The sequence below is a fragment of the Crinia signifera genome, chromosome 5 (genome assembly GCF_055691185.1).
Source record: "Crinia signifera chromosome 5, ASM5569118v1, whole genome shotgun sequence".
Lineage (NCBI taxonomy): Eukaryota > Metazoa > Chordata > Amphibia > Anura > Myobatrachidae > Crinia > Crinia signifera.
In genome coordinates, this window is record NC_139221.1 from 148438114 (window position 1) to 148582292 (window position 144179).

At 42.5% G+C, this 144179-nt stretch overlaps 1 protein-coding gene across 1 annotated transcript; it reads left to right on the plus strand.

Annotated features, from left to right (window-relative positions):
* The first annotated feature begins 400 nt into the window (after positions 1-400).
* On the plus strand, positions 401-91311 carry BASP1 (brain abundant membrane attached signal protein 1). Its single transcript, XM_083188112.1, has 2 exons — positions 401-587; positions 89932-91311. Exon 2 carries the CDS (start codon positions 89942-89944, stop codon positions 90650-90652), a length of 711 nt encoding a protein of 236 aa, XP_083044238.1. The 5' UTR covers positions 401-587; positions 89932-89941; the 3' UTR covers positions 90653-91311.
* Positions 91312-144179: the final 52868 nt, after the last annotated feature.

A 144179-nucleotide genomic window follows, 5' to 3' on the forward strand; every position in this document is an offset into this window, starting at 1 on the left:
CAAGTCTGTTACTCTTAGCCAGAAAAAAACACCAATATTTAAAGAGCAACACTGTATCCGCAAGAAGATAAAAGAAGAGTAACCAGAAAGGCAATCCAATACATATGGTCCTGTCATTCCTGTGGAAGTGTATGAAATTCATTATCGTATGCAAATCAGTATTGCCTTCCATGTTACACATATTCCCGTGCCCAATGTGCATTTAAAGCTCTGAGTAGGGTGCTCTCCTAAACTTGAGGGTAAATATGAACAGCCCACACGCACTTTAATCTTTATATATATGTATATTAAGGGGGGAAAAGCCCCAGAGTGGCTTATGGACAGCAGAGAGGGAGGGAGTGGGAGAATAGAGAAAGGGGGAGACGGGGGTGGAGAGTGAAAGGAACAGAAGGGGAGGAGGGAGAGGGAGAAATGCAGAGGCAGCAGCGGCAGCAGAGACATTGCTACAGCAGTGGGCTCTAATCACCACAGTCCCAGCCACCGAGCCAGGGAGGCACAAGCACCCAGACTAACCAGTGCAGGCACAGGAACCCTTGTGACACCAGGGCACACAAACACACAAGGACAAACACAGACTATTCAATAAGGTAAGGAGGAGAAGATTCATTCCAGCATATGTAATGCAGACACATGACAAATGAATGCAATCAGTTTCTATACAACGGGGATTGGGGTGAGGAGAGCCTGGAGCCAGATGATTCTTGGGGTAGATCTATTTTTTTTTTTCTTAAACTAGTCCCATCGCCCAAATGCTAGATGGGGGTCCATTAATGCACAGTGCAAATATGATTCACATAACAGCTAGCTATAGCCAAACACAGGGACTGGTACATGACAGGAGTTTATAAATATTTGTGTAATTGTATTGCAGACCTATGTAGCACACGTGCTGTATATCTCTCAGAAGGTATAGTATTATGGGGAGGAATAGTGAGAAGCGGGTGCTGTAGGAAGGCTGGACGTCACTAGCCAGATATCAGATCTCTGTACAATAAAGCTGTGCATACTCGTTATAGGATCTGCACATATTAATCTGGAATCTGCCCATTTGAGGGATGAATGACCTAAATACTGTTCTTTTCATGTGCTCTTTGTCCTGACCTGTGTGTCTTGCATACTAGGATTATCTGGGTTCTGAGATCTGCACATTTGGGCGTTTCTTGCTTGATCGATCTGTGTGATGGTGCCAGTGCAGGAATGGGTTACGCGCAGCAGCCCCTTCATGGTACATGGCTGGAAATCGCCCGCTAGTCACCCGTGCCTGCCCGAATAGGGCATTTTCCTCCCTAGTAGTTACTATGGTATTCTCCGAGACACGGGGTTTGTGCTCCGGCAGATTACTCCCTGGCGTGCTGCAGCCACTGGGTGCCTAATGCCTATGCAACAGCTGGGTGACATCTGTCCAGCGGGAGAGATCTGCTGCTGCGGCCATTGCACAGCCCACTATTGTCTCGTCCTGCATTATTGATTAGCCTTTCCCTGGTGGAGCACGTGAGTGCGCCCTGATAATGGGCTAATTAAAACAAGTCTGCATGCATGCTTCCTGATGGTGCAGCTATTGATTGTATGTGACTCATGCAAAGATCTAGAGGAAGGGAAATTATAGGTTGACACACATGGTGATTGTTCATGGAATCCATACATCTTGGACTCTTGTTAAATGATGGACACTGCAGTGGAAAATGAATGAGACTTTTTCACAGTAATTACCAATTCCTTTGTCTTTGCCCGGCGCATGCGCAGAGAGATGGGGCGTGGATAGAGGCTTTCAGTAGCTGCTTCTGCCTCCAGCCCACACGTAGCTCTCCCTGGTACTGCTCAGCATCCCTCTGTAAAGGAATACAGTGACTACAAGCTTGCCTGAACACTGCTACCTTCTATATTGGTTAATTGGCATAATGTTACTGATCAAACAAGCATAGTCTGTATATTACTACCACACAGTTCTATGTGGCTGGAATCCATTTCTTTTCGAAATATATGGCAACTAGGTGGTGCTTACAGTATGTCTGGCACATCTTCCACATTAGAGTGTAAAATGTTTGCTTGCCGATGAAAATGGCATACACATTGCTGTAGATGTGTTCTTTATTAGTTTAGTGTAAGAAATACAATTTATGGGGCAAAAAAGAATACAGTGTATGTGTATATACACTAAAATATAATATATTTTTTTTCCTGCTATAGACACTTATGTGGGTGTCTATCAAAGCAAGGAGATAAAAATCGCCACCACCCGGTCAGCTTCCATTTCTCACTGTAAAGGCAGTGTTGGAAAAATGACAGCTGATTGATTAATGTTTTGTCTGTTCACTTTCTCTTGCCATTTTTTAATATCACCTTAATATTTCTTATTAGCATATTCTGTTGCATGTTATTAATTCATTTTCTTAACCTTCTTCTTAATTTGAACCATATATTATCACTTGCGCCAAAGGAAAGACATTCCAACTTTTTAATAGTACATCCCTAATTGACAAAAGAATCCTGTTCGAACTCCTGGACTAACAACGAAGTGCATTCGCACTGGGAAATCTTGCAAAAAATATTATCAGTGGCAAGAGTTGGAGTGGCCCACAGGGCGAAACTCATGGTAGGCCTCCCTGCATGGGGTCCCACCTCCTCGTGGGACTATGGAATATTTTCTACAGTGCATTGCCATTCTTAATCTGGCACACTGTCATACATACCCTAGCAAAATGTACTATAGAGCAGAGACCATGCACTCCCTGATGGTTAGCCAATGCTCTAATGCAGCTGGTCACAGCCCGTCTGGAGATAAGCCACACCCCTTAACAAGAGCCCATATCATTACATTCCTCAGTGGCCCATTCATGTCCCAGTCCGACACTGGTCAGTGGACACATCCAGGAGCATGCTGTCGTTAACAATATTCCCAAATCTTGCTGCATGATCAGAAGAAGCAACCGATGGAAATGCACATTGGCATCATGATAACATGTGCACACTGGTGGATTTAATGACTTGTCGCTCTGAAGAAATGTTGTCTAATGTGATCGATCCATCCTTCATTGTGATGTTCTATCCATTTTTTTTTTTCTGTGTATACCCAGCTTAAGAGGTTGGCTGATTGGCTATTCGTTGTTTTTCCTTCAAACATACAGTATGTTTCGTCTTTCCCTTTTGTTGCCTTTGGATGCTGGGGTTCATTGTTGATCCTTACCACCAATGAAATATATTAAGCTTAGTGATTGGTGACACCCCCTACAGTATGTTTCAGAACAGTATTTACAGAAATGTCCTGAAAAAAGGCTAATTAGCAGTGAAGAATGCAATCCCTGTTTTAGTCAGTCAGGACTACAGTCTGACTCCTGTGTACTTAATTTACGCTCTCTTCAGGTGTCATAAACCGCTTTATTCCTATGGAGGCTTTGTTGCAGAAGGGGGATCTTGTGCTCTCTCTCAATCTGGCTCCAGAATCTGACATTGTGCCCACACTGGGTCTGGTTCCGATATATAGTTGGAGGAGATTTGTGCTGCTGCTTATATGGAGGCAGCAGTGATTGCTCTGATTTGTTTATTTAGTCAGAGGCAGAACTCTGGGAGGCAATGGAGTCCTCTGCCGCCAGGCTCCTGCTCCCAAGGGGGCACCTCTCCTCCACTGCTAGTTTAAATCAGTTAATTGAAATCCATTGATATCGCTTCTATAGCTGATTCCCCCTCCTAGCAGGACCATAGAGATCACATTCTCTTTATTTTATACATACATACATACATACATACATACATACATACATACATACATACATACATACATACAAGCAAAAATGTACTTCTATAAGGTGGTATGTGTTTGTGGGGAAGGGTGGGGCACCGAAATGTATCTTGTCTCCGGGCAACTGGGATGAACTGACCCCACTGAATGCAGTGGAAGGTGTTTCACCTCCTACATATTTTACTGATCTGAGTTGCATCCTATTAATTGCGACACTATTCGGCTGGCTCTGATGGAAATCCTGGCCTCGCCTCTCCATGACAATGGTTGCGACTAGGGCCAGATTAAGACCCTGTAGAGGCCCTAAGCGCTTAAAGATTTTTGTGCCCTCCTATATTCTGTCTTCTTAACCTCTACTACAACTATTTTTTTTATTTTATTATTATTTATTTATTTTGGGGGCCGCTTTTTTGTGTAACCTGGTTCAGCTGCACCTTTTTTTTTTCTTTACACCATAGTAAATGGTAAATCCAGCAATGGAAATTTCTGTAGGCCATTGCCACCAACTCCTGATGCCAGATCACTGACAGTCTGATGTAGTGTGACCAACATTGTAGGCCGCTACTGCACATGCACAATATAGGTACAGCATATGCACAAAGTACCAAAACATTGCTACTTTGTGACATCGTCACATCAGTGATGGGATCTGAATCTGGCATTGTGTCAGATTATTTGTAGACTTTTGACAATGTGGAAGACTATTCTAATATGCTGGCAATGTAAGTCGCAAGTACAGTGGTTATCGCTAATGCTCTCCCTGCAAGTTAGTATGCAGAAGGGGAAATTTTGTTAAAACTGCAAAAATCCCCAAGATATAGATGACCAATAATGTCCGCAGTGTCTTAGTAATGCATAGACCCCTATATCTCCCTTGGTACTGTAATCCTTGTTCTACTGGTTAATGATCTGCTTTGGATTCTGTTTCATAGAAGTATTGTAGCACATTGATCAGCAGCATTCCCTAGACTTCTGAGGTTCATGAAGCACTCCCATGTAGTGTTTTCTATAACATTGGCCCTTATTCAGATCTGATTGCAGGACAAATTTGTTCTCAAAATGGGCAGAACCATGTACACTACAGGTGGGGCAGATGTAATATGTATATAGAGAGTTAGATTTGAGTGAGTTATTTTGTTTCTGTGCAGAGTAAATACTGGCTGCTTTACTCTTGCACTGCAATTTAGATTTCAGTTTCAACACACCGCACCCAAATCTAACTCTCTGTGCACATGTTTCATCTGCCCCACCAGTAGTGCACATGGTTTTGCCCATTTTGAGAAAAAATTTGTACTGCAATCAGATCTGAATAAGGGCCATTATGTATTATTAATTGTAATAAATGAGGAACAGATATGTACATGTTTGTTTCTTAAACCAGGTTATAAATAGCACCTCTAACATGGAAAAGAATGTGTCATGAATATCAAATTAAAGCAAATTATGACCGGAAGTGGAGACCGTTATAGATGATCTTTTTGATGTACTTGGAAAATGGACCTGATGTGGTTTGAGGTTATTCCAGTTTGCCTAGCATAATCTGCTTTAAATAGCACTGTGTATGCCCACATAGAAAATGTCCACAATTGATAACTTGCATCTTAAGTTGTTTTAACATGATCCAGTTTTAGTTGATTTGTTGAGTGACATTGTTTGTGTGGATAAAACACATTGCTACTCAATCCCCCTTATTTTATTATTTTCTCGCCTATGTCCTACATCCTTTTCATAAACAGCATTTTTAAAAATGATTTACAACCTGTATGAATACAGTACAACGCTTACCTGATAGGGCCTCTTATCTAAATGTTAGTATTGCTATAGGAAAGACTCCAAAACAATGTTCTGTATACACCAATGATTCCAAACATATATCCATGGCTCAGCACAGATGGTTAAATCAAATTGACTCATTTACTTTGATTATGGGCCGTTGGGGTGCCTTGAGGACTGTGTGTGGGAACCTCAGGTATACACAAACAGAAGGAAGATGTTGTTTTTACTGTGAAATTATTCCACTCCTTGGCGTATGCTTGAGGAAAATGAAATACATTTATCTCGTGGGGTGGGGGAAGCAAATAGAAGTCTATAGGCTTCTATATGGTAATGCCATCTAAAGAAGGCATTGCCCACCATTTTCAAGCTGTATAACATTCTGAAACTTGCTGGAGTTTCTGCAATATGGCCGCTAGTCCCCACTTGGTGCAGCAAGTAATTCCCACAACTCTGATATGCGATCATGCACTATTCCGTTAGCTGAGGGGTGGGGGACTCCGATCTACACGAGCGCTGCATGTTGCACCTGCACCATAGGGGACGCTCCATGAGCATGGCTGCATCTGTACATAAACAAAAATAATAAGAACGAAGTAGACAGCGCTAAAGGACACTATGAACACATAATATTATAGTAAAAACAAAATACAAATTTATTCAAGATAATTTAACACAGTAATAGTTATACACTTGAAACACCGGCCGGTATTCTTTAAACAATAAAAAAGCTAATCTTTTTTCTTTTTCTTCATAAACAAAAATGTCTGATCTGTTCAGGAGTGAATTTGAGGGTTGAAGTTGAAACAACCATTGAAGAACTCTTGACAGTAGGGTGGACTTCTCTGCCAATGTCCTTCGGTGTACCTCTTGGGTTACATACAAAGACTGCTTTAGGATACCTGTTACATTTTGAAAGTATTGAGCTTATTGCACCATGTACTCACTGGGTTTATGAGCTGTGCCCTTTAATGCAAAGAAGATAATGCACAGTATAGGATTTCCGTGGTACACAAATGAGAACCACATTATATCTGGCCCAAGATCTGATATAAATTCCCAGACACACCTGTTTTCCTGGCCGTGAAAAACAGCACTTGTAGGGAATTTTGTTTTGCCTGTCTGAGTAGTTGAAGGAAAAAAAATCCATCCTGATCAATTAGCTGTGGTAAATTATGTATTCAGTATGCTACAAGTCCACTGTAAGGATGCTTTAAACTTTGCAGTTAATAGTGTCCAGTATTTGCATTGTAATGCATTTCCATTGCAGTTCTAATGGCAGGTAATTAGGTGATTTTATATAGTAGATAAATAAGTACTAAATTCATAACTGAATTTAGCTTGCCTTAGGTCACTGCAATAAGAAAATAAGTAGGCAGGAACAAACCATTGTGTATAATGTAAAATGGTTCTAGTAAATGGAAAGCATGCCAAGCATATGTAATGTTACAGAAGAATTTGCATGTTTCTATTCAAAACATCTGCCTGTCAACTATTGCACACATATCTCTACCATTCTGTCTTGGAGATGGATTAAACGTTTAAGACAGTGGTTCCCAAACTGTGCGCCTAGGCTCCCTGGGGTGCCTCGGGACACTTGCAGGGGTGCCTCGGGTTGGTCGTCCAGGACCAATTCAAATTATTTATGATCAATTATTTCTGGAAAAAAACAGTGCTGGTGGCTGCCAATCATAAAATCTGTACAATCAGAACCAAATCCTGCCCTTTACTACATAACTGAACCTAAGAAGCACATATAAACACAATCTACTTCATTTGATATATATTTTTTGGGGCCTAGGGGTGCCGTGGAAAAACTCTGATACTCTAGGGTGCCCTGGTTTAAGAGATAAAATAAAGATGTTGCCCAAAGGAAGTAATCAGACGTTGATGTCTGCTGTAGTGCTTCTCACTCAGTGTGGTCTGTAGATCAGCACTGATATCCAAACCAGACCTGTGCTAGAAACACCACAGCACACAGCAGTGTACAGGAACTGCATGGGTTTTCAAACATAGCGGGTGCAAGAATGAACACTAAAAAGCTTTTAATATGCATATTTAAAAAAAAAATATCTGTAATTAAATGCATGGATTAGCCCTGGAAGTCCAACATCGATAAGATTGATTTTAATTTATCTGAAAGTTGACCTCTAGTAAATATACCCCTAACTGTCATCCAAAGTCATTGAAATGACAGATGACTGGTTGCTTTAGGTAACTAGTCCATGTTATCGCTCTCCAAAGCTTTACCTCTCCCTCTCATAGTAGAAAGTAATACATTTTAAACTAAATAAAAGGATTATTATAGAAATCAAGGAAGGTAGATCAAATTGGACAACAATAGATTATTTACATTTAGTCAAACATATATAGCTGATTTATTTTTGTAATACAGGTCGAGTATCCCGTATCCGAATATCCGTTATCCGAATTATTCCGAAATACGGACATTCCAGAAAGTGAAAAAAATTTTTTTTTTTGCTAAAAACTCACTGGGGACATTTGTAACAGCACTACTAAGGACATGATATGTAACTGGCACTATATATGTGCAAGACAATGATTGCTTGGCATTCAAATTCAGTGCTGAGATAGTACACACATTTTGTTTCACGTTTTGAAACCTTGTTTTTTGAACAAATAAAATATATTTGTGTGTATTTTATGTGGTAATAAAATATATATGTGTGTATATTATGTGTTTATACAGCATAAATGCAAGATACTTCAAAATACATCATTGAAATATTAAAATATTCCGAAATACGGAATAATCCGTTATCCAAAATTCTCCTGGTCCCGAGCATTTTGGATACGGGATACTCAACCTGTACTTTCATTTTTTTAGGAGTATAGATTTGATAGAGGTTGCAAAGAGACTCCTCTTTTTTTTTTTTGTCCCAATTGTAAAGCACAATAGAATGTTGGCGCTATATAAGTGACATGGGGGTATTCAATGTGCCGCTCATATTAGCGACAGCATTGATGCAGGATCATGGCAGACTTTAGAAGTGGTCGGGCCCGTTTTGCTGATAACGGCCGTGGATTGTCTCGATCCCGGATGCAGATCGCCAATCCACGGCAGTTTTCGTGGCCATGCCCCCGTTGCGCCGATAGGTAGGCGGGACATTGAATCCCGCCTGTCGTTCAGCTGTTGGCTGACCTCAAAAGGACCAGGATCACGGCTGTCGGCAGGGATCAACAGCCGTGATCCTAGATTGAATACCTCCCTTAATAATAAACACATTTTGATTGAAAGGAAGCCACCATTTTCTTCTACTACTTTGTACCATTGGACAGCTGCTAATGTCAGGTGGATCTAAAGATAGCGTGGTAATAGGATACCTACTTACAGTATACTCCGCTAAAACATGGGAAAGTGAAAAATGGCAGTTTATTTGCCTTTACGTGTTTTGGCATTGTGAGTTAATGGGCTATCCTATTGGATTGTCCATTTAAAAACAAAAGTTAAAGACAAGTTAAACGTGTGGTTTTTGCAAAGCCAAAAACAGGGCTGCTTTTATGATATAACTGACAATGTTTACCGTTAATCGCCCGATATTGATCGGCTGCGTGCTCCCTCGGATCTTTTGCTAAATCTTCTGATCTTACATGTTGCATGAAAGATCAGAATATGTAACAAAAGATCCATCATGGGATCTTAATAGAAATCTTTGATAAAGATGTGCGCTTGTCTGAAATCTTTTTTTCCAGGACGGACAAAAGATCTCAAGGCTAATTTATGCACACATATTAAGATCGCAGATCTTTCTAGTGTGTGGGCACCTTAAGTCAGTTTTCCCATTTCCTGCACAGTTTTTGTACTGCGACTTTTGAATCGCCCTGTGTGTGTGCCAGTGATGCACTGGAGTATGCTTTCCATTGTCTTTTTGAATCTGGTGCCTGATGCGGCCACACATTAGCAGAAGGGAGTACAGACGGTACTCTTTACCTAGCACGGCGCCCATCGCGGGCATTGAGTGCACTAAAAAATCGGGTGCGACGCGACCGACGCGATTTCCCATAGGGACCAATGTTAAATTTCTCAATTGACCCGATTTTTCTGTTCAATGCCTCAATTGACACGATTTTTCCATAGGAAACAATGTTAAATGGCCCACAGAGGCCAAATAGGCACCCTAAAGTGTGAAATGGCCCCCACAATTTTTAACGCCACCCCACGATCAACGTGAACCCGAAGCGTGGCGAGCGCAGCGGTACGCGTCCTACGACCTTTTTATACCCCCACTATGCACGTCGGCGTGGAGTTGAGAATAGAATAGTGTGGCGAGCAGACGCGGATACCTTTACAGGTAAACGCATCCCTTCGCGGGCTTCACAGGTATCCGCGTCCCCTCGCGGGGCTCGCTGCGCTTGCCACGCTTCGGGCTCGGTGGCTCGCTGCGCTCGCCACACTATTCTATTCTCAACTCCACGCCGACGTGGATAGTGGGGGTATGAAAAGGTCATAGGATGCGTACCGCCGCCCCTCGCGTGCTCGCTGCGCTCGCCACACTTCGGGTTCACGTTGATCGTGGGGTGGCGTTAAAAAATGTGGGGGCCATTTCACACTTTAGGGTGCCTATTTGGCCTCTATGGGCCATTTAACATTGTTTCCTATGGAAAAATCGTGTCAATTGAGGCATTGAACAGTAAAATCGGGTCAATTGAGAAATTTAACATTGATTCCTATGGGAAATCGTGGGCATCGCGTCGGTCGCGGGCGATTTTTAGTGCATTCAATGCCCGCGATTTTTTTACCTGCGATGCCCACGATCAAAATCGTGGGTGCCGTGCTAGGTAAAGAGTACCGTACAGACACATGCCCATATAATGATGTGTAAAGGTGCCCACACACTAGAAAGATCTGCGATCGTAAGATGTGCGCATAAATTAGCCTTGATATCTTTTGCCCGCCCTGGACCAAAGATTTCAGGCAAGCGCACATCTTTACCAAAGATTTTTTTTAAGATCCCGTGTGCGTTCCTATGGATCTTTTGTTAAATCTTCTGATCTTTCGTGCAGCACGTAAGATTTATTTATTTATTTATTTGCAGTTTCTTATATAGCGCAGCAGATTCCGTTGCGCTTTACAATAGTAAACAGTGATAAAACAAACTGGGTAACAACAGACAGACATGGAGGTAGGAGGGCCCTGCTGCAAGCTTACAATCTATAGATCAGAAGATTCAGCGAAAGATCCACGGGAGCGCATATCGGCCGATTTTCGACTAATTATCGGTAAACATCGGACGATATATCGGTCAATCGGCCCAAAAATCGTTCTAGTGTGTGGGCACCTTAAGAGTTAGTGAAAGACCTCACAGAGCATCAATTTACACTACATCTGTGCCTGTTACATTTTCATATACCATTTCAATGGAAGAAAAATTAATTAATCAGTGGCAGACTTAAAACCTAGATCTCAACTGTCCCTGTTTCAGCGGGACAGTCCTGCAATTTGGATACTGTCTGGTGGGCCTCAGTGTCTCATGAGGGGTGGCAAGGCAGCAGGTGATCTCTGTTAAGATGCTGTGTGCACACCATTTAAACAGTGTATTGCAGTGAGCTGGCCACGCCTCCACAATGATGAAAGCAGGAGAAACCATGCTCCTTCTCATTCAAGGCCCCAGCACTTTCAAGCAGGTGCTATTCATACTTGCCTACTTTTGAAAACTAGATTCATTGAGGGGGCGTGTAATGCTCCTCCCAAAGGGCGTGTCTAGTTCCATATATGACAAGATTGTGAACGTACTGCTACATCTGACAGGAATCTTGTAAAATGACTTGTATACAAATGTAGATGAGCCCCAAAGCCGTTAGTAAGAGCTACTATACTTGGTAAAGTGCTGGGAAATGGCGCTGATGATTCAATGTAAATGTATCTATCTCTCATTCCTTTTTTTTCCCCCAAAATGTAGAAGTGTAATGTGGGCTAGGTGAAATGAGGGAGATTGCTGCTATTTCAGGGAGTCTCCTGCAAAATGCAGGAGGGCAGAGCCGGCCTTATCCAATTTGGTGCCCTAGGCAAGATTTTTTTTGATGCCCCCTAGCAGATGATACCACCACAAAATTTAGTGTTTACACACAAAAAATAACATGCTGGTTTATGACATTTTTATTGTTAAAGAAACAGGTGCTAAACGATATATATATATATATATATATATATATATATATATATATATATATATAACAGTATTTATACAACGGAACCGAACAGATCACTATAAATAACTCCAAACGAAGTATACAATATAAACATAAGAACTGTGCAAACATCAATCAAAAAGTTAAACAAAAGTAGTGCAAACTTGAGCAAAGTAATGCTGATGAAATCTAGTGTTGTTTTACAGCCGTACCCGCCTTGACTTTCTTGCAGCAAAGTCATTTATAACCTATATAAACCGAGCCCAAAGCGTGGCGAGCGTAGCGAGCCCCGCGAGGGGACACAGAATACTGTTTAAGAAATCTGCGGCCGCTCGCCACGCTTCGGGCTCGGTGGCTCGCCACAGGTTTATATCCAACTCCTTGCCCACTTGGATAGTAGGGGTATGAAAAAGGACCCCTTTTTCCCATTGAATTCCATGTTAAAATGGACTTAGTCCATTTTAACATTGAATCCTATGGAAAAATCGGGTCCATCGCATCGCATGCTATATGGTCGTATGCGATGTCATGCGATGGACCCGATTTCTAAATCGGCAGCCCAGATAATACATAAGTACCGGACAATCATATATAATAGTCCAAAGAGGCTAAGAACATCCGAATAAGCCACAATGTCACATACATAGGTGTGTATATGTGTATATATACACAGATGTAGTGGGATTCATCCCCTGCTCCCGTGCCATCTGTGTGTCGGAAGGGGACGCGCACAAGGTGCGCGCGTCCCCTTCCGACGGTGCTGCCCTCGGTTGCCCCGGGCGAACGCTCCCCCCGCAGCCTCCCCGGGTCCCCCCAGCCCCCCTCGAGCGGCGAGGCGGACAGTATTGCGTCTGCCTCGCCGCCCGGATACTGAGACGCACGTGCGTGGGGGACGCACGCTCATCTCAGTCAGATGGAGCGCCGTGTTGCTGGCGGATCGCCAGCAAAGGTAAGGCTGGCTCCGTATGTATATGTATATGTGTGTGTGTGTGTGTGTATGTATGTATGTATGTATGTATGTGTGTATATATATATATATATATATATATATATATATATATATATATATATATATATATATATATATATATATATATTAGTGTAGGTATCAAGATCAAGTCCCCAGACTCAAGACTTAGTTACACTGGCTGGCTGGAAGAATCACAGGGGCAAGGCACAGGCGCTGATGATGGTGGCGTTTCACCTGCCACCATACACTCCATTTGCTGCTGCGTGGCTCACTGTCGCTGTCCCTCCTCCACTACTCCCAGCACGCGCCACGGCGGCTGGAGGAGGTGGGACAGAGTGTGGGATGTGAGGGCGAGCACTGAGCCGCCTGCCGCGTGTGTCACGTGGGGGTGCGCCGCGGCTGGCCGGGCGGATGTGAAAACATTAAGCTGCGCCTGCGCCCGACATCATTGCGAGGGCGGCGGGGGGGGGGTGGCTGCTGCGGCGCGTGAGCCACTATCGTACAGTACGAGTGTGACCTGCGGTATGTCTCCCAGCCCCAGCTTAACGCAATGCTGCCCCTAGGCATAGGCTGCTGCCCTAGGCAATTGCCTAGCCTGCCTATGCCTAGGGCCGGCCCTGCAGGAGGGTAGGCAACTATGGTGCTACTGCGCTACGCAAAAGTCCCAGTCCCCTCGGCACAGTTGGGAGGTATGCGTAACATAAAACAAAGATACTAAAATAATGCTGCTTATACATCTCAATTATATGTTTACCTTGGTTTGGAATTTAAACTTCATATAGGTGAGTTACAGTGAGTGTTTAAGTAATATGTCTTTTTAAGGATGGATTTAAGTTCTCGGACAAACATTTAGGTTAACCCTAAACACAGTGAAGTCCCACTTCCATATAGCCGGCATGTACTTAAGTGGAAATGTCAAATCTACCCTTCTGTAACTCCAGCTGTCGACATGTACTGCATTATAAATAAATAAAATGTCATGTCCTGACAGTAACATGTTAAAGTGTCAGAAATGCCTGAGTGATGTTTCCCATCTCCTCAGCAAGTTCTTGGAAAAAATCCTAGTTTTTTTTTCTTTCATAGACAAAATGGCTGACTGTGTTTCAACTGCACAAAATCAACATGGACTCTCATAAGAAATAGCTTAACAATGCAGTTGCATCCACTAAGCATTAAATCAAATAGCATCTAGGGACATTAGGGAATCTTTCTGTATGAAGCCATCTTTCTGATCAATGATCTCTTTTCCTTTCGACATAAATACATATAGAATACGTCAAGAACCTGTTTGTAATGTACAGTTGCCATAGAAACACAATTGAAAAATGCATTTCTTTAACTGTAAAGATAGAAGCAGACAAGGACTTTATTGCTTATTTTACAAGCTCTTTGCATTATGTTAAGTCTGTTTTATGAGTGCTTTTCTTGGCTCTGCACATTTCATCTGAATAAAGAGCATAATGATATTTCCTGTGTATAATTGTATCCGTTTCACATTTCTAGAAACATGCATAAACATACAATGTGTATTCTATTAGCGGCGGTAATTTTCCGCTGCTAATAGGTTCGCCGTGGGCTATCCAGTTAGTCCTGATAACCAGAATTTATCGGGGATTATGCTGTGGGCGCCTCAGGCACATAATGCATAAAGTCCAATAACCAGTTTTCGGAACTATCAAAAACAAGTCCAAGAACTTCTCTTGGACCCAATGTGTTATTTCACGGTAGCGGGTAAATAATTTTACAGATAAAAACTGCCTATAATTGGATAACCTTGAAATGACTATCTGTCAAATTAGCGCTATTAGGCTAATATCAGCGAAAAACTGGAGTTTTTGATCTTATTTGCCATTTAAAACCTTTGCACGTTTTAATTAATGTTACATTGGACCTATATTTTTTACACCACCCTTGATGTAAAAGGTGTCTTGTGTTTTGTTTTTCAAATTTTAAATTAAAAAAAGTCAGATTTAGTTTTTTTTTTTTTTATGTCCTACTAAAGGTGCATACACATGGCGTGATGTTGGAAATGATCCGACAAAGTTACAGATGGGAACAAATCGGTTCGAAAGCCACCTAGTGTATATTGGGCAGTGATGAGCACTGATGCACGATCCCGCTACATCGCTGACCCGGCCGCTCACTTGCTAGTAATAACTGAGTGGACTGCTTTCCATAGCATCCTGGAAAGTCTTCAACCCCAGGAAAAATTGCTAAAATGGGCAAAAAAATGCTCCGTATGTATACACTGAGCATTTTTTTAGCCCAGTGATTCTCCCCATGATCGTTACCTATATACGCTGGGCAAAAACAACTAGTGTGCATGCAGACAGATCTTGTCTGTGCTCAGACTTCCTCCTTTTTTACTCTAAAGGGGGTACCGTATTCAATCCCCCGTCTTTGAAAGCAGTCAGGCTCGTTTTAGGCATTCAGCAGGGGGGACATTGAATCCCACCAGCCGAATATCAGTCAAGAGGGTCGACAACGGGCCTGGGTCACGACTGTTGTGAAATCTCGATAGTATTGACCCGGGATTGAATACTCCACTAACCCTGCAAAAAGCATTTATGCAGTGGTGGTTCCAGAGGGGGGAACACAGCACAGTTCAAAATTCAAACGGGGGCAAAACACCAACTGCCAGTAAGTCAGTTTGGAATGGCAGATGGTAGAAGTGGGAGTGCCTACATCTACAGATGTATTGTCCCATCTGGCTGTTGTAACAAAAACCTGGTAATGGATGAGAGCAAATGACAGTTAATCATTTGCTTTGAAAGGCTGGAAAACTGTCAATCGGATATTACCAGGATTTTGCTCTAACCAGCCAAATCTGGCAAATCTGTATATATATGGCCAGCTTAACCACATTAGATTCATTATTTGAACTACCTGAAACAGAGATATATAAATGTTGACAAGCACCTACTGTAGTGGGTTTCTTTCTTTCCTTACTGCCAAGTTGCGTGTGATGAGTGCCGGTTGTTGGAATGTCTGCATATCCCTGCCAGGAGACTGCGCACCATTCAAGTTGCTTTCTTTAAGCATTGTGCCGGGCATCATCTGCCACATTAATATTATACTGTATATATTTGCCATACAGTACAGATCGAAGTGTAATGGGCAACACTGAGAAAATGAGGAAAAAATCCAAAAGACCTTGTACTGTCTCTAATGCTGCCAAGGTTGTGTACAGTTCCTGAGATTTGGTTACTTTTTAATATATTTTGCTGTGACTTAGGGGGGTATTCAATGTGAGGGTCACGGCAGTCAAGCTTGCTCGGCCGAGAACATGCAGGCGGGATTCAATGTCCCCCCTGCCGGTGAGCGAGAAGGGGGCGTGGTCACGAGTTGCGGCCAGGAAGAGGCGAGCTGCAGCCGGCAGCTCGTCACTTACCGACCATTCCCGGCAGAATGAGCCCGACGGGAGATGCTCGCCGGTGATTGAATATCCCCCTAACACTTTGTGTATACAATATAATACTTTTTTTTTTCTTCTTTAACAATGACGGTTTTAAATAAACGAATTCAGCACAGCTGAAACCTAAGTACAATAGAAATACTCCTACTGTTTTTGTACTGAACAGAATGTTATCTAATGTAGCACTTTGACATTGTGTGGATTACTTGAAGAACATCAGCTACAGTATGTGGTTTCATTCACATGGCATTGAAGCAAAATGTTGTACAAATATTTGTATAGGGTACTTTGTGTATTGCAGTGATCAGCTGTGAGTCAGAAAACTCGCTAGTGTCGTTTTTTTTTTTTTTTGTGAGCAAGATATTTTTATTTTATGTGAATAAGTAGTTGACATTATCTAGAAGCCCATACACACTATAAGATTATCTGTCCAATTAAGCTGATTGTTCATACCACTTTTTTCCATTTTTACAACTTTTGGGAGAACATGGGTAATTGTAATGGCCAGTTTTTCATTCCAATCAACCAGATTGGAAAGACAATCTTTTTGTGTGTATGGGCCTATAAATAAGTGCCATATAATCAGTGGCGGCCCATAACTTTTGTGGGGAGGGTGGCTGCCTCTGACCATGAAGCAGACACCCCCCCCCCCCTCCCCCCCAGGTTGCCGCTGCTGGTCCCTGCAGTGAGTGTCTGGCGCATGTGCTCTGATAGGCGCCACGACTGCGCATGCGGCCAGCTTCTATGGGCTACTTCGGCAACAGCCCATAGACGTAATCATGGTCCCGACGCCTGTACTATGACAGGCACCAGGACCAGTGAGGTGCGCATTACTGATATAGGTACTGCGCATGCGCAATCAGTGATTCCACACAGCAGCCTACAGAAAGACCTCCCGGTGGGAGGGAACACCTCACAATGGGACTGCCTTGGTGACTGGCAGGTCGGACTTTCAATAGGAAATCACTGCCAGTCACAGTGAAGCCAGTGCAGTATCACAGACTGCATCTGGCTTCACTACAGTGGCAGATTTTACCTGGTGGGGGCTGCAGCCCATTGGTAAAAACCGCCACTGCATATAATGTTCTTTGGTTAAACCTTTCATGTATCTTCTTGTAACTAGTGTGCCAATGCGTAAGCAAAATGCTTTGGCCTCTCCTATTATTGTCAGATTGTACAGATAAGACTGTGAACACTGAAATTTCTGGATTCTGACTTCAAGCCAGAATTGATTTGTCTTCTGAATTATCCTGATTATATGTTGAAGATGATTGGGGATTCATATGTAGTAATTTAATCTTCTTTAAAATGATCACATTGAGCTTGCTGTGTGCATGGCCATTTTGCTCTGTGATATTCAGGTAAAAAATACCCACCTATTTGCTATCTATAGCAAATATTAATAAAATAATGCTTCTTTCAAACCTTGTGTATTGAAAGCTCCTGTATACATCACTGGGGTGTGGATTATTAGATAGACAGTTAATAGGTCTACCCCAAAATGTTTACTTGTTAAAATATACACAAGAAAAAGGTAGACACGTGAAAAGGTCAACATGATCACATTTTTTTGTCGGTCGACAACTGTTGACATGGCCCTCTATGCCAACATGGATGGGGAAGTAAGGACAAAATTAGGAAAAACTCATGTCAATCTTTTGATCCTGTCAACATTTTGGGGTAGTCCTATTGACCCTGTAGATCTATCAACCGGGACAACATCATTGATGTTGGGCAAAGTTAGTGCATAGAAAACAAACTGTTTTATACTATTACTAAATTCAGTATCTCTATCTCTCTCCAAACATATACATTTATTATGTTTGGAGGTTAGTAAATCAGTATGAGTCTACTACATACTGTATGTAATACTGATTTTTATCTGTGACTGTTACATAACGCTACAATACCTGCGTGCTACCGTTTCCAGAAAAAGAAGGGCGTGTGGACTCACAAAAGTGTAGTTTCAGTAAAACCGGAAGTGGACTTCATGTGCATGCATGCATTTCTTTTGTATTGGCAAAGCACCCTCGTTGAGTCAAAACATTGCAATGCAGTGACTTACGAAAAAATAAAGGGTACTTGTTTCCTAGCACGGCACCCGTCGTGGTAGATCGCATACCTTAAGTTAAGGTAAATTAAGGTATGCGATGGACGCGATTTTCTGTCATTTAAGTGTTTTTAATTGCCGGCAAGTAGAAAATCGCGTTGATCGCGTCCATCGCATGCCATTATAATGGCATGCGATGCGATCAACGCGATTTTACATAGGTAACAATGGGAAATGGGCCAATGGGCCCAATTTTTGATTGTATATGCACCGTCATGTGTTTTTAAGTATGTGAAGTGTCCCCCCCATTGTTAATGCCACTCCACTATTGACGCCAACCTGAAGCGTGGCGAGCAAAGCAGTACGCGTCCTCCGACCTTTTCATACCCCTACTATCCACGTCGGCGTGGAGTAGATTTTATAAAGTGTGGCGAGTGCACGCGTATACCTGTGAAGTTATGCGCGGGGCTCGCTACGCTCGCCACACTATATAAAATTATCTCCACGCCGACGTGGATAGCGGGGGTATGAAAAGGTCGGAGGATGCGTACCGCTGCCCCACACGGGCTCGCTGCGCTCGTCACGCTTCGGGTTGGCGTTCATCGTGGGGTTAACAATGGGGGGGGCATTTCACCCATGAGGGGGGTATGCAATTAAAATTGGGGTTTCGGGGGCTTTTTACATTGGGCCAATGTAAAATTGGGTCTCGGACCATTTTACATTGATTCCAATGTAAACATCGCATCCATCGCATGCGATTTGGTTGCATGCGATGCGATCTACGCGATTTTTTAGGTCCCGATGCTTAAGATAAAAATCGCTGGCGCCGTGCTAGGAAACAAGTACCAAATAAAGCAGCTAAAGTTTACCAAGAACGTGACTGTTTGCCGTTTTAAATACTTGTTTGGAACTCTTCCCACATGTTCTGTCTAGGGGCAGTATTCAATGTGAAATTTTCTCCGTGCATGGCAAGAGATTTTTTCTCTCGCCATGCACTCTCCGTGTTCCGGAGCCTCCTGCTCCCCCTATTCAACGTGTTAAAGACTCGCCGCCACTCGCGGCGAGTCTTAACCCCTGCAGCGGACGAGCGTCCGCGGCAGGGAGCTGTCAGGGAGCCGGGGGACGTAGCAGCCAAGAGAGATTAAAGTCTCTCTTGGCTGCTGCAGGGGATATGGGGAGGGGAGCAGGGCTCCCCTGGACCCAGGCAGCACAGGCTGCCCCCCCTATAGCCAGCGGGGGACCCAGTATTCACTGTACCCGAACGTGCATCGGGTGCAGTGAATATATGAATATCTAATGAGCGGCTCGAGCGCTCCGGCCCCCTGCTAGCTGCACTGTGTAAAAAAAAAAAAAATGTAAAAAAATATTTTTTTTAAAATTAAATATATATTCATGTGCTATAGGCACATGAATAAAAATAACATGGCCCTTCACAGAAAAAAAACCTGATTTTTTGACACCAAAATTAAAAAAAACACCCTTTTAGTTTAAAAGTTCACATTCCTGCTCTCCATCAAAAGATGGAGAATTTCTACACGGAGAGAGACGGCGAGAATCACTTAGAAAGACGGAGAATATTTCACATTGAATAGGGTGGCTCGCCTTTGGAGAAAAAAAACCTCTCTCCACCGCGTGAAAAGCACAAACTCTCCAGAAATCACAGCGAATTTTTCTCATTGAATACTGCCCTAGGTAAGATCCATTTTCATAAATGTTTCTTATTTTTTAATGAAATACAAGGCAAACATTTCTCAAGAGAACTTTTTTTGTCAAATCGCAAACCAAGGCAGGAATACAAGTCTAGAGAGTTCTGAAACTGCTGAATGTACCCTTTTCACCTCAGGAACACTTAGTATTACAGGAGACATATGCGGAACATGTCATTTTCAATTAATTTGCATTCTTTTCCAACTGCAAGACAATAGTACAATATACTTTACCATCGTTGAGGGTTGTCAACCAAGTCTCTGATGCATTTGAATTGCTAATAAATAATGTTGGTCATGTATGGGTGATGATAAATTATTGGTTATGAAAATTTTCAGTCTCTATTTATGCCAAAACCATTCATCGGAAATACTAGTAAGAACAGTGATTGGTCTTTTTAGCAACTACTCTCATTGGTCTACTGCCAGTAAATCACTGTTGGCAGGGGACCCTAAAGAATATGTCTGCAAGGAAATTTGAATGTGCTGTACAATGTGAACAGAATGGATATAAATAGACCCCTGGCCTGCAGCATTTTACTATTAGGTTTCATTAGGCCCATCTGGACGAGTTCTTCAAGTTGTCACTTGTCATTCTAGTTTGTTTGAAATGGGGGTAAACGGGATTGTCCTTTCTGTTTACAAATATCATGTTTGCTGGAACCACAGAAAATGTTTGGTGGATGCTTCCCAAGTGGATGGATTAAAATCGCTGCACTCCTCACTGCGGGGCTTCATAAAAGCTGCTTCTTGGAATGTACTTACTGTAAAGTGGTGGTCATTCAAGCGTCCTGCACCTTTACAAAACCTGTGCAGTTCCTCTTTCCTGCCTGGGGATTCGCTTCTGCTATGGCGTTACTAGCACAGTTTGGTCTGTATCTTAAAACAGACCAGACTGTGCTGAGAGCAACAAAGTGGACATACTGTAGTCACCCCTGGCATGTTTTGAAAGGTGCAGGGTGCTAGTATGAATACTACTATTTTCTATCTATATCCATACAATAGTGTGTATATGTATGTCTCCACACTGTTCTTGGATGGTTGGGAGACGTTGCTCTTGAGGGATGTTTTGGTACCATTTATGTGTTCAAGATTGTAAGCGAGCCCACTATCGTGGCTGGGAAGCTACCCACACATAAAAGCTCTCAGGATGCTTTACTGTTGGTATGGCACAGAACTAATGTTTTTTTTTTTTTCATTTTAGTCATGCATCTGATATTTTTTCTTAAGTTTCCCTATATGTGCATGTGCCAGTCACACAGACAGATCAGCAAGCTCAATTGGCTGTAAGAAGTTGAGTCACATGGTCTGTTCCTATGGATAAGCTGTCTGGAGGTATTTAATAACAAAGCTGAAGAGGCCAAAGAGCTGGGGTTCATGTTTCTGCTCACAATCCCAGAGGGTTATGTCAGGGGAGGGAAGGAGCAGGAGGATTTTGCAATGCAGATGGAGCTACAAGAGGAGTTCTAAAGCCACCGTGTGCTATTGCTCATACCAGTGTCTTGCAACATAGTAGTTGCAAGACAATGGTCACACTAAGGAATTCTAATATCTGTCCCAGAAAGGAAACCAAGGAACATTTTAATTATAGAGCATTTTCTTACAGCTTGTCATTTATATTAAGTTAATAAATGCATCTCATTTTGTGCATATCAAGTTGCAACATGTACAATGTCAATTTTGAGCTAAAACTTACAAATTATTTATTCATGTGGTAACAAATTGCTGAAATTCCTGCAAATTTTTGGTTAGCATCTAAATTTGATGCCCAAGGGACACCATCCAACTAAACAGGGCAAAATAGCACGAATATGAATTCTGAATCATGAATTTTGAAAGCTGCTCTTAATATGAGCTTTTTGGTTCAAAACAGATTAGCTAACTCAAGGGGAAATTTACTAAGCTTTGTATTCTACTTCACATGTGCTATGGGCAACCAATCAGATCCGGTCTACTATCTTCTAGAGGGTGCTAAATAAGAAGTAGATTCTGAGTGGTTGCCCATAGCAACATCACATGTGAAGTAGAATACACATCTTTGTAAATTTCCCCCTCAATGTATTTTATTCTTATATGGCACAAGGTAGAGTTGGCTTTCACTTTTTTGTTGAGTGCTTCTCATTCATTATGGAAATTAAATAAAAATATAACTGTGCTTTGACAATAAAGTTGCAGTTTTTCCTGTAATCCAAACCGCCATTAATGCATGTGCATTACAGCAGTGTGGTACCCACAGGGCCGGATTTGTGCCTAGGCCCGTGAGGCACCGGCCTCAGGGCGGCACCAATTAAGGGCGGCAGGCTGACATTCTGTTAAATAGCAGCATGGCACAGCGAGTGGGCATCGGCGAGTGACAAGCGCCGCAGACATGAATTATCACGTGTAGGCGGCAGCGCCGCTCGTCACTTGCCACTGCCCACCCACTCTGCTATGCACATTACATCACCGCTTAGTGGCTGGGTCCGACGGTCCCCCTGCACTTCCAGAAATGGCTCAGGCTCACTGCTGCCGGCGCCCGTCCATTGGCTACTCTACACACACACAGTCTATTGGCTGCTGTGTATCCAGCAGCTGAGCGGCGTGCAGATCCTCCCTGCGCTCAGTCAGTCACAGTGTGTGCGCCAGAGAGAGAGACTGACGGAGACACTGTGCTAATCACTGTACTAATAAGTGCTTCCCTCCGGGTCCTCCGTACAGTGAGCAGTCCAGAGTGCTTAATTTTTTTTTGAGGTGGGCTACAGTTAAAATGTAATGAAATATATAAATAACAATGTATATACATATATGATTACATTAAAATAGGGGGAGGGGGGGGGGGGGGGGACACAAAAATGTTGTGCCTAGGGGCGGCCTGACCCCTAAATTCGCCCCTGGGTACCCACAATACAGTTCGTCCCCTAATCGTGAGATCAGAGGTGTGGGGCACTCGCCACAACAACAGTCCATGCAGTGTTGTAAATCAATTGTGGAATAAAACACCAATTGATTTACAACACTGCATGGACTGCTGTTTTGGCGAGTGCCCCACACCTCTGACGTCACGATTAGGGGACGAAATATAGGTCTAGTAAACGGCAGGTCCAGTGAGGTGCTGTTGTCTCTGACATTCAAACATGTTCTGTGTAGCTTTACATGACTCTCAATTTTTTTTTTCCTTTATAAAAATAGATCATATTAAATACAGGGATCTGGTCTTGGATGCAGAGAGGCTAAAATCTAGTATGTGAGCTACCTGTACAAATTCTTTTCTTTTTTTTTTTTTCTTCTTTTTTTTGTTGATTACATTTAGTTAAATTGTGCCCTGCAACTTAAAAAAAAAACAATTCGCTTTTATAGTAATAAATGTGTACCATATCCTCATGTTTGCAGCAAGATTCCTAGCTCCACTACTGCTGCATTCAGCACACTTTACGGTTACCATTTAAAGTCTGTTGATGGTAAGGTACGACATAATAAATAAAAAACAAACTCCTGTCAAATTTTTGGTTGTCGACCATATGGTTTGACCTATTGGCTGTCTCCTATATGGACAAGATACCAGCTTGATTATATTGTTGCCTTAACACAGGGCTGGGCAATTGCGGCCCTCCAGATGTTGAGCAACTACACATCCAAGCATGCCTTATATCAGTTTCAGCATGGCCACATAGCAAAACTAATGCAAAGCATCCTGGGATGTGTAGTTCCTCAACATCTGGAGGGCCGCAATTGCCCAGCCCTGCCTTAACATGATCGATCGCTATGCTAGGGGGCTGGAGGAAAAAAAAACTGGTGTTTCTATCAGTGCTGATACACAGACCACACTAAGCTAGACGCAGTACAGCAGACAGTGACACCCCAGGCAGGGAACAGGAACTGCATTGGTTTTCAAATATAGTGGGTGCTAGAATGAACACTACTGACATCACGGCTACATTATGCAGCAGAACTACATACTGACATCACAGCTACATTACACAGCTGCGCTTCAATTTGCAGGGCAATGGGAGCCACTCACAAAATGCAGGAGGGTAGGCAAGTCTGCTCTCCATAATACATAGCAAATTACGCACATAGTATTCATTATACTATGCCGCCCCCCATATTACACCCTGTATACAAAGCACATTATACACAACACCATTGTACTGTACATCACACAGCTCTCCCCCATATTACACCCAGAATGCTGCTCACAACACCATAGTACATTATACACAGCCCCCCCCCATATTACACCCAGTACATGCAGCACATTGCGCACATCATAGTACATTATACACAGGGCCCCCGCACATATTACAGCCTGTACACAAAGCACATTGTACACAACACCATAGTACATCACACAGCTCCCCTCCCTCCCATATTACCCTCAGTACCCAGTACATTGCACAAAACACCATTGTGCATTATGTACAGCATCCCCATCCCCATATTACGCCGAATATACACATACACACACACACTATTTTATAATGCCCACAGCCCACATTCCCTTAGAACAGACAGCACTCACCTGGCTGTACTCATTCCAGGGACCTGCAGGGAGCGAGCAGTGTGGTGGGGGATACAGCACATGCGATTGCAATATTTTGTTATCGTATTGCGGAGGGGCCCGGCATGCTGGATGGCCTCACTCTGTGGTGGGCAGCCCCCAGCCTGTTAAAGTAACCAGTTTTGTGGAGGTTTTCCTTCCTGCAAAACTGCAACTGAAACTAAATCAGGCCCAAGGAATGTAAGCGTTTCTAGACCTAGAAATTTGTTTCTTTCCACGGGTGGTCATTTTGCTGACACTTGAATTGGTGATATGGGGATGTAAGGTATTTGAAATGTGCTGTCATTTTAGCTTATTTGGCAGGAATGTGTATTGGTTGCCTTACTGGTATGCCTGGAGCAATTTACACCAAACTTGGTACACACATGACTTACAATGTGGAAAAAAATACTGTAGGTGTAGTACACCCCTAGCACCCCATGGGGGTCCTGGTGGCCCAAAAAGGGCTCTGGCCACTACATAAATTAAGTCAGGGAAGCAAGATATGGCAAAATTGCCTAACCTAGAGGGAGTGGAGGACATTGATTGGGTGCAGAAGTTCACGACCCCTTAGACTCTCTCGTTCAAACCCTACTGTTTGCTCAAAAAGGGGTCCGGCCACCACACAAAGTGTATCGGAGAAGCAACATATGGTGAAACTGCGTAACATAATGGGGGTAGAGGACATGTGGTTTAAGAAACCGGGAGCCTACCACAGAGAGGTGTGTGCCAGTTACACCATGGGCATGGCGAGCGGTTAAGCAGGATAAAGTTGTAATGCTAATTGCACTACCAAACCTGAGCAATGCCAGGTACTGTACCTCAGCTAGTAGCACTATAAATAGAAGCCTGAGTTTTTCAGTGAGATGAATGGTATGGTCAGTGCCCAAGCTTCAGGTAAAAAGGGTTCTGAAAGGGGCCCATCACTACTAAATGCAAAATATTCTGTTATGAGATGCTGTCCAGAAGTGTGAATCCATTTTACGACCGTAAACAAGACAGTAACAAGTGTGTGTAACCAACAGATTTTTTTAAGGTTTAGTTTGGTACTATGGTACTAATAATGGTACTAATAATGTTTTTTAACCTTTTTTAGAATTTTAAGAATTCCTACATAAATGTAAACTAAAATACAGTGTGTTCAGATTTTAATTAAACTGTGCCTACACACATTTCAATTCGATATCTATTCTATATGGACTATTCGACCTTCTCTGAAGTTTTTTTTCTACTTTTCAGTTTCATCAATTTCCACAATTTTCTATTTGATTTTATATATTCGATTTGCTGTTCGATTTACTATTAGATCAACACTGGCTTCTGACAGTAGATGGACATTGAATCGAATGCAGCAGTAAACACATTAGATGTGTTCTATCTACTATTAGATTTACACTATATACAGTACTATTGCCTGCCAAGACTATTATTCTATTTGATTTACATTACACAGGAGCGAGCATTGGGATAGAATCTGCATCAGATGTAGAAAAACTGTTCAATTTTTCTATTCGATTTTGCTTCTAAAAAATAGATTAATTATAAGTTTTTAATAATAACACATACTTTTTCATTAATTTATTCAAAAATGATACAACCTTAAATTTCTTCATTGTGGAACTGTGATGTGACACGTGATTTATCCTTTCAGTTAAGGGTACAGTAGTGTTGTTAATAGTATGCCATTAGGGCACTGCTTATTCAGATAATATAAGCCAGGCTCTTCACTACCAAAGCCATGATTTCACCATATAGCCTTGCCACCGTTAAAGGAGAATTGGACCGAAAAATAGGTGAAAGCTCATCATGCTAGACAAGTTACATTAGTATATATTCCAGGAAATCGCAAGTAAATCCCTAGGGTAATGTCAAAGGATCTTCAGACATCTCTTACACTGGATAATATCATCATTGGATTAAGTAAAGTGTTCTGTTTGAAGAAAATAGTGATTTTCTACATAAAAACCTGGTGCCGGTATACGTTTTTGGTACTGGTTTGCGATTTGCTCATTGGAATAGGATGACTTTCCATTATGGAGGCAATTGTGTTGTGCAAATGGCATGCATGGTTTTGTTCTGTTAACGGAAACTTAAGAGGGTGGGTCTTGCAACAGAATCGTACATCCTCAATCTGCAATCCATGCTTTCAAGATTTTGGAATTTCTTCCATAGGTTCTCAATCTTACAATCTGTGCCTGTACACTGCAGATTTGACCATATATTTTTTTTTATTTTTACATTGGATCTTTAAATTTGAAAACGTCCAAACACCATCTAATTGTTTTTTATAGCCGTGATTGTCAGCAGTAGAAGACTTGTACGGTTGTAAAAACGGTGGCACAACAGACTTCTCACCACCACACATTATTAGCGGTTGCAATGGCAATTGTGATCACTTTGTGCTTGCAATCCTCAATTGTGGAAGAAAATAAAATGAAAAACTCATGTTGACCCAGCAACTGAATACCTTATGCGTGTACAGTGCGATGAAAGTCTGTTTGGTGGACCACTAGGTTAAGGTTCTTTGGTGCTGAAGCAGAATTAGAAGTACATCTGGTGTATTTTACTTAAAAATAATGTGCCGCGAACACACCTATATTATACCCCTTTCACATTGCACTTTTAAAACGGTATATTGCCGTTTTTTTCCCATTTTAAAACGTTTAAGGCTGCAATGTGAAAGTGCCAAAGTTGATTTACCGGTTAAAGTTAATTGGGTATTTCAACACGGTTAAAAAGCAGAGTCCTACACGTTTTAAAGCCGTTTTTTAGGCAGTGTGAATGGCTCTATTTCAATGGCTTGAAACGTGTCCCTTGGGGGTTAAACGGGTTGAATGTTTGAATGGTATTAAATGATTTTGAAAACGGTTTTCACCTGCAATGTGAAATGTCTCAAGGCTCAGACCCGTTTTAAAGTCCCATTTAAGAATACCGTGTCATTACCCATTTCTGCAATGTGAAAGCAGTATAACTTGTATGCATCTGTGTACACACCTGGTTTGCCACGAATAAAGTCTTGAATTTGTACAGGACATACACGCATTGCATGGGAGAGTATTTGTGTCGAAATACCTTCACTGACCTTTGCCAACTGCCAAAGTCTGCTTATTTCAAAATTAAGTATGTCCGAGGAAGAGATCCTTGTATTTCATACAGGTGGCCAGTTGTTGAATGTCTGAAAATCCTTACACACAGATTGATGGAGCCTATGTGCAGAGTAAGATCACTCAGCACATCGCTGACACACATGCCAATGATGTGTGCTGAGCGATCTGTGTTCTCTGGTGAGCGAGAACAGTGGAGCTTTGACTAGATTTATACTGCATGCAGTACAAATCTGGTCAGTGATGGCAAAGGGATTGTGCACAGTCATTGTTCTGGAGTACACACACTGCGTGACCCATGCTTAAGTTCTAAGTGATCTAGTAAGATCCCTTAGAAATTGCCCTGGAATAACATTGTGTGTGTATGGGCCTTAAGACTCAACCTCGACATTTTAACTGAAGTGTCTGGAAATTGGGTATTGGTGGCAGTGTGTGTGTGTGTGTGTCAGGGGTGGGAAGGGGGAAGTTCTCCCTAGGGTCCCAAAAAGACTTACACTTTCCCTGGGTACAGCCCAGTTTTCGTTCATTGGGAATAGGTGTAGCTACACTCAAAATATGTTCAGTTCTGCATTCATTTCATAAGCAAGTATCTAGAGCATGTGCAGTGTGAATTGATGGCAGATAAATGGGTTTATGTTCAAATCTGCATTAATCCCATATGTTATAAATTAAGTTTAACAGGTTTTCTCAGGTTATGCATGCTTCAGAATGGAATTTTTTTTTAGTTAATTGGTAATCGAAAAAAAGGATACGGCCATGAGACCAATTGTAAACTTAAAATTGCACTTAAATTCAGGCGTATGATTAGCAAGACTGGGACTCTATACATATGAACCATCATTATACAATGAATCTGGGGGAACCCATGAAGGGGAATTACTGATTACAGGAAGATGCAACATATTGTCCCGAGAGAGTACCAAGAAATGTACCCCCCTCCCCCCTAAGTTTAAAGTGGAGATCATCCATTTGTAGTCAAGGAGTACTCTGATGTGGGTTAATGTTAGCAGAGGATAAGTTGAGTCATATGGTCGATGCATGGTCATTAGGTTGACACTCGCATTATGTTGACTTTGAAAAGGTTGACTTGAAAATTGACATTGTTTTTTTTCTTTCTTTTTTTTTTTTTGGGGGGGGGGGGAGGGGTCTGTCGACCTAGACACCCTATAAGTGTACGGTGTCCCCTTGCATGGCTCGCTTCACTCGCCATGCTTCAGGCATGATCCATTGATAGACTTGACACACCATTATGTTCTCATTCTATGCCCGCGTGGATAGTAAAGTATGAAAAACTCACTAACCTTAAATCTCCTGTGTACCTTGTGCTTGTAGATCTAGTGAGCGCATCCTGCACAGGGATGTAACTAATTGATGGTTTTATTAATTTAACGTGAAACCTTATTTTGTGAGATCCTGGTAGACAACATGCCTGTAAAAAAAAATTGTATTATGTAGAATACTTGTAAGCCGTTCTAGATAATAAGTGCCATTGTTACTGCTCAGATTGGGCATGTTGACTGAGGGTCTGTTTTCTTCCTACTAGCACAGTTACTCTAGCTGCATTTAGTGTATGTGACATTAAAATGTTTTTCTGCATTAGGCATTGATTTTGGCACGTTTTCCAGGTTCCACACAGAATCACAGGTGACCTAATTAGCTCCACCTGTGGATCTTTAAAAATGTGTCTGAATGAGTGCACCTGCTGGGTGACTTGGAAAATGTGCACTGTTGGGGGTACTTGAGGATTAGGGTTGGTAACCACTTGATTTATATTTTTCACAAGTTTTCGTTACTTTGTTACAAGTAGATTCTGATTAGGTTACCATAGCAACTTCCCATGTAAAACTGAACTCCCAGCTTCGTAAATTTCCCCCTCAGACACTGTACTTGTTACGGACAGGTCATGTGGGGCTTTGAGGAGGAAAATCACCTGCAGCAGCTATCTGTGATCTGTTGCTGATGCCTAACTCTGTGATTATGGGGTAGATGGAATCTGTATCTATGAAGAGCAGAGGGATGGTAATCCAGGAACACAAACTTCACTTGGTACCTTCACAGGTGTGGACCTCTATGTGGTTAGACATCTGCATTAATCACTTTAAGCATATTGCACTTCTTGTCAAAAACACCTGGGAGGACCAGGTAAGTTGTGTTGTTTCTAGGACTTCATATTCTCACGAACTCTTTTAGCCCAAAGGTATACCCTGGGACAGGGGCGGATCCAGGATAAAATGACAGGGGGGGGCACCATGATAAAAAAGGGTTTGGGTGGGGGAGGGACGGTGTTAGTGGTGCCAGTGTACATGCTAAGAGAGCGGCAGGAGAGGGTGGGAATGGAATTAAAAATAGGCCCTGGCATTTAAAGTATGCAGGCCCACCATGGCGACAAAAGGGAAGGATGTAGTTGTGCACGTGCCGAAGGCGCGCTCCAGAAAAGGGTGTGTGGCCACTCAACAGGGGGCGTGTCAACACCATACACAACTTCTACACATTATGCAACAAAATACTAGACCCCATTATACTTGCCCCTTACACATGATGCCAAATGGAATGAGCCAAAATTGACATAATGCCACATGGATTGAGCCAAAATTCACATAATGCCACATGGATTGAGCCAAAATTTACATAATAACACACACGGATTGAGCCAAAATTTACATAATAACACACACGGATTGAGCCAAAATTCACATAATGCCAAATGGATTGTGTCAAAATTCACATAATGCCACACGGATTGAGCCAAATGCATAAAATGCCATACGGATTGAGCCAAAATTCACATAATGCCACATGGATTGAGCCAAAATTCACATACAGTAATGCCACACAGATTGAGACAAAATTCACATAATGCCACATGGATTGAGCCAGAATTCACAATACACTTCATAAACAGGGACATTGTCCACCAAAGGCGCGCATTAAACATTTACACCATAATGTCCATTACACGTTAATTTACACGCCATTATGTCCATTATGTGTTATGCCAAACACCATAATGCCTATTAAAAATTATGCTACATAAGTGCTGCTTCTCTACATGCTCATTGCCAGAGGTTCCATGCTCGTTGCCATGTGGGATTACATGCTCATTGCCAAGGGGGAATACATGCTCGTGGTAAATGGGGGACAGCCACCGCCAGGCAGAAGTGATAGCCACTGACAGTGGCAGAGCCTGGCTTTATTCAGAGCACTGCAGGTCCCGGCTATTTGAAATAATACCCCTTTCACACCAGAAAACGCATTCCCAGGTTGGCCCCTTTTACACCAGCCTAGTCCCTGCATTTTCTGGTGTGAGGGGGAGAGAAATCCACCCCTCCCCCCTTTAACCAGTTATCTCATTTAGGGGCAGATGTATGATGTGTCGTTATGGGGGAGAAGGGTATCAGCGCACGTTATGTGCACTGATACCGCTTCTCCCCCATGTATGAAGCGGCCGGGATGCGGTAATGGGCGGGGGCGCTATGCGCCCCTGTCCATATCGGCGCTGCTATCAAAATGATAGCAGGCCGAATGTATGAACGGTCAGCATCGCTCATGCCCAGTGCGGCCGGGGGACACGAGATAGCGCATCAGTATTAACTGATGCGCTATCACCAGAAAGGGACATCGCCGAAGGGGGGAATTAACGCTCCCCCGCTTCGGCAGACAAGATGTTAATACATCTTGTCGATGTCCCTTCCTGCTTCGCCTCGCTATTGAGGCGAAGCAGGAAGTATCATAGCGGCGCGATAAGCGCTGCTATGATACATCTGCCCCTTAACCGGCTATATCTTCGGAACCAACTGACCCATTTACATGAGACAACGTTTGGTTCCAGAGTAATCTGCCCTCAAAATCATGAACAGCCATGAAATTACATTTCAAAAATAAAAAAATCTGTTTACACGCAATATCTCTGGAACCGATTGACCGATTTGGACGAGCCTGGTATCATATTGAAGGCCCAGCGAATGAATGATATCAACCACAAGCTTCTGTGATGCCAGGGCGGGAACTGGCAGCCATCGGAACTAGGTGGGGGTCAGAATTGCCGGGTCCCATATTATCCTATGGGGAAAAAACGTTACAGGTTTGCCAGGCGATATCTCCGGTTCCCGGGGGGCTAGAGACACGGGGCTGGGCTCGTTGGAAAGCCCTGGTCCTCAGCTACAAATTAATTGACAGGGGGGCACGTGCCCAGGTGCCCCCCCTGAATCTGCCACTGTCCTGGGATATAGATATACATTCTATGGATCCCTGAGGCAGTGTGGCTAAGCCCGAAACATGTTGGCCCTGTACTAGCAATACATTTTGCACATTATTTACATTTACAAATCCAGGAGTGCTGCCTTTATTGCCATCTTCTATTCTATAGAACTGATATGATATTAGCAATGTCTAAATTTAATACACTAGCAGGTACTTTACCCTATCATTTATATAAATCTATAAATAAACTTTTTTTTTAAATACAGTAAATTTGTTAGATTTGAAATGGTTTGATATGCTTTTGGATGTCACTCTTCAGTGTCACCCTAGAAAGCGTTTGAGACCCACTGAGTTCAAGGACAATTTAACGTTTTGCACCTTGTAAATAAAAAAGCCTACTGTATTTGCAGTTTTGCAAATAACATATAAAAATTCTATTTTGGTAATATCTTTCATGAGAAATTTGAGCTGGCTTACCATTGACTCCTAATGAAAACTTGCAGTGAACAAACTACATGCTGTTACTAGCATACAGTATTTCTTGCTTCAGTGCAGTGCATGCTTATTGCATACATCCTGTTTGTTAGATGTTGTAAACTGCAGACAGAGTACTCCTGTCTCTATAGTGTGATGTTACATGGCTCTTTTGAAATCATTTGTACAAGAAGTCTGATGTAACAGTTGATGATCGCATATTAACGTTCTGTCTGACGGAAGTGGTCATTTCCTCTCATGAGCTAAACAGACCTTTAATACAAGCTGCAAATCTAGTTTAGTCTTTGATTTAACAAGTGTGCTCCATATTCTGTTTTGACACTAGAAAGTGAATCTATTAAGGTAAGTTATAAAATCAATGTGTATCTATCGAACTGTGTACATTTTTTAAATACATTTTAAGTAGATTTTCCTTTTAAACAAATGAACCACATGACAGTCAGGTGTAGGGTAGTGCCTTGTTCAGTAGCTCATGTGATTATGTCCAAATAAGACTGTTACTTTGTTAGCTTAGATGGAATTTGTAGCCTTTAAAATGCTGAAGTAAGTCTTTCAGGAGTGATGTCATTGTCCACTTTCATAGAGAATTTTCTTATTCTATTTAAAAAAAAAATTATGATGGGGAAAAAAAAAAAAAAAAATATATATATATATATATATATATATATATATATATATATATATATATATATATATATATATATATATATATATATATATATATATATATATATATATATTGGGATGGATATAGGCGGCACTCTCTGATTTAGTGAAGCAAAAAAAATTTTTTTTGCTTCACTAAATCCGAGAGTGCCACCTATATCCATCCCAGCATCTACAAGAGCTTACCAAAGCTACAAGGAAGGCACCGGATCACTACTAAAAGACATCCACAGGAGTGCCGGGCACTTGGAATGATAGATATATATATATATATATATATATATATATATATATATATATATATATATATATATATATATAAATTTTTTTCATTCTTTGTGTTGCTATTATATTAGCTGCAAGGTCCATGAACATTTCGAATGCATTCATCATGCCTCATTAGCTAAAGTACCACTTTCTAAAACTCTATTTTTCTCTTTAGTCAGCTTTTCGGAATGCTGAATTTTCAACCCATTTGATTTTACTGTCCCCTTAATTTCACATGATTTGCTGAAACAGCGCATGCGCCAGCTTTAACTGGGAACCCCTGTGCTGCTGTCCATGGTGCTGGCTAAAAGCCAGGTTATGCATGGTCTCCTCCGACGCCTGCAGCTTCCCTTCAGGGCACACTGGTGACCAGCTAGCTGTAAGACCCTGAAAAAAATCTGCTTCTTATAAGAATACTGTAAAATTTTGGTGTGTTTTAGAAACCTTGATTAACCATGTGTTAATGCTTTCTAACATTAACAATCCAACGTTATTAGGCTTTCCTATTTGCATCTCAATATATGTAGTTAGACTAAACATATATATTTTTTAAAAATGTACACTGTGATAGATGAAGTCTATACTTTTAAATGTACAATGCATAAACTGAGACCATTTAAACCCCCTTCAGACCGCAAACCTGGGTCCTACCTAGTACTGGTCTATCCTGGCCGTAACACATGGGTGTCATTAAAAAATGGCTTGTTTTCAGGCTCCCAAACATGGTCACAATGGTAACAAAGTGAAGGGTGGGCATTGCTGACAGCATTGCAGTAGTCATGTTGAGTAATTTCATCACCTATTTATCACTCCAAATTGAGGACATGACTGTATTTGTAAACTTCCTACTGCACGAATGCTAATTTTTTTTTTTTATTTTTTTTTTTATATGGTCTGAAGTGTGCTGTGTGTTTCCTAGGCTCTGGCTGCTGACATCAGGGCAGACACAGGACTGTGTTCACGGATTCCCTGGTTGGAAGGTTTCAACTGGTTGTGACCTGGGTTGAAATGTCGAATTGCTCGACACAGTGATTTTGGAAGTGGTGCTTTCACACTGCAGCACAACCTGGGTTAAGAAAATGTGTAGCACTTTGTGAGAGGCGCTGATGAGGTGCTTGATCCAGGAGCTTCAGAATTGGGATGATCACTCCTGATATTGAGACCACAAAAAGCCTTAGGGTTTATGGCAGCGCTAATTGATTAAAAAATGAATCTATAACAATTGGATGATCTTTACATTTAAAAAATGTTTTTAATTCCGAACAAAAACTGAATAAACCCAACATAAAAACATGGATAACTCCTAAATTGGCACTAGACATAAATTGCATTGCAGTGGGTCTGTTCCTAGAAAGCCCTTACAATAAAAGTCCTTCTTATTGGGGAGATTAAAGGAAACCATGTTAGTTCTAATACCACATAATTTGGTGTACATATATCCTCCCGATGTATCTTGGCTGAATTAGGGTACAATGCAGGTCCCAGGAAGCCGTTGGAGGTTTTGTTCCAATATGGTCAGTGAGTCCCCACTAGTGATGTGACCAAGTTTGGGTCCGTGGTAAGTCCCAGTGGTCACTGGAGGGAACTCGTTGGAAAAGATCTCCGCAAGTTGGGAGTTTTATAGTGAAACCCTTCCAAAATGGGGATTCTCCTGATGGAGACACATTTTTCTTAGTAGTTGTCAGAAACCTGCTTGTTTTGTTGCGCTGATCAGCAGCCTTTACACAGTTTGGATCAGTGCAGTCTGTTCTGACCCAAACTGTGTTAAGGCTGCTGATCAGCGCAACAAATCAAGCAGGTTTGTGGCAACTACTAAGAAAAAGGTGTCTCCTTTTGAAGCTTCTTTGACAGACAAGCCACCAAAGATACTCCAACCTATATAGAGCAAACTAACAATCCAAGAGACCCAGATCAGGAGATGGTTATTCAGACCATCATTCATGCTTATGGTAGTGATATGATGAGACTTGTAAGTGTCATTATCTTGCAAGAAGACCATACATATGGTGCTATACATCTGTTATTTAACCTTATCACTCGGTTAACCGTTAAGCGCTCACTTCACTGTATCTCCACTCCTAGCTTTGCTCTTAACCTATGTTATAATCCTGCCAGGAAATGGCAATTGGCATACCATTTTTCTAGCGTTCACTCCAGTTTTGACCATGAAATGTATAATGGCAATGACATTCACAGCAAAACCAGGCATCTAATATTTCAGTTTTAAATTGTAAGGTGTGAAATGCAGTTCAGTAGATCTACTCATTGATTTCTAATCTCAAACGGGACTCCTTTTTTTAATTTTGTTTTTGTATAATATTTTTTTCCATATTGCCCATACACACAACATACATACACGAGCTGTATGTCCCATCTCCTAGATTTTGGGGTTTCATTGCTATGCTTGGTGGACAGATACAGATGAGCTGAGATCGTGTACAGTATGCCCATGTTCAGAACTGGTACAGTGATATGTATCTAGCTCCTTCTAATTAGCTGATTTTTATGTTGTGCCCTCAAGCTAATGATATTTTAATGGTTCGCTTCACGGCTATATTATTTGAAGTAATAGCCGTCTGTTTAGATTACAAATTTTTGTAATTTCCTTCTTTTTTTTGCAAGAACAGATGTAGGGGGAGACTTAACAAATCTTCACGAGAGATCAAGTTCTGAAGTTGCACAGTTAGAAGCTGAATGGTTTGTTCTTTACCTCTCTAAGATTTGATGCATTTTCTCCCCAGTGGGCTTTGCATTTTATTGGAAAAAATGCATAATTTTCTTATTTTAAAGAACAGGGGCCTGATTGAGACCTGATCGCTCATCTGAAGTGTTGCAGATGACTGCGAGTTGTTAGTTACCACCCAGACACAAAGAAAACCTGCCCTGTGTAAGTCATCTGCGATTGAATTGCAAAAGTATTGCTATGCGCTATCCTGTCACGCATCCATATGCAATTCATGAATCATAGAATGATTTTTTTTTTTCAGTCTGTGCAAATGTGAGTAATTCTGACCCTTCCACAACTCTGTGACTGCAGGGTGATCAAGGCTGTTGCAGACTTCACGCGCCCTGCGTTTTTCACTCACTCAGAAAAAAGCAGGTCATCGTTTTTAAATGCTGACTTACTGTCCACCAAAATTGGGGGGGGGGGGGGTGTATTGCGATTAGATCCATTTTCTATTTTGGCTTGCGCATGCACCCAATGATCCATATGTACATGCAGTCATTCGTTGATCGATTGGATTGCGAATTTGCGCATCAGGGATCAGCTCTGAATATCCCCTCCCCAAGTCTCTTTTCTGAATAGGACACTTCATTATTATAGTGTACAAAAATGTTAAATATGTATTGTATATTAAGTAATGTAGTATGGCTAATTCTTACTGAGCCTAATAAGGTGAAAGTCAGAGGGTATGATCTTTATCTGCTACTGTAATACTCATTGGGTGGGATTCGTAAACTAAAAATGTGGTAAAAACCTGGTATCGGGGCTTCTACTGTGACCCCCCGAGCCACCCCTCACCTGTGTCCGGGCAGCACAGCACAGCGCTGTGCTGCCCGGACATGTGACATCCTCCTTCCTAGTGCAGGGAGGAGAGCCTGCCCACCCGCAGCAGCAGCACATAAGCCAAGTAAGGGGGGGGGGACCGCCAGGACACGCTGCATATGGCCGTCTCACCGCAAAGGACGGCTCTTAACACAAAAGCTGCCCTTTGCCACATAATTATGTGCTGTAGGTGGCGGATTGGGGGGGGGGGGGGCACGGACATTAGACCATCCCATCCAATTACTATTTTATATAGCGACTAAATATTATGCATTATTTTTTATATTTTATTCTCAATAATTCACATCATTCTTGCACAGTGGAGTTCACAATCTATATTCTCTATAAGTGGCATCCCTGTGTTTGGTGGCACCCAGTGGGCCAAATAGTTCCCCCTTTGGGGAATGCATTTGAAAATGGGTCATGTAAATGGGGGCAAGTTGTAATGGCCCACTTACCACAATGCCATTTCTGCCAGGAGATGCTGGACTGTGCCTCTCCCTGCACTGCTAGCTCTTCCTTGGTGACAGTAGCTGGGTGCTGCAAAATGTCAGTGGAGCTCCTGCTCACTGCGGAGGAGCTGGCATTTTGACACCCTAGTGAGGTCCTCTCCCCCACATTCCCCTAGTGACCAGTATTCCAATTCCTAATGTCGTCCGCAATTGGGGGGACCCTCGTTTACTGCTAGTCGACTGCTGTGTGTGGGGCATTAAATACTATTTAGTCACCTGTGCTCAAGTTTGCCTATACTTTAATACCTGGACTACCAGTGTGCCTTGAAATCTGTGATTGGGATCCCCTGACTAAAGCTGGGTGTACACTATGTGATTTATCTGAACAGAATGCACGATAACGACATCATTATGAGCTCATTAAAGATGCACGCTTTGTAAACATACAGTATACACACACACACACACACACACGTCCATTTATTGTGTGTAGCCCATTAGCCTTCCAGTATGTGTGACCAGAAACCCGAAAACTTAAATATTTACACACATTATACAGTAACACGTGGAACTGGTTCCTCCTTGCTGCCCAATATTATCTACAGTATGTATTCTAAGATTGAGGGAGATTTTTTATTAAATCCAGGAGAGGTATAAATCACCAACCAATCTGCTTACATGTTGTCATTTTATAGGTTATGTTGAAAAGAAAAGAAAAACATAACCCAAAGCTGATTGGTACTTTGCCTCTATACACTATATCGCTCTAAAATTTGATATGTGCCCCCCCCCAATTGAGTTTAATTTACTTTATCATGTCATGTATGTTATCTTCCAATATGGTGTTTTAGGGTCCTCCAGGGGGCGTGGCAACACATGACTTCAAATATGGACATGGCTGCTGCTACTGAAGTATAACTAGCTTGTTGCATACAAAGTTCGAAGATATGTCATTATACAGTGTACAGCTATTCTTAAAACTATGGTGCGTATATCTGTGGCAATATGTAAGAAAGGATGCAGGTGGGGCACAAAAGGAGCCAGTCCCTGTGATCTGCTTAGTTCAATGCCTGTGCATGTATGGTCTGCTGGCCAGGCATGCATGGCTGCCATTGGCAAGGAGGGTTCTAGAGGTGTGTTCTGTAGCCAAGCTCGGAAATGCTTGCGTATTATCTGATAGCATTGCGTCTTCAAGGGATGAGCCACAAATATTTGTATTGATAAATGAGCCCCTGTGTTCTTGTGCTAATCATTAACCCTGGTGTGGTACCATGAAAATAGTTCCGTTGCTAGTACCATGGGGTCCATGTGACCCCCACGGTAAAAAATGTACTAAATATATCACCAGATTAAACACTGTTTATTACAATGATTTGTTTTTGTCCAAATGATGTTGCACAACACTTTGTGAGTTTCTGATTATTTTACATCATCTGATTATCATTATCACTGTAGGCCTAACTTTTTTTACTGCTTCCAGCTAAAATCATCTTCAGTGTCAATGTCACTGAGGTCCCTAAAGATGTGACAACAGCTTTGGGTGACAGTCTCTGTCTTTTCAACATTGTGTTCCACTGTGCACATCACAGAACCTAGAAATAAGGAAACCTACATATTAAACATGGAAAGTGCTATGGGGTCCATTTGAACCCAAACACAAATAACCGTAAATAGAAAATGGACCCAAAGACTGCCACATTTTAGGAAGCCCTTAAAGGAAAATACATGAAAGGCAAGGTCACTCACTATTCATTATAGTTTCAAAGAAACAATGGGTCAAAGGAGTGGGGTCAGACCCCATTGTACCACACCAGGGTTAAGCTAAAAAAGGAGATTGGTTTCCCCAGGCCAAAATGCTGTTCTTGTAGAGTGTGCTGGAAGCCAGCAATGTAAGTTGGTTACTCCAAAACATGGGTCTTCAAAGTGTGGCCCTCCAGATGTTGTGGAACTACATGTTCCAGCATGCCCTGACAGTTTTGGCATGCTCTTATAGGAGAATATGTGGCAATGCATGTTGGAACATGTAGTTTCACAACATCTGGAGGGCGAAAGTTTGAAGACCCATGCTCCAAAACACGGTCTGTGGTAAGACACCTGGGAGTCTATCCATTAAATACACTGGACACAACGCATCTTAATGTCTCTCTACATGCATATTTATGAAGTATCGCATGGCTAGGCATGGTCATGTATGTAATCATTCCTATAGAATGTCCCTGTGATATATTATTGATATGATTTGGTGAAAAATTACTGTAATAGGTTTGGTTTTCGATCATACATCTCTTACTATTAATATGAGCCTATAGTCAGAAATAGTCATTTTCTTTTTCTGGTCTACCTACGAACAACTCTACCCCATTGGAAAATGGTTTTAAGTACAGTAGTAATTGTATTTGTATCATACAGCTTTTGATATCAGTTTTTGGCACCAATTATGGAAATTCACAGTAAGGATTTGAAAGGCTGATATGCTTCAAATCCTGTTTGTGTAGCGCAATGCTGCTTTATTCATGCCAGTAGCAGGTGGCAGGGACGGGTCACCAGTGTTTGTATTGCTCAATGCATTTTGAAATGTGCCATGGTAACTATTGGTAATGCTAATTTTAATGTACAACTGCCTGATACTGTAGTCCTCATGTTACAAGTTGCTATCAAATCCAGGTAGGGAGTTTTTATGCCATTTGCTTGGACACGCCTAGAGATTAAACTTTGAGAATCAGATTGCATTGAAGGGTTTTATTTAATGATGGTCTGTAAACTGTTTAACCCCTTTTCTCTGAAAGAACATTAGACGGCAATCTCAGACTTTAAATAAGGTAACTTTGGGACAGATGGGTGCAATAAAGACCATGCATTTGTACATTGAATGTCAATATGGCCACGTGTGGCTTTTTTCTCCAATGAACCTCCCCACATGTTATCAGTCCACTGAGGGAATCCACAATGGGAAAGTGAACAGACCCAGAAGGCTGGATTTGGACAGAATATATTGTGCACTAATGTATTCATTTGTAGTACGTTTTGGCTTTAATTTCAGCTATAAGTGATGTTGGCTAATAACCATAATGGGCCAATTAAATAAGACCGTATTATGTGGAGAGTTTTTATCATGGGTGGTTCTGTACTTTCCAATACAGGTTTAGTATCCCTTATCCAAAATGCTTGGGACCAGAAGAATTTTGGATAACTGATTATTCTGTATTTCAGAATAGTTTTATATTTCAATGTTTTATTTTGAGGTATCTTGCATTTATGTTGTACTAGCTGACCCGCCCGGCGTTGCCCGGGAAAAACTTGGGTTTTTTTTATTTCCAAAATTTCTGAAAAATGTCATCTTACAGTATGCTGTGCCAAAGACCTAAGATTGTAATTTGTTAAAGATTCCACCATAATGTTAGAATGTGTTTGCATTGATACTCAGTGACGGCAATGAAATCAGGTGTGGTGTTGTTGTTTGAAACACAACGCTCCTGAGTTGATAACTGGCATGTGTTGGTGAATTCCACATCCACTCCTGAGATTTAGCACCTATGACATACTCTCCAACATCTGAGGGTCAGAAATCGGTATAAAATCAGAAAGGGTGCATGGAGACCGGGGTGGGCGTTACTTACCGCGCCATAATTAATCAAAAATTCACAGCTCCCTGCCATTGCCGCTCCCCTCACAGATCCTTCCTGCAGCAGTCTCTGAGGTCTGGAGATCTGTAAAGCACAGGCACCGGGCATCTCTACCAAACAGTGGGGCAGCCCCTGAGTGTGGGAGCAGGTCCACGGGCCTGGCCACATGATGTCATGACACGACGCATGCTACCCGCACCACTGGGAACGGGCGCAATGGGCCAAATCGCAATCCTCAATGGTGGCATTGATAAGGTTTGGAGTGTAAGAAGTTGAAGAATAAGACTGAGATAAAGATTTGCCATGTTAAAGTGTACAATTTACTCAATAAATCATGAAAAAAAATATAAGTGTACATAGAAGTACAATCAAGAAATTAAAGTAGAATTAAAAAGTTTTGATTCAAACTGATAATTCTTTGGGTGGGGGTGGTTTGCGAAAAAAAATCTTTAGGTGGGGGGTATGGATATTGTGGGCATAATTGGTGTTTGGTACACCTACAGGGGGTCCTCAATTGATGAAATTTTCACAACAGTGTCACGGTCACAGTGTCACCATAGTGGTATTCCCAATTGGCGTCCAGGTGGTCTTTTAGTGACCCTTTAAAATCCCCTTTACAATCCCGTAGGTCTCTTCTCCTTGAGCCTACGGTCTCCCTTAATGTTAGTCAATCACTGAGGGAGACTGTAGGCTCCAGGAGAAGAGATCAACGGGATTGTAAAGGGGTCCCTAAGAGACCACCTGAACCCCAATCGGAAATCCCCCTGCGGTGACACTGTAGTAAAAATTTCTCATCAACTGGGGACCCCCTGTAGGTGTACCAAACACCAATTATGCCCACAATATCCATACCCCCCTCCACCTATAGATTTGTTTCACAACCCACCCCCATCCAAACAATTATCAGTTTGAATCAGAATTTATTTTTTAATCCTACTTTCATTTCATGATTGTACTTCTATGTGCACATATTTTTTTCACGATTTATTGAGTAAATTGTACACTTTAACGTGTGAAATCTTCATCTCAGTCTTATTTTTCAACTTCTTACACTCATAACATTCAAACAAATACATGCAGCGCTCATGCCCATCGACCAAACATTAGCTAACCAAAAGAGTCCGGGAAACCCTTAAGGCAGAGCAGTGCCTGATATCCAACTGACTAACAGGGTGAGTGCAGTGTACCCACTTTGTATTGATCAATGGGTGCATTGGCCAGGACAAAGATTTCTTAGTGCAACTGGCTGGGGAGCGCAGTGACAGGCTGGAGGACTGGAGAGACGGATATGGGGGGAAAAAAAGAAAAAAACGATTTTTATTTGCCGGTACAGACTGTTAAATAAATGACAATTTTTTTTTTTGTGTGTGTGTGTTGTAGTGTATGTATCTGTCCAATGTGTAAGTGTGTGAGGTGTGCTATGTATATACAGTATCTGTGTGCTGTATCTTTGTGTATCTGTGCAATGTTTAAGTGTGTGTTTTGTGTGTGTTGTACTGTTTTTTTTTGGGTGTGTGTGGTAAATGTGGGTGTGTGTTGTGCTGTTAGAGGTATGTTATGTGTGTGTTGTATGTATCTGCGCAATGTGTAAGTGCGTAAGGTGTGCTACATATAAATGTGTGTGTGTAGTGTGCTGTGTGTATATCTGTGCAATGTTTAAGTGTGTGTGTTCTGTGTATTGTACTGTTTTTGGGCGTGAGTTGTAGTGAATGTGGGTGTGTGTTGTATTGTGTGTATCTGCCGAATGTGTAAGTTTGTGAGGTGCGCTACGTATATATGTGAGTGTAATGTGCTGTCCGTATCCTGGCAATTTTTAAGTGTGTGTGTTCTGTGTGTTTCTGTATCTTCACAATGTTTAAGTGTGTGTGTGTGTGTGTGTTCTGTGTGTTTGTACTGTTTTGGGGTGTGTGTTGTAGTGTATCCAGGTTTGTGTTGTACTGCATGTGGTGTGTTATGTGTATCTGTCGAATGTGTAAGTGTGTGAGGTGCGCTATGTGTATATATGTGTGCGTATGTGGTGTACTGTCTGTGTGCGTGTACAATGTGTACGTGTGTGTGTGATGTGTGGTCTGTGTATATCCTCAATTATTCCTAATTGTTTAAAGCCTTCACCATAATGTTAGAATGTGTCATTCATACTCAATAACAGCAATTAAATCAGTTGTTCGTCAACGGTTTCCCAGATCGTCGATCTTTTTCACAGATTATCAATGAAGGCAAATTAAAACTTGGTGTTTTTTAAATTTCTAAGTGAAATTTCCCAAAAACGGCTTCGAGGTGCACACCACCCGGTCCAGAGGTATCTTGTTGCTGAATTTAGTGGCTCTGAGTGCCACGGTGTGTCTGCAATGCAACGGACACGCACACACACGCACGCACACACACTCTTCAACTTATTATATAGATAAACACATCAACCACATGAAATACACACAAATATATTTTATTTGTGCATAAAACAAGGTTTCAAAACATGAAACAAAGTTAATGATACTGAATTTGAATGCCTAGCAATAATGTCCTTGCACATATATAGTGGCAGTTACATATCATGTCCCCCAGTACTGGCAGTTAATATCATGTCCTCAGTAGTGCTGTTACAGATGTCCCCAGTAGTGCCAGTTACATATCATGTCCCCACTAGTGCTGTTACAGATGTCCCCCTTAGTGGCTTTTAGCGAAAAAAAAATATATTTTTCACTTTCTGGAATGTATTTTTTTTTTGGAATAATTTGGATAAGGGCTACTCAACCTGTAACACTGCTGCGGCATCTTCACATATACAGCACATATTCTAGTTGTGTCTACATGTTGTGAATTTACAGAAACTATTTTAACTTAAATAACTCAAGGGTCTATTTACTAAGCCTTGAGGAAAGATCAGTTCCGAGCTACCATGTTACAGACTGTAAATGACAGGAGCAGGTTGGTTGGTTGGTATGCTATCTCTGTCATTTATCAATCTCCAAAGCTTGGCTCATAGACCCCTTTTATCATTGTTTCTTAAATTTACAAATAACGGTGACTTGCCACCTCCATAACCAAACTTTTCTCTACAGTAATCTTTAATGTAACCTCTTCTGACATAATGATGGTTTATTGGTTTTGTTTATTTAATGTAACTTTAACAAAAGTTTGGGTCTATTCTACTAGTAACCCAATCCCATCTCACCCTAATGCTGTTCTAACGCCAGTTACTTCTGTTGTCTGTTTTTAATGTGGTCACAACATCTTCTACATGGTCACCATTTTAAAGCCACTTTATGGCTCATTAATGTGTTAGGAATGTTCAAGTTTGTAAGAAGTAATTTGCATACCACACAGTGCTGTACAGATTTGTAGGCTCTGCAATGTGTGAAGGGCGCACAAACAGTTAAATGTAGCCTTTCAATATCACAAAATGTTACAGTGCCAAATCCTACTGATAATGCTTTGTGAAAATGCAGCGAGGCGATCATTGTTTGCCACAAGAAGAGATGAACTAGTTTGGCATATTTAATTTCACTTGCTGCCAAATAGTTTGGATGCATATATTTCCAGACACAGTTCAAGTCATTTAATGAGTTCTAAATGGAAATTGACAAGGCCTGAGTGCTACAAACTGAGTGGCGCTTGCCAGCTGAGCTGCTGTCCTGCTTGGGAACTATGTTTAGGGAGCCTCTGTTCTTGATTTTATGATTCAAAACCTTTTATCTGCGTATGTACTACATTGAACTATAAAAGCTTAAATATCAAATTGACTTTAACTCTAGATCATTAAGTGTTCCTATCCTAAGATGAACCATTCGTTCCTTTGCACGCATGAAAGGTAATGTTACAGTATGCTTTAATTGATTTCTTTTCTAATGGGAATATTATAATATTTATGCTGCTTTATTTTAGGTCTTAATCAGTAAATTTTAAACTGCACTTGCAAAATTTCAGTTTGGTGTTACCCAGGTACTAAATTATGGAGTCTGACATCACTCACCCATAATCTGAAAAGCCACACCCCCATTACAACCATGCCCTTACTTTGCCAAAGCCAAGTCCTCATTCCAATCAGTCACTTTTGGAATTCGTCCATAAATATGCACACACTCTGCCCAAAATGCCACTAACTGTATTTCTGAAAAAGAATTGATTTAAATTCCTGGCACAAAAATGTTATCACTATGAAAGCTGTTACCCACTGAAAAGCGCTGCACTAGACCTTTTCGGTATCATTTCATTATAGAAAATGTCTGAGGTAAAAATATGAGCGGAGTAAATGTTATGGGAATAAAAAGGTGGTTTGCTTTTTATTGCGTTTTATGGTGGAATATACAGGGATTAGGGTGTCCTTTATTAAGCAAAACTATACTCCTTTAAATCTACAGTAAAATGCAAACGAGTCTTAAGCAGCCCATACACGCTGCTTTGTGGGCATGCTGTACTAGCACAGATCACATTGCATTGCATTGCATGTGCATCCGTTGTGCATGCAATGCGATGCAATGTGATGAAACCTATGTGCTTGCACATACTTTTTGTACTTAGGTTTCATCACATTGCATCGCATTGCATGCAATGCAATGCAATGTGATCCGTGCTAGTACAGCACGCCCACAAAGCAGCGTGTATGGGCTGCTAAGGCAGGAGTTTTATTGAAGATAGGATGTTGCCCATAGCAACCAATCTATCTTCTAGATGGTGCTAAATAAGTAAGTAGCATCTGATTGGTTGCTATGTGCAACATCCCTTCTGTAGTAAAACCAGCCATCTTAGTTAATTTTACCCTTAATGTGGTGCCCACACATGGTGAGATGTGTGCTAGGTGCAATTTGAGCCATACAATGTGGACTGTACACTGGGTGCGATTTGAACTACATCTGATTGTTTTACTACAATACAATAGTCAATTACAGGGTACATGCTACAAGGCAAAATAAACACTGTGCAATTTGAACTGGACACAGTGCGATTTTTAACTAAGAAGTTAAAATTGCATGTGATAATCGCAGTGTGTGGGCACCATAACACCAGAGAAGTCAGATTTCCTCCTCTTGCTATCTCCGTACTGTGTTGGCGACTGCTTTCATTAGTTAAGTAGTAGCACTAGCTCTTGTACGGTGGTTTTGGCTATTCCTACTGTAGTAAAGGTCATCAGTGTGCCAAAAAAAGTTTTGCTGGATCCCGTTTGTGTAAAATGATTGTACACCTGTACATATCATTTTACACTTTGCCAACTGTGATAGGCTAGCCATGAGAGATAGAAAGCTGTGGTAAATTGTATTGGTACAATATTATGTATGCTATAGAGCAGGGGTGGGGAACCTCAGGCCCGGGGGCCGTATGCGGCCCCCGTAGCCGGTCTGAGTGGCTCGCCCAGCGGCTTAGCCGGGAGTCCAGTACAGGAGAATTCTCACAAGAGGTCGGTAGTTCTTGTGAGATTCCTCTTCATCAACAGCAGACAGAGACTGTCAGTCCTAGTCAGCGGCTGCAGCAGGACAATTTGTAATAGAAATTTCTCTATCGTCCAATGGGATACTGGGTTGTATACTATGGGGTAGAGATCCTCCGCAGGAGAGACAGGCACATTAAAGCTTTTAGTGTGGGTGCACTGGCTCCTCCTCTCTACCCTCCCTCCACTAGTCAGTTTAGAAAAATGTGCCTCAGGAGAGGCAGTGCTTCTGGATGCTCCAGAGTTTTCTTCAAAGTTTTATTTAGTTTATTATTTTGGGGCGCTGCTTTGACCAGGCAGCTGTCCTACTTCGAGGGTGTCAGGGGAAGGGTCAGGCCACGACCTCTTAAGGTCAGAGACGACCCTGCTGCAGGACAATCTGTCCTGAGTTGGGGCCTGTCACCGCACAGCATTGCGCTGTAGCGAGCAGGCCCCCCAGCTGCCGCACACCCCCTGACTGGTCCGAAGACGTCTGTGGTGAGTACAGGTTGGGGGTCCCACAAGGGGACACCCCAACTGCTCCGTGCGGCAAGATGGCGGCGGGAGTAGCGGCGGCCCTCTCGCAGGGACCGCGCGAAACCCCCTCATCAGACTGGCATAGGGTAATGCCGCTGGACCACCAGGGATGCCCAGCAGGTTTTTATAACATTTTATGTGGAAAACGATGCATTTTATGTGAAAAACGATGCATATGCCAGTATAAATATACTGGAAGCGCCAGCTCCGTGCAAAGGGGGCGGGGCTTCACTCAGAGCGGGACCAGGCTCTGCTGGGCGCGCTCTGTCTCTGCTGCCTGCTTCTTCACGCTTCCAGAGGTCGCCATTACAGCACCTCAGCGGCGTGGTTGGATGTGATCCTTGCAGCAGCAGCAGAGACAGCAAGTTTAACAGCGCAGCAGCGTTGCTTAGCTCTGTTATTACACTGTGTTGATATATATCACTGTGTGTTTTGTGCTACCAGCTCACTACAATCCGTGAGTTAAGGTTTTGGGTGTACTGGTCCCCTCAATATTGCTCTGAGTCTCCCCACTGGCTAGTTAACCACTTGTCCACATACATAGTCTTTAAACAAGGCTGCATTACACTTATACTGTGATAGATTACAGTACATCAGTTTGAGTGTTGATGTGTGTGCGTGGGTACGCTGCTGGGGGTGTCCTGTTGCTTCATCATGGTGAAAAAGCTAACATGCATGGTGTGCAGCACAAGGTTTATACCAGCTTCACAGTCACAGGTCACCTGTGAGCCGTGTATGCTTTCACAACCCAGTGGAGTGACCTCTCAGGTCAGTGGGGTGCCCCCACAACTTGTGGATGGGTCTCAGGCTGATAGTCAAGAGCCTGCCTGGGCCAGCAGCATAAAAAAACGCTGATGGACTCTGCTGCTTCCCAGCTCTCTGCCAATACACAGACAGACGCAGAGGGTACAAAGGGAGTTAGCCATGTTGTCTGCCAGGGTTGATACCCTCACCCCTCCCCCTGCTCAGCCTCCTAAGCGGCCTGCTACTGCAATGGCCCCTGATTCTGACGATGATGATGATGACGTCCCTGATGAGGGAGAGGAGCAGAATGAACAAGAGATTGTTCAGGAGCAGTCTTTGGCTCATGGCTCTGAGCCTCTGATTAAGGCCATTAGGGAGGTGTTAGAGCTTCCTATGGAGGAATCCTCTGAAGGAGACTCCTTCTTCATGACCCAGAGAAAACAGCCGGTGTACTTCCCAGAACAGGCTGAGTTAGAAAGTGCTTTTAAGAGTGCTTGGCAGAACCCCGAAAAGAGATTCCAGCTTTCAAAGCGCTTCACTAATGCATATCCTTTTGATCCTGCTGGTAGGAAGAAAGGGAGGAACCGCCAGCGGTGGATTCCTCTGTCTCACGCCTTTCCAAGAAGGTGCTGTTACCAGTCCCTGGGGTGTCCACACTCAAGGATGGTGCAGATAGGAGACTTGAGGTAATGCTAAACTCTATGTTTGCGGCCAGCGGGGCTTCACAACGCCCGGTACTGGCAAGTTACTGGATGGCTAAGGCCATTTATACTTGGTCCACGCAGATCCAAGAGGGTTTGTTGGGGGACATGTCCGTGGCTCAGATTGGGGAAAACCTGCGCCACATTCAGGATACCGCACGGATATTGTGCGAAGCGCAAAAGGAATTGGGCGCTATAAATGCGCGGAATTCTGCTATGGCTGTGTCGGCTAGGCGGGCTCGGTGGTTGCGCCAGTGGGTGGCTGATGTGGGTTCCAAGAAGAGTGTGGAAAGCATACCCTTCACCGGGGAAAGGCTCTTTGGCAGTGGGCTGGATGATTGGATTTCTAAGGCTACAGCAGGGAAATCCACCTTCCTCCCATCAGCCCCCACGGCAGCAAAACGCCTTTTTCACTGGACCCTCCCAGCAGTCCTTTCGCGGGTCCAAGTTCCGCCCTAAGGCCAGAGGCGCCTCTAACGCTAGCAGAGGCACAAGAGGGAAGTTCAGAAAGCACAACACCTCAGGCCATCAGGACCGTTCCACCGCCCCTGCTGCCTCCAGGCCAGCAGCATGACCGGGTACACCCACCACGAGACTATCTCGAGGTGGGGGCCCGTCTGTCGCACTTCAGCAAGCAGTGGGACGCCTCCTGCCTAGACTCCTGGGCCAGGAATCTAATTTCAGCAGGCTACAGGCTGGAGTTTGCCGGTCCTCCTCCTCGAAGATACTTCAAGTCGGCCCTTCCAGCCTCATTGGAGGATCAGGCGCTCCTTCAGGGGGCCATTCAAAAGCTCCTCTTGTCCGAGGTAATAATACCCGTACCAAGACAGGAACAAGGTCAGGGTTATTACTCAAATCTGTTCCTTGTCCCCAAACCAGATGGTTCAGTAAGGCCCATTTTGAATTTAAAGTCTCTGAACCCCTCTCTGCAGGTGTTCAAATTCAAAATGGAGTCCCTCAGGTCGGTGATTGCCTCCCTGGAAAGAGGGCTGCTGTGGACGTCAATGACGCCTATCTACACGTCCCAATTTGGCCTCCCCATCAAGTCTTCCTAAGATTTTCTGTGGGATACAGCCATTACCAGTTCCAGGCGCTACCTTTCGGGCTGTCAACTGCCCCGCGCGTCTTTACCAAGCTCATGGCAGAGATGATGTTCCTTCTCAGGCTCTGGAGGGTAAATGTCATACCCTACCTGGACGACCTGTTGATCAAGGCAGGTTCGGAGGAGGCCCTGAGAAGTGCGTTAGCTCTGACGATGCAGGTGCTGAGGGAACACGGCTGGATTTTAAATATACCAAAATCCTCGTTGATCCCGAGCCGGAAGATGGTATTCCTGGGAATGACTCTGGACACGGAGGAGCAGAAGGTGTTCCTGCCGCCCGAGAAGGCTTCAGCCTTGCAGGACTTGGTAAGAGAGGTTCTATCAAGTCCTTGGGTCTCAGTGCACCTGTGCCTGAGGCTCTTGGGCAAGATGGTTGCTTCCTTCGAAGCCATCCAGTATGCCAGGTTCCACTCCAGGATTTTTCAGCTGGACATTCTCACGAAGTGTCGGGATCCCCTCAGCAGATGCACAGAAGGATCTGCCTGTCTGCACAGACCCGAATCTCCCTTCAGTGGTGGCTAGATTCGCAGAACCTATTGGCGGGTCGCTGCTTCCAGATACAGGACTGGGTCCTGATCACCACGGACGCCAGCCTCGGGGTTGGGGAGCCGTGATACAGGGAGTTCGCCTGCAAGGCCGTTGGTCTCCGATGGAAGCCAGGTTGCACATAAACAACCTGGAACTGAGGGCTGTTCAATATGCCCTCCTACAGGCGGAGCCTATGCTGCAGGGCGGTACAGGTCCAGTCGGACAATGCAACTACGGTTGCTTACATCAACCGCCAAGGAGGGACAAGGAGCATGCCCTGTATGAGAGAAACCAACAGGATATTCTCCTGGGCAGAACGCCATGTAAAGGCCCTGTCGGCAATATTTATTCCAGGAGTCGACAACTGGGAGGCGGACTTCCTCAGTCGTCACATTCTCCACCCCAGAGAGTGGGGACTCCACCCTCAGGTGTTCCAGGACCTCGTAGATCTTTGGGGGCTCCCTCAGATCGACCTGATGGCCTCTCGGTCGAACCACAAGCTGGACAGGTACGGTGCCCGGACCAGGGACCGAGGAGCAGCAGCAGTGGTTGCCCTGACTTGGACATGGGACTTCCAGTTGGTGTACCTATTCCCACCGCTACCCTTGCTGGCAAGGGTGCTAAAAAGGGTTCAGCACCAGAAAATAGAAGCCATTCTAGTGGCTCCAGACTGGCCTCGAAGGGCCTGGTACGGGGACATTCAGGCCATGCTGGTAGAGGACCCGTGGCGTCTTCCTCAAAGAGAAGATTTTCTCCTTCAGGGACCGTTTGTCTTCCAGGACTTACCGCGGCTGCGTTTGACGGCCTGGAGGTTGAGTGGCAGATATTAGGCCTTAAGGGCCTGCATCCCTCTATTATCACAACCATGACGCGTGCCAGGAAACCAGTCACGGCTTTTCACTACCATGGAATCTGGAAGAAGTATATAGCCTGGTGTGAAAGAAATGCCTTGCCGCCAGCGGTATTTCGTCTTAACAATTTGTTAAGATTCTTTCAAGCAGGTTTGGATTGGGGCCTTCGGTTGGGATCCTTGAAAGTACAGATCTCGGCTCTGTCAGTATTCTTTCAGAAGAAACTGGCGCTGTTGCCGGAGGTCCACACCTTCCTGCAGGGGGTGCTGAGGATTCAGCCTCCTTTTGTGCCACCTACCGCGCCTTGGGACTTGGATATGGTCCTCACCTTTCTCAAGTCTGCCGGGTTTGTTCCCTTGGAACAGGTGAAATTAAAACACCTTACTTGGAAGACTGTTGTCCTTTTGGCCCTTGCCTCAGCCAGGCGTGTGTCTGAGCTTAGGGCATTGTCCTGTCAGAGTCCTTACCTAGTGTTCCACGAGGATAAGGCTGAACTCAGGACCAGGCCGCAGTTCCTGCCAAAGGTTGTGTCCGCCTTCCACTTGAACCAACCCATTGTGGTTCCTTCCAGCGCGGTACATCCTGATATTCCACTTTCCTTGGATGTGGTGCATACTCTTAAGGCGTATGTAAAACGCACGGCTAGACTTCGCAAGTCGGATAGCCTGTTTGTTTTGTAGGATGCGCAAAAGAAGGGTTCTCCTGCGTCTACCAGGACCATAGCCCGTTGGATTCGTTGCACCATACAACAGTCCTATGCATCGGCTGGTTTGGCCCTTCCCCAAGCATTAAAGGCCCATTCCACCAGATCTCTTGGGACCTCTTGGGCGGCTGCCCGAGGGGTCTCGGCCATGCAACTGTGCAGGGCCGCAACTTGGTCGGGGAGTAACACTTTTGTCAAGTTTTACAGATTTAACACCCTGGCCAGGGAGGATTCCCAGTTCGGACAAGCGGTTTTACAGCAGCCTCCGCACGTTTCCGCCCGTTCTGGTAGCTTTGGGACCTCCCCATAGTATACAACCCAGTATCCCATTGGACGGTAGAGAAAATAGGATTTTGGGTACCTACCGGTAAATCCTTTTCTCGTAGTCCATATGGGATACTGGGAGCCCGCCTCTGTGCGGCTTTCTGCTGTAATGGTTCTGTTCCTTACACTGTTCAGGCTTGTTGCCTTGTTAAATATATATATATATATATATATATATATATATATATATATATATATATATATATATATATATATATATATATATATATATATATATATATATATATATATATATATATATATATATATATATATATATATATATATATATATGTACTTGTTTCCTAGCACGGCCACACCGATTTACATCGGGGTGGTCGTGTCGGAAAAATCGGGTCGATCGCATCGCATACGATTTGGTCGCATGCGATGCGATCGACGCGACCGCCCGATTTTGGACCCGATTTTTTTTTTTTTTTTTAATGTAAATCGGGTCCCTGGGACCCGATTTTACATTGCATTCAATGTAAAATATTCCCAACCCCCCCAAATTTAACGGCGTACACCGCACCCCACCATAGACGCCAACCCGAAGCGTGGCGAGCGCAGCGAGCCCGCGAGGGGCGGCGGTGCGCGTCCTCCGACCTTTTCATTCCCCTACTATCCACGTCGGCGTGGAGTTGAGAATAGAATAGTGTGGCGAGCGCAGCGAGCCACCGAGCCCGAAGCGTGGCGAGCGCAGCGAGCCCCGCGAGGGGACGCGTATACCTGTGAAGTTATACGCGTCCCCTCGCGGGGCTCGCTGCGCTCGCCACGCTTCGGGCTCGGTGGCTCGCTGCGCTCGCCACACTATTCTATTCTCACCTCCACGCCGACGTGGATAGTAGGGGAATGAAAAGGTCGGAGGACGCGCACCGCCGCCCCTCGCGGGCTCGCTGCGCTCGCCACGCTTCGGGTTGGCGTCGATAGTGGGGTGGCGTTTACAATGGGGGGGCATGACGGGGCCATATACAATGAGAAATGGCCCATATTGGCCCATTTCCCATTGATTACTATGTTAAGATGGACTTAATCAAGTCCATCTTATCTTGTGCCATTATAATGGCACAAGACCGACACGACCGACGCGATTTCAATGTTAAAAATATTTTAACATTGAACCCTATGGAGAAATCGGGTCCATCGCGTCGGTCGCGTCGTGTGCCTTATTAAAGGCACACGACCGACGCGATGGACCCGATTTTCCATTTGACGGTAAAATGGACCTGATTTTAAAGAAAATCGGGTCCATCGGGGGCATCGTGTGCCTTAAAGTTAAGGCACACGACCAAGAAGATTGTGGCCGTGCTAGGAAACAAGTATATATATATATATATATATATATATATATATATATATATATATATATATATATATATATATATATATATATATATATATATATATATATATATATATATATATATATATATATATATATATATATATATATTTTAACAAGGCAACAAGCCTGAACAGTGTAAGGAACAGAACCATTACAGCAGAAAGCCGCACAGAGGCGGGCTCCCAGTATCCCATATGGACTACGAGAAAAGGATTTACCGGTAGGTACCCAAAATCCTATTTTCTCTACCGTCCAATGGGATACTGGGTTGTATACTATGGGGAGGTATATATATATACCTTCTCTAAGGTTTATTGGTGATCCCAGAAGTGTTGTTATGGTTCACCTACTTTTGTAATTTTGGTTTGGGTGTGCTGTGAGAATCTCACCACAATTATTGTTCACATACCTCCTCACATAGCTCTCCTTCGGCACAGTTTTTCATTAACTGACTAGTGGAGGGAGGGTAGAGAGGAGGAGCCAGTGCACCCACACTAAAAGCTTTAATGTGCCTGTCTCTCCTGCGGAGGATCTCTACCCCATAGTATACAACCCAGTATCCCATATGGACTACGAGAAAAGGATTTACCGGTAGGTACCCAAAATCCTATTTTTTACATATGGCCCCCCCCCCCCGAAGGATTTTTTTTTTTTTCCCCATACAAATGGCCCTTGGCACAAAAAAGGTTCCCCACCCCTGCTATAGAGTCATGTCATAGGTTGGGATGCAACAAGCATTGATGTTTGTTAAAATCTTCCTGTATATGGCGTTAGAAAGGAATGCTCTTGCATTGAGTTGTCTTTTGTGAGAATAGGACTTTTGTGTGTCATTAAACTGGGTACATACTATACAATTTCCGATAACTGTATCATACATATTTAGTGTGTACCCACTCGTCGCGTTTTTGGGGGAGATTCCTGCATCCCTCCCGTGGCTGGGAGGGGGCAGTTGGGAGTCCCTCCTACAATTCGGTTAATAGACGCTGTGTGCATGCGCACAATGGCTATACCCAGAGCAGAGAAGCTGGGGGGATAGCCAGCGGCTTACAGAGCCGCTGGTCAGCCCCCCAGAACAGCAATAATGGGAGGCGTGGCCTCACAAGATGTGCTTCATTTTTATTTTATTTTTTTTAAGGCCACACCCCCAGTTTTCAGGCACACTCTGCTGTCCCTGCTTCGTGGAAGCAAAAGTTGGGAGGCATTGTCCTCTTTTGGGTAAGTGCATTTTGGGCACGTGGCAGGGTCGAAGTTGGGAGGTATGCTTTAGACCCATGATTTGTTGCATTATGTTGCCATGGGGCGGGGCTTAGTGATAAAAAGTGCCTCGTTTTGATCCATAAGTAATGGGCTACATCTCCATTCTGGGCTTCTCCGGGAACATAAAAGTAGGTAGGAATGTCTGTGAATCACTGTGCATAGGAACCCATAGCTGAATTAAACTACAAATATATGTATTAGTACAACATTTTATAGACCATACATATGACACAATTCACATATATCAATCAAAGAAATATTTAGAACAAGAAAATAAACCAGTATTCATTTTAATAATTTTTTTATTTTTGTGGAGTCGACTCTATTAAAACAGTACAGGTTGCGTATCCCGTATCCAAAATGCTCGGGACCAGGAGAATTTTGGATAATGGATTATTCCGTATTTCGGAATATTTTAATATTTCAATTATGTATTTTGAAGTACCTTGCATGTATGCTGTATAAACACATAAAATACACACAAATATATTTTATTACCACATAAAATACACACAAATATATTTTATTTGTTCAAAAAACAAGGTTTCAAAACATGAAACAAAATTTGTGTACTATCTCAGATATTGAATTTGAATGCCAAGCAATCATTTTCTTGCACATATATAGTGCCAGTTACATATCATGTCACCAGTAGTGCTGTTACAAATGTCCCTAGTGAGTTTTTAGCAAAAAAAATATTTTTTATTCACTTTCTGTAATGTATGGTTTTTGGAATAATTCTGATATGGGATACTCAACCTGTATTAGGTTAGCTAGCACAGTTCCTGAGTAGGATGCTACCATCATTCGTATCCATTTGTAGTTTTTTCTGGATTGATACATCATATTCCAAAAGCTGATTGGTCTTTTAATGCTATCCCTTGTGATATTGATATATATATATATTATACTCACAATTGGACACATACATACACACTAAGAACACCCCTCAACCACTCCCATCATATAACACGTCTTGTGACTTTTTTTCTTTTTTTTTGTGAACACTTTTTTCATTAAACTATATCAGATACCATCAAAATCCTTCACAACCGGCATCCAAAACACCAGAGATCCTGAATAGACCATAGTGAGCCAATACAGTAAGTGCTGTTGCAGCTTGCCTTTTTCCCCAGTCTAGCACCTTGGTTGCTGTGACAACTGCATCCATCAGTGTTAGTGGAACTCCTGATTGGACAGTGATTAAAAACAGATTGTGGGCCAGATTCTCTAAGCTTCTAAAGTGAGAAAATGGAGAGTAATAGCCAGCCATTCAGCTCCTGCCTGACATTTTTCAAACACAGTCTGTGACGTGGCAGGTAGGAGCTGATTGGCTGGCTGTTTATCACTCTCCATTTTATCACTTTTGAAGCTTAGAGAATCTGGCCCACTATCACTTCACTGAGCTTATTAAATCTACCCCTCTGTCTGCTCTGCTTACAATCTAGAAACCTTCAGTACATATCAGTTGTCATTGGCTGGACCATCTATGCTCAGCATAAGTACTAAGCCTGAAGTGAAAGTGCTATATTGGAGTGATAAATCTCCAGCCAATCAGCTCCAGCCAATCAGCTCCTAACTGCCATGTCAAAGGCTGTATTTGGAATATAAGTAGGAGCTGATTGGTTGGTGGCTTGTCACCCTTGCATTTATCTCTTGTTGAGGCTTAATACATATTGGGGCAGATGTATTAAGCCTTAACAAGAGATAAATGCAAGGGTGATAAAGAGAGATAAACGTCCAGCCAATCACCTGCTAACTGCCATGTTACAGGCTGTGTTTGAAAAAAGTCAGTAAGGAGCTGATTGGCTGGAAGTTTATCTCTCCTTATCACCCTTGCATTTACAGTATCTCTTATTAAGGCTTATTACATCTGCCCCATTGCCCCTTATGTTGAGTAAACTTTAGATTAGATTAGATACAACTTTATTGTCATTATCCTAAGTAAGAACAACAAAATTCAATTTAGCATCTATCCGTATACATCCATATTATAAAAAAACAGAAGTCCATACAGTTTACAATTTATAGAATGAATACTAAAAACCCATTAACCCCCCACCCAAGCTACATTCCCTATTTAATTTAACAATAGCCCTTGGAAAAAAGCTATTCTTCAACCTAGACGTCCTATTCCGTAGGCACCTAAACCGCCTACCTGACGGTAGTAGTACAAATAATCCGTTTGCCGGATGAGTTATGTCTTTTAAAATGTTGTGTGCTCTTCGTAAGCAACGTTTACTCTGAATCTCCTCAGCAGACGGGAGTGTAGTGCCCATTATAAGTTGGGCCGATTTAATCACTCTCTGTATAAGTTTCTTTTCTGCAGTGGTACAATTTCCATACCAAACAGAAATGCAGCTGGTCAATATGCTCTCAACTGCACATCGGTAGAAATTTAACAGTATACGATGTGACAGTTGATGTTTTTTCAACATTCTAAGGAAAAAAAGGCGTTGATAAGCCTTTTTCACCAAACATTTAATATTAGTTGACCAGGTTAGGTCCTCAGAAATCTGGGTCCCCAAGAATTTGAAACTGGAAACGCGTTCCACCCATGCTCCATTAATTTGTATTGGCATGATTGGGGTAGATTTTTTCTTACAAAAATCCACCACAATCTCTTTGGTCTTGCTAGCATTAAGGAAGAGATTATTTACTCCGCACCAGTCCACCAGATGCTGAATCTCATTCCTATATGCTATTTCATTATTATTATCAATTAGCCCAATCAATGTCGTATCGTCTGCAAATTTAATGATGGTGTTAGAATTGTAAACCGACTTGCAGTCAGATGTAAAGATAGAATAAAGAAACGGGCTCAGTACACAGCCTTGCGGCACTCCAGTATTCAGACTAATCGATTCAGAGCTCACTGTACCTATCCTGACTACTTGAGGCCTATCGCTTAGGAAATCCCCTATCCAGTTACATAATGGACCGTTAATCCCTAGGTCTACCAGTTTTGAAACTAGTCTAGTTGGTAACACCGTATTAAATGCCGAACTGAAGTCGACAAACAACAGTCGGGCGTAGGTATTGTTGTTCTCCAGATGTGAAAGCACAGTATGAATTAACAGAGAAACTGCGTCCTCAATACTTCTATTGCTACGGTATGCAAACTGGAATGGATCTAAAGACGGGGGAAACCAGCCTTTAGATGTACTAACACCAACCGCTCAAAGCACTTCATGACTATCGGTGTAAGAGCCACTGGACGGTAATCATTCAAACTCATCGGCCTGGGATTTTTAGGCACCGGGATGATAGCAGTACTTTTAAAGCAAGCCGGAACAGCCGACGCGGACAAGGACATATTAAAAATGTCTGTAAAGACCCCCGTCAGCTGTTCAGCACAAGCTCTCAGCACTCGTCCTGGTATGCCATCCGGTCCTGCCGACTTGTTCGCGTTGATTTGACCGAGACCAGCGAGAACCTCTGCAGATGTTAACACAAGAGATTGACCAGAAGGAGGCATTCTAGTTACCCTTTCACTATTGTCTCTATCGAACCGGGCGTAGAATTGGTTCAACTCATTTAGTGAGGAGACCTCTAGATGAAGGGATGAACTAGCTTTGTCAGCTTTGTAATTACTAATACCCCGGATGCCCTGCCATAAACGGCGGGTATCAGCTTTTTCCAAGTTATCCTCCAGCTTTATTTTATAACAACGTTTAGCCCGGATGATGCCTTTCTTCAAGTTTGCTCTAGCTATACCATAAGCTTCAGCATCCTCTCTCCTAAAGGCAACATTCCGTACCCGTAACAGAAGCCGAACCTCCCTATTCATCCACGGCTTCTCGTTCGGGTATACCGAGATCTTTTTCCAGGTAGTGACACTATCAGTGGTAACGCTAATATAATCAAGCACAGAGAAAGCATACAGGTTTAAATTAGTAATTACATCAGACCCCCAAGATTCATATGGTCTAAATCAGGCATGTCCAACGTTGACCCTCCAGATGTTTTGAGACTACACATCCCAGCATGCTTTGCAATAGTTTTAGCATTCTCTAATAGCAAAACTGTGGCAAAGCATGCTGGGATGTGTAGTTTCACAACATCTGGAGGGCCAACGTTGGACATGCCTGGTCTAAATGAACTCCAATTAGTAAGTCCAAACTTCTCCTGCAATAATGCATCAGCTCCTGCAGGCCAAACTTTGATGTTCTTAACGGTAGGTTCCGTCTTTTGCCGTAATGTAATATACTTCGGGGAGAGAAATAAAGATACATGGTCCGATTGCCCCAAATGGGGGAGGGCGGCCACTTTATATGCATCACGGATATTAGTGTATACATGATCCAGGGTTCTGTCACCTCTTGTTTTACAAGAGACATGCTGATAATACTTTGGCAGAACAGATTTTAAATTTGTATGATTAAAATCACCAGCAGCTATGAACGCCGCCTCTGGATTGGCAGTCATATGTTTATTGATGGATTTATACAAGCCCTCCATGGCCACATTTGCCGTAGCATCTGGGGGAATGTACACTGCTGTAATAAAAATAGAGGTAAACTCCCGGGGCAGATAAAAGGGTCTGCACTTTATCATGAGGAATTCGAGGTCAGCTGAGCAATGTCTCTCTGTTATAACAAAGTCCTTGCACCAAGCATTATTGATGTAAATGCATAGCCCACCTCCTCTAGATTTCCCAACATCAGTAGAGATTCTGTCAGCCCTTATAACACAACGGTCAGGCAACATAATAGCACTATCTGGTATGCCATCATTCAACCATGACTCTGTGAAGATGGTAACATTGCAGTCAGAGAATCTCATACTGTGCCTGATATTGAGTTGCAGTTCCTCCATCTTATTCACCAGGGACCTCACGTTAGCCAGAAATATAGTGGGTAGTGGAAGCCGAGAGGGTGCCTGTCTCAGCCTCTCACGTAATCCCCCTCTCTTCCCCCTCCGCTGCCTTCTGTCCCGCCGCCTCCTCAGTCTACTACCCTGCCCGACAGGATGCGTGACCTCCGGCTCCATGGCAACCGCCGGGTCACGCCAGAAAGCATCAGCCGTCCTCCCCTCCACCGTGCTGCTGCTGCGGCTGCATACGCCGCTCTCCGTCCACCTCCCGCCGATACGGAGCATCTCGGATGGCGTATACATCAGGCGGGCGGCATCCACCCCCTCCAACAGCCCCTGGACAATGAGGTAAATCAACAATATGCCGTAAGCACGGAGACGCTGGGCCTTGCGATCTACTCGCGCCGCCATCTTGGATCACATAGGCGCTTAGACTAAACGATCTGCAAATTACAGTTGCTCCTAAATCCTCATCTCCTTCATCTTTTTCTACTGATCCAACTAATGACACTTCATAGTTTAAACCGGGCATGTTCAACGTTGGCCCTCCAGATGTTGTGAAACTACACATCCCAGCATGCTTTGCCACAGTTTTGCCAATATGGAATGCTAAAACTATTGCAAAGCATGCTGGGATGTGTAGTTTCACAACATCTGGAGGGCCAACGTTGGACATGCCTGGTTTAAACCATTGTTGTGGGCATAAGTATAGTTCCTTCTATATCCATCTAATTCCTTCTGCTTTGTTTAAAAAAAATTAAATATCTATTATGCCGTCACATTTCATCTACATACTGTACATGCATACATTATGTTTTGGTTAAATAGCTATTTAAGGATGGTGCCTATTTTTTTTGTTATTTTCTTGATCTTTATATTTGCATTGTTCAGTAAGCTGCACCTCGCCACGGGTTGGGATCATTTGGTCTACAGCATGTTGGTCTACATGGGACAAGGCCGATATGGGAAAAGGTCGACATGGGGTTTTTCACTGTTTTTTGCCCCGAATGTTGACACAGTTGACATGGACACAGTTTAAAGTGCACCGCATCGCTCGCAATGCTTCGGGCACTATTTTATTCTCCTACCACACCCTAGTGGATGGTAGGGCATGAAATACCACCTGTCGGCTCAAAGATCAGTCAAAAACCCCATGTTGACCTAGACACTGTCGACCTAGACCTATGTCGACCTAATGGTGTCAACCCAGTGCTTGTCGACAATCATGCTGTAGATCAAATGACCGTATCCCCTCGCCACAGCTGATAAGCAATCCATGTCGAAATGACTGACCATGCTGCTAATGCTGATGGCCTTTGAGAACAGCCAGGAACATGCCCACAGAATAAAAAAATCTCAGCAATAGGTAGGAATATAAGCAGGAATATTTTTATTTGAAACCTGGTTTGAGGAGACTGATGAGGAGAATAGTAATGATACTGAGTACCCAAAACCTATTCAGTTGCCTCTTTTCTGAAAACTTGCTTCTTCTTTCCTCTTGTTTGGTTTGAGGTTTTTATCTTATTCTCACGCCCTGTTCCCACAAGTACTTTTATTGTTTATTCGGTTCTGTTTGTACTTGTGGATTTATTCATTTATTTAGGCTTACACTTTCTGAATCTATTTGTTTGCTTTTTCATCGGACATGTGATGACATTTCTCAGTTGAACTCTGTACAGCAGATCTAAACAGAGTTAAAAAAAAAAGTGTTTGACCAAACTCTGGCTTCAAATTTTATAAATCTATACACTGCATAGTGTATCCTGTTGCAGCTTTTAATAGAATAGATTTAGAAGATAAACTTTGTAAAGTAAAAGGATAAAGGCACAACAAAGCTTAATCAGCATTGACTCTTCAGAAAGAGAAGAGCAGTAAAGATGAAAAAGAAAGGGTCTGTAAGAAGCTCATGCTACAGACAGATAGGAATTGTTTAAGTAAATGTAAAGCCCCATACACACTGAACAATATCTGCTGCCAATATCGTTAGTGACGTTACCAGGGCCAGCTAAACATGCAGGTTGTTTGGCTATATTGCATATAGCCCTGCATGTTTGGAAGACGTTAATCATTGTTAATGGCACACAGGAGCACACATCCAGTGGCGTAGCTAGACCTTTTTCTCCCCCCCTGCAAAAAACATTTTCGGCGCTCATTGCTGCCTGGGTCGCCTGTCAGTTCAGCCCACCACAGACCCTGGTGCAGCTCCCCCAAGCAGCTGCAGGGTCTGCCATATATGTAGCTACGCCACTGCGCACATCATTAACTGTTATTGTGTGTATGTGGTTCAGCGCTCACTGCTGCCTGGGTCACCTGTCAGCTCAGCCAGCAGCACCTGTAGTCCATCACCTCGCCCCTGTGTACAAAATCGCCTAGCGTGTATGTGGCTTAACACTGGTTTATGTGGCAAATCCATACAATCAGTAGAAACTGTGTATTTTTATTTCCAATTAAATTAATTTAATGTTTCATTCTTGTTTTCGTTATGCTGGATGCGTAATTTGCCTGCACTCAGCCTTCTACAATTTATACTTTGAGAGAGAAGGGTGCAGTTTTAATGTAACCAAATGTATTGCTTTGTACTTGTACTGTATGTGGTGGCTTTATTTTTATCCCCATTGTGTTCATTTGATCAATGTTTTGTTTCTTATGTGTACTCTTACCAATTGGCCTCTAATGCCAATAACCACCTGCAGTCTTTTTGTGATCGACAACAATTTTAATCTTTTCCTGAGACGTAGCCTTCTTTTCACATTCTAAACCACAAGTAAAGAGGATATTGCATAAGCCGAGTCACATTCCCTTACGTCAGTACAAGTTACCAATTCTCCCCTAAGCTGGCCACAAACATTGCAATCCTGCTACATTTATTGTAATTAGTGGCTAAAATGATGGAGTAAATTATATTAAACCTTCTAAAGAGTGGAGAAGTGGAGAGATTACCCAAAGAAAACAATCCGCTGCTACTTAACATCAAGTACTTTCTAAAAAATAAGAAGCGGATTGGCTTCTATGGACATGTCCTTGCTGAACTTGCTTGTCTACATGAGTGTGCCCAGTTATGCCGATTTCATTTGTGAGTTAAAATGTATAGTAATTAGATTTGCGCAGTGCGCAAATCTGGAAAGTATGCCCATCATTGCATTAGCCACCACCAGTGCAAGTGTTTTTTTTTTCTCTCCATAGTCCTGTTTTTGCACCCTCTCTGCTGATTTATAAGTTCTCTTACCCCTGTGAAGGCACTGTTCTTATAGCATGCATAGGCCTTGATCACCCTCTTCCGCCTTACATCACTGGCCAAGTATACAAGTTAAATGTGCGACTTCTTATTAACAATATATTTATACTCTCTTCCTTTAACAATGCATTCCCTTTCAGTGGCAGCACCCTGTTCTTAAAATTTAGCTTTAGTATACCATATCTGACAACTGCCAAAGCTGCAAACTGTGTCATTCTCAAAAATGTTGGCCATGGCTGTAGTTTGAATGGGTCTTATATGTAAATGTGATCTCTGTACTAATGGCCTCTGTTTACACCACAAAGTATTTACAGATATAGTGGTTGCAGGCCATTGATTACCAGCTGGGGAGGCCAATCCCGGGATTGGGATCAGCGGAATTTCGAAATTTTTGCCTAAATTGCCAGGATTTCGAGATTTACCCGCACATACGCTTTTTGCTTATTAATGTCATTCAGAACTGAGCACGAGTAGAGCTTGGCTTAGATGCTGCCCGGCAACAAGGTTGCATGGCTGTGAGGTGTGGTGTTAGAGGTCATGATGTGCAGCCACACACTTCCCCCGCATCTTCAGCAGTGCCTGCCTGCTAAAGACTGCTGCACAGAAGTTTTCAGCATGGTTTGTTTGGAAGCCAGTACCTTGAATCCCAGAATTCAACAAATGACCCAGGATCGCCCTCCCTCAGCCAAACTATTACTGGTTTGGCATGCCAAAACTAATTAAAACATTTCAACTCTTTTCTAAGAAATGTAGTATTCTGCATTAATTTGAACTCCGGGTTTGTATTCTGTTTAAAGCCTTCATTTTTTTCTGCTATCTATAGGGGATTTTTGCTTGAGTTTAGGAATTTTGGTGCTAACATAGGGGATGATTCTTATCTGGTTGCTTGTGTGCATGTCTACACTGCGGGCACCCTTGGAGACTTGCATAGTGGCGCTATCTGTCGGGGGGGGGGGGATGCAGGCCCCTGGGTGTGCCCATGAAACTGCTGGGCATCCCCATGAGAACGGGGGCAGCTACCTGCTTTCTGGGGGTGGTTTGCTGACATCCCCGGATGTAAACTGCCTGCCCTGTTCTTGGAGCAGGGCGCTGCTATTCTAGGTCACCAGAGAGTGATTTAGATTTGTGAGCGGTACGGAAATCTTTCCATGGTCGGTGTCCATCAAATGATTTCTGATTTCGGGCATCTATGTAAGGCTGAGAATATATGTTTTGCATAAATATCCATTCTCAGCGCTGCGGAGAAAATCCACCACTACCAGCGGGTTTTTATACTGGCGCAGGCCGGAGTAACATAGCTCGCAAAGCAGCGAGCTAATGCTGCTTTGCGAGCCCACCAGAATCAGGCCCATAGTATTTGTCACTACATCTACCTTTCATTATAATCTATGTAGATTTAGGGATTCTCTTCCATAAGATTTCCAGGTACATCAGCATTTTGGGTTTTATATGGAACAAATCATTGATGGTTAGGGAACCTATCAGGAAGCCTTAACGGTCACCAGCAGTTAGCCTAGTCCCCTTTTCATAGTCACTTACTATAAAGGTATTTGCTACTGTTAGTTAAATATGGGGAGATACAAAGGGGAAAAAATGAGGGTCACTTTTTAACATTCAATCCAGTGTTTGTTTGTTTTTTTACTAACCCGTTCCTCTATTATTATTATTATTATTATTCGGTACTTATGTAATATCTGGGCTCCCGTTTTTTCTTATGAGACTGCGTCCCCTCGCGGGGGTTGCTGCGCTCGCCACGCTTCGGGCACGGTGGCTCGCTGCGCTCGCCACACTATATAAAATCAACTCCATGCATAGTAGGGGTATGAAAAAATGGGGTACCTATTTTTTTTTTTTCATGTTTACAGTCCATTTTGGTAGGTATTAATATATTTATGGAGGGTGGCTGATTTTCAACTTTAACTTAATAATTAGCTCTGTGAATAGGAAGGCCCTGTCAGAGATTATACAGCATTTGCTATGCAGATTACGATTGATGATCCGCTCAGCAATATCCCAGGTTCCCATGACATAAAAAGCTATACAGAGTCCTGTAAAAACATTCTCTGAATAGATACTGGTCTACAGTGTTTGTGTGTTGACATTAAAAATGTCCTCAAATTTATAAATCCCATAGGTAACAAATGAAAATAGACAATGCTCCAGTGATTTCTGTTTTGTAAAGGCTTATCTATAACACAAAGCACAATGAAGAAAGGAACATACAGTAGCAAAGTACAAATATTTTTTTGAGCTTTTAAATCGGTGAAATACAATATGTGCATTAACGAGACACTTTTTTTTTTTTTTTTTTTTTTTTTTTTTTTTTATGTTTAGTTAAAGATCTGTGTTAGAAATAGGGTAATTTTCCAAACTGCAGACTATCCAGTCTTCCCGGGCCTACTGTAATTCAGATATGACTTGCATGGAAGCAGTAGCTATGCACTAATATGGTAATGTCTTGTTCTAGGTAGATGCCTCCTACTTGCATTAGTAATCCTTGCAGCATTAAATCGTGCAAGCCATCAATCACAATCTCTGACAGATCTTGGTCTCAGGGCTCCAAAATTATTGTAATGTGCCCCTGTTTTGGAAAATGAAGGCTGTCCCTGCCCCCACTGAACAGCATCCTGTCAATCGCCAATCTGCTATTATTCATTAATTTATTTATTTATAGTTTCTTATATAGCGCAGCAAATTCTGGTTCGCTTTACAATAGGAAACTATGCTAGAACAAACTGGGTAATAACAAACCACCGACATAGAGGTAGGAGGGCCCTGGGCGGCAGTCTCACCATCACTGGCAAATATTTTTATGTTTGGTATTGAACATGAATTATTCTTTTTGGATGCAAATGTAGCGGGCAGAATTACATTCTTTACCCGCTACATAGATGACTTGTTACTTTTTTGGAAAGGTCCAGCAGTAGATCTTGAGAACATCATAGAGTCACATAATAGATGGATTGAGTACCATCAAATTTAAATATGCTAGTAGCAAAAAAATGTGTGAATTTTTTCTTGATGTTTGCATTACTGTTAAAGATGGCTATTTAAATACCAGTTTATATTCTAAGGAAACCTATAGAAACACTTTTTTCGTATGCTATTAGTTGCCACCCCAAAGGAACAATTTGCGGTTTACCTCATTCACAATTAATAAGGGTGAAACTCCTTAATTCAGATAATATTCAGGCTGAAGTTCAAATGATGTCCATGGTAGAAAAATTTGAAGAGAGAGGTTACAAGCGATCATCCCTGCTGCAGGCCAAATATCAGGTAGCGGGGATGGATCGACAAAAATGATTAACCCCTAAAAAAAAAAATAGTAAGAATCAAAATAAAACTACCAGTGAACAAGCATTTTTACCATGTGTGCGCACTTCAGTGCGGAGATTACCAGAATTGTGAAAAACATTGGACAGTAGTTAAGACTGACCCAGAATTAAGATTGTTGGATACAAAATTGCCTTGTTTCAAAAGATCTAAGAATTTACATGATTCATCACTCCTGCCAATGTTAATATAGAAAGAAAGCATTAGGGTGTGTTAGATGTATTTGCGTAACTTTGTAGATATGATTCCAGGACCAGTCTTTTATCATCCTCATTCTGTTAAATCTTTGTCGATTAGACATACATTTATATTGCATCTTGAAATATGTAGTCTTTTAAATCTTGTGCCCGTGTGGTCTCCGCTACATAGGGAAAACTGAGCGTACTTTCAAAGAGCGCATGACAGCGCACCACTCAGCGATTAAAACCGCGCTGGACACCGGGTCAAGCCCACAACCAGTTGCGCAACATTTTGTACTGCTGGACATAGTGTCGCAAGTATTAAATGCCACATGATCGATCATGTTGAGGCATTGATCCGTGGTGGTAACAGGGGACAGCGGTTAGTGTGATGTGAAGCCAGCTGGATATTGCGCCTTGATACATTGGTGCCTCGGGGCTTAAATGAAGCATCTGGTTTAAATGCGTTTGTTCATTGAAATGAACAGTTGATTGCTTGATTGATATTTTTTTCCATGATGCTGCTCTGTTATATGACCCTTGTCTAAGTATTTATATGTTGTATGTATTTGTAAATAATTATGTGTATTTGTTTCTATGGTAACCGATATTGGTATTGCTACGCACCTTTTGCACTTTATGACGTCACTGTAGAGCGTCTGGGTCCTGGGCGTACACGCTGTGGACAGCAGACGCAGGTTGTTCACATATAAGGTCAGTCATTGTGGTGTGTTAAATTAGCCTGAAGTAAATACAGTCTAGTATTGAAACGTTGCTGTGTTGAGCTAAAAAAAAATATTGGTTTATATGCAGAGGCTGGAGTGCTACATGTTGTCATGGATTATATTGGCTGAGATCAGCTGGTTTGGTGGCACCCACCGGTGGAATGGTATTTAAGTACAGTTGCCGGACCTCCTTGTCTAAAATATATCTCTATATCGCATTATGCCGGCACTCTGAATCGCCATCTGCTCCGGTGCCATAACCGAAATGGCCATATCCATCCAATAAGAGAAGGCACTTGAAGACTGTATAAATTGCAAATAGATCTGTATTGACGGCTAAGTACTTTCGGGAGCGTGCTCCCTTCCACAGAAGGGAGCACGCTTCCGCTGTAGGAGGTTCTGAGGAAGGGAGCACGCTCCCGAAAGTACTTAGCCGTCAATAAAGATCTATTTGCAATTTATACAGTCTCCAAGTGCCTTCTCTTATTGGATGGATATCTATATAATGTATATGTGTGACTGGGGTCATCCTTGTACTGTAAATATCCATCCTTTTTTTTTATTTTTTATATTATTAAACAATCCCAACCTGCAAAATTATATCAGAAAGGCATACGTGGTCACTCTCCTGGACTTTCCAGGAAGCTGCCGTATGTATGTATGTATTTACAGTTTCTTATATAGCACACACATATTCTGCAGCGCTTTACAGAGCATATTTGAGCATTCACATTAGTCCCTGCCCCAGTGGAGCTTACAATCTATATTCCCTAACACATGTTAGCACATTTCCTAGCACACACAGACATTCTAGGGTTAATTTGTTGGGAGCCACTTAACCTACCAGTATATTTTTTGGATTGTGGGAGGAAACGGGAGTACCCGGAGGAAACCCACACAAGTACGGCGAGAATATACAAACTCCGCACAGTTAGGGCCATGATGGGAATCAAACCCATGATCTCAGTGCTGTGAGGCAGTAATGCTAAATATTACACAATCCGTACTGGCCATATATGGGGGAGAAGTTTCTAAAAGTGGGCAACAGTTTCAGTGATTCCCTGACATGTTTTGCAACAAATCTCGTTCTAGCTCCCCCACTGCCACAATGTAGTGCTGGGAATCATGGGAAAACCTCATCCCATATCACCTACCTGGAACTCCCTCTCCATGATCCTTCTGGAAAGGGAGTCGTCTGTCAGCAAATATGGAGAATGGTATTTATCAATGTCTCCTAAATAGATCCAGTTATTCTTAAACTTTTTTGTGCCTTTTTTTGTCTCTGCAAACCAGCTGCCTTATCTCCTTCCTTCACTAATGATGGCATTGAACTTTGGTTTGTGAACTTCTGAGAGCTTTAGAGGGGCACTGGTCAAGCACAGTTACGAAGCTTCCAAATCCAGGACAATTATGATGCCATGACCTTTTCTTGTGTCCAAAGTACTAATTAAATGTGTTCGTCCTGTAGAAGGCTAGCCAAGAATGTCTGCTTGCCAAAGCCGTAAGACCATATGAATCACTCCATTGTTTTACCAGCAATTTTCAACAGAATGTGTTTTTGCACTCTTCTTTTAGATGTGTTTGGCTGGCTGTAGCCTTTTCATTGATGAAAACCTATACTTCTATAAATTCACATATTGCTAGATCCTGTGAGAGGACCACTAATGTTAAAAAAAAAAAAAAAAATACTGTATCATATATATCAATGTTATTTATTGCTACTTTATGGAAATTAAAGGTATTACTTTGCAGTTCTGGAGTTGTTTCACATTGTATTAACATTTGCTCTATGGCTCAGTGAGCACTATTGTTATAGGTTATCAGCCATTTCAGGCTAAGGAGTGGCTGGCTGCAGTTCTCTTCAGTGGCGTTACTGATAACGCTTACTGTGTGCAGGTAAATGTCTGCCTGCACAGTCACCTTGTTATCTCTCCATTTCAGGTATGTCCCGAAACTATTTCTTAGGATATTTGTGCTTTTGATTTGGTAGTAGTTCCTTTTTATAAGCCAACCTTGTTTTTAGGCTTCACATGCCTGATAAAGTGTGTAGATAATGTATGTGTAGATAATGTATGTGTGAGTGTATATAGGTGTATGTATAGGTGGCACGCATGGACTTTCTCATTAAAGGATACTATACTCCCGTTATTGGTGTATTCCATGAGTCGATTGTATTCACTCGTCTTGTTCCATAAGTCGATTGAATAAAAATGTAAACTTTGAATGCTCCAATAATAGAGTACAATAGTGTATGTGGAAGTCTGTGAATGCTGCCTGCCTATACCTGCTTCTACATATCTATCTTAAGAAGGGCACCTGGTGTGAGAAACCATTAACTCTGCAAAAGGAGTGCCAAGCAGGTTGGGGTGTCTTTCCTGATTTTCTTAAAGTGGCATCCAGTAAGCAGCATTCTGGCATGAAAGGCTTTCAATGCCCATTTATCATAGTAGTAGAAAATCTATATTGATGCAGGAAAATGTCTGCAGAGTTACCGGTGAGGTTGACTGGCAGTGGTAAATCTGAGCTACAGAAATAGCCACTGTCATCTATCCCTGTAATAGGATTAAGTGAGTAGATGGATTACCCTACTAATCCCCCTACTGTATTGTTCTATGTATTATATTGCATCTGAGAACAATAGGATAGCCATGGCTAGCCATGCTGAGCCATGGCCTAAGGAAGATAGATGAGATGGGCTCCTACTGTACTGTTGCACCAGGTCACTGCATTTGTATGCATATGTCATAGCGCATGGTAACCCCTTGGTAGATGTGGCTTTTCTGTCCATTTATGAGGCAGACGTTTTAGACCACATGATAAGTAAGTTAGGAAACACATCTGAAAGAAGTTGTAATATTTTCAAAGGTTTATAAAATGTATGCAAAAAAGCTATAAACTTTCAAATTCTCTCACCCCAGGAGTCTGCACAGTTTGCTACCTTGAGCACCGCATAGGCCCAGATTCTGGAGCTTCTGGCTTCCATTTTCATCTATTTTGGTTTGTGCTGCCATGCTTCTCAAATGTAGTTTGTTATTCTATAGGATCCGGACATGAATTGGGTCCATCAAAATCCAACACAAGCAAAAGATTAATATAGTCATGGTTGACATGAGTTTTTCACAATTTGTTTTACCCATAAGTATGGACTTTTTCATATTTCACCATCCATGGGAACTATAATTGGGCATGATTAAGCGTGCTAAGTGCAACGTTAGCAGAGCATCTAGCGTGGGTACACTCATTTTGAGGATCCATGTATTGGAATATTTTTCTTTTTTTCTTGTGTGATATACAGATAAATGTATCATTAAGATTAAAGAACAGTGGCGTGCTTAATAGAAACCCATTTTTTTCGGGACAAAAACTCTACTGGGCCGGCTGCGTTTATTGTAACATTTATTTTGGATTCTAGTTTAAATGTGCTGCTTGACTCATATTAAAGTATTTATACTGCATGGCATGAGTATTGCAGTGATGTCACAAGCCATAGATACTTCCCAGAATGTCAATGACATTGAGGAGCAGCAGGTGACCTCTTCACTGTTGCCACACTCTTCTTGCACTTTCACCTAAAGGTGTGTACACACAGGGCATGATTTTTAGTTCACTATTTTGACTATATATTCTAATCAAAATCCTATAGAAAGTTCATTCTTGATTTTCTATTAATTTATTGTTTGAATTGCCTGCTAACAACTTACCCCATTGTCAAAACACATTGATTTGGGAATAATATATTAATAGAGGTTTGTTTAGTTCAGACATGTCCAACGTTGGCCCTCCAGATGTTGTGAAACTACACATCCCAGCATGCTTTGCCACAGTTTTGCTATTAGAGAATGCTAACTATTGCAAAGCATGCTGGGATGTGTAGTTTATAAACATCTGGAGGGCCAACGTTGGACATGCCTGGTTTAGTTTATGTCAATAAGAAGAAATAATAAAGAGCATTTAAGGCAAATTGGATCAAATTGTATTTAAGAAGTAAATGGATCCTATTTCTATTTGTTCAATCCAGTACTTTTGGTGTTAAAGGTCCTGAGATGGAGTTGCACGCAGTTCACAATTTAACAACTTGCTCACTCTTTAGCAAAATGTGCATGTGTTATGGCTCACATATGCAATGTAGAGTATCTACTGAGGTACTGTATGTGGAGGGGACACATCAGATGCTTCTCTGAATGTGAGTCTTGGCACAAAGAAGAAGCACCGAAAAAAATGCAGATTCCCTATTCAAACATTACTAATTTTAATATATTTTTCAATAAATGATTTATTTTGTTTGCTTAATCTTGACCAGGGTTGGGGACTTACCCACCACATCCAGGTAGCATCATCAGGTTAGTCCTTAGCAGTCTTATGGGTTTACGTCTAAAAACTACCCAACCGGCTAAACACTTCAAGTCCTCACACTGGTGGAGCAAGTGAGGTGTTAGCGTGTTAAATAATGGCCGCTTACTGCATGTGTTATAGAGGTGAAAGGTAATTATGTGAAAAAATGTACCCTATTTAAAATTAAACAGTAGAGCGCTCATTGTTTATTTTTGTTACGTTTTTTTATACGATTATCTTTCACCTCTATAGCACATGCAGTAGCTGCTCTTATGCCAACCGGTGTGCTATTGAATTATAAAAGAGAATCTGTTCTTTCAGCCTGTATTCTTCAGAGCATAATCTCCACACAGGCATAGGCATTCATCCACACTCACACCACTTATCTATGAAATAATGATGCGTACAACTGAATTGGGCTTAAAGGGTACGGCTTATTTATTTTGAGCAGGGGCGGCCTATTTGAAGCTAACTGAAATTTACGTCCCTGCTCTAACTAAGGTGGCGGGCAAAGAACGGCATGCAATAATCACATTCGCTAGTAAAATAAAAAAGTAATGAAAATAATAAACTCCGGATCCAAAGGGCCTCCTGCCCTTTTTCCTAAGACCGGCAACTGCCAGCGTCCTTGGCCACAGAAAAATGTATATGCGGACATCCCAAAGGGCCATCTGCCCTTTGCGGACCTACAAACTGTCCGCAAAAATTTTGCCTATCCGAAGTAAATGATTGTTAAGGTCAAGATGTGGGCCCACCTGGATCGGTGATGCCCACATCTCGACACTAACCACCAGCTAAATATAAATACTGCTAGAATTTAAACTACCATTCTTTCCGCCACAATAAGCCGACAACAACCAAATGTAAAACCAATACAGAAAACTCTAAAATTAATTCCAACTAATAATTTGGGCGGGAGGAAGGGCAACGCCCCTGACTTCAAACCAGCCTAGCAGTGACCTTCATGCAAATCGCACCCCAGTCAATCAAGCAAGCCGAACCCATCAGCAGAACTCTAGTGTGCAAGCTAAGGATTCCTGCCATAGACTGGTGAGTTTATGCTGCGTTCAGCCAGATGAGCTGTCTTCTACAGTCTGACAGTATTTTATGTCAAAGAAGTGGATTTGCTATCAATCATTTTTCACCTAAAAGATTGTTGCATTCCACACGGCCACAAAATCAGTATGCTCTGATCTTTGCTGAAACTGTCCCTTCAGAGGTAAATAACAATGCTACTATCTGTAGTCATGGAGAACACAGCGTCAAGTAGGAGACAGGAAGGATTTGCTCTAGAAGAACCAATGTGCAATGCAGCAGTATTCAGAGGTTAACCGGAAACTAGAAACTAAATATTTTCTTATTATGTGAAGAACACTACTGATTGATAAATTAATACTGAATGGAACACAAAAAAAATGAAACCATATCATTCCACTAATAATTATGAGCCTAACCCAGGGGTTCCCAATCTTTTTTGAATCACGGCATCCTAGAGTATCAGAATATTTTCACGGCACTCCAAAAATTAATTAGATTGGGTTTATATATGATTCTTAAGTTCAGTTATGTAGTAAAGGGCAGGATTTGCTTCTGTTTGTACACATTTTATGATTGGCAGCCACCAGCACTGGTTTTGCTCATAAATAATTAACCATAAATAAATTGAGGTGATCCTGGACCATCAACCGAGGGCACCCCTGCATGTGTCCCGAGGCACCCCAGGGAGCCACGGCACACAGTTTGGGAACCACTGGCCTAACCCTTCCATTGCACTAGCCCCTGGGGATCATTTTCATCCACATTGTGTGTTATCCCATCATCCTGCACACTCTTCTGTTACAGATAATCTTTTCCAACCACAACCTAATAACAAGCTTGTAACCCAGGGAGAGGAGTGTTCAGCCCATTAAGAGATTTAACAGAAAGCTCAATTCTAACCTAACCCTCCTCCTTGTTGCGTAGGTGGATTTAGACCACTGCAGAGGTGGATTTAGACCTCCTTGGGGCCCTAGGCAAGATGCTGCTTTGGGGCCCTCCTCAATCAATCCATAGCACTACTAAATTTTTGCCTCTGATTGCTACCAGCATCAACAGAGTACACTGACTGATGCACAGTCAACTGACTAATCCTCAGCTGCATGAACATCGCATTGAGTACAAATCTGAATCAAGATCTGCTTTGGAAGTAGGCTTAATACCTGTGTCACATTTAAAGTAAACCTTAGTTGTTCATGCTGTACGTAGGTACCAAAAAAAAAAAAATCATGTTAACCTAGTAACCAATCTAACGCTGGCCACTAATTTTCTTGACGGCTGATCTAGATGCTGCAAATTTGCTATACCAAAGCAATCTGGGAAATGTTGTATTAGAGGAATTGCTATGCTGGCTAACTATTGTCCATTGATTAGTGGCAAACCTCTATTGGTCGCTGTTAAGGGGCATACATACTATGCAAGTTTGTCCTCTTTTCTAAGTAATATTTATGTAGATACTATGGTACAGTACACCAAATCAATATAGCTCAAAATACACTGGGCCTAATTCAGACCTGATTGCAGGACACATTTTGTTTTAAAAATGGGCAAAACCATGTGCACTGCAGGTGGTGCAGATGTAACCTGTGCAGAGAGTTAGATTTAGAAGAGTTATTTTTGTTTCTGTTCAGGGTAAATATTTACTGCTTTATTTTTTACACTGCAATTTAGATTTCCGTTACACCCTACCCAAATCTAACTCTCTGCACACGTTACAGCCTCACCTGCAGTTCAACATGGTTTACAGTTTCCCCATTTTGAGAACAAATTTGTCCTGCGGTCAGCTCTCAATTAGACCCATTGATGTATTAAGTCTGAAAAAGTGGTGATAAAGTAGTTATATTACACCAGCCAATCAGCTGTGTTTGAAAAATTACAGGAGTTGATTGGCTGATGCATTATCACTTTATTTGGCTTAATACATCTGCCTCATTGTTAGACCAGAACATCTGTGTACAAGCTGAACTTCAGTTAGGGCTGCTAAATTTCAGCACATTGGGCCCTGTTACCTATTCCCAAACATCATTGCCCTGAGTGAGAAATTTATAAAATTTTGCTTATTGAGTGGAGTAGACCTCAATTAATGCAATACGTATACTATATATGTGGGAATTTTTATATTGCTGGTAATGAGAGTTGGATGTTCAATGTAAAATGTTCAAAGATGGTGTTTTGATCTAATAATACACTCCTGTGCTGTATTCTAATTTTATAATCCGTGTTTTGGCTTGATGATGATACCCTTATTTATATGCCACGGTAGGAAGCGGTTACATCACAAGATTAACAAGCACAGTACAGGCATACTACTGTTCCACTATCCAACTGTGCAGTATTTGCTTGTCCAGCTTACACAACAAACCGAGTCAAGCAAATCCATTCAGCAAAATAACCCATAAAGAGTTTGGTGATGTGTTTAGGATAAATTTATAATTTACCTTTAGAGGACCTGATGTATTAACAAAGACAATAGTGAAATGTCCGTTTTTTTTAACAATCTACATGAGTCACAGTAAATGATCTTCTGTTATAGAAGTTATTTGTTTACATGATATACTGTACATATGGAAATGACCCAGTATTGTACCTGAAAGAATGGGCATGGTGTATGAAGTACAGTGCTTTGTGCCAGCTCTTTGTTTAATCAACACATCTATAACAATGTAGTTCGCATTCTGGTTGCTGATAAATAACACCCCTTCTTCGTTAGATCTTCCTGAAAAATGGGAACAAGCACTGAGATGATATGCAAGACAATAAACGGTCTTACATTTAAAGCCCCACTAAACCTCAAAATATACATGATCTGGGGAGACTAAGGAGCTTTAACCCTTTCGGTCATATTGCCTTCCTACTTAAAAAAAAAAAAAAAAAATTCTGCATGACTGCAGTACTCCAGTTTCACCACCAGATAGTAATGGTTGGCCTGGTGCTGTGAAATGACTACAAAATCTGAATTTTAGATATTTAAATAATTCCTGACATATTCCATTCGTCAACAATATAGATAAAGGGTTACCTTGACTTTCCACTACAGCTCTTTTTAATTCTACCCCTTTCAAACTAAAGTCCTGTGTCTGACATATCCCTTTTCATACCTCGGCTCTGACCTGGGTTATTCCTGGGTTGGCACCATTGCATGATTACTTCACCTCCAAGCGCCTAAAATGTGTGTCTCTCTCTGTGCTGTGAATGTGTCACTGGTTGGATAAGTTGGGTCATACATTCACACCTCTGTTCCCCTGGTCCTTCACAGGATCAACCATGCAAGCTACCTGGGTTGGTTTCCTAGGTAACTGGAACAGAGTTATTTTTTGCGGGCAAATCTTTCACACCAAGCCATGACCTGGGTTATTGATTGAAATAAAATTATAACGCACACTGTGGTGTGGCGCCTCCCAAAGTGACAAATGACGCAATAGAACAAGCAATACGTCCCTTTTTATGGAATTCCAGTACTATATGTACTGTCCAGAAAGGGGATCAGTGCATCTTCTCCGATATGTCGACATGACCTGGGTTAACCCGTCAATAACACAGGTGAAATACTTGGTGTAAATAGAATATGGACCTGTGCACTTGATCCCTAGGGTGTGACGGGTGGTTTTGCAAGCTAATGCAAGGTCTGTTACCGTTGTGAAAATAAATGAGCAATTGGGTTAGCTGCACCTGCCCTCTACAGGTAGTATCTTTATAGGTGTTTGTGTTTTCTGTTTATTTTCCAAAATAATCACTGTACTGTACCTCACCGCCACCATTACTGTATTACGTGTATAGAATTCTGCATTATTAAATTAAGGATTGACACATTGTTTTCAACATTTATAAATTATACCCAAATGCATTTACTGCTACACCATCAACAGACCCCTAAACACCTATGAGATAATACCTGTAGAGGAAAGGTGGCGCCAACACAATTGCTCACAAATACTTGTTAAACGGATATTAGTAAAGTATAAACTTTCCCCTCATCCAGAACAGACTGCTGAAGCCTCTCCCACATTTTATTTAAAATGTGTTACACAGGGGTCCATCCTATTCGCTGGGAAGAGTGCAGTGACCTATGCTGCTGCATTTTACCACCAGCATTGGCAGCCTTCACATTCCTTTTAGGCTAACGGGCATTTTTTCAGGCTACCATAAAGTGTGGCTGCTGCCGCAATGATTCACAAAGTGATCATCATCATGACTAATAGGAATTATTTGTGCTACTATAATCTCAACATCCCTGTATGCAAGCCAATCAGTTCATACAGTGCATTTCTACAAAGCAAGTCTGTCTAGGTGTCACATGGGGTTTTATTTACGAATCAATGGCAATAGTGCAACTGTCCATCCATTTTTTTGTGACGATTGGCCTGTGGACCAATCAAAACACTGGTGCGGGGCTTCGTGGGTGTTGGGCACAGATATGCTGTGTCCTGGCATTTTGGGGGAAAAAAACAAGCAAAACATTGTTTTTTCTGTGCCATCGATGGAGGGAAACCATTTGGTTCTCCCCATTGATGGCAAAAGTATTCAACATCGGCCATAAACCATTAATTATTTCAAATTATTGATGGTCGATGGCCATCCCTAACTAAAAACTTTCTGATAGGTTGAAGGGGACAATAAAGCTTGTCTGTTAGAGAAGCGCCTCCCTGTAGACATGACCACCCGAACAGGACTATGATAACACATGTTGAATATCCATTCTAATTTAAACACACACTATTTATTTTTTATTTATTGTCAATATTTTGCATATCTTCAACTATTCATATACAGACCTTGATTATATATTGTCAGATATTGGCTTTACTTAAAGATATGGGGCGAGATTCTATATAGCAGAGATGCGGTAAAAACCCCGTTTTCGGGGTTTCTACCGCATCTCTATATGCTATATTGTGCCTCCGCAGTGTCAGCGCTGCGGAGGGAATCGCCAGCAAGAGCTGGCGAATCCCTGCAGAAGCCTATGGGCTTCTTACCGCAGCGCTGTTTGAGGGATCCGTCACGGATCCCTCCCAGCGTGCCCTGCGGCCGGCGCCGGGGTCTGCGCATGCGCAGATGGACTCCCGGGTCACAGACCCAAAAGTCCAGCACCGGCACCGCATCGCAAGGGACAGCTCTTACCGCAAGAGCTGTCCCTTGCGTTAATAACGGCATATGTTACAGCATATGCCGTTATTAAAAATGCGATGTCCGGCGAAGGGGGGCCGCGGATGTTATAACATCCCGCCCATGTTCTGTATACTGTACTACTCCATGGTGTAGTGATGCCCTCAGTGCATTAATAGGCTACCAAGTGATAATTCATAGATGCTGTTCATTTCTTCAGTGGAGGATTTCTTGTGTTGTGTATCAGAATTCTATTCCTAAAGGCCCCCATGCACTCTGGTAACATCTCTGCTCGAAGCCGCACAGGACCTTCCCAGGTGGCAGGATAGATACTGGCTGCATAACAATACAAGATTATCTTCTGTGGCTGGTGCAGCTCACAATCTCCACACAGGACCTGCTGTCATTCACCTGCTATTTGGGCTCTTCCTGCAATTGATCACCGCAATCGCAGGTAAAGAGCCCACATTGCAGGTTAGATTGATTAGTTTTTTGCCATTTTCTAAAATCTATTCCCTGGTTTTCAAGCAGTGAACATAAAGCTTTCAGTTACAGCGAGCATGGCTAGTGTGTTGCACAGGAGCCACCGTGCTCCAGCTGCTAAAATGCGCTTTATGGCGTTATATACCATTTAAGGAATGTACAGTGTCACACCACAGTATTTATGGAACAACACTTGATCAATGCTCTGTTTTACAGGAAGAAGACAGGCTGACAAACACATTTGTACATTTTATTGATTATACTTATTATATACAGTCGTTTGTAGATTGCATTGCTGTTTTTTAGTTCTTTGGCCCATTCTGGTTGCTGCGTAAACAATGGTTCATATTGTTAAGACATATATGCTTGAGGGAGAAAATACAATAGCTTGGTAAAACCCTGTAATCTTCAACTTAATGAAAAAAAAAAAGGAAAACAAACGTTTTCATTACAGAGATAAATACAGATCTATAAACAATATATAACTATTTTGGAGTTTTGATTGTATATTTCCTTGTAGACCTTTCTTTCCCAAACTGTTCCTTGGAATGTGATGTACGGTATACTGTAGCACGATTTTAATCCTCCACCACAGCCTAGATGATATTAGGGCATGAAATAACTCCTGTCGGCTCGAAAAAAAAGCGAAAGCCCATGTCGACCTAATACTTGTGTCGACCTAATGACCCTGTCAACATAACCACATGTTGACCTTCAGTCATGTCAACATTAATGCATGTCGACCTAATGCTTGTCAAGGAAGCCCTCCTCGCTCCCTTTATAAATCCTGCTTTAGCGCCTCCGTCCAGCCAACTCTGGCATAGCGTAGATTTCCATCTTTCACTCACTGAACTGTGACCGTTTCATGTACAGTAGAGTTATGCCCCATCATTCACAGGTGGTGATATGACTTCAATGTATACAACTCTTTCACTTGTACTTGCCTATGTTTGATCCAATGCATGCACAATGCAGACAGTGATGTGATATTTCCCGCTCTCCATCAGCCCTGTAGTAATTAGTTTGGACACTTAACAACCCCCTTCTCTACTCTGTATCTGAATGATGACTACAGTAGATAATGTCTAGAAGTATGGCGAGCCTGTGAGGGTATACTTTTACTGGTGTTGATTTACATGTTAACATGCATAGATTTAACCCAAAATACTGAAAAAAAAATAAATTGGTTGGAGTTTGTCCTGTCAAACTTATGGTGTGTACACACGGGGCCATATGATTGCTCAGTGTCTTCTTTTCATCAGCGATGAAAAGGAGACACTGCTGCTGTCACGGGGGGGGAGGGGGAGCATGGTCCTGCGAACGGCGATCCCTAGGGAGTACACACGGGAGCGTGCAGCTGGCGATTTATCGCCAGCAGCTCTCCAAATCACTGGCAATATGGTCGCTCAGCGACCATATTTCTAGCGCTTTCAGCCAATATTGCCCCCGTGTGTACGCACCTTTTACCCAGTGTCTCTTAATTTTATTTTTTGTTTAGATTTTGTACCGGCCAACCTGTAAATCTAATATACTGTACCATGGCCCTCTACCCACCGCAAAAAAAAACTAAAAGGCAGACCATAACCATTACATTTTTTAAATAATAGAAATGTTATAGCAGTGTTGCTTCACTCTACAATCCTTTAGTACACAGCTGATTAGTGAGATTAATTGCTGGGAAAACACTATGCTGCTTTATGATACTCTGAGTGATTAATTGCCTGAGATGAATCTTTCTGAAATCTCATTACAGTAGCATTTCCTGCCCCGAACAGCATTAAATAAAATACCATGAATTACTGATTATTTACTCATCGTATTACAGTCATAGGATATGAATAATAGCTTGAAATTCTTGCCATGCGATTAAATGTGGCCATGCAGGATAAACAATTGCCTGTGTGGATAAAACCATAGAAAGTAAGCTGCTGTAAAATGGGTGATCACTGGTAAGCGAGTAATCTACTGTGATCGAATAACTAAAAACTGCCTGCTCTTTATCTCTTAGTGCTCCAAAGAAGATTTTATATTGAAAGGATTTAAAATAAATAAATAAATACAGGGTGAGTATCCCTTATCCAAATATCCATTATCCAAATTATTCCGAAAACCATGTATTCCAGAAAGTGAAAAAAAAAAAATGATCGCTAAAAACCGACTGGGGACATCTGTAACAGCACTACTGGGGGCATGATATGTAACTAGCACTATATGTGCAAGACAATGATTGCTTGGCATTCAAATTCAGTACCTGAGATACAGTAGTACACAAATGTTGTATTATGTTTTGAAACCTTGTTTTATGCACAAAAAATATATTTGTGTGAATTTCATGTGGTTGATGTGTTTTATACAGCATAAATTTAAGATACATCATTGAAATGTAAAATTATTCTAAAATACGGAATAATCCGTTATCCAAAATATTCCTGGTCCCTAGCAATTTGGATAATATAGAGAAGTGATTCTCAAACTCTGTCCTCAGGACCCCACACAGCTCACGTTTTCCAGGACACCTGGCTCACTGACATATTTATAAAAGATCCAAAGGTGGAGCTAATTATTTCACTTGTGATTGTGAGACCTGCTAAACATGCACTGTGTGGGGTCCTGAGGACAGAGTTTGAAAACCTGTATAATAGATATATGCTTCTACCTCACATGCATTTATAGGTACCGTTAAATGGAACACCACATCTGAATAGTGCCAAATGCAAGGGCGTAACTACCATAGGTGTAAGGGGTGCAGCTGCTATGGGGCCCAGATATAAAGGGGGCCCATCTTTGCTGTCTAAGTAATATGTTTTTTTTAAATACATTTATCACCATCCTTTACGAAATAGGGGGCCCTTACAAATTTTTGCTATGGGGCCTACGATTATCTAAGTACGCCTCTGGCCCTATGAACAACCATATTAGACATTTTGTAATGGTTTCTTGGCAGAGTTCCTTTGCAGTGTATTGGGATGCATTCAGTCAGGGTGATCATGGTTTGTGTTTTGTGATGCCATTAGGTGTGAGTCACTGATAAAGCACTACTCCTTTTTGTCATTGAAGAAACTTTACCCCAAAAGGGCTTTCATTGCCAAATAGAAGTACCTAATTTTTTTGGAAACATGGGAAGCATTCACAACAATTTAATAATATATGAATATTGATTTATTATTATAAAAATTTTCCATGACTTTTAGTTTAAACATGTGGACAAGACCTATTCCATGTATAAGACTGCACTTTACTATAGCTAGCTGGATTTAGAACAATAAATTGACATACTTCTGAATAATTAAAACATGAAATGTGATTAAATTCCCAAAAGACTGAATTTGATAACCTAAAAACCATATTAATGTTTTTGTTAATGTTTTCTATTTGTGTATGTGATTATACAGTATACTATGTATACAGTATGTTTGTGCTTTCTTTTTTTTATTACAGTGCATGTTGGCCGTTTAATAGAAGGCGCCTGGCTATGTATTACAGTTTAATTGAGTGCCAGCTTTTTCATTTCCTATTTATAAATACCGAATATGATCGATTATATTTAGTAAGCAGGGGGATGGATTTTTTTTTTCTTTTTGTATTCAGTATGCTTTTCATAAGGTCTTTCATTGTGAAGGGCCTTAACATTTACCACAATTAAAACACTCTGTCTATATTAGATAAGCAAGTAGTTTGTTTTGATATTCCATGTCATCAGGGCTAATGTCCTGCTGGGAACATTACAATTGAATCTATTGAATTAAATAAGTCAGACAGTCTTGACGTCTATATTCACCTCTATTGGGAGCACAAGCAAAATCTGCAAAGATGGATGGCTTTGTACTGCACGCTGAGAATTAAGGCAAGAGGCCAATGTCTTCTAGTGTGTATGCCTAATATTGTTAATGATGTGCGCTTCCGAACTTGCAGGTCAATCACCTCCAATATCGTTAATGTTGTTCGGCACATGTATGTATGCTGCGCTGAACAACCTAATGATATTGGGATGTAGCTACTCCCCGGCCTCTCCACCTCTCTCTCCAGATATGCGGTAGAGTGGAGCAGCGGCACACGCTGATGCTGGGGCCGAAGCTCAACACCGTCTAAAGTGAGTTCAGTTTGGCCACTGGTCACCAATGATATTAAATACTTTTTAATTCCCCTTGCCATGTAATATTACTAATAGTTTGTTCTCCCTACTGTGCACCAATGTTTTAGTATGTATGCATGCATGGTTAAAGAATACATACATGCACACTTAATACAACATGCCACTAATGTTTCAATGATTTTGTCCTCCACACTGCCCACCAATGTTTTAGCATCCACTGGCCACTAATGTTTGTCCAATGAACCGTCCACACTACCACCAATGTCATGCTGCTTTCACATTGCCTAAACGTTTGAGACCCGGTATTTTGAAACTGTATTTAAAACTGTATATTACAGTTTTAAACCCCTTTCACACTGCACATAAATACCGGGTCTTAAGCAGGTTTGCAGTGTGAAAGCAGGACAGCCAGTAGCTATAAGACAGCATAGTGCATATGTAATGAGCTCTGTGCATATTAATGAGGTGCTCATTACATATGCACTACACTCATTACATATGTACATATGTAATGATCGGCTCATTACATATGCATTGTGCTCTCATAGCTACTGCCTGAGTCCTATATACTGGTTCAGAGCCGTTCACACTGCATAAAAAACCAAGTTGGTACTCTATAATGAGTAATCATCCATCATCTATATTGCAAGTGTTAGGGCAGACATTGTGGGGGAAGGGGGGGGGGGGGGGGCTGGCCTGCCTACTTGGTCACTCCTGGGCCCTACAATTTCTGATGGCAGCCCTGGATGCATGTATAAGAAGCATGCTGATTTAGATGCATACTATTTTAATGTAAAAACCTTCTCTGGATTTTACAGATAAAACCTGCATTTCTACAATGTTAACAGGGAGTATCCATGTACATGTTTTGTCAGTAGTAAAGTTGGTCCACTTATACATAATATTAACTGATATTTATTAATATTTTTATATATATATACACAGTTGGGGCTATGTTATTATATTTGTGATTCTGTGTGGAGACCTGGAAAATGTGAATTTATAGGGATAATTGAGGATTGAGGTTGAAAATCATTGTCATAGACAGGGCCGGATTAAGCCTTTGGGGGGCCCGGGTCACTTTAGACAGGGCATCCCATTCCCACTTGTCATTACTGGCCGTGAACTGCATGGGAGAATATTACAATGTCAAAACAGAGTAAAGGCAGTGTATACTTGGTCAATGGGTAACTGCCAGGGGGAGGAATTAAAAAATAAAAATATATAAGCTCTATATCTCTATCATACAGATGGGGCAGGTCCCAACTTTGCAGGGGATGGCGATGGCGACGCCAGCCGCCATCCTCCGCCAGCGCTATAGCGAGAAGGGGGTGCGCGCGCACGAGAGGCATGCGTGTCCCCTTCCGACGGCGCTTCCCCTGGGTCACCGCCGGCTCGTTGGCGGTCACCCGAGGTCCCCACCACCTCCCCGCACACCCCCCTAACCCTGTCCATCTCCCTGAAGCGGAGACGGACAGGGTTCCCGTCGCCCCGCCGACGGAGATTGAGATGCGCGTGCGCCTTAGTCAGACGGTGAGGCAGGCCGCTGGCGGATCGCCAGCGCTGACATTCTGGCGATTCGCCAGCAAAGAAGAGGCCTGCCCCATCTGTACATACATACCACATGAAAAGCCTGTATTTCTCACTCTGTAGGAGACCTCACAGGCTCAGCGCTGCCTCGGATTAGAAACCCTCCCATGACAAGGCTGCTGCTGTCCTCCATGGGCCTGAGAAGCATGTGATGAGCTCCACCAATCAGAGCTCAGGACAAACCTCTCAGCCTCTGCCCTCTTGAGCAAAGTCTCATGGGACTTGGTCAACTCCCAGTAATGCACTGCACACTTGTGCAGTCAGTGTGCCTTGGCTCAGCACCATTAATCATTGTCACATTGGCAGATAGGTGCAACTACCCCACTCCCATGCACAAAACCTTTAGCCTCAGTAGACATTAAGAATTTCAATGACTCTTGACGATAAGGTTACTGTACTTAAGATGAAGGGGGAATTAAATTGCAAGCAAATCTTCTTGCCCAACCGAAATACCAAGGCAGCTGCCACATTTTAGGAAGGAAGGATCTTGTACAAAAGTGTTCACTAAAGTAATTGGCAATTTCACAAAACTGCTCGACAGGTGAAGGATGCAAGATAGGGTGGTGTTTAAACACCACAGCAATGGCAATTTTGATCCCCCTGGGGCTATTTAATTAGCTTTTAAGTGAGCCTGCCAGATACACTTACCTGGGGATTCTTTTTAGGTACCTGAAGAAATGTAAGAAAATGTATGAAGTCCTATCCTGAGTGGATCGATTTTCAAACAAATACAAAGGTCATTTTAATTTGTTCTTTACCTTCTATACCCCAATCTGAATTTTATTGTAAGAGTCTATAACAAAATGGGAAACATTTTATTCTTCAAACATTGGTTTCCAGTATCTTTGGCGTTTATTCAACGTAAGGCTATGACATAAACTATACTCATTTTAATTGTAACCCCCCCCCCTCTAGCAGAGGAGATTATTCAATCATGTGTCATAGAGGATTATGATCTTTTCAGTTGTTTCTCAACAATCCAAGCCTCATGCTATTGTGGACAGATGCCTGTACAATTGCTGATTGTGTCTTCATACTGCCAACTAGTCACCGTGGTTTTACTGAAGTCCAGGAACTAATCCATCACATGAATCACATGCTTCATTGTGACTCTGGTTATTGGAGTCGTTATTTAAAACTTGACTTAACACATTCTACATTTTCTGGCTAATACAATATAGTTGATTCAAAGCTAGTTACTCATTAACTTTGCAACAGTGCTCATAAGGCCAGAATCACATGGCAATGCCAGGCAATCTCACAGTAAGGTCAGCGCTTTCTGTCAATACTATAAATGACTGTAGACCATGTTCATTAAATATTTCACATCTCATTTTACTGTTCATTAGCCAAGCACTCCTGTATGTACCTGTATTTCCTCATTATATATCATTAAAGCTATGTAAAATATTAACTATTCATGCAGCAGCTTACCAAAGCCAGCAATGCATTTGAGAGAAAAAAATGAATAGCCTGAATTTCAATAACAGACAACAAATGGTACATTACCATGTCTAGCACCAGGTCCATGAAGCCGGTCCCTGGAAACCTGTACCTGAGACTACAATGGTTAGGAAACATCTTGTGCGTGTGCATGATATAGATATATAGCTCGTTTAGCTAGACTTGGCATCTCTTATATATTTGGCTACATCTGTCACTCAAAGTGTGTCTGGAGCTATAACTCTGGGTGGAGCACCTCCCCCCCCCCCCCCATTCAGGGCATCCCCATGATTAAATGGCACATGCAAAACACTGACATGGCTATGGTCGACAATGAAAAAGGTTGACAAGATTTATTTTTCACTTTTTCAATGTTTTCATATTCATTCTCATGTGTCGACATGGACACCAATGAAGTGCCACATTTATGTAAACATTTACATTTGTTGACCTTTCTGTGTTGATTTTTTTTCTTGTGGCGATTCGCGGCACCCCCCGCGACCCCCCCCCCCTCCCGCGATTTGCAGCACACCTCCCGCAATTCGCGGCACCCCCGGTGACTCCCGCGATTCGCGGCCCCACCCCGTGACACCCCCCTCCTGCGATTCGCGGCAACCCCCCGGGCCCCCCCTCCCGCGGTTCACGGTGCCCCCCATGACCCCCCCTACCGCGTTTCCCCGCCCCTGACCCCCCCTCCTGTCATTGCGGCAACCCCCCGCCCCCGCGACCCACCCTCCCGCGATTCACTGCAGCCCCCCCATCCCACGATTCGCGGCACCCACAACCCCCCCCCCGCAATTCACGGCATCCACCCACGACCCCTCCTCCCGTGAATCGCGGACACCCCTCACCTCCTCCCCCCCCCTCCACCCCCGCGCGCGATTCACGGCAACCCCAGGATTAAATGGCACATGCAAAACACTGGCACGGCTATGGTTGACAATGAAAAAGGTTGACATGAGTTTTTGAAGATTTATTTTTCTTTTTTTGAATGTTTTCATATTCATTCTCATGTGTCGACATGGACACCGATGAAGTGCCACACTTTGTCAACATTTACATGTGTTGAACTTTCTGTGTTGATTTTTTTTCTTGTAGCAATTTTTTTCCAGTGACAACTATGAACTATGTGCACGTCAACCTACACATCATCAACCAATTCTTTGTATAATATATAACACCTGTTCTGTTTTACTGTAGGTGTTTTAAGTCAGACCTTTTACTGCTACTATTACTGTTTATGTAAATGCATTCTGAATGACAGCAAGATCCTACCATCCTTCTAGAAGAATATATAACCAACTAGGTGATTCATCGCGCCCCGTGCCCCCCCCTCCCGCAATTCACGGACCTCCCGTGATTCGCAACCCCCCCTCGCGCAATTCACGCCCCCTCCCACGCTTTGCGGACCCCCGCCCTCTCCCGTGATTCGCCGACACCTGCGCCCCCTCCCTCCCTTGATTCACGCCGCCCCTCCCGCAATTCACGGCACCCCTAAGCCCCTCTTTAGTCCCCCGTATACTCACACACCCCTATCACTACCCAGCTTCCTCCTCTCCTGAACCGTAACTTCCACCACTGGGGAGTCGCTGACGCTGTTTTGCCCACATGCCCCTATCATGCCTCATAGCCCAGCCTCCTGCTCTCATGCACCCGAACTCCCACCCAGTAGGAGGAGACACTGACTAAGGGCCACCATCCTGTACTCCTGTACTGCCATGCTGGACCCTCACCCACTGGCAGAAGCTGCACAGTATCTCCCACCCTCCTCTTTAGTCCCCCTTATGCCCACACACCCCTATCACTACCCAGCCTCCTGTTTTCCTGTGTCGTGACCTCCGCCAGTGGGGAGCCGCTGACTCAGAAACACCCTACTATACTATTGCACACACACCTAAACAACATGCACACACAGCCCCCCCCCCCCACACCCACAAATGTCACTGTACCATCCACACTATCAATGTACATCTTACTCTGTAACCGCTTTTTAATTAAACAAAACAATACACACACCCTTCCACATCATATGATCTCTATTTAACACATTTCACCTATAACTCAAGTTGCAATACAGGCATCTTTCATACAATTCTAACCATCTTTCTCATATACAAATGTTCACAAATTAAGGGAGCGCAGCCCCTTACGACGGTGTGAAGAGCGCCCGTAGGGCGCGATGAATCACCTAGTTATTTAAAACCAGTATAAACATGGTCCTGTCACCTATGCGTAGTGGATTGCATTTATTTTGTCCATAGAAACCACTGACAGAAATCTTTTGTATACAGTATATCTGCTGTGATCACCTATTTACTTGACCTGAATCTAAAATCCAGACTGAATATATCCTGCAGCTTGTTTCATACAGTTCGCCACCAAACATCCATTGTCACTTGCACCAGTAGCAGGTGCTGTACAGTATTTACTGCAGTTGTTCACCATTTGCACCTTCCTGTGCTGTGTGATCTCTGGGCAGAGGGCCTAATTCAGACTGGATCGCAAAAGCACATGTTTTCTCAAATGGAAAAAAAATGGACTTTTCTCAGGACAATACTTTCAACATGTTATCCTCATGGCCCCTTCATTCCCTTTAATATGCCTCAATGTTTTCTCATACTCTTTTTTTTTTTTTTTAATGTTTGCTCAGAGCCCCCATATGCCCCTTTTTTATATCACATACATTAGCATAGCACCCTTCCAGAATGCAAAATCTCTTGCCCAAGTTCTCTGAGTCTTACAAGTGTCATCCTTCCCTTGCATTTTAGCAGCTTCACCCCACCCTGCGTTTCTTCAGCACCATTTTACTTCATCTCTCTAGCTTACCACAACTGTGTCCTTCCAGCAACTCACCCAACATGTGTGTCTCAAGCTGCTCAACCCATCTGTGTCCCTCCAGCAGCTGCCCTTTCTCTTCTTACCTGCACCCACCTGCTGGAGTGGGTGTGTGGTGGCCGTTTCTCTAAAGCTGTCTGCTGCTGCTCTTACCTTCCTCGGATGCAGCGATGGGTCGGCCCTGGTGGTGGCTACAGTGCTATCTTCCCAGGCCATCTCTTCCTCCCAAGTAGCTCTTCAGCTGCTCCCTCTGACGTGCGTGCTGGCGGCGACGGCGTCATAAAGTCACCCGCACAGCTACATAAGGAGGAGGAACCCGGCGGCGATGTGGATGAAGCCGGATCCTCCTACTTCTACTCCAGCAGCTGTGTGCCCAGCGCCCCCTAGCCCACTACCCCTCCCAGTCACAATTGTGTCCTGTCCTATACGGTGCCGGCGGCTGTCAGTGTCACGGAACCCGGAGCACTGCAGAGCGCAGCGCAATGCCACACTGCCTGTCCCACTGGCGCCCACCTCAGACCCCGCTGGCGCTTGCTACGCCACTCATACATACATACATACACACATACATACATACATACATACATATGTATATATGTATGTATGCGCACATTGTTAGGGGTGCACAGGCATCGCCTAATAGTGTGAACACCATTAGGAATACCTCCCTGCCACTAGCAATGCCAGCAATACATTTTAAAAAAAGACCACCAATCGGTGGTGTTAGACAAACTTAATGGGCGGTGTTAGACACACCCAATAGGTGGTGCTAGGCACACCCCTTTGAATGTGGACCCCCTAATATGTGCTGTGCACATACCTATATTTCTATCTATTTCCTAGGTGATTCATCACGGCCTACGGGCACTCTTCATACCATAGTAAGGGGCTCCGCCCCCTTAACCTGTGAACGCCTTTAATTATGTGAAATATGGTTCATATATTGTGGAGGATGCGCTGCATTGCTACTTTAGTTAGATGCGGGAGCTGATGGGGGAGCAGTGGTGGTGTGGGTGGGAGAGGGATGGATGCATGTGTACTGTGGGTGGGGATGGGCGAGTGCAAATCTTGCAGTGCAGACGCCTAAAGTTGCTGTGACGTTGCCCCTGAAAAAAATAATATATGTTAGTATAGAGTGGATGGGGGTGTACTGTGGATGGTGCAGGTGCAGTGGTGTTGTCAGTGGGGGTGCATTTGGTGAGTGAGGGTGGGATGGGTGTGAGTGCTTGGCGGTGGGGTGGGTGGCGCACGGATACAGGGGGTAGTTGAGTTGCAGGTGCGGGGGTGAGCAGTGTGGGTTGTTTTCCTGCGCAGGCTCCAGTCTTCCTGTTCTCCATGGAGACCTATGCCATATCTCAAAATAAATATATATTCCGACTGACGTTCCAACAGTCGAAATCCCAGAATGAATACTCCCCCTGATAGTGGGTACACATGGAATTTGATTTCAATTCAGTTTCTACAAGCCTATTTTTCTTTTAGATTTCCACTAAACATGAATATGCATTGGGATCGAATCTGCATCGCATGCTGCTAAAATCATTTGATGTGCATTCCATTTCAGTTAGTTTTTTGCTTCTATAAGCAAAATCGAAAAGAAAAGTTGTAGACCTCTCACCGTGTGTGCCCTCTCAGACTTTCAGCTGGTACTACTCAAATAGAAAGTAACTTTTGTTATTATAGTTGTAAACCTATGAATTACTTCATTTTTTTTTTTTTTTTTTACATCTGTTCTTATGCAAGAGTAACCCTTGCGGTAGTGAAATCGGGATTATAATGCTTGAACTTACCTGTCACTTGATATTAAAAAATTGTGTTTAGTCACTTATTGAATGTGACAGTTAGTCAGCCCTGGATTTTGTAGAAGACTGCTTTAGTGTTTTTGCGTGGCAGAATGGGGACACTTTTTTTTTTATTTTTTAAGTATGAATATATTTATTTAGAATACTTTTTTGATGTATTTTCCATATATCATGATATATTTAGCATTTTTTTTTTTTTTAGCTTGGGAAATTTGATAATTGATGACTTAGAATAAAATGGACATTGTAAAACTTTGACATTAATTTGCTTCTGGGTGCAATAGTGCATAATTAATTGGAAAAATATAAAGGCAAAAATCGACTGGATAACTGATACATTTATGCATTTTTTTTGTATACATCTGGGATTCTAGTTTTATTTGTGATATGTAGTTAGTCTTATGTCAGCAATTATGGGTACATTGTTAAAGCATAACTTACATTTTAGTTAAAGCTTTCGCAAATATGATATAATCTAACAGCGTAAGGTATAGAAATAAACTGGACCATAGAATGAAATCTGGCAACTAATTAGTAGTTCATTTCACAAAAAATAGAGTTGCCTTTCAAAATATTTACTAGATTCTGTATTCATTATTATTGTCATTGTATTTGAATAAGTACTAAAGAGCACAGACTGTATTTTTGTTGGAATTTTACTCACCGCACATGTTGATGTCAAGATGATAATTATGTATTTTATGCAAGTTCTAAATTCTGGTGTGTTCTGATGCATCGGTGACCTTGTGTGTTCCTTTTTTCCAGGGCTTTAACCATGGGAGGAAAGTTGAGCAAGAAGAAGAAGGGGTACAATGTTAATGATGACAAATCAAAAGATAAGGACAAAAAGGCAGATGAAGCCAATACAGAAGAAGAAGCAGCCACTAAAACTGAGGAGACCCAACCTGTTGTAGAAAATTCAGATGCAAAAGAAAATAAAGATGAGAAAAACGATAAAGAGGCCCAGCCTGCTGAGAACAAATCTGAGGTCAAAGAAGGGGATAAGGAGACCACTAAGGATGCAGTACAAAAAACAGAACCTGAGAAGACCGAGGCTTGCTCTGATGCCAAGGTGGAACCTCAGAGTGCTGAACCTCCTGTATCTAAGCAAGAGGAACCAACTGTTGCATCTCCTGCTCCAGCCGCTAATAGTGAAGGATCTAAAGTCTCTGAGCCTACCACCGAGGCAAAAGCTTCCCAGCCATCAGAAGCACCAGCGCCAAGTAAAGTAGATGAAAAGAGCAAAGAGGATGGGGAAGTGCAAAAGACTGAGGCTCCCTCTGCACCAGAGGTCAAAACGGAGACCGCTCCAGCCTCAGACTCAAAACCTAGCAATGAGGCTGCTCCATCTTCCGTGAAGTCACCAGAACCTGAAGCATCTAGTTCTTCTTCTAAGGCCTCAGAGCCTGCAGGACCAGCTGATGAAGTTAAAGCTGCTGACATCCCAGCAGCTAATTCTGATCAAACCGTAGCAGTTCAAGAGTAAGATGGACAGCCTGTTTGAAATAACCACTTAAAACAACCTGCAATGATGTTTTATTTGTTTTTGATTATATATTTTTTTTTCAGCTATACTAACAAACTTGATTTAGATTTGAAATAAGTACATGTAATGGCCAGAAACAATATAAAAATCCAAATAGTATTTTTGTGGGGGAGAAAATGTAAAATATATACATTCCACAAACTCTGTTAATTAATAGATAAATGAAACAAGAAAACTTTAAATATAGATGTTTGTGAGCATTTTTTATTTTTTACATCAAAGCAGCAGCTGCAAAATGTAAAGTCCAGACACAGTAATACAGTTTTGTTCCCCTTCTGCAATAAGATTGCAGGAGAAATGTTTTCTGAATTTGCCCATAGGGCTTGTGCCAAGGCAATCAAATATCTTTATTAATTTTTCTTTTCATTTGCAGTCAGTTTATTTTTTTTTAAATGCATTAAATAATGGCCAAACGTTTCCAACCGAACCCACGTTAGCTGTCTCTTATTCCTCTCCAGATATTTTGGAAGTAACAACATTCTCATTCTACTTAGTCTACCTAGATTTCTCATGATGAATTAATGCATGTCTGTGGTTGGGTGCACCTGTAGTTCTGTTTATTGGTCAGTGGAAATAATAATAAAAAAAGTCTGCGTTGATTTGCAGTTCCAGTTTTTCTTCCATTCTATGTCACAGACACCAACACAACACTCATTGGAAAGCAAGTAACTAATAAAAAAATAAAAAATAAATAAAAAATGCAAAATTAAAAAAGAAACCAAAAAAAAGGAAGATGTAAATGGATGCTTTGAAAATATATGTAATTGTATAAATGGTGCAACAGTAATAAAAGTAAAATAATTAAGAAACAAATACTTAGCAGTTGAATTATTTTTTTATTCAGTTTTTTTATTTTGGAACATATGACTGTTTATTGGGTGTTTTTCATTTAATATACGTGTTTTCTTGCTTTATCGCATGGGGGATGTCTACAGTGATCATAGCTGTTCTGATGTTTTGTATCTAAACTGGCAGCTGATGGGCTGGGTCACAGATGACAGACCTCTCAGATATGTGGATGTGTAATGACAAATAAAACGGTTTGGGCCATTCAGTGGTTGGGTCGGAACCACCAGATCTGTTTTGTGTATGACATCCATAAATCTGTTTTTATACAGTAAACATCATGTGCTTGTTATTTTGTATTTCAACTTGTGTCCCCTAGTCATTCCTTTTTGATACAGCAACATTAATAAGAAAACACATACATGCAACCATAACCATGTTAGGCACTGCATCTGCTACATCAGTGGTTCCCAACCCTGGTCCTCAAGTACCCCCAACAGTGCACGTTTTCCAGGTCACCCGGCAGGTGCACTCATTATTCAGGCACATTTAAAAAGATCCACAGGTGGAGCTAATTATAGCACTTGTGATTCTGTGTGGAGACCTGCAAAACATGCACTGTTGGGGGTACTTGAGGACCAGGGTTGGGAACCACTGTGTTACATTATTGTTTATATGGGTAGTCTAAACATGAAAGCAATGATCTTCATTGTTTGCTTTGCTTTCAGAATACAATAAACACCAATACTATAATTGTAATACATCTTTAATAGACCTATATTAAACTAGAGATCATGTTTTAATGCTAATGCCCATGTGTTAAAGTATGGATAGCGCTAAAACATAGAGATCAATTAGCACAAAGTCAGTTTACATGTTAGAGGCATTGGCATAACAATAGCCCGTGGGAGGCGCTGAGTAAAGTGTGTGCGCCGGGATCTGCAGGGGCTATTGTTCCGCTGCTGCCTGCCTTACCCCAGTTGCCGCTTGCCGCTGCCTCTAACCCGGACACGCAGATCTACTTCTCTGCAGTGACCGGTCATCACAGAGAAGTAGATCTGCGTGTCCGGGTTACAGAGGTGGTAGCAGCAATTGGCAATGGGGGTAAGGGGAGGGGGCGCCTGTATTTGTATTTACGGCACTGGTTAGAGGCTAATTAGTTGGTGCTGAATTACTCAACAGATCAGTATATTTGCCGGTAATATCTTAAATGATTAAAGTTTATTTAGAATTTAGGAAGGAAGTCATTTAGCAACCTTACAGCCTAAACACCTGCAAAATTGAGCAATTAGAAAATGTTCTATGTCAGTGGTCAGGGAACTCTGTCCTCATTACCCCACACAGTGCATGTTTTGCTGGTAACCCAGCAGGTGCACAGGTGTACTAATTACTCAGACACATTTTATAAGGTCCGCAGGTGGAGTTAATTATTTAATTTGTGATTCTGTGAGGAGACCTGCAAAACATGCACTGCGTGGGGTAATGAGGACCGAGTTCCCTGACCACTGATCATGGGACTTAACATGTGTTCGCCATTTTCAGGGGTCCATTTATAGTGTTGTGTTGTACAGTATCTGCATACATGTGGGACAACATACGGTACTTATGTATTATCTGGGCTCCCATGTTAAATGCACCCCATTTTTTCATACCCCTACTATCCAACTACGCATGGAGTTGATTTTATATAGTGTGGCGAGCGCAGCGAGCCACCGTGCCCGAAGCGTGGTGAGCGCAGCGAACCCCGCGAGGGGACGCGGTCTCATAACAAAAACGGGAGCCCAGATATTACATAAGTACCCAACATACTAAACAACCCATAAAGTACCAATGCAACAAGTGCCAAAATAATTGAATATGTAATAGTGTTATTTCCTCACTCCTTAAACGCGAAGGGCCTATTTTAGAGTTGATCATCAAATCTTTCTCAAATGGATAAAACCATGCTGAACTGCAGGTGGAGCAAATGTAACATGTGCGGAGAGAAAAAAGTTTAGGTAAGATGTGGTCAAACTGAAATCTAAATTGCAGTGAAAAAAATAAATCCGCCAATATTTACCCTGCAAAGAAACAAAATGATTCACCCAACTCTAACTCCCTCTGGACATGTTAAATCTGCCCCACCTGCAGTGCACATGGTTTTGCCCATTTGACAAAGATTTTGCTTTTGAGATCAACTCTGAATCCGGCTCAAAGTTTACTTTAGTGAAGAAATCAATATTGGTTACAGTACCTTGGCTTACATGCATCTCTTTACTAATGCTACTATCTTCTCACTCACTAGTTACAGCACATTTCCCTTGCTATATCCACTACTTCCCCTCTCCTCTGTTTGAGTTTTGGGTTCTGCTCTTTCCACAGTGTGATTGGCTAATACAGATGTAGCATCTCTCTTCATTGCAGGGGCTGGTGGTGGATTCACCATGCGCCAGCCCCTGTCAGACTTTGGAAGGGGGCGCGCGTGCACGTCCCCTTACAGTGGAGCTTCCCTCGCCACCGGTCCCCGCCATGTTCCCCCGCCTCTCCGCTCCACCCCCTAACCCTGCTCATCTCCCTGAAGCCGAGACTGACAGGGTTCCTGTCCCCCGCCGACGAGAAACTGGGACACACGCCCATCCCAGTCAGATGTAGTGTTCGCACTGGATGAGCGGCACTACATCTGTGTGCATAGTATAAAATAGTCTGTGCCTTTTTGTTAATTTGTTATTACAGTATTGTTTTCATAATCTGAGTTTAGAATTTAAGCACATTCTGCAAAAAACAGGTGCTTGAAGGAATATTCAGGGTCTGGATATAAAGTGACAACCGCACCTGCGTTTCGACCTGGATGGTCTTTTTCAAGGTGCTTGAAACACCTTGAAAAAGACCATCCAGGTCGAAACATGTTGGTGCGGTGTTTTCACTTTTTTTATCCAGACCCTGAGTAGATACTAGGACCACCTAGACTGATGAGCGTCCCGGGCTTGTTATTCCATCGTCTCCCAGTTGAAGGGTCATAGTTATATTTCAGGTCTCTGTCTTATACTTTTTGGAATTTTTATTTGCACCTTGTTTTTATCAATAAAAGTACAGTTTTTTGATAAACGATGTCCGGGATGTCTTTACCTAAAGAAACTGTGATATGAGGAGTCACACACTCTTGAAAGTAAGCATACAAGTAAGCGCGGCGAGTTTTAAAGAAACCTTGATGTGTTTAGCCTTATCTTTCCACATGTACGCATATCTTACCTTGGGTGACACGTGGTGAACCGGTAAAAACTACCTCAGCAGGCACTTAAGGTAAGAGGAAAAGAAAGAAAGGATACAAAGTGTTTACACCCTGGGACCCCTTAAAAACATTTAGTGTTGTTAAAATTGGACTACACATTGTTTGCTTTATCTTTGTATTTTACATATATGTTCTTTATGGAGAAAAATGTATGAAAAACTGTGGACTTCTTGAGGACACACCCCATTTATATAAGTAAGAGTTAAAACATTTACTCTTTTTGTGTTCCTAACTGTTGGACGCTTGACCTTCTATATTTGTCTATTACTGCTTGTTTGAACACCAGGAAGGTAACTCCTGGTTGGTTATAGCTGCCCTTACCAGCACCAAAGATTGTATATTTGTTTCTAAATGAATTATACTAGACCTACATTGTCTCTATAGTGCTTATATAACTTCCTGTTAAGATTGGCTAGATACACTCTGAAGTCCTCAAGTTAGCATTGTATGCGGTCATTAGGTCGACTGGTAAAGATCGACCACTATTGTTTGACAGTCAAAAGGTTGACACATGAAAAAGGTTGACCGTTTTTCATGATATATTATATATATATATAGATAGATCTATATATATTTTTACATAGCACGTGCCTGTCCATTTATGCTGCATCATCTTCCATAATCTGTATTAAAGACAACACAGACAGAGTGATGACAGTGATGTGCAGTGAGGTATGTGGTTGAGTAGGCACTGGCTAGTAAATTTACACGCACAACATATGAACCCAAGAGTTCATGTGGGCATTATACACCGGTGCAGCATTATACTGCTAGCTATTGGTGAGTTTTGAACAGAGGAGTTTAGAAAGCGTGTTCATGGGTAGCACTGCATGACCGGTCATAGACTTTTTACTATAAAATTTATTATAATAATGCAAAGATGATATTTATCTTGTAGTTTTCATGTAATGTTAATAGCCAAAAAGCTGGAGTATGACTGTCTCTACCTCACCTCACACCACATAACTCCAAGGGTGGGTATGTGTGTATTTCTTTAATCCATATAACTAAGCAACGTCCACTATTACATCCTGTCTTTTTGCACACCTAATATTTATAATCCATACAGCAACTTCTCAATAGAAGACAGTGAATACTTTTCTTTTCCTTCAAAGTCCTGTATCTGTTTTAATTTACTATTACTGCTTCAGCAGACAAGGAGGCCCTTAGGCAAAGTAAAACATTGATGTTGCCATGGTAGGAATGGCTTTGAGTGGAGAAATATTAGGAGCTGATTTGTAGGTGACATGGCTCCTAGTGCATGTTTTTAGTAATATATTATTCGTTTATATATAATTATATTATTTTTATAACTAAACTGCTTTGGAATTCTGTGAGCGTCATTATGCAGCTGTTTTTGTTTATTTCTGAAGTCTTCAGCATTTAAAGATGAATTGTTTTAAAACCCATGTACTGTGTTTTAAACTAGCTTTTTTGGGTGGTATTCTTTTTTTTTTTTTTTTTTTTTTTTTTTTTATCAAATAACATTTATAGTTTGGGGAAACTGTAAAATGATACCCCTTTCAGACAAAAAAGTCTGAAAATCCCGGCAAATACACGGCATTACGAATGCAGTGTCATTTTACCGGGAGCAGCCTGACAACCCTTCTTACAGAAGAACAAATTACCAGGTTGAAAATTCTACCCGGTAATTTTCTGAATAACACGGGTATTTCTTCTGTGTGAAAAGGTCAAAATGGGTCATAAATCCCGTGTCCTCAACCCTGGTCAATTCCAGGGTTGGAGACATGGGATTTATGACACGGGTGTGCCCTTTCACACAGAAAAAGGACCAGTGTTATTCACAAAATTACCAGGTGGAACTGCTTCACCCGGCAAATTTGTTTTCTGTCTGAAAGGATAGAAATAAAACTTCCCTCAAAGGCCATGGGGGGTATTCAATCCCGGTTTCCGACAGTCAGGATCCTGGCCCATTTTTGGTCCGCTTGCCAGTTGACCGGCAGGTGGGATTGAATGTCCCGCCTGTCGAATGATGGAAAGGGGGCGTGTCTGCAAAAAACGGGTGATGATTGTTGACAATCCACTGCCGTTTTCGGCAAAACGTGCCAACTACTCTTAAAGTCTGGTCCCTTCGGACGAGCTGCTGCTTCAATGCTATCGGGAATGACCTCTATGAATAGGCTTCCGCCACTATATTTCCCCAGTTGGAAAAATAGCAGCGAGGATTGAATACCCCCTCATGTACCTCCATAATGTTTAATTTTTTTTTGAAATGTCGTACTGTAGTTCCATTTATATTATTCATTTTTCTTATAACCCACATTTATTTATGTAATGGCTATACATTTTTAAATGTGGAATATAAATTGGGTCATAAATATATTAAATACCCTATGGCCCGCATTCAATGCCAGAGGCGAGCGGTGACAGAGCAGGGCTGTCTGCTCGCTGTCACCGCTTGCCCCCACAGTATTCAACTGACACACCCCCCCCCCCCCCTAATTCGTAGATTCCCCTTCATTCTGTTTTGGGAGCTAGTGGGAATCGGCGAATGTGGGGCTGCAGAAGCAGCGAAACCCGCGGCTAAATGCAGTAAGTTCGCTGCATTAGCCGTGTATTTCACTGTTTGGGAGACTCCTCGCCGTCCTGTGACGGCGAGGATTCCCCCGGAACGTTGAATAGGGTGAGTGGCCGGTGAGGCAGTTAAACAGTGAGGATCGCTGTTTTTCTGCAATCCTCGCTGTTTAACCCTCTCGCCGGCCGCTGCAACCCGCATTGAATATGTACAGCATGTGAAAAAATGTGTTAATAAATACAAAACTGTGGAATGAAAAGGACCACTCATCAGAACGTTCTGAAGTGGAGGGAGTTGATATCGGATTGATAACAGATGGTCAGGCAATCAGGAGCACTCGTTAGAGATAGGACGCTCTGAGCATTGCACAGTTCTGCTGGATCCTTGCTCCACTTACCGAATTCTGTAAATGAATCAACCTCTGCAAAATGACCCACCGCTGACTGGATATGCTGGAAAATAAAAGTAATAATCACTGCAGGTATTTATAAGCCAATTTTTTGCTTTGTCTTTGTACATACAGTTACAAAATCTACATTGTCTTTATTTTGCTATTTCGATCTGGGTCATGACCCCAGATAGCATAATGCAAGTAAATGATAAAGAACTATTCTAGACTTCAAAGAAAGCTATACATTTTTTTCTATTTATATTCAATGTCTATGTTGAAAGATTTATTTGTAAAACTGCATAATATGCAAGCCAAATCACCAATAGGGTAAACGGCATGTAAAATGCTTATGGATTGGTACTTTCTCTCCACTGTATCTCCCTCCAAGCTTTGATACATTTGCCCCTCGGAAATATTTTGTTCCTATTTTATTTTGTTTTCCCTTTCTCAATTCGTTTTCGGTACTTGTTTCCTAGCACGGCGCCAGCGATAAAAATTGTATCCATCGGGACCCCCCGAAATCGCGTCCATCACATGCAACCAAAATCGCATATGATGCGGTCGATGCGATTTTTACATTGGAATCAATGTAAAATGGTCCCTGAGACCCGATATTACATTGGTCACCACGCTTCGTGCTCGGTGGCTCGCTGCACTCGGCACACTATATAAAATCAACTACACGCCGACGTGGATAGTGGGGGTATAAGAAGGTCGGAGGACGCGTACCGCCGCCCCCTTGCGGGCTCGCTGCACTTGCCACGCTTTGGGTTGGCGTTCATCGTGGGGTGGCGTTAACAATGGGGGGGGGGGGCATTTGTCATGTAAAATACCCATTTAACATTGTTCCCTATGTAAAATCGCATCCATCGCATCGGTCGCATCGCATGCCTTAACTTAAGGCATGCGATGGACGAGATTTTTTAATTGTCGGGGAAAAGGCTAAAAATAGCCCTGAAATTGTGTTAGTCGCGTCCATCGCATACCTTAACTTAAGGTATGCGCTCACCTACGACGGGTGCCGTGCTAGGAAACAAGTACCTAGTTTTCTAGTAACCTCTACTCCAGATTTGCTGAAATCTACCATTAACAAGAACTTCTGAAACCCAATATTACTGAGTTTCTTTAAATAATCATTGACCTGTATTATGGTCTGGAATGCCAACTGTATTCTGAAAACTTTTTTGTATAGTTTTTGTTGTGTATAGACAGTACATCAATTTTTTTTATTTTTGCCCAGGTTGAAAATACCTTCAGCATTCCAGAAAAGCAGAACTCTCTGATGCCAAAACTTGCTTAAATGCCTTCATCCCCATTACTACGACTGAGCATCAGGGTGCTGCTACTGAAGCAATACCTCGATTACCTATATTTTATTCTGTTCAAACTTCTGTGCTGTATTCTGGGAAAAACAAGTCCAAGCCACAAAGGTCCCACCTTGCTTCAAAATATAGTATACTACCTTGTGATTGCCTCCTATTTCTGTGTGTGTGAAAGAGAGAGGTGTAGTTTAACTCGCCGCCAGCAGATGGCAGTGTTTCGGTTACACATGGACACTATAAATATATATCTCACACACACACACACACACACACACACTGGCATCACTAACACCAAAATGGTGGTGCACCGTAACATTACCTGGCTCCTGTCACCATGTAGGAGCCGCTACACCATCACCAAGGGCAGCCTGCATTTCTGGTACATCTGGAGTGACAAAAGCAGTGTCAGGCCATGAAGTCAAAAAAGGGGATTGGGTTCAGTCTCTGTTCAATGTGCAACTTGTACCTGCTCAATGGAGCAAAGCAGAAAGTTTAACCCCAAGCGGTCAGTTATTGGGAGTGGCACATAAAAATGTGATCAGATACAGGGACAAAATGGAAGCCGGTAAAGGAAGTATACTGTAGGCCCTTTTGTAAGGGAAACTGCATTTACAACTGCACACAAACCCATGTGATTATTGTAGTCCATATTAGACTTGAAATCAACTGTCTCATCACTGTTAGATGCAGGACCATCTTAACGCATGGGCTTAAAGGGCAGCTGTCCTAGGGCCCTACAATTCTAGGGATTTTCGAAGCTGCCGCTTGCTGGTGCCTCTGGAGTTTCTTGTAAAGCTAGTAGAGATTGCTGCCCAGCTGCTTTGGTTGTGGATTACACTAAATCAGAGCAACTGCGAAACCATCTTTTCTCTAGGGCATCACGGATGGTGTAATGGTTATCATTACTGCCTCACAGCGCTGAGGTCATGCGTTCAATTCCCACATGGCCCTAACTGTGCGGAGTTTGTATATTCTCTTCGTGTTAGCGTGGGTTTCCTCCGGGTACTCAAAATCCAAAAATATACTTGTAGGTCAATTGGCTTCCAACAAAATTAACCCTAGAATGTCTGTGTGTGTACATGAGTTAGGGAATATACAGTAGATTGTAATTTCCACTGGGGCAGGGCTTGATTTGAATGTTCAACTATACTCTGTGAAAGCGCTGCGGAATATGTATGCTCTATATAAGAAACTGTTAATAAATAATAATAATAATAAATAATTGTACTGACCTGCAGCCCAAACAGTTAATGGTTTTGAGCAATGGGTGGCTGATAGCAGGTGGAGAGACACCAATAGGAAGTTATGATTTTTTTTTTTTTTTTAGCAGGGGCCCCCGTGCATTGCTTTGCACGGGGGGGCCCTCATTCATTACAGTTATGTGCCTGTGTGTTCACTGTACCTTGTACAGGTGCTTGCTACTATTTTCCTTTTTAAATTGTCACTATATAAACACTGAATGCAGTGGCGTAACTATGAAAAAATCTCCCCCCTGCCACAAATCTTTTGCGCCCCCCCCCAGCTCGACCCCAACCCCCTTAGCCCTCCACATAGTGCGTCTGCCCCGGGACCTTCCGCCGGCTCTGTCTGCGCTGCGGCTCTCAGTCTCCCTGTTCTCCCGGCTCCTGCTGTCATAAAAAGCTTGTCACTCAGAAAATGGCTGCCTCCGCCTCCTCTAGCATCCTCAAAAACGGTCTGCATTATGGGGGCAGCCATTTTCTGTGTTTCACATTTTTTTTATTGCAGAAGGAGCAGGGAGAGTGAGAGCCGGAGCGAGACTGATTCGCCGGTGAAAGGTCCCGGGGCAGACGCAGCAGGTAAAAATAGCCCCGCAGCCCCCCCAGCGCCCTCACCTTCCAAGCGCCTCCCCGCCACCACGGGGGCTGCAGGGCGATAGTTACGCCACTGACTGAATGGTTTATTTACCATTATGGGAGTTCTGTTGAATATGTGATGATGCCCATAGAAACCAATCAGTATCTACTTAACACCTTCTAGATTAGAAAATAATAGAACATGACTGGTTGCCCATAGCAACATCCCATCTTCAGTAGAACTCCCATCCTTGTAAATAAACCACTGTGTAACAATTTGCATTGTTGTGGTAAATATCAGAACAGTTTGCGAATGAGAGAAGTGATATTCATATTGTCCTCCACACTGGCTGCTGCTTTTTTCTCAGCCTGGCACTACTGATATTCTGATCTCTAAACATACCCCATTCCAGAGGCATTCTGGGCTTGACCGGTTTATGTGCAATTGGGAAAATGAATTAATTAATGAAGCCAAACATATTTTTTTTAATTGGCTGCTAAAATGTAATCTGGTCATAAATTGGAAGATGTCTACCATTTTTTTTTATTGTATTTATTTTTAAATTTAAGATGAGTAAGAAATTTAAATAGGTGATCAGGATAACCGCGCTTAATAACAGTTATTTCGTTTGCAAATGCAATCGTCTATATATAAATGTCTAGTGTCCGTGAGTCTCCGAAACACTGCCATTTGTTGGCAGAGAGTGAAACTACAGTACATCTTTCTCGCACATGCACAAACACAGAAGGTAGCAGACTAGCTTTCGAAGCTTTGCTTCGAGCGGGATTACTAGTTAGGAATATGAAAGTAAAGTCCGCCTGTTTTCCTGAAATGCTACAACTCCCAACATATTATAATGTTTAATATGACAGGTGTCTACTTCTAGCCAAAAGTGTTTCCCTCCCTTTGTATCAGATTCCTTTACGAACATTTGCCTGCCCTGAAGGCTCCTTAGACTCAATTGATTTGAAGCTACTGGGGATATTTTAAAACCAGAAAAAGGGAATTTACAGTACTGCATGCTGGTGTGTGGCTACATGGAACTGCTCTTCTTGCACCTGCTTGCCCCCACCTGGTAAGGGGACATATACGTTTTCTGCATTTCAAATGACTACAATTCTTTGAATGGTTACTTTTAGAATTCTAATCTATGGACTTGAGTAACAATCATGTGTCCATGTGGACATGTCGAGTGTGGTAAGGACTGCAATTGTGTAATTAAACTTCGTTCCATCACAAAGAAAAACAGGATATGTCTGCAATATATGTGTAATACCAAGTTAAATATGTTTTACACTGGGAATTTCCAGCAGCTTTGGCAACTGCTCGAGAGAAGAGAAACCGATCACATGACAAGGGTCAAATGGAGTTAAAGGGCCCAGGATGTAATATAGAGCAGGTACTGTCCATGAAGGCCCTGTTCTTAGGTAACCACTGAGAACTGGGACCTGCAATACTTAGGTGCCACTGGTGGCAGCTGGGAGGGAGCCATACCTCACAAACCCAGTGTCTATAATTGCACCAATGCAGCCACGGACAGTGACTTAATGTCAGGGGTTGGCCTGCTAAAGAGAAAGGACTGGCAACCAAGGTGAAGCAGCAGAAATTGTTTGCTGCCTACCCTCCTGGTGGCACTCATACAGGACTGAGCCAGGAGGTAGCAGCATAGTGGCACTGCTTGTTCTGTCCCTATAAAATTTAACATGAGAGACATTGAGATATATCCATGGTGGTCAGGGTTGAGTAGTGTCAATTGACTGTAATTTAGACAATGGCCCAATTGTACATGCAGTGTTTAGTTACTGTGAATTTCAGTGATAGAGGTACTGTACTTATTACCATAGGCGTGCACAGCACATTTTATTAGGAGGTGCACCACCTAATGTGCATATCTAACAACACCCATTGGGTGCATCTAACACCACCAATCAGGCGTGTCTACCATCATCTATTGGCACTCATTACAATATACAGTAAAAGTCTCTCAGCCACAACATAATCTCCTGCCTATTTCAGTCAGTTTTTAATCTCCTTATTACTTTCTGTAACGGTTCATGCAAATTAAAGTAAAAAACATATATGGATGACGCAGGTATGTAGTGATATGACAATGGTCTAGCACAATTAACAATGCAAAACACACAATTGAATGATGGGCTCTTCTTTTAATAGAATACAGTTCTAGAAAGCAAAAGTCTTTGGTAAAAGGTATTGCTTGTTAGCAGCAGGGAGGTTTTTTATAAGGGAAGGCACAGCATTAGGGGCTGCCTGTACACCCCTAACACTCTATGTGCGCATGCCTATGCTTATTACATCAGCCCAGCTCTACTAAGAATTCACTAGCCTTGTTGAGACTACCGTAAAAAAGGCTGTATAATATACTTCATTTTAAATGATGCAGCTGTAGAGTGAGATTTCATGTCCTTAAAACTCTGGTGACAAATATTGATTTATCTGTGTAGAATAATACTCTGAGAAGAAAAATTATCTGCACCTTTCCCTATAAACCCCAGCAACAACTGAGTTGCGTACCTCCTAACTGTACACAATTTTTGCGGGACCGTCCATTTTTGTTTTTGGGTAGCTTGGAAGTTCCCCCTGTTACACTGTGTGCATGCGCACAGTATCTATTCAGTAGGCAGAGGCTGGCAGTTCACACAGCGCTGTCCATGCCCCCTCATCAGTTAAACGGGGGTGACTTTGCAATCGCAAAGCCATACCCCTTGTTGGGAACATGCACATTGGGGCCCTGCAGGAGTCCCGGCGCAGCATACCTCCCAACTTTGTGGAAGGCGGTTTCCAAAAGCAACCTAACGTAAATGCACCATAGGAAATAGAGATTTAACTGTTAATCAAAGAAACCTAGAATTATTTAGCTAAAATTTATACTTTTAACAAGAAGCTTACCCTCCGCATTCTCACACTCTTGGAATGTGCACCAAGCATTCTTTCACACCAGCTTTCAGACTAACCATTTCAGATTGTTATGAAATAAAGTATAGATGAGATGTGGACCGCGCTCGTAATTGTATTGGCAGCTCCGCTATATAACAGGTTGTAATAGTAAAGGTATTGGAGCGCTCTATGTTGCGTTCACTCTACAAGTAAGTGCAGATAGAAATGTAAATGGAGAAAATTAGGAATACAGATAATGGATGAAAACTAAAATAAAATAAAAATAGAATAAAAAATCAAAAATAAATAACAAAAAATATATAACAAAAAAAAAATAAATAAAAATAAAATTAAATAAAAATAAAAATAAAAATGCGAGTGAACACCTGTAAAGAAAATGTGCGTTAAAAGTTATGGATTTTACCAATGTTTACACTCCTTTTTGATTAGGTGGAGTTGCCCCTGATCCTGTATGTCACTAACTAAAGCCGGCGGTACAGCACGGAGGCTGCGATGTTACGTCGCGGCTTTTGTTACCTTCTCCCGTATGGCAGCGGGGAAGCAGCTGTCGGGTTCAGTTCTTCGCCGGCGTCCCGGCACAGCTTCCACGATCTTCTGCTGCAGGGTACTTCAGATGTGGCAGGCAGGTGGGCTTGTGTATCTGCTCCAACGCGTTTCATGCCGCACGGGCACTTTTTCAAGGATGCAGGCTATTTAAAAGTTCCGCTTTTTTATTCAAACTTTAATGATAAAACAGGAAGTTAATTGACGGATGTGTCGTCATAGGGCGGTATTCAATGAGCCAGAATCGTTGGTCACAGTGATCCAGATTTAACATTCGCCTGCCAATCGCCGGTTTTTAGCTGTGAATCGCCATGCATGGGGATTCGTGGGGAGTCGCCAAGTCACCCTATTCAACGTGGCTGAGAATCGCCGGCCCTAACGGCGATTCTCAGCCATACCGGCGTTTCCCTATACAGCCGCATTAATGTAGTCAGTTGTTTAAAAAAATGCAGAGAAATGCCAGAAATATGCAAATTACCCTGGACAAACGCTTCCCATACAGCATACGGCAAACGCTGGGTAATCTGCTCAAAGGGCAAACGAAGGAGTGAGGTGGGGAGGAGAATCATGGGTAAGTGAGGTGCACCATGGGTAAGAACAGTGCTTTGTGGGAGAAAAAAAAAATACCTGAAAAAATTAAATATATATTTGTATAGCACTTCTACGACCATCACATCACACAAGGGCAGCAAATAATAATACATTAGACTTGCATAGTTAAATAGAACACTTAAAACCAATTATTTCACATGTTCCTATAAAAGTTCACCAGAAAAAGATGACGAGGGACACTCGGTGAGGAACGGCGATATGTAACAAGAAAAAGGAATCGCCAACTTGTCATTGAATACACTTTTGGCGATTCCCCTCAACTACCGTCGATTCCCCATGTAAAATCCTATAGACAAAAAACGGTGATTTGTAGAGAATAACATTTGGCGATTGCTGCTTCATTCACCGGTCGTCATCGGCGATTTCAGCTCATTGAATAGGGTGATTCGCATTTGGGGCTCCAAAAATCACCGTCAGACACGATAAAAACACAGAATCGCCATAAAACTTGGCGATTCCGGCTCATTGAATACCGCCCATAGTTTTTGGTGGGAACCTCATGGGTTCTTTATCTTCAAGGTGTCACTCAAAAAAATGGATAAAAATGTAAATGAAAATAAATAAAAATAAATAAAAATGAAAAATGATAAAATTGGAAATAAATATATAAATAAATCCAAGTGAAATGGAAATAAAAATGGGAATAATTATAAAGGAAAAAATAGAGAAATATAGATAAGTACAGAGGTTTATGTGAAGTATTGGAAGTTCGGTGTACATGATATAATTGCTGATCAGTCCAGGAAAGCATTCAATTCTATGTCTATATTTAGACCACGGGGGTGAAGGGTTTTTAATTCGTAGATCCATTGCATTTCATTTCTCAGTAGATCTTTAACGATGTCTCCACCTCTCCAGTTTTTATGGACTTTTTGTATTATAGTAAATTTTAGTTCTGTCGGGTCTTTGTTATGCTTTTCAAGGAAGTGGTTGGAGACACTGTGCGTGGTTAAGCCTCTTCTTATATTATATATATGTTCCGCTATTCTTACTTTTTGTTTTTCTTTTTGTTTGGCCAATATATTGCAGTTGACAGGGACATTCTAAAAGATATATAACTCCCTCTGTTTCACAGCTGACTTGATCTTTAATATTGTAGTCTTTACCTGTGATATTTGATTTGAAGCTTTTAACTGATTTGGTGCTTGTGGGTTTTAATTTGCAGCCTTTACAGTTCCCGCATTGGTGGAAGCCTCCATTGGTTTGGTGGGTTTTTGTCTGTTCTGTAGGTACATAACTTGCTGTGATTTCTTGTTTTAGGTTTTTTGCTTTTTTATATATTATTCTTGGTCTTTCAGAAATAATGGTATGTAGTGCTTCATCCAATTGAAGGATGTGCCAGTTCTTTTTAACCATATCTTCTATCTGTTTTGAGTTACTGTTATATTGTGTGATAAATGATGTCGGTTGGTTTTCTGTGTGTTCTTTTGTTTTATATTTTAACAAGTCCTCTCTCTTTATCTTGTTGACTGTGGTGGTATGTATCTGCAGTTGTTTTTCTTTGTATCCTTTTGCTTGAAAGTTGCTTAGCATTGTTTTACTCTGTTGTTCGAATATCTCTTGTTCGGTACAGTTACGTTTCAGTCTTCGCAGTTGTCCTCCCGGTATATTATTTATCCACTTTGTGTGATGATTACTGGATGCGGGAAGCATGTTGTTGCCTGAAACTTCTTTAATATGTGTCTTTGTGTTTATGGTATTGTTCTTTATATATATTACAAGGTCTAGGTATATGATTTCTTGCTTGCTGTTTGAAGTGGTGAATTCCAAGTTTAGGTTGTTTGAGTTCATGTGTTTAATGAACATTTTTAAGTCTTCTTCTCCCCCCTCCCAGATGAAGAAGACATCGTCGATATATCGACGCCAGACGACAAGATGTTCTCTGTAAATGTTGTTGTTCCAAATATTGTCGTCCTCCCATTTGGCAACAAACAAATTTGCATAACTTGGGGCCAGGGGGGTCCCCATTGCCGTGCCACACAGCTGCAGGTAGAAGGTATCATTATACCAGAAATAGTTATGGGACAATATTAACTCGATATTCGCCATGATGAAATTTATTTGTTCATTATTGAGATCTGATTGTTCTGACAGATAATGGCGGGTGTGATCGCAACCTTTGTCATGTTGAATGCAGGTGTACAGGGATTTGACGTCTGCTGTACAAAGGATATAATCTTCTTTCCATTCTATTGCTTCAAGTAGTTGTAAGATGCTGGTAGTGTCTTGTAAATAGCTTTTTTGTTGTGAAACCAATTGTTGAAGAAAACTGTCTGTGTATTTTGATAGATTGGATGTAATTGACTGAAGACCAGATATAATTGGCCTGCCCGGTGGGTTTTCAATATCTTTATGTATCTTGGGTAAGAAATAGAAGGTTGGAATCTTTGGATTTTTCTGTGTAAGGAATTTATGTTCTTTTTTATTTAGTATTCCCATCTCAAATCCTTCCTGAAGATGTTCTGAAAGTTCTTTATTGTATTGATTGGTGGGGTCTGATTTAAGTATCTTGTATGTAGTGGCATCTGATAAGAGGTTTTCGGCTTCTCTCTCATACTTTTCTTTTGACATGATGACGACGCCTCCCCCTTTATCGGCCGGTTTGATAATAATCGAGTCGTCCGACCTTAGATCTTTTATTGCTTTTTTCTCTGTTTTTGAAATGTTTCTTTGTATTTTCTGGGTGTCCGGTATTTTTTCAATTTCAGCTTCCATTAGTTTTTCAAAGGTGCTGATATGTGGTCCTTTTAGATGAGTTGGATTGAATGTTGATGTTGGTCTCAGTTCTGTATGTTTAAAAGAGTCTGTGACTGTTATCTGTGGATGACTGTTTTCTTTTAATTTAAAGAATTTCTGTGCCGGGACGCCGGCGAAGAACTGAACCCGACAGCTGCTTCCCCGCTGCCATACGGGAGAAGGTAACAAAAGCCGCGACGTAACATCGCAGCCTCCGTGCTGTACCACCGGCTTTAGTTAGTGACATACAGGATCAGGGGCAACTCCACCTAATCAAAAAGGAGTGTAAACATTGGTAAAATCCATAACTTTTAACGCACATTTTCTTTACAGGTGTTCACTCGCATTTTTATTTTTATTTTTATTTAATTTTATTTTTATTTTTATTATTTATTTTTATTTCTATTTATTTATTTTTTGTTATATTTTTTGTTATTTATTTTTGATTTTTTATTCTATTTTTATTTTATTTTAGTTTTCATCCATTATCTGTATTCCTAATTTTCTCCATTTACATTTCTATCTGCACTTACTTGTAGAGTGCACGCAACATAGAGCGCAACATAGAGCGCTCCAATACCTTTACTATGAAATAAAGTATATTAATGCCATGGGTGTAAACTGTAAAGAAACCCAAAAATCTTGGCTGATATGTCCAATGGTTTTAAAGTTCTATGCCTTTTTAAAACTTTCATTTTTTTAATGAAACATTTGCTATGAACGTTTATTTTTTTTATTGTATTTGCAGCTCACCTAATTGAGTTAGAGATTGGAGCAATGTCTCTCATTTTTAAACCTCTTTCAATTCATTTCTTTATACACGGTATGTTTCCATGCAAATTGAAAATGTTAAATTATTTTCTAAATCAAAATTGTGATAAAATCACATGTTTAAAATGTTTGCAAAAATAATAAAAAAATCTTAAATTGTTCATACTGTTGTTACTAAATTCCCAAACTCATATTTTGGGATCACCTACTACAAGAGTTTTAATTTTTGATTTATGAAAATTGTACTTAAAAATCAACAAAGCAATATTTTTTCCAGTTCACAACATTAGAGGAATAAAGGCGCCTCTTCAGGTATTTTTGTGGATGAGTTTGTACAGGCAGCGCCTTCTTCCATTTCTGGGAACCCCCGCCTTAAACCCTTTGATGTATATTATGCACAATAACACAGTATACTAATACATAAATTTATCACAAAAGATTTAAATACATGTCTCACTTATTTTAAGAAAGCCTACTACAAATCATTACCATTTGGTGCTGCTGCTCTTTATAGATGGTGCTATTTGATGGGTTGGAACTGGGTGAAGTCTTTATTTGTTTTTTTTAGCAATTGCATTTCAGCAAATGTGTACTAATTCAACCTGTTGGAATTGAGTTATCGGATTCCCCTTACACAGAATGTCTGCCATAGCAATCCCATAAAACATCTGGCTTCCTTGAGTATGAAACAAATGGTGATGGACCTGCTGGATGGAGCAATGTCACTTTCACTTAATTGATGCTTTCATCTTTCTCCAGAAAAAATTGCTAGATACCATTTGTGGTCATAGAAATAGGGAGCTTTTCTTGGGATGTTGTCACGGTCTGTTCCAATGAATTTTGTTAGAAGGTCTTCACAAAGATTTTTGTTGTGAAAACTGCATGTACTGTATAGTATATGTATGAAAGCATGGCATTTCTGGATCCCACAAATTATTACTCTGTTTTTGAAGTGATAATCCAGAAATATTGCTGTCTCATGTTACTTGTATTGTAAAATGCATTCCTATAATGTTTTCCTCTACCCAGTCAAAAAGTTGTCATGGTGTAAGGGGTGTGGTATAGCACAACGACCGTCGGGATTCCGACAGTCATTAGTCCAACGTCGGATTGAATCCCGACTGCCCAGTCGGGATTCCAGCGTCGGTGTAATGACTGTCGGAATCCTGACTGTCAGTCATCCGGCACCCGGTGTAAGAATCTGATTATAATATATACTTCCAGGCTTGCTCTCAAGGCTAATCTCTTAACTGTGCCAACTACACCATAGCAAGGCACTTTACTCAAGTGCAGGAAAATGCTTTTATACAAAAATAATCTGTGGTAGTATACTGTGAATTCTTTAATCTTTTAGGTTTTCTTTAATATGGTTCATGAATTAACTTTGTTGTTTTGCCACAACGTCGTGGTGAATCAGCAAATCCCATTTGTCACAAAATAAATTGAGGAACTCTGATGTTGATATGTGCATTGTTTATAAAGGGCACCAGTCAACAGATATCCATTGGTGGAACATAACCTTTCCCCCACGTTTTCATTAAATGCTTCCTCAAGTAAGGTTTTGATATCTGCAGTACTAGGATAAGATATACAGTATAGTCCCCCGTGTGGCAAATTATTGATGCTGGGTTGCAAATCACCTTTGCAAGACCGTCTGCATGTTTTAAATCAGGCATGTCCAACGTTGGCCCTCCAGATGTTGTGAAACTACACATCCCAGCATGCTTTGCCAGTTTTGCTATTAGAGAATGCTAAAACTATTGCAAAGCATGCTGGGATGTGTAGTTTTTAAAACATCTGGAGGGCCAACGTTGGACATGCCTGTTTTAAATGGTCCATTTGTTAACAAGGCCAACATAGCCTTTCAATTGTTTCTTGTTGTGATGAATCCTACATACACATACTGTATGTGTGTGTGTGTGTGTGCGCCACTCTGACCTACCAAAACACTTATTTTGGTTGAAGCTCTGCAAATTTAGAGAAAACTGCTTTTGATATTGGAAAACTTGTCTTGAAACAATATGAATGCCTCCATTAAATTACACAAAATTATCCTTTTTGAAACCAGAAGTTTGGAATCACTGCTGTCCTTCATTGATGCACAATTTTTCTTACCACACATCGCCCTGCTCATGTCATCACAACCAAATTGTTTGTGCAGTTTCTGCTGGAAGGCTTTTCTCTGTTTTCTGATCTGGACTTAATAAAAATCCCTTTATCCTTCAAGAGCTTCTTTGCATGGCGAACCATGTCATTTGTAGCATTAAAATTGTGTTATTTTGCTAACACTCCATGATTCGTGCAAACAAGTTAAAACCATAAGTTTCTTCTAGTAAATTGAGCCTTTAGGTTGCTGAATGCTGAATTATTAGTAGCCTCACTATCACTCTCCGAAAACTGTCCTGAAATATGGTACGTTTTATGGCTCTTCTAATCTTTTCTGCAGAATACAGTTTGTAGGTGTGTGGATCATTTGGTCACCAGCAAGTTGTTAGACAGTCATTGCGTCGACACCATTAAGTCGGCATGTGCAGTGGTGTAGCTAGGTGCCCGGAGCAAGGGTTTGTTTTGCACCCCCCCCCCCCCCCCCACACACACACACACATTTTAGCGAACTTTGTAATACCCATTACACATAAAGCAACATGACATAAGGCCACACATGATGCCCATAACATACTATATAACAAACCGTAATGCCAAATACATGCTATATAACAAACCGTACCCATTACACATGTGACACATAAGTGCTACCTACCTACATGCTTATTGCTAGAAAGTTCATGCTCGATGCAGGGGCTTCATGCTCGATGCCAAGGGACTAAAACAGTAAAATAGCTTGTTGCCAAGGGGGACTGAAGCCTGCACCCCCCCCGCCTACTCCCTGCTCTGCCAGGCTTAGCTGTGGCTGCCCTGTCCGCCGCTATTTTCAATCACATTTTATATATATATATATATATATATATATATATATATATATATATATATATATATATATATATATATATATGTGTGTAAATTGGATGGGGGAGAGGGGGGCGGTAGAGAGAGAGAGAGAGTGGCGCTTCTCTCCACTCTGCAACTGCTGTCTGCGCTGCATTCAGCACGCCTAGCGCTGTCTCTCATTCAGACAGACGGGCAGAGCAGGGACTCTGACAGTGGGGTAACTATAAATTTTGCTCCCCCCCAAAAAAGTGTAAGCCCCCCCGGCATATATCATGTATATGACTGTGGTGGGGGGGAGAGTTGGTGTGTGTAAGTGTGCTAATATATATATATTAGTGGGGAATACAGATACTTGAAAAAGACAACGGCACTCGTAGGACTTTCAAAAACAAACATACATACATAGAATTATACATACAATGCGTACACACACTGCATAAATACATACAGCACAATGCATGTGCTGGATGCTGCTGCTGTAGGAGGCTGGGGGCTTTGGCGAGTTGCTGGAATCCTCCCGCTCCTCAGTACTTGAGAGTGGAGGGAGCCAGAGGTGTGTGAGGGAGCTCCGGCTGCTGGGCAGACTGCAGAGTCCGGCTGATTCCGGCTCTCACAGATCACGCTACACACAGCAGAGCAAATAGGCCCTGTGTGTAAAGCAATAGAAGCGCTAATTCGCGCCGCCCGCATCTCTATTGCTCTACCTTTTTAACATGCGCCCTGCGGCGCAGACCCCGCCGGCACCACCGCAGGCTGCCACACCGTATATGCCACTGGACTCGGAGTGGGGGCGGGGGAGGGAGCGGTGGAGCGGGGTGCATGAGCTCTGTGAATGGTAGGGTATGAAATACCACCTGTCGGCATATGTTGTGTCCCCCCCTAACCCTGCCAGACTCCCTGAAGTGGAGACGGGCAGAGTTCACGTCCTGGTCCAAACGGTAACATGCATGTGTGTGGGAAGCTCATGTGTCCCAGTCACATGGAGCGCCGGATTGCCAGCGGGGGCATTCTGGTGAGCCCCAGCGATGTACTTGTAGCTTTCTATGGCAGCATTCTGATGTTTGCCACCATGGAATGGTAAACATTTGATGGTCCTGCCCCCCCACCCCGGGCCAGCCATGTGGCAGTGCTACTGCTCATGCATGGCCGTGCTGAAGATAGTGCATTCGCAAAAAGGGATTTTTTTTTTGCGCATGCACAAATCGTATATTTTTTCTTTTGATGCTATAGTCCGTTACCATTGCATTGAAAGATTCATTTGATGATGGGCTTCCGATGTCCATCCCTACCCTGGCCTTACCAACTGACTCTGGTCATGTGACCTGTTTCTCGCCTCTTGAACAAGTGCCGAGGCTGCTGGGATTTCCCAGTGTTAAGCATAATACCTTGTTGAGCATGATATCACATTTTGAATTTTTATTTTTTTATTTTGCGGTTTTGATTTTCATCTATTCTATTACTGATGTAGCAATAACCTTGAACTAGATATAAGTTAGAGCTATTTAAGTTTAGAAGACTGACTAGATATTTCTAAAAAAATACTAAGTGCATCTGGAAATCATACGATAATATACAGTATGGGATCTCCAATGTCCATTTTGCTGTAGTAACCACACCACATTGAGGGGCTGGGGAGGATGTGCACAGTGATTGCATAAGGAAGTACCAATAATTGGTTTGACCCCATAGTACAGCTAGGCTGCAATTGTAAGCAGAGAATGCAAAAGATTAATGTTTCTAAGCATTATGATATAAATTACATAAATATACATTTTGTTCATATATGGATTTTGTAAATATAGTACTGTAAATAACCATATTTATCATTACCCTCTAGAATTTGTTTTTCCCAACAATGCCTTACAATTAGTGGTGTAACTTCCGAGGGTGCAGCTGCTATGGCGCCCGAGTTGTCTCTAGAGCCCACAGTTACCATTACACCCCGTTACACTGCAGTGTCTGCAGAAAAGGGCACCCACCTCAGCCCGCCATCAGCCATGTTAGCTCAGAGAATCCCCCTCTCCCCTGGATGCCAGAGCTCTCAGACGTCCTGTCCACCCACCCGGCAGACCCAGCACCTTGCTCCCTCCTACCATGAGAAGAAGCAGTGAAAGGCCTGCCTCCTGCACCCGTCATGCGTCCTGCAGACCCTCTTGTACTTGGGCTGAGAGACGCAGGTGCTGCAAGCGCAAATGAATTGTCCTGACGCCGTGAAGCAGCATCATGGCCCTTATTCTGATCGGTGCGGATATTCCCGCATTCTTACGGTGCGGTCCGCACGCCACGGTGTTTTGCCGCGTGCGGCCATCGTCCGTAGAAACGCCCACGTGTCCTCCGCATTCGGACGGACTCACTCTTTAAGAACAGGGCGTGTTTACGGACGACATACAAAGCATGCGTGTGCGGGAGAAACACTCCGATACGGCACGGTATTACAGAGTATTACAGAGTATGCTCGGGAATACCGCATCCGAACGGGAGCCAAGCGGTGCTACCGCCCGTAAGCGGAGTATTTACGCCAAACAACCCACTATTATGTCAATTCTGCAATGCATCACACTGGCATTGACTGTGACATGAATATAAATAAATGTGTTTACTTTACCCAAAATGTGTGGTTTCATGAGTACATGTCAAATACACATGTGTATTGCTAGTATTAATATTCTGTCATGTCCATTGTTAGCAGTTTGAAAGTGTCTGACAAGTACAGCATATGTGGGGGACTAGTAAGGTTTCCTTGAAGCAGCAATGGTTTCAATTAAAGCACTGACAAGCGGCCTATTAGTGAGTAATGAGTAAAGGAGTAGATTCTATTGGGTTCAGGTGTTAATGGTTGTAGTCATTAGGCGTACGTTCGCCTACCGCATGAACGAGTGGTGTCCGCAAAGCAATAGTACACTTGTGGACACCGCACATTTCTGCCCTTTTTGATCGCGTGCATTCGGAGTGGTTTCCGAATGTACGCCCCCCAACATAAGTGTACTCCCCCGTGTCCGCCCATGTTTCCGCCCCGTTTTGCCCACTTTGAAACTACGCCCATGTGTCATTCCGCATGACGCCCATAATACGCCCCTATTTCCCGAATGATAGCGGTGAACAGTTCTGGACGGGATCTGGCGGAACTGGTACCGAGTCAAGGCGTGGCACATGCGCGTTGCGTTCTCCACGCATGCGCAGACGCCGTAAAGACGCGATCCGAAAGTATGCGGTAAAGTCCGCGTCAATCAGAATAAGGGCCCATATGTGGCGAGAGGTGAGCTCAGTGGCACAAATAATTGTTTATATATACACTACTGTTCAAAAGTTTGGGGTCATCCAGATAATTTTGTGATGTAACCTTTTAAGCCAAGACATTGGCAAGGTTAGAAATAATGATTTTATTTGAAATAGAGTAATAATTTTGTCCTTCAAACATTCTTTTCTACCTTTTCTCTGACCATTAATAAATCTGTTCCTTGGTTTTCTTGTCCTACCGGAATAATTTGATTTTTGAATTTGTCACTATGATAAAGAATAATCTTTGAAGCCCTGATCTGAATTTTAAGATCCTTTTTGTAAATGCCCCTGATGAAGTCGTTAGATGAAACGCGGTTTCCAAAGAAACAGCTATATCCTACAATGGATCCTGCGTCTTTCTTGAATAGGGTTGGGATCATTTGGTCTATTGCATTATGGTAGAAAGTCATTAGGTCGAATCCATTAGGTCGACATGCTAAAAGGTCGACATGATTCTAGGTCGACATGGGAAAAGGTCGACATGATTCTAGGTCGAAAGGTCATTAGTTCGACAGGTCATTAGTTCGACAAGGTCATTAGTTCGACATTGTCTATGTCGACATTCACAAGGTCGACATGGGGTTTTTCACTGTTTTTTTACCTGAATGTCAACACAGTCGACATGGACACAGTTTAAAGTGCACTGCATCCCCTCGCATCGCTCGCTGCGCTCGCAATGCGTCGGGCACGGTGCCTCGCTACGCTCGGCACACTATTTTATTCTCCCACCACGCCCTAGTGGATGGTAGGGCATGAAATACCGCCTGTCGGCACATGTTGGCTCAAAAAACAGTGAAAAACTCCATGTCGACCTTGTGAATGTCGACATAGACAATGTCGAACTAATGACCTTGTCGAACTAATGACCTGTCGAACTAATGACCTTTCGAACTAGAATCATGTCGACCTTTTCCCATGTCGACCTAGAGTCATGTCGACCTTTTAGCATGTCGACCTAATGGATTCAACCTAATGACTTTCTACCATAATGCAGTAGACCAAATGACCGCATCCCCTTGAATATATGCTGACATCAGGTACATGAAGAGTGACTTATAATGTGATTTGGTTTTTTTTTTAAATTCAATGATTTTTATTGAAATTTTACATTGTATAACAAGGTTCCCATTACAAACAGAGGACATTGTAGACACAGACAGTAGGTTTCTCGAATCATAAGGCAATGACCTGGAATATGCATTTATCAAGGTAGGCAAGGACAGTGGCAGTGATTCAAATCAGTATATAGTCAATATCAAGTATCTATCAGTAAACCAAGGGTATTGTATGCGAACACAGCAATTTAGGACATTCCAGTGCAGGACATAACAACTACCAGTGCCCAAAGGCGCCGTTTGGGCACCAAGCAATTTAAAAATGTCCCACTGCAGAATGGCAGAATTCGAACATTGCATATGTATAAGATTGCTAAGACACCACTATCGCTGTCCAGGGTAGGATATGATGTCGGAATGAAGTGTACAGTTCAGTAACATATGTCTGGTCTATCCGGAGAAACAGAAAATATAACTAAATAAACCCACCCGAACAACCCAAAACAAACCTCCCTTATAACCCCCCACCCTGTACTACCCAACCCCAACCTAGGTGTACCTGGATCCCTTAACCGCGCCCCCCCCCCTAACTAACTATAATAGCTACGCTAACTAAACCCTCCCCCCCCCCCCCCTCCCTTCCCCACACACCCATAGTTACAGGATATTAAGCGGATATTTAACCGGGGCATAAGAGCAAAGTATTGTAACTAGTACAAGGCTAGCTTTTGCAAATATAAATGGCTCCTAATAAATTAAATTAGTTCAACATCAGGATGTGGTGACTGGTTATAAAGAGACAGCCTATATGACACTTTAAATAAATATTCAGCAGGATCATGTAAATATAACATACTGGCATCTCTTGCATCGAATCTAATATATAAAAAAAAAAAAAAAAAAAAAAATAGTGACGGATAGCAAAAATATAGAACATCAGAAGAGAGCTTATATAATAGTAAACTGTACGAATGGTTAGCAGAAGAGCTAATATGAATGAATATGAACAAAGTCCACATTACAGTTTATAGGGATTCATTAGTCTGGCCAGTTTTTAGTTCCTTGAGGGTACAATACCATCGACCGGCATGGATTGTCTTTCTCGTGGGGGTTATTTGAGGATTGTCTGGGATTCGAAAAAGTCAGAGACCAGGAGCATCGTGCAGTCTTTATTAAAACAAAAGAAGGATGAAAGCGTAAATTCCCATCGGCACCGTCCCCAGGAGCTGTGCACCAGTTGGTCACAATGTTATATGGAGCCAGATAAGGGTACAAGTTCAGTGTTATTTTCAGAGGTGTCTCAGGATAATCCAGAAGAGTGTTCGAAGTAGGAATATCGCCCACAGCCTCCAACTCACAGCCATGGGAAACATGTGGCAGAGGGACACCCCTTTGTACATCGTCTAAGTAGCGAGAGAGTCTGGCTGCTGAAGCATATACAGCCTGAATTATTTGTGCAGAGAAGTGTTCCATATTGGCACTGTTGTGTGATCTAGGGAGTCCACAAATATATTATTAGGATATTGAGGGGTTCCCCTGGAGATCGTGCAGTTAAGGGGAGGTTTAACAGTCACTCCGTGTCCCACCGCCACTCACCACCAGCAGTATTCAGGCAGCCTTTTACACTGCTCAGCACTCCGATGGACAGGGCAAGATGGCGCCGGTTCTCCCAGTGCGGTACGCGGCAGCGTGTCCTGGCCGAGACCGCTTCCCGCTATCTCCGCAAAATTTGCTGGGAGTTTCGCCAGCCCGCACCTTCTCCCATCCGTCCAAACACCTCAAGCAGGGCGCCGTTCAGGAGGATACTTCGTCCGTCGCAGGGAAACTCGGCCTGCAGATCCCCCGCTCACGGGCTCCGGTGAAGCAGCGGGCCACTTAGAATGTGACAGCCGGATTGACTGAGAGGATTCGTCTCTGCACACCGTCCAGCAGTACAAGTGTTCAGGCAGGTTGTCCCACAGTCGCCACCAATATTAGGGCCGTTGATAAGCGTGCAAAAGGATAATTAAAAGGATCAATGTGATTTGGTTTTTAACGTATTTTATCGTGTTGTTAAAACAGTTGGGTGGTACTAATAATTATGTATATAATATTATATACATCCCTCCAGGCTCCTAAACAACAGGTCTGCAGCATGGATGAAAAGGAGCGGGGCTACACTGGTGTAGGGGGCTGGGCTACGAGGGAGCAAGGCTGAAGACACAGGAGAGGCTGAGCTGCCATTGCCAGGAGACTAAAGTAGGAGTGTACTATGTCGGCAACTGATGTGGGCATGTGTATAGGTACTGCTAGTAATGCCGGCAACTGGTGTGAGCATGTGTGTAGACAGCGTTACTAATGTCAGCAACTGGTGTGGGCGTTATGTATAGTCAGCGCTACTAATGTTGGCAACTGGTGTGGGCACGTGTATAGTCAGCGCTACTAATGTCGGCAACTGGTGTGGGCATGTGTATAGTCAGCGCTACTAATGTCGGCAACTTGTGTGGGCACGTGTATAGTCAGCGCTACTAATGTGTGATAAAATGTGTAATGGGCATTGAGGTGTGAAGCATAGTGTGTTATGGGGATTACGATGTAATTGGTATTTTTATGTGACCATGCCCCTTCCCCATGAAGCCACACTGCTACATTTTTGCACGCTCCTACGGCGCAAACTCTCCCTGTTTTTTAACTCATGGCACCAAAATGGCTAGTAAGGTGAATAATATTGTGCTACTATGTGGTATAATTTGGAGTGGGAGTACTATTGTGTGCCCATTCCACTTCCTTGTGAGATCACTCATTTTTCTTTTGGTGTGCACTGTCCCTTTGTAAAGCTTGGGTGGGCGCAAATTTATAGTTTGCAGGAGGGCACCGAATCCCCTAGCACCGGCCCTGTATTGCGCAGTACTGTAGCTCCGGCTCCTGTGTAACAGGAAGCAGCCCCAGCACATGATTCCCAGACTACAGGCGCTACAGCTGGTAATGACAGGTATGTAACTTTAGGTTGACAGTAACAATGTCTACACTCATTAGGTTAACCACTATTGGTCAACAGTGAAAAGGTCTACACAGGAAAAAGGTCTACATGGACAAAAAGTTAACACACGCAAAATGTTGAAATTAGTTTTCACTAGCTTTTGGTGTCAGTCGACAGCTGTTGAAATGGACCCACAATTAGTGTAATGCTTGTATTGCTCACCATGCTTTGGGCATGGTGCTTTGCTTTGTTCGGCACAATTTACTAATCCCAATTATAGTTCTGGTGGATCATAAAGTATGAATAAGTGATCGGAGTGAAAAAAATCTTGAAAAACTCATGTTGATGGTTTCATATAGTAACCTTTTGATCATGTTGGACTTTTGCCTGTTAAACAATGGTGGTTAACCAAATTACTTTCATCCTAACAACCAGAACCAGCTGATGACAAACAAGCCTACCCTACCACACTTTAGAAAATGGCAAATATGCTTAGGTCTCAGTGGTGAAGCTGGCCCCATACTTATTTAGTGAGGATCAGTGGGTTTATAGTTCATATGGACCTTGAGGAGAGGGCAGCATCTGTGTACTCAACCTTAAAAAAACTGAAATACTGGCTCAAGTCAGCATTACCGTTCCAGGCCAAGCTTAACAAATGGGTGGCGTTTCTCCAAAGAAACTTTGGATAAAGCTCCGTGTTCTGCTTTGATCATCATACAAGGAAGTGGTTGGAACCGGAAAAAACTAGATCCATCATATTGTGCAGAAGGATGCGGTCAATTTACCTACAATCAAAATCCGATGGTCAAAATACCGACAAGGTCAAAACACCAAAATTATTTTTTTTTTCATTGAAACCGACTTGTACATACTTTACCATCCCAGTGGACATAGAGTGGGAATATAATAGTGTGCCAAGCGCTGCGAGGCACCGTGCCTGAAGCACGGGGTTCATGTCGAGATGATTTTAGATAATGTGGCGAGCACAGGGAGCCACCGAGCCCGAAGCGTGGGGAGCGGACACGGATTACTTCACATGTATTCCGCAGCCCCTCGCCACGCTTTGGGCTTGTATTCTGCGTACCCTCGTGGGGCTCACTACACTCACCGCGCTTGTGGCTCGCTGCACTCGCCACACTATCTGAAATCCACTCCACGCTGACGTGGATAGTGGGGGTATGAAAAGGTCGGAGGACGCGCACCACCGCACCTCGCTGGCTCACTGCGCTCGCCACGCTTCGGGTTGGCATTGATAGTGGGGGTGGCGTGGACAATGGGGGTGCATTTAATATTGTAAGCACCCAACAGGGTGCTTGTACAATTAAAAATCGCATCGCATGCCATTTGCTGGCATGCAATGCTATGCGATATTTCATTGTACAAGCACTCCTGTACAAGCACTCTCATTTATTCTTTTAGAATATATATATATATATACATACACACAGATATATATATATATATATATATATATATATATATATATATATATGCAAAAAGAAAAGAAAATGAAGCGCACCAGTCAGCAACAGGTAGGTACAATTTTACTGATATACAGTATGTTTTACCTATGTTTGTCAGCTGTATATCAGTAAAATTGTACCTACCTGTTGCTGACTGGTGCGCTTCATTTTCTTTTCTTTTTGCAAGCATACTTCGTGGGAGTTGTGGTTGGATCCCTATATAAAGCTGCACACATATGGGAAGAGATTGGACGTAGCCTGATAATTTGGACACTTTGGGACTTATTTACGCTGGGTATTTTAAGCCTGCAGCCCCCTTCACGGGACCCCACTTTTCTGCAGGTCCTAACACTCTTGCTCAAAATGGCTACAATACACATAGCTATCACATTAATGTTTGATTCCAGGCATGCTATCTGGTCTAAAGCTCACAGCAGACTATGCTTTTAAAGGTGAGCAGCTACCAACACACCTGTCACTAATCATCTAGGAAAGTGGTTAACATAAGCTATGAAATATAGGTTAAAACAGGGTGCATGAGAGAATGAGACCACAATAAGACTAATTAAAAAAAATTATCTAATAAACAATATATACACTAAACATCGGCACCCACCTTTCCTAGTTTTGGGGTGCCCTATGACTTGTGACCACATTGTTTAAACAGACATTGTAGGGGCTCTGCACACACTAAATTAACTGATATTAATAAATAGTGGAGATTTAGTTCATGAATTGATCAATGCATTTAAGCCTCATGAATGAGTCATTAAGGCAGAACCAGTGACCAGAGCACACCTACTGAAGGTGAGAATCGCCTCTAGAATAATCCCTGATTCTGTACTGAATTTATCGCTTTATAATTCAATTAAGCTGGATCCACCAGGAATTTAGCATGGGTTCTTATATATAACACATTGAGTCTTCCCAGACCAATTGGTGATATCGTCATAATTTTTTTTTTTTTTATATATTTTATTTATTGAAGCAGAGGTATAGACATACAGAATGCACAAGTGAATTGAGCACAGCACAAATATCATAATTTTGACCTTATAGCTATACCCACTTAAAGAGATCTTACCTGCAAATTTGTCATCAGAAAGAATAATCTTTAGCGACATTGTCTGGAGGAAGATCATTTTCCGTTCAGCCGATCTACTAACATAGATATAGGTACTTCATGTATGCAAGGACCCATTAACCATCCTGTAATTAATTGTTTCTTCATATGAAGAGTGCCTTTAACCTATTCCTGTGATCCGTTAACCCCTGATGAAGTCCCGTTAAGGGGCGAAACCCGTTGGTTATCTTCTGCTGTTTCCAAGTGTCTGAGATGTCTCAATGAAATTTAGAAATAACTTGAATAACTGCTACCACTGTGTGTAAATAAACATTTGAAATTATATGGATTTTTACTGTATTCTACAGTGAAATTACCTAAGGCTTGATTGATCTAATTGTGATGATCAAAAATAGGAGCGCCAACTCACAAGTTGAGGTGAGCAGGCAGGTCCAACAGCTGCCACCTGTAGTAAGTTCTGCCCATATGCCCATGGCTTGGTTGGCAAACTTGGTGGTTCTGTGTATCCATTAAAAATCTGAGAAATACGAGAGGACACTCCCTCTCGTCAACTTAAGAGTCCATACCGTGTAGTCCCAGTTCATCTTGGGATGTGACTTTCCATTATTCAAGGTGGTTCTCTTAATACAACTCCAACCAGACATACAGGCAACTGATTCACCAGGCCAGTCTTTGGTCTTAGGATATGCCCAAGAGAGGACAAGATCTACATTTCAGGACAACGGAGTTGCCTTTGCAAGAAGCTGCTCCAATGAATGCAGGCAAAGCCCCATGGTAATCACCCCATTTGAATATGTGGTTCGCCTTGAAGAATCCAAGGATGAGCCTGCACCAGGGCCCAATGAAGACATAGAGACTGCAATGACTTTACTGTGCCTGGCATTAAATACTTTTGGAAGTCCCACCTGCCAGTCACAAACACTACAAGCAGGCCCATTGGGAGGAGTTTCCTCCATCTGGTACTGCCAGTCCTTGCTGCCATTAGCAGAGAGCTGGCTTCCTGTAGGAAGACACTTTATTCCTTATCACACAGTGTTAGCTGGCTTCTATGGGCTGCAGCCAATGCAACCCTTTGAAGTTAGACATTTGTGCCATTGCTTCTTCTATGCATTCCTCAGGCCCGGTTTCTGTCAACTACATTCTACCATGCCAGGACATGGTCTACAGTGGGAACAAGGTAGCAGATGCCCAGCAGCATGGCCTGGAGCAGCCCACTTCCTCTACTCAGGTAGGAGCTGTTTGCAGCTTAGAGTAAACTTGTGCATTTTGGATGTACATGTGTCTAACACACCGCAAGATCCCTAATGTAATTGAATGGAAAGTTTTTTATTGTCTCCATAATGAACATTTCAAGTCAGTTCTACAATTCTGAAAAACCGAAGAGCAGGCTGATTATGCAAAGAAAATAAAATAGAAAACAGAGAATGTAGGTGTGTACTATGTATGTGACTGTAAGCAAATATGGGCTTTTTACTGGTAGAAATGTTCAGGAACCTGTAATATTTGACATTATTTCTACAGTTTGTATTAAGAGGTTCTCTAAAATACTTCCTCTTCAGAGGCAACCGCAGAATTTTACAGGGGGGTTTCCAATTGTAATACAAAATCTCCCACTCTGCAGTGCATGGAGTAAGTACGGGAGTCTAGGGGAGTGGTAACAGCCCTGAAAATTGGTATTTTTATACACTGGATACTGTATGGAATACAGTATTAATATTAAACAGTGCAGATGGTCTATAGTATAGGCTGTTTCATTTAACATTTAAATTAGATAAGTGGTCAGGAAAAGATTAAACCTATCATAATAAATAAATACACAAACATAATAGAACCAGTACTGCACTTTCTAAGCTCACAATCTGCCACTTCATATTAAGGCACCTGTCTCTTCCTCCTGGCAGCTACTCTCTGGTCCATTGCTATGTTTGAAGGCTCAGATACAGACATACAGTAAATGTGGTAGAAGAAGCTGGTACGCTAGGCATGGGCAGCAGCTATGCTCTGTCCCTCAAACTGCATGCTATGGCGGTAGCTGTATTGATCATATATTCCAGTGCTATTTTCATCATTTAAGTCACTTACCAAGAGGAGGGGGTATCTGGGCAACCGGATCCCCCCCCCCCCCCCCTGCGTTTGCCTATGCTTTTATATGCCAACTGTGTTTTACATTAAGCAAGACACATTTCACAGGCAAGTACATTTAGCACTAAACAATTAAAAACACTTAAAGGGTTTTTCCAGTTTTGTACACTATTTCTTCCTGAACTTCACCACAAAGTTAGAACAATGCTCAACAGAATGGAGTGGACAGATTGAGGGCAGGATGTATTAAAATGCATCACCGCCCCTCGCCGCGCCACCGCAGCGATGCTATCGCATATATACTAACATGTGCGACTAGCATCACAATGCAGTGATGGTGGCCCCCCCTCAATACCTGTGATGTGGTGTGCGGGGAGGGGGTCTCTGTAACATCCCTGGGCAGGGAAGCAGGTCACGTTATCCTGGCCGCCTCCTCCTTCCACCTGCAGCCGGAAGGACCTCCGGCTGTGTTGCTAGAGGTACTTGACGGAGGTACTATATGCCGCAGACTCGTTGGAGTGGGCTCGTCGTCTGCTTCGCGTGGCTAGAAGAGGCCCAAACATGGTGTTAAAACCCCTGACAATGGGGGTTATACCGCATTTTTTACCTTAGTACATCCCGCCCTCTGTCCTTTTTGCACAATTGCTTGTAAGGAGGCTGTCTTTTCGCTATACTAGAGAAAAGAGCAGGGAGCGTGCACCCAGCAAAGCAATTTTTTGCCGATTTCACATGCACCTAGCGTATACACATGCGCATACGCAAAACATCGGTCCCCCTTGCGTATTTGCGGCAGACTGAGTCAACCAGAATAAGGGCCAAGGGCCAAGGGCCACTAAACAATATGCATGATAACATCATTAATGATATAGTTATTGTGCATGTTGTCTGCCTTTATCACATAGTATGAACGAGGCTTAAGGGATTATTTACTAAGCGACTACTTGTAAAAGTGCAAATTCTTTTAATTGTGAAACCACTCATGTGGGGGAAATGGTGGTTTTTTTTAAGCTGGATAAAAATACCCAGTGTCTCCTAAGGCTTCTATTTTTTTTTTACCTTCAATTTCATCAAGATGACTAGTCCCCACTGAGTTAAAGTATCTGCATAGCATGAACTGTCATACCTCTTTGTAAGAATAGTGGGTACTTATGTAATATCTGGGCTCCCGTTTTTCTTATGAGACCGCGTCCCCTCGCGGGGCTCGCTGCGCTCGCCACGCTTCGGGCACGGTGGCTCGCTGCGCTCGCCACACTATATAAAATCAACTCCATGCGTAGTTGGATAGTAGGGGTATGAAAAAATGGGTTGCATTTAACATGGGAGCCCAGATAATACATAAGTACCGAATAGTGTACTGTATCTGCGGCATAGCAACTCCGCATCTGGGGTGCGAAACTGACTCACCAAACAAGCATGATTGGCCTTTGCACAGCAACGAAGAGTGGAGCCTTCTTCATCCAGGCTGGGGCTGTTGAAATTTTCACCAGCCTCCAGCTCCCGCCAGAGGGCAATAGACGCTCGCACGCCCGTGGTAATGGAGCTCCCCCCGGTTCTCCGCTGCCACATTTTAGCTGAGCCGGTCTGAGGTTATCCTGCAAACTCCAGATGTGTCTTGATTTGGTATTTCTTCAGTAATGGCTTCTTTACAGCCACCCTCCCATACAGGCTAGTTGTATGAAGTGCCCTTGGTATGGATCACTGCAGCAACAGTCTCAGCCTCTGTACTTTGTAGTTCGTGGTAAGTGATCGGTGGTTTCTCTGTTGCCTTCCCCACAGGTCTATTTCTTGCACTGACATTGAGTTTGGAGGAAAAAGTATGACTAGCTTTTGTCTGGATGGTGTGATGAGGCTTACAATTCCTTACAACCAGAGATTAAAGTAGGGCACAAGTTGAGTTCCACCACCTGTAATTGGTAGGGGGAACCGAGTTCCACCACCACCACCACAGTCCTGCACAGAAATTCCAACAGAAAAGCATGTCTCGCCAGCTTCCTTTTCTGGCACAATGAACGTGATGTCATGCCATTACCACCGCTGAAGTGAAGAAGAGCCACTATGAGGAGCAGGCTCTTTGCATAATGAAGAAAAGGTGAGAGTGACTGGAGGGACACAGCGAAGAGGGGTAATTGCTGGAGAGACACAGGGCATGGAGTTGCAAACAAACTAATCCAAAGTTGCAGGCTGAAATGTTATTATCAATACTTACAAAATTTTATAATGTTATATAGAAATATCTTGATATCCTGCAACATTTATTTATACAGTATATACACCCATATATGGAGCAAGACATGTCCTTTGGGTGGAGCATAACTCGTCCCCTCAATGGGGTGACTTGCTAAAGGTTACTACCAACAATAATCTCCCTGAAATTTGTTTCAACAAATTGGCACGTATGTATATGTGTATATATATATATATATATATATATATATATATATATATATATATATATATATATATATATAGAAAAACTTCATGTCATGGAGACATATGAGGCAGCACTCCTTGTTAATATGCAAAAAAATAGAGATTTATTGCGTGGCCAAGGTCCTAGCCACAAGTGGACTGAGATGCAACTGATGGCAGAGGTAGAGAGGCATGGAGACATTAAGTAGCATAGTCACCCGGGTACAGCATCACTTTACACAGTCTGGTAGCAGTCAACGGAGCCGTTTCGGCTTATACAGCCTTCATCCTGGACTGACCCACACTAAATGAGTGCATCAGCCCAGTATATAAGGCTTCCACAAGATTGAATAAATCGCAAACACCTGTGCAGACCTGGAGTGCTGAATAGTCATAGGTCTAGCCGTTTAACACAGAATGCCAGTCGGAACTCCATATATGGAGCTTCCGACTGAAAGCCAATCAGACCTAGTCGTCTGTTACACACCTCCATGGAAAGGAATAGATGCCGATGACAGGCGCATCCAACGTCATGACGCATGCGTGCGTACCGTGTCATCCGTCAGCAGAGACCTATATTGCTTACACTATTGAACATCTCTTGTGAATACTGTGTATTGTTATGGAAATGACCATAGGTGACCTTACAGGCACCAAGCGATTCCTTGAAAAAGATATATCAAAAATCCTGTTTACTGACACATCACAGCTAGCCTTTGATGTAGACAGCCCTGACGAGATCTACACTGACCTCTTAAAATTAAATAAGAGACTTGTGGAACTGGAACTACATGGCCTCACTATATCCCAGTACTACAAGGACAAGCTAATACCTAAGGGCTTTCGGATTAAGAATCAACCCACCATTGGGAGGGGGAACCCCGAGTTCTGTAAACAATGGTGTATGATTCTTAACCAATGTAGTCTAGACCTCATGGTCCTTGTGGTGCAACAAGTGAACACCGAAATTGATGCCATTAGATCTGATATATTAGACTGTGAGAAAAGTGGTCTCGAGACACTGAAAACAGACGAGAACACTCCCTGGTTAACTAAAATCACAGAAGGGGTGGAGAAATTCAGAGCTGAACTCTTGGTTTTTAAAAAATCCAAGTACAAAAAGGTCAGGGAAGACTACAAGGAGCTGAGGGTCTATCCCTGGCTCAATAGACAGAATAACAGACGCCCGTGGAAAGCAGCGGAGGGCCAAAGAAAACGGGGGGGTACGAGAGAATTCACGGACGTAGAATCCCATACCTCCCAAAGTGACTCGGACCAACCATCTAGGGGTAGGAGACGCCCTTTTTTTCGGGAACGCGTTCACACGCGGAGTCGAAATCGAAAGGGAGACGCCCAACTAGACGGGGAGGGAGGAGACATAAGAGGAAAGGAGGGAAATCCCAAACCTCGGAATTAGTGGTATTTAATCTATCTGATTACACACCATCTGTGGACGAAATGGCTGTACTATCGAAGGGTCTCACATTTGTGCAAACCTATACACCTAAGCCACTCGACACAGATGTTGAGCTCTACAAATTTCAAAGGAAATTAAACATCATGGATTTTTTTAAGAAACATGGGACACAGACTACCACTGAAAGAGCCCCTTTTAAGGGAACTAGTGTGTTTGATCCGCCCACTATAAATCCATCTATTGACACTTTTTTCCGACTTGTCAAAAATGAGATCGAGATCGAACAGAGAAATATGAGACCAGTGAGATCTAATCTGTCTAGATCCGAGTCTCAGGCAATCAGGTCGCTCCATGACAATACCAGTATAGTAGTTCGCCCCGCCGACAAAGGCGGAGATATTGTAATATTAAATAAAACTGCATATGTCACTGAAGTCATGAGGCAATTAAGTGATCCTGTTTGCTATAAGCGTTTAACTTTTGACCCTACTTCCACTTATAAAAAAGAAGTGGATGCAGTAATTACTGTGGGAGTGTCTAATCGGTGGATAGACGATAACACTGCTGAATTTTTGACACAGGAGTTTCCCAAAATCCCTTTGATGTATATACTTCCTAAGGTGCATAAGAGCCTAGTGGCCCCCCCTGGCAGACCGATTATTTCGGCAAGGGGGTCACTAGGCCAACCCCTTTCACAATTTGTGGATTACCACTTACAACCTGTAGTAACCAATACTCCCTATTTTACCAAAGACACTACCGATTTTTTACTCAAATTACGGAACTTTGGTAAACCACCTCCCCAAAGCCTACTTGTGACCCTAGACGTTAGTAGTCTTTACACTAACATCTCCAATGATGAAGGTACAGCTGCTGTCCGAGAAATTCTCGTCGACAGCCCAGATTACCATGGTCCACCGATTGACTACCTCATTTTACTCATGAACATTATACTCCACAAAAATTATTTTTTATTTAATAACGCTTTTTATTTACAGCTATCCGGTACTGCGATGGGGTCAAACATGGCCCCATCGTATGCCAATTTGTTCATGTATAGTTATGAGCGTCGTCATATCATGTCTAATTCAGAGTTTTCTAAGTACATCCGTTTCTACACCAGGTATATAGACGATTTATTTTTGATTTGGGTAGGCAGTGTTAATCAACTGGAACTTTTTATTACCCATTTAAATCAACTACCCGGACGCATCCGCTTTACTTTTAATCATCACATAAACACCATGGACTTCCTTGATGTAACGGTGACTGCATCTGAGGACAGATATATGACCAAAGTTTTTGTGAAGAAAACTGACAAGAACACTCTATTGGCCAATTCAAGCTTCCATCCTGCTCCCCTAAAGAGAGGTCTTCCCTTCTCTCAGCTAATTAGAGTGACTCGCATCACCTCTGAGAAGGAGGACCTATTACATGACTTGTGATTGATGGCAAATAAATTTCTAGCCCGCGGATATGATAAAACTGAGGTAGAGATGGCAATAAAGAAGTGCATGGCCATTGAACGCGAGACCCTTCTGAGCCCCACTTCTAAAGCCAATGACAAATTGGACCGGGTGGTCTTTCCAACAACCTACTCTACTATTTCGAATATAATGAAGACCGCTATCTCTAGAAATTGGCATATCATCAGTACGGACCCCATCATTGGACCCGATTGCCAACAATTGCCATTGTTCAGCTACAGACGTAGTCCAAATATAAAACAACGGATTACATACTCCGATATCAGCCCATCTCCTAACATCAATAGAACATGGCTGAATAGACCACCGGGAGCATACAAATGCTCCGGATGTGTAAACTGCCCATTTCTGAAGACCGGGACCTTTTTTATTCATCCAATAACGAAGTCACAACATAAGCTATTTCATCGTCTCGATTGTGAATCAAAGTATATTGTATATGCCATCACATGCCCGTGCGGCAGAATCTACGTCGGGAAAACCATTAGGATGGTAAAGGAAAGGATCTCGATGCACAGGTCTTCCATAAAAAAGGCATTGAAATGCATTGACTCCAATATACCACCAGTAGCCCGACATTTTCATTCCGCTGGGCACTCTCTACGAGACTTTTCTTTCATGCCTATTGATCACATACCCCCGTTGAGAAGAGGGGGCGACCGACACAAATTATTGTTACAGAGAGAATGCCAGTGGATAAGGAAACTGGACTCTCTGTCACCTGTCGGCCTTAATGAAGAATTTTCCTTATCAGTCTACCTATAATAGTCATACCTATTGATGGACATTCTTTACTCCAGTACCACATGCTCCTGAAAGTTAAGGGGTTTATGCTGTACATGAGCAGTGATTAATTATTATCATACGTGCTCTCTTTTTTCTAACACGTATAGATTCAAGTATTCATTAATTATGCAGGCATCTTTTTCATTTGCTTTTTACATTCTTTTTCATGTTTCTGTTTATGCATTCTTCTAATTGTTTTGTACACTTGATCTAGGAGGGGTGCCTCTGGTCATTGGTCTACACCGTAACCATGGTCTGCCATAGTATCCCTGCATGTAAATTATTATACACACCTCAATTAATTCTTAAGTCAGTATCTTGCTATTACCTGCCTTTGGGTACACATGCCCCGATGAGACCTGACATCGGCATTGTTGCGTGAGCACCAGTGTTCTGATGTTACAGGGTACCAGGGTAGTATCCTCTTTGGCTGGCTACCATTGTGACTTGTACTCCCCAGATTTTGTGATTAAGCGCCACAGGTTTATAGCCCTGATGGGACCCGGCTCTGTGCCCAGTGTTGTTAGATGCTGTGACACTGCAGTAACGGGTTGCCAGGGCGACCGTACACGTCACTGGGAGGAGTCATGTTATGTATTGGAGGCTTACTTTGCCTCGATCTCCGCACCCCGTTGCGGAATGTTATGATCTGACTTAGCCGATGATTAACAGACTTGTGCGCATATGCTCTGGTGTCTCCAGCGCACTTAGTAGTCTGTATGGTCTCCGGCATATCAGACGCGAGTGTGTGTATTGTTACCTGGCAACGCAGGACGCAGTGTCGGGAGACGCTGAGGTCTCTGCTGACGGATGACGCGGTACGCACGCATGCGTCATGACGTTGGATGCGCCTGTCATCGGCATCTATTCCTTTCCATGGAGGTGTGTAACAGACGACTAGGTCTGATTGGCTTTCAGTCGGAAGCTCCATATATGGAGTTCCGACTGGCATTCTGTGTTAAACGGCTAGACCTATGACTATTCAGCACTCCAGGTCTGCACAGGTGTTTGCGATTTATTCAATCTTGTGGAAGCCTTATATACTGGGCTGATGCACTCATTTAGTGTGGGTCAGTCCAGGATGAAGGCTGTATAAGCCGAAACGGCTCCGTTGACTGCTACCAGACTGTGTAAAGTGATGCTGTACCCGGGTGACTATGCTACTTAATGTCTCCATGCCTCTCTACCTCTGCCATCAGTTGCATCTCAGTCCACTTGTGGCTAGGACCTTGGCCACGCAATAAATCTCTATTTTTTTGCATATTAACAAGGAGTGCTGCCTCATATGTCTCCATGACATGAAGTTTTTCTAAAATTTGTATAGGATCCTGCACCCATCCAAAACAACGTTTACTATCAATGTGTGCTACTCCCACCGGTTTTCATATATATATATATATATATATATATATATATATATATATATATATATATATACTGTATATATAATAATCTTAGAATGCCTTGATTTCTATTTTAACAGCTTCCCTTCAGTATGACTAATGTTATTTGAATCAGGGGGTCTATAATCCATAAAATCTGTTTTTTTTTTTTTTTTTTAAGGATTCACGGATAGCGGAAACCAACCATTAGGGCAATATCATCTATGTACAATTGGAGCTTCCACAGCAAAGGGTTTGAATACTTAAGCATGCTTTAACATGTATTTTGAATAAACAAAAAATAAGTCTTCAGACAAATAATTATTAGTTTTAACAACATTTACTTCAAGAGATACTTTTGCACAATAAAAATACTGGTGGGGACAATTCATGTAACTGTAGATTTAATGCAGACAAATCTTTTCACTTTCAGGGGTTGATTTTTGCAAGTCAATGTGTATATATAATTTGTTTTAATCCAAAATAATATTCCCTTTGTGTAATTGTGAAACAAATCTTTATTTCTATGTTTCATTCTCCCAAGGAGACTTTTATCAAGGACAGGCTTGTCTGTTAAAGACACCACAAGCAGAAACTGTCATATCATATTCCAACATCCTGATAATCCCTCAAAAAGATATTTATAAGAAGCAAAAGAGACTCCTACCTGGGATACTCTTGAGTATTATAAGACCAAATGTTTAAGGGTCCATTTATTAACTATATATTTACTAAAATAATGTAAAAAAAATGGTGCCTCCCCAGGGTCCGGTGATCGCTGCTCTGGTGAGGGCTACTCAGGTGAGTGCTGCTAGTCTTTGGTGCTCCCTGCTGTTCTGTGACCCCTGGTGCAGTAAAGTGATGCTGCAAAGTGACAGCTGGTTGAGTATGGGGCAGAAGTTAATCTGGAAGCCAGCATGATACAGAAACCAACTAAGACACCTCCAATGGAACCAGCAGCCAACTAAACATGAACAGGACCCGAAGACCAACAATGTCACAGGGCAGGAGCAGAAGCTATCACCGGCACCAAGGAAAACATTAGCTGGGAATTTAACTAAACAGGCAGCCCATCAGCGGACGGAGAGCCCAGTGACGTCAGCAGCCAGCCCCCTCCGGCGTCCTAGCCACCTCCCTGCAGGCGGAAGGTTACAACCGTTGCCTAGCAACGACCTGTAGACTTCCGCCTGGCTGCCGTCCCCCAGCAACCAAGACATATCTGCCCGGCTGCTTGGGGACTGTCGCAGCGCTGGAACGCAACTCATCCCGGGACCCAACAACCGCAAGGTGTGCGCTGAGCGCACCCAGTCCGGGCCTAACAAAATGTAACTCTCTCTCTCTGCACATGTTACATTTGCCCCACCTGCAGTGCAGCATTTTTTGCCCCCTCTGATAAAAATTTGTCCTGCGTCTTTATTAGGTCCAATGACCAAGTTCTCTGATCGCAATTAATTGGATAATGCTAAAATCCCAGTAGAAACAAGCCACAGTTACTTTGTGGTTGAAAGAATGGCTACAGCCTAAATTCTACCATTAAAGTGGTAAAGAAGATAAGTAATACTTTATAGAAAGCCTTTGAGTAGGAAAGTCTCTCCTATAAGTAAATAATATTGTAGAAAGTACCTTTGTTATGGAAGCCTGTATAACTGTATAAGCAGCCTTATCCACAGACTTATGCAGAATCTGACTTGACCGCTAATTTAAGAACTTTCAGTGGACAGAAAGAGGAAGCAAAATGGTGAGAGAATTGCAAATGGATCGCTATTCGGTATCCACTCACAACCATCTAAAAGGATGTAACTGTCTGCACAAATATGAGTAGGTCTGAGGTTTCCACTAATCTGTGACTGAGACAGGCTGTAGCAGTCAGTGCTGACAACAGACCCTTCTCAAAATGCTTGGGCATGCCTGCAGTTTTTCAGACACATTTAGAAAACAGCAGATTACCACCTATAAACACTTGCTTCCTGTCAGTAAAACTGCAACAGAATTCTGTTTACGGTCCATACACCTTTTCTGTCGCTAATTCCAGTTGTGCCTGCATGATGTGTAAGGTACGCATGCACAGTTGTTCAATAATTGTTCAATTTGCAAAATTCTGTAATTAGTGGTCAAGTCTAAAATAAGCCCTAAACCCATATATTTGGACATTCATAGAGCTTATCTACTCAGTGTCTGAGCAAGTAGCCTTAATAAGAAGTCCAAATTGTTACAACATACATGTCAGCCAATTAACCTGCTGGAGCTGGTTGCAAATTGTCAATATTGCAGCATCATTTAAACTCTGGTAACATTTGAGATTTGGGAGCTTATACTACAGTATGTGAATTAGTATATACCAGTGGTAGCCAACCCTAGCCCTCGAGAGCTACCAACAGTTCACATTTTCCAGACAACCTAGCTGCTGCACAGCTGCACTCATTAATCACTGACACATTTTAAAAGATACACAGATGGAGCTAATTTGTGAGGAGACCTGCAAAACATGCACTGTTGGTAGCGCTCGAGGACTAGGGTTGGCTACCCCAGGTATATACTGTAGTAATAGCCAGGATTCATATTGTTTGAGAATATATTCTTAGTGCTAAGTTTATGTTTGCTATTGTGGCAAGAATATATGTTTATCAAACTTCAGAGGTGGTTTTACATGTCTTTACCTGAATTGCATGCATACGTGAAGTTATTAATGCTTACATTCAAAGGCGTAACTACCATAGGTGCAAGGGGTGCAGCTGCTATGGGGCCCAGAGCTGCAGGGGGCCCATCTTTGCTGTCTAAGGAATATGTTTTACACATATTTATCATCATCAGTTGCTAAATAGGGGACCCTTACAAACTTTTGCTATGGGGCCTATGAATATCTAGTTACACCCCTGCTTACATTTGTATAACTATTCCACTATCTAAAGTCTTAGCCACATGCTACCTTTTCCTCCAACAGTGACCTGTGATATAAAAGAAATGTATTTAAAATCTGTGTGATTATTGGGTCTGGTGTCAGGTTACCCTTACCTCTCTGCCATGGAAGAAAGAGAAAGCACACCGCCATGATTGATTTAACCTACCCAAACCATTGTATGCAAAAGGTAGGTTACACAATATGTACTATTTTGTAAAAAGTACTGTTAAAGATTGGAGTATGTGTAATTACCACCAGTACATAATAAAATTAAACTTTTATTAAATAAAGCAGCAAAGGGAATACAATATATTGAAAAAAGTCAATGCAGGACTTTTATAACCAGACTACAGATGTGGCTATGGCTTATACTATGACTTCAGTCACAGCAAATAAATCCTCTCGTTGTGCCAGTTCCACACATGTTGGCGACACTAAAAATTTGCATCTTATTTGTATAACTAAAATAAATGGAAGTGATAAAACTGAATTGCTTGAGTACACAGGCAACTCATTTGTACGGTACATCTGTGTGTGACTGTATCTCTGTTACAAGGGCTCCCATACGAGCAGCCATGAATTTTCCTCATGCCGAATACTGTTGTGCTTCATCTGCCACTATATATGTGTACACAGTGCATTCAAAGTGCCACAAAAGGTTGTCAAATGGTCACATGTGTGAGCATCAGCAATGTTACCCCATGGAAGTGCAGTTTACCAGCAGAAATAAAGAAAATAAAGAGGTCCAAGCAGGAGCTTTGTGTCTTCATGACCTGTCTCCTCAGCTACTAGGACATGCCCCTATAACATTTTTCATGGACACATTTTGATGAACAGATCAATACTCAGTTCACCTTTAGTAATGATGAACCTTGAGTTGTTTGTAACACAGTGGAGGAATTACCTGATTTTGTATAGAAGAATAAAAGTGCATTAATATATTTTAAGTATATATACTTACTTTGTGAAAGTTCCCTCAGTGAGATCCAAGGAGGTGCATGGACTGCAGGAATATTCTCATCATGGCGGTACAGCCATGCTTATCCTATTTAACAGGAATCATATGTATCATCAAGACCCTGGATCGCCTCCTGCACTATGAAGTGGCATCGGAAGGTTGAGCTACTCTCCTGCGGGGTGGGAGAACGTTATGGGAATGTGAGCAAGTTTGATTTGTACAGTAAATGAATAATTTTCAAATGACAGTAAGTGGCTTTATATTGGGAGAGGTTTCAGCAGTATTGGTAATATTTAGCAAACATCCCTAGTATGAAGAATAAAATGAATAACAAAAAGTATTTTGTATCCCACAATTCACATAATTGTAAGCTAGCAAAGGAAACAACATTTTACTCTGCTTGGAGTTTATTGAAAGTCAAATGTATTACAACCCTGGCCATACTAAAGGGTTAAATACACAATGTGTTGAAGTTCTTATATAACCTTTTGTTTATTTGCTGTGTGAAGGAATTTATGCAGCGTTCTCACATCACACAGCATGAGTCGCTGGTAATCCCCTAAAAGTGTCTGCCATTAGGGGATTGGTTGTTACTAGAATGTGAATGTAGAGAAACAGTCAACATACCAATAAATAAGAAGAGCAAATACTTGATCTGGCATACCAGTCACACATCTTGAGGCACCTTGATCAATCCACATGAGTTATCAAGTGCTTAAGCTTTCTCCTGGAGACTCGTGATAAATGACAAATATTTTTCTTTCTCATGTAATCCATTCCTGGTCATCTTGTGATGATGCTAAGGTCAATGCAGTGTACTTTTTAGGAAGACTGTATAGGAGGAGTTCTCTGGTTAACAGATACTGCTTACTGACCTACATAGGAAAGAGACAGTTGCAAATAACTGCTGCTCAGGAAATGGTATCCCCGCTGATGTGCAGACATACTGTAAAAGTAATCCCCTGCTGGAATTTAGTTGTTATCAGTTTCACATGGAGAAGAGGCTGTTTTGCAGAGGAGCAAAGTTCTGGTGATGTGATCTTCAGGTTTCACTTTTGCTTCACCTCTTTGCAGAATGTCATTCTAAAATATGTTTGCTATTTGGATTTGGAAGTATTTATAATCTATGACAGGGTTGCCTACCCTCCCGGAATGGCCGGCAGTGTCCCGGAAATCGGGTCTATCTCCCGGCCCCCCGAAAAGGGGGGCAACCCTCCCGCATTGCCCTTCATCACCGGCGGACACCCCCACCCGGCGGGGGGTCCCCGGGTTAAATGACGCGATCGCGGCTTTTTAGCCCCGCCCCTGCCGTGCAATGCCTTAAATACAGGCATAGCACAGTGGGGGGCGGGGCTAAAATGAAGAGATCACTATGGACATGCCCCTAATAGGACAGCCAGCCCTGTGGCTCCGCCCCGAACTGCCCCCTTTCCACTCCCGGAGATGGCCCAGCCCCCCTGTTTTACTGAGCTGGCTGCCCTCTCCTGGAGAAGACAGCCAAAAAGTTGGCAACTATGATCTATGAGTAGAGCTGATATTCAGCTGTGTTTAGGGCTTGGGTAGGACTGGCAACAATGAAGGATGCACTTCTCATCTAAAATGGGAGTGAAGCATTACAGCTCTGTCATCTTTCCTGGATCTGGGGGTGTAATTGAAGATGAAAATCCAATTTCTGTTAGACATGTCTGTCTGTTGCCGGTCTTGCATTTTGGACTGCAAAGACCTCTACAGGTCCTTCCCTAGTGTACAGCTATTCACACCATCAGACTGGGGCATGAAGGGCTCCCTGGGGGCAGAGGCGTAGGGAGGGCGGAGCCAGTGGAGCCATGCTCCGGACGCCGAAGGGGCGCACGGTGCTGCCCCCCACTCCAGAAATGAGTCGGGAGTCCGGGACTCGCTTAGTCTCAGGCTCTCAGCCCAGCCGCTGAATAATGGACTCTTCCGCTAGCCATCCACCCCCACCCACACGGGAGAAGCTGCTGAGCTCCTGCATTGTCACATGCGTGCAGGAGCTTAGCAGCAGCGACCACGCGGATGGCATCCAAGGAGGACTACACTCTGCTGTCTGCCTGCAGCCCATAGTGCCCTGCACTTCTTCATCTTCATTGTGAGTACCTGCACCAGGGATGGATGCAGGGAGCGGAGCCTGGGAAAGTAGTGGAGGGGTGGGGGTGTGGAAGCAGCTATGTGTAGAGGAATTAAAGGAGCCTGCGGGAGCTGTGTGTCGGGGGGAAATTAAAGGATCCTGGAAGGAGTGGGGGGGATCGGTTTAGACGTAAAGTTGGTGGCTGGGGGGGGGGGGGGCATGAGTAGTGCCTGGGGGGCTATGGGGAAAACGACAGAGGAGCAGTGCTGTGGGGGCAGTAGAGGGACAAGGGAGAAGTGCTGTGTGGCAGAGTGGCAGAGAGTGGGACAGTGGAACAGACAGTGCTGGGGGCAGTGAGGGGAACAGACGGAGCAGTACTGTGGGGCAGGAAGGAGGCATGGAGAGGGAAAGATGAGCAGTGCTGTGGGGGCTGGGAGGGGGTATTGTTTGTATTCATAACAGTATTTATTTATTAACAGTTTCTTATATAGCGCATACATATTCCGCAGCGCTTTACAGAGAATATTTGAATATTCACATCAGTCGCTGCCCCAGTGGAGCTTACAATCTATATTCCCTACCACATGTACACGCACACAGACAGTCTAGGGTTCATTTTGTTGGAAACCAATTAATCTTCAAGTATATTTTTGGATTGTGGGAGGAAACCGGAGTACCCGGAGTAAACCCATGCAAGCACAGGGAGAATATACAAACTCCACAAGTTAGGGCCATGGTGGGGATCGAATCCATGACCTCAGCGCTGTGAGGCAGTTATGCTTACCATTACACCGTCCGGATACGCTATGCGATTTTGGGCCGATTTCACCCAATTTTGGCACTTTGGCCGGATAAATCGGGTGAAATCGGCCCAAAATCGCATGTGCGGCATACAATCCAATAATATGTGCGGTCCTGTGCGCATGGGAGATTATCAGGAGGTCGGACATGCAGCATGTAAGATGATAGCCGAACTCTCTGTTTGCTCATGCTGTAGATTTCCCTGCAAGTCACCTTGCATCCGGGCGGCAGGTGCTGAGCACTAGCTGGACGGGCAGTAGCGGGTATTAGAATTTTAAAATAATGTGTCAAATGAGTGGCTGACCTCTGATTGGCTGAGAGCTTTCTCAGCCAATCAGCGGCCGCCCGGAAGGGAGGCAGCTGAGAGTGCTCTCTCTCAGCTAATCAGAGGCTGGCCAGTCATTTGACACATTATTTTAAAATTCTTATACCCGCCGCTGCCCATCCCACTGATCACCGTGCGCTAGTGCTCAGCACCCACCGCCCGCCCCACTGCTCCTCACCGCCCGCTGCAGCTCCCTGGTTTTACATGTGATAAATTGCATGCGATTTATCACATGTAAAAAATGGCACATTAAGTGCCAAATCATATATGAGTCTCCCAGGGTGCTGCCAGGCGGCTCACGGGAGAATTGGGTCCGACTTGTCCTTAGGACAAGTTTAAATCAGGCATGGGGCAGGGGGCACCAACATGTATCTTGCCTCCGGGCAACTGGGATGAATTTACGCCACTGATACAGTATGGGCCCTTTCATCCATTTAGAATTTTTTAAGTTTTTTCTTTTCAAATGTAACATGCCAACACATGTTAGCCACGCCCCCAATTCATTCTAGGGGGGGTTGCGTGAAACATGCCCTTGCTCTGGGCACCATGGCACCTAGCTACACCGCTGTCTGTTATTGCTCAACAGAACTCATTTTACAAAGAAACTAGCACCATATACTATTGTGATGTATATTTTATGCTGCTTTCCCACTGCAGAGACGTTTAAAGTACCAGTATTTTTAAATGGTATTTAAAATGGTATTAGCATTTACATTGCACAAGATTACCGTTTTAAATACCGTACCATACAGCAGTGGGTAGTGGGGAGAGAAGGAAGTCAACAAGCATGGGTGACAAGCAAAGGTTAACGGGGTGAGAGGGAAAGGGTGAGGGTGACCAGGAGAGAGTGACAAGCTGAGGATGACAGGGAGAAGCAGTGGGTGAAAGGGACTGCGTAGCACAGAATGCCAAAGGCTATGAGAAGAGGGTGACAGGGTGAGGGTGACAAGCAGAAGGTAATATGAATAAATAGTGGGTGTCAAAGTGAGAGAGGCAAGGAGAGGGTGACAGGGAGAAAGTGAGACGTGATGGGTGACACAAAATGGGTGGCATGGAGAAGTAAAGGTCGACAAGCAGAGGGTGACAAAGGAAGATGAAGAGTAAATGCTGGGGAGATGCAGTGGGTGACCGACAGAGGGTGAAAGGAAAAGGCACTTGCTGACAAGTAGTGGCAGGGAAAGGGAGCCTTCTAAATGCTGCAGTAGAGGCTCTTGGGATAGCTCATCCTGTTACCAGACATTGTTTACTGTTCAGGCAATCTCACTGCCATAACGGAAGCACCCATCTGCCACACTTACAGGTTCTGCACTATACCCAGCAATAGCAGTACAGCTTCTGAGTCCTGCAGGCAAGCACCTGATTTGCTGCTGTCGTGTATGTGATGGATGCAACTGGGTCATATAGGTGAGACAGGCACAGCCTGGGACAGATCAAGAATAAAATGACAACAGCACACCATGATAGCGGAAAGGGGTGGTTAGTGGTGCCAAGGGTGCACACATTGTCAAAATTGGGATGTGGCTTCACAGGATTGTGGATGACAGGGAGAGGCAGTGGGTGACAAGAGGGGGTGACAAGAAGGGTGTGACTGACAAGCTGTGGATGTAACGAGGAGAGGTCGACTTGACAGGAAGAAGCAGTGGGTAATAGGGAGAGACAGAGGGTGACCTAGAGTTGGTGAAAGGGGGGGGTAGAGAGTGACGGAAAGAGAAACATAAGCAGTTGGTGAAAAGGAGAAGCAGAAGGTGATGTGGTGGACAAGGGGCCTGATTCTAGTTTGCCCCACGAAATACACCCCCCCTCCCCCCCATTGCCGATTCCCCTCGCTACCATGTGAGGGGATGTACCGTGCGATATGGTGCGATATATATATATATCGGGCAGGAAGGGCTATGGAGGGATAAGCTGCTTTTGGTCATCAGCTCCCCCTGAATCTTGATAAGTACCTATGTAACTTCTTTGAAACTGGATTGATGTTTATGGCTTTAATCCTACATTTGAAATACTAAAGTGTTTTATGCATTCAAATGGTGGTGTGCTGGTTCTTGTGTCCTAACCCATTACTGGAGTGGATCCTTGGATATAGAGTTTTTTATGTTTCAGCACCTGCAGTATTCAACCCATTAGTGTGCGGTTTCTCCATCATGTTGTATGTGTGTGTGTGTTTATGTGTATATATATATATATATATATATATATATATATATATATATACACACACACACACATACAACATGATGGAGAAACCGCACACTAATAGGTTAAATACTGCAGGTGCTGGAACATAAAAAATTATATTTAGCCAGAACTGTCACTCTGTGACTGTGTGTATAACGCTGGACGGAGTCTGGGCGGAATCACAATTGACAGTTCTGGCTAAATAAAACAAAAGTTTCAATTCCAATATATTACCATACTTCCAATAACAGTAGAATGAGGGGTGAGCCCGCATATAACCCCGCACAGAATATGCATCCACTCCATCCGCCTCCTTCTATCTATGGGCCAACTCCAACCTTCCCCACCTCCATCATCAACTCCTCCTTACCCCCTCTGCTCCTGATCCCTCCTCCCTTCCAGAAATTCTGCAAGGCCGGCCTCACCCAGCACAGCGCCGCCGACACCTTACATAGCCACACGGAGCCTGCGGGAGCTTGGCGTGAGCCCTCCTTCAGGTACAGGAGGAACCGCACCCGCAGCTCCCCCACCCACAGCAACCCCAGATACCCTCCGGCACCCCCAGCATCACTGCACCCAACCCTCCTCCACCTGCAGCACACTTGCACACACCTCTCCCACAGCCACACCTACCCTGCACCTAAGCCACACACTACTGACGTACCCCTTCACCCACCACTTTGCCACCCATACCCTTGCCACCCACGCACACACCTGTTACTATACAGTAGTATATTTCACGCAATAAAAAGTCCACGGGTTAGGGGGCGGAGACCCTTCCGACTATGTGAAGAGCGCCCCTAGGGCGCAATGAATCACCTAGTGTATATATGTGTGTATATATATATATACAGGGCTATTTTTCAGCAGGCTCCAGCAGGAACTGAGGCCCTTATTCTAGTTCACTCTTTCTGACAAAATATTTCTTAGATGGACAAAACCATGTGCACTGCAGGTGAGGCAGGTGTTACTTGTGCAGAGATAATTAGATTTGGGTGGGGTTTTACACCTGCCTCACCTGCAGTGCACATGGTTTTGTCCATCTAAGAAATATTTTGTCAGAAAGAGTGAACTAGAATAAGGGTCTCAGTTCCTGCTGGAGCCTGCTGAAAAATAACCCTATATATATATATATATATATATATATATATATATATATATATATATATATATATATATATATATATATATATATATATATATATATATATATATATATATATATACACACTGCTCAAATAAATAAATGGAACAATGTAACTCCAAGTTAATCACACTTATGTCACATCAAACTGTCCACTTAGAAAGCAACACTGATTGACAATCAATTTTGCATGCTGTTGTGCAAATGGAATAGATAACAGATAACAGGTGAAAATTATAGGAAATTAGCAAGACACCCCCAATAAAGGAGTTGTTCTGCAGGTGGTGACCACAGACCACTTCTCAGCTCCTATGCTTTCTGGCTGATGTTTTGGTCACTTTTTAAAGCTACCACTCTAGTGGTAGCATGAGACGGAGTCTACACCCCACAAAAGTGGCTCCGGTAGTGCAGCTCATCCAGGATGGCACATAAATGCGAGTTGTGGCAAGAAGGTTTGCTGTGTCTGTCAGCGTAGTGACCAGAGCATGGAGGTGCTACCAGGAGACAGGCCAGTACATCAGGAGATGTGGAGGAGGCCGTAGGAGGGCAACAGCTCCCTCCGTCTTTGTGCCAGGAGAACCAGGAGGAGCACTGCCAGAGCTCTGCAAAATGACTTCCAGCAGGCCACAAATGTGCATGTGTCTACTCAAATGGTTAGAAACAGACTCCACAGGTGGGGGTTGTGCTTACAGTCCAACACCGTGCAGGATGTTTGGCATTTGCCAGAGAACACCAAGATTGGCAAATTCGCCACTGGCACCCTGTGCTCTTCACAGAGGAAAGCAGGTTCACACTGAGCACGTGACAGATGAGACAGAGTCTGGAGACTCCAAGGAGAACATTCTGCTGCCTGCAACATCATCCAGCATGACCAGTTTGGCAGTTGGTCAGTAATGGTGTGGGGTGGCATTTCTTTGGGAGGCCGCCAAGCCATGTGCTCACCAGACTGCCATTAGGTACAGAGAAGAGATTCTTAGACCCCTTGTGAGACCATATGCTGGTGCGGTTGGCCCTGGGTTCCTCCTAATGCAAGACAATGCTAGACCTAATGTGGTTGAAGTGTGTCAGCAGTTCCTGCAAGACGAAGCCATTGATGCTATGGTCTGGCCTGCACGTTCCTCAGACCTGAATCCAATCTGGGATATCATGTCTCACTCCATCCACCAATGCCACATTGCACCACAGACTGTCCAGGAGTTGGCGGATGCTTTAGCCCAGGTCTGGGAGGAGGAGATCCCTCAGGAGACCATCCACCACCTCATCAGGAGCATGCCCAGGCATTGTAGGGAGGTCATACAGGCACGTGGAGGCCACGCACACTACTGAGCCTCATTTTGACTTGTTTTAAGGACATTACATCAAAGTTGGATCAGCCTGTGGTATGTTTTTCCATTTCCAGACCTCTATGGGTTAATAAATTTGATTTCCATTGATCATTTTTTTGTGATTTTGTTGTCAACACATTCAACTATGTTAAGAACAAAGTATTTAATAAGAATAATTCCCTCATTCAGATCTAGGATGTGTTATGTTAGTGTTCCCTTTATTTTTTTGAGCAGTGTGTGTATGTATATATATATATAGCGCCACTTGTGTCCCAAACTGTTTAATTCTCTGGTGGTGAGAAAAAATGCAGGTAACCCTTTGAGAAAGAAAGGGGTGTCAGCTTGCCTTTAAAAAATAGACACCTTGGTGAAGGGTGTCACATAAACAAATATAGTTGGTTGGATAGAGGTGTAAGCGACTGCAAATACCTACGTACTAGAAAAAGTTCTCTTTAAAACATATAAGAGTTTATTTCATACATATAAAAAATGCACAATAGCACTATTTAAGAGAACAAACAGTAAGATACAATTACACAGAAAAAAGACATTAATAAAAAAATGCGAGTTTTTTTAAAAAAAATGCCTACAGGTGGTATCGCTAAAAAAGGGGGAGGGAATTGAAAGCGTAGTATAAAAGTAAAAACTTATCTATGTGGAGGAGTCAGCAGGCAGTACCCAACGCGTTTCGTCAAGGAGAACTTCCCTTGAAGAAGTCTCCTTGACGAAATAACAATAAACTCTTATATGTTTTAAAGAGAACTTTTTCTAGTATGTAGGTATTTGCAGTCGCTTACACCTCTATCCAACCAACTATATATATATATATATATATATATATATATATATATATATATATATATATATATATATATATATATATATATATATATATAATAGAGGGATCGGAGTCACTCACCAGTCTTGAATTGGTGCTAAGTTTTTAATAAGGCAGCATGGCAGGAGAAGGATCAACGTTTCAGTTCACCTCTGGGACCTTTATCAAGATCTTGATAAAAGTCCCAGAGGTGGACCGAAACGTTGATCCTTCTCCTGCCGTGCTGCCTGATTAAAAACTTGCACCAATTCAAGACTGGTGCGTGACTCCGCTCCTTCTATTATGCAATAGTACTGGAACCCAGCCTGGTATATGGTTTGTCACCCCAGCATCTCTATACAGTATATACAGCATGGGGATGGAAGCAGCACTCCAAACGACTTGGTACAAAAGACACTATGCAGATACATTTACAGACAGGTCGACCTGAGGAAATTGCTCAATAAAAGACCAATGAAACGTTGTCTGTAAACATGTCTGCATAGTGTCTTTTGTACCAAGTCGTTTAGAGTACTGCTTCCACCCCCATGCTGCATATTGTTCTCTGAAGCGGGCATCCAGCGCAGTACCTCTTATTCACACACACATATAATCAATATATGCACATGCAGCATATTCATATACAATTTATATTTTTAATAAATACAATAAAAATTCAGCTATAAAACAGCATGAATGTTGCTATTAAAACTTTGAGTGCCAACTTCTCTGTGAGCTAAAAAATGCCATGTCGCTCACATTTGCTATATAAATTTAAAATAAAAAATATTGTGTAAAAATTTTGTTTAGATTTCCTATAAGGTAAACATTACATGGTCATATGGATGAATAAAAATGTTTTCTTGCCAATTTTCACACCTCTTTT

Coding starts and splice junctions, on each gene's coding strand:
- BASP1 (XM_083188112.1), top strand. CDS start 89,942: ATGGGAGGAAAGTTGAGCAAGAAGAAGAAGGGGTACAATGTTAATGAT.